Source organism: Hirundo rustica, chromosome 4 (genome assembly GCF_015227805.2).
Source record: "Hirundo rustica isolate bHirRus1 chromosome 4, bHirRus1.pri.v3, whole genome shotgun sequence".
In the NCBI taxonomy this organism is placed as follows: Eukaryota; Metazoa; Chordata; class Aves; order Passeriformes; family Hirundinidae; genus Hirundo; species Hirundo rustica.
Window position 1 is genome coordinate 2827486 of NC_053453.1, and position 144179 is coordinate 2971664.

Genomic DNA, 144179 nt, shown 5'->3' on the forward strand with positions numbered 1-144179 from the left:
GCCGCCGGCCGGCCCCGCACCCCCGGCGGCTGCGGCCGGGCAGTGGGATGCGCGGGGAAGCGGGGGCCGCCCGAACCACGCGGAATTGTCGGCATCTTCCCTTTTCCTTTCTGTCAGGGCTGGCTGCTTGCTGATAGTGTTGCGGCGGCCAGCGCACATCCCTAGGAGCGGCTCCTTCCAGCAGCTCGGCACAGAGCCGGCTGTCGGGAGCCGGCGGTGCGACGGGTCGCGACGGAGAAATCGCTTCACTACCGACTGGCGGAGTTAAACGCGGGGATAGCGACCACCGCATCGACCCTCCACGGGCAGAACAGCTCACATCTGCTCCTCCTCAGTCCGACACAGACAAGGGGTTTTTCCGCCTTATTTATTTTAATTTTTTTTTTCCTTTTGGTTGTTTTGGATTTTTTGTTTTGTTTTGTTTTTCTGCCGCTTCCAGCACCCGAGACCCGCCGCGGCCGCAGACGGGCACCGGATCCCGCAGCCTCCAGTAGCGGGGTCCATCCTTCCGCACGGTGCCTGCGCGGCCGGTTTTTCCCCGGTTATTCCTTTCTGCGAAAAGAGAAGGAAAACAAAAAAACCCCACCAAAACAACATCAAAACAAACAAACAAAAAAACCCCCCAAAACTAAAATCCAAACACTAAACCGACCCCTAATAAATAATAATAAGAGAAGCAAGCGCAGCAACTTGCTTTAAGCAGAGGGCGGTCGGACCAGGGAGCGCAGCCCCCCGGGAAGGGAGGTAGCGGAGGGAGGGCAGGCGGGCACCGGCGAGGCTCGCAGCTCCCCGGGGGTACCGGCGGGTCCGGCGGCGGCGGACGTGAAAGTCCCCTTTAAGTTTCCATAGAGAGGCCTCCGGGTGTCACATGATGGACATGATATAACGAAACAACATCGTGGGGAGGGACGGAGGGAAGCAGTGGGGGAGCCTGGGGAGGCGGCGGTGCCCCCCGACCCGCCCGCCCCGGCTGCACCTGTCTCGGCGCGCCGGGAGCGCGGTGTCCGCCCCGCTGATGGGGCTGCGGGCGGCACCTTCCCCCGGGGAGGAGGAGAAGGAGGAGGAGAAGAAGGCGAGCCGGTGGCGGAGGTAAGTTACCGGCGGGACCGGGGCGGGGGGCGCGGGGTGCGGGCGCGGTGTGTGCGCGGAGGGGATGCGGGGGGTGTGTGCGGGGTGTTCGCGGTGTCCCCGCGGAGCGCCGGGCGTGTGCGCGCCCTCCCGCCCTCCATGTCCGCATTCCAGCTCATGTTGCGCAGATAAAATTCAAACTTGAGGTAAACACAAGCGGCGGGGGGGGGGGGCGGACGGGGAACGGGGGGGGAGGGAGCCTCGCTCCATCCCGGCTCCATCCCGGCTTCATCCCGTTTCCATCTCGGCTCCTGCCGCCCCCTCCCCGCCGCTCCCCCCGCTCCGCACCCGCGGAGCCCCCGCGCACCTGGGGGAGCGCCAGCACGGCGCTGCTTCCCCCGGGAGGAAGAACCGAGCGTCCCTTTCCCCGCACCCCGGTAGGACACGGCGGGTTGAGGGGGGGAACGCGGCGCGGCAGGTGCGCGGGGTGCTGTCGCGACATGGCGAGGGGGGTGTGTGTGTGCGTGTCGCGACATGGGGGAATCAGCCAAGTGACGGAGGGAGTGGTGGGGGGAGAAGGTACGGGGCTGCGCCGCGTTGTTTCCCCCGCTGCTGCGTGGGTATCCCGAATAGAGCGGGAATAACAGCGATGCCCCCCCCTCTCCCGCCCCCCATCCCGCTTTTCTCCATACGCATTTCCAAGTGCGTATGGAGAAAACAAGATGCGGAGCGGGGCGGGCCGGGGGGGGGGGGGAGGCGGGGAGGGCCGCACTGCCGTTCGCAGCCCCGGCCCGTGACACAGGCGGTGCCGCCGCGGGGATATTTAAGCGCTTCCCCGCGGGGCGATGATGGAGGCGGGCGAAGGCGCCCCACAGGTGGGTGCGTGCGTGCAGGAAGAGGGGCCGAAGCGCTGGCGATGTCGGGAGCGCCAGAGCGGTCCCGCACTCCGCGGACTCGCGGCGGGAGGCGCTGCCGGGGCTGGGAGTGAAGTGGGGTGCGGGGACAAGACCTGGCAGCCGCGGGTTGCTGAGTGGCGCAGCTCCGGGCGCCGCGAGCGGTGCGGGGGTGACGGCGGTGCCGCCATGGCGGGTGTGAGGGAGCGGCGCCCTCAGGGGGGTCCCGGCGGCCCCGCCGAGGGCGGGAAAAGCGCGCGCGGCCCCCGCCTGGCGCCTCCTCAGCACTGCACCAAGGCGGCGGGGCTGGAAGGGGGGGTGCGGGGTTTGGGGGGGGGGGTGGGGGGAGGTGGCGGCCACGCCCACCGCGCCCCCCCGCCGGCCAATCACCGGGGGCGGTGCGGCGGGGACACGCCCCCCCGGCGCGAGCCGCTCCCTCCCGACCAATCGCAGCGCAGCTCGGCCCCCCCTCCATCGCCCCTCTTCGCCCACCCGCCTGTTTGTTACGGTCGGGGCCACGTGCCGGTGCCTCGGGCCCGTCACGTGGCCCCTGGGGCCCGTGGTTCTGACGGGGACCGTGGGGATCTGAGGGGAACCATGGGGGTCTGGAGCTTTCCTGTCACTGGGGTTCTGAGGGGGACCATGGAGGTCTGGAGCTTTCCTGTCACGGGGGGTCTGAGGGGGACCATGGGGGTCTGGAGCTTTTCTGTCCTTAGGGGTCTGATAGGGACCTGCAGACGTCCTGCTTATGGGATCTGATAGGGTGACACTGCGGGGCATGGAGCCCTCCTGTCTAGGAGGGAATCTGACTGGGAACGGGGTGGGTCTGGAGTTGTCTTGTCTATGGGGTCTGATGGGGACTGGCTGCCAGCTTGGGAGGAGCCTGAAGCCCCCCTGCCCAAAGGAATCTGACTGTGCCTGGCTCTGGCTACCCAGCCAGGGAGACTGAATACCCCCTGTCCAGGGAGTGTAGCCAAGACCCTCTTGCCATTGCCCCCAGCCTCTTGCTCACCATGAGCGTCCATTTGGCCCTGGCCCCATTAAACCTTCTCTGAAGGGCCTGTCCCTGGCTGTTGTTCCTGTCATGGCCGAGCCGTGACAGCCTGTCCGTGGCTGGCTCTGGCCTCCGGAGAGGGAGGTGTTTCTCTCCCGAGAAGAGCTGTTTATGCCCAGTGATTTTTTTTTTTTTTTTTCCTCCTAAATTTTTTTTTTTTTTTTTAAATTCTTTCCCCTCCCTCCGTGCTCTCCTGCGTAAGCCACAGCAGCAGCTCGGTGTCTGCCCAGCCCGGCAGTGTTACGGCACAGCTCTTATGTAGGTGAAGCCGGGGAACGCTACAAGGATCATGTGGAGCTCTCAGTCTCCTGAGCCTGGAGCTTTGAGCCTATTTATAGGTGGGTTGGGCAGTGTTCCGTGTGAAGGACTTGTTCCACGTTTGAATCCGTGGCAAAACGAAGCGTCTTAAACGATGGTGTTTTGTTTTTGGGTGGTTGTTCCTGGGAGTAGCATTTTATGAAATGCTCTGGAGCACGGGATGTTAATAGGTTATGTGGAGAAAGGCGAGTCAGTTTGGAGTTAAGGAATGTGATGCCATTTTAATGGTAACTTCTCGGGTGGCAGAGCAAACAGTAAGAGGATACTCGGTTCTAGATCAGCAGCTTTCGGCTTTGCAGGCAGTGGACAACTCGGACAGCGTTAGTGGGAAGCCACAGAGGGAAGGACATCGTGTTTTCTCTAGATTTATGCTCATTATACTGTTTTCTGTACTGCTGAAGATTGTGTGGCCGAGAAGCTGGGGGGGGAAAAAAATGGAAATCCACAATTCTAGATCCTTGAGATGTTTTGGTTTAAAATAAGTGGAGGAGGAGTGGGGGAAAAAACCTTCAACTGTGTGTTCTGCTGTGTGTGTTTCTATTGTACAGCTTAAAAATGTAAAATTCAGTGTATTTTTAAGAGTTACATAACCTTTAGTAACGTGGTGAGTCTCAAGTAGCCTTCAAGAGTTAAATAAGAGCAGATCAACGGGATTGGGTCGAGAAGAGGAAGAGAGGCTTTATAATGGTGAGGACTATACACAGATATTTAAAAATGCTTTGGTGTTGCACTAGAAATGAGTCTTTGCTTAGGAGGAGGAGGATTTTAATATCCTATAAATACGGAACATGAGAAGGAGGAGGGAAGGATGAGGTTTGCAGTTTTATGCTGGTCTAGTCCAGTAATTGGATCAAGAATAGTTTGGTATTTCACATTCTTCAGCTTCTTTTCCTTCTTGACTTTTTCAGTACAATTTTTTACAATCTGAAATGATGAGAACTTCCAGATATTGACCGCTCCTTGTGAGGAAGGAAATCTGACCTTAAAATAACCAGAAATTACAGAAAGGAGTGAGGGGCACTGTAGTGGTGAAAGCAGTGGGGTGGTGACACACGTCCCAGGAGAGAGCTGGTGCTTTGTGTTGGTTACGGGAGTAATTCGACACGGTGTTACCTACAGAAAGATGTTTATTCAGCCGGGGTGGTTTGTGCCGACATATCTATATTATCTTTGTGTTTTGGAGGTGGGGGGGGGAAAGAGCCCTGCCTTAACAGAGGAAATTGCTGGGGAGCAGTTGACGTGCTGGAGATGTGAGGATACCCGGAGGTGCGCAGCGTGCCAGCGCCTCGGAATTCAGAGTGTACGTGGAAGTGCTGGCATGGAATTGATGCACCAGGAAATTGCTTTCTCTATTTTTGTTGGTGAGATGCAGTTAACGTAAAACAAGCCCTTTGGATCCCATATCCCATTTCTCTTTAATATAACTAAGATCATTTATCTTCTCAGGCGGCGAGAAGGGGGAGCGGGGGTGAAAAAATCTGTTTTGTAACTTGGTTCACCTTCTCTTTATTTGTTGTCAGCTCATGACGGGGCACAATGTGTGCTGCATGCTGTGTTCCACTGAGCTGTTTTGGTGACGAATAGAACGTATATTAAAAAAAAGGGCTAAGAAAAATAGGTGTTGTGCCAGTTCTCTCCACTTTTTATATAAACAATCCCTGTTTTTCTTGAAAGTACTCAAAAAGTGCCATATTAGGGTCTTATGCCCTGCCAGTTTCGGTGGCAAAAAGGTCGCTGTTTTAGTTGTCATAAGTATTCGAAATGCAACTGAAAAGGAAATATTTAAATCAGTGTTTGTATTGGTTTTGCAGTAGGAAGTAGTAAAACCTTCCTTCAGTTTTAATAAAAAGGGAAATTGTCAACTTACTTTAAAAATATTTGTTTATGCTGTATTAGTCGGATATGTTGTTAAAATTAAGAGGATTTCTTTAATGCAGGCTAGATTTTAATTGCTGTAATCACGTGTTTCCTATATTTCTCTTGTATTTATAAATGAAAACACAGAGTCATGTTTTTTTGACCTCGTGTATAACATGACTGGCTGTAGTTCGTGCCGTATTTACACGGTGTTTTTCCATAAACATCTTGCTTCCGGAATTATTGGTAGCACCAGAATATCAGCTTGAAAATACTGTCACATAAAGGGTTAGAGCACTTGCAAACAGGAATGCTGAAATTCAAAGTTAAAAAAAACCAAACAAAAACAACCTCTCCCCAGCAGCTCTTTCAAGTGAGTTTGATGATAATTTTTGATCCTGACTCGTGGTTTTCTAAATGGCTGGAGATGGGATTAATGGGGCAGCAACTCCTTGTCATGAATTTCAGCATAAACAATATTTTTCTTTAGGCTTTGGATTTCATACAAATGCAGTGAAAAATCCCCCGTCCTTTTCCAGTCCCTCAGGATGCTGCACCTCAGCCAGGAGACGTAGCGTTGTTGTCTAACAGCAAGGCTGGAAATGGGAGTTGTTTGTGCTGAGTTTTACCCTTACCAAGGTCAGAGATTTCATCCTTCCGTCGAGTCCTGATCCGGGAATTTAACACTTGCAGTGGGTCTTGATTTTGGAATTTTCATCAACTTCTTTGAGCTCTAGAAGAAATTTAAACATCCCTGGGTTGTGCTTCTTCCCAAACGTAAGTTTGGAAAAGCCTGAAATAGTGACATCTGTGTGGCAGAAATATTCATAATGGTAATAAAGCAGTCAAGCTGAAAATCCAAGTTTCTTACATAAAACTCATTTAATTGTCAGGACAAAAAAGGTAATACTTATAATATTCCTGTTTAAAATAATTTTGGTCAATATGGGCATTGAAGTTTTCTTTTGACAGTGGTTTATGACTTCTGGGAAGTAATTTTGGTGAGGAGAGATGGTCCTACTCTGTCTCACAGTGGGTTGAATTTCATTGTGCTGTTACCTGAGAATTAGTTTTTCATAATTATGAAGTATTAGTGAGCCCATGGTATTTTATTGGTTTTTTTTCCAATCCTTACTATGGTAGAAATCTCTTACTAAAATACAAGCAGCGGAAATTGAGGAACAAATGGTTTCGAGGGCATTTATAGCACCACTTGTAAGCCTTGATTTTACAAACACTCCTCTGAATGTGTCTTGTGTAAGGAGCAGGTCCTATTAGGGAACGTGAATTGTGCAATTGCGTAGAAAATCAGCAGAGTGGGTAAATTCTGAAGCAGTCATCCTGTTTTTCTGTCCTGTATTTTAAATCCTTGCTCTCCTGCAGCCAAGCCTGTGGTGTGCTTACATGTGCAGAGTTCTGATCAATAGTCTCATCTAAACAAAAAAACCTGTGAAGTCAGCCTGCCAGTAATAGTGACAGGACATTATAATTTTATTTTGTTTTATTTTTCATTTGTGTCATCTTGCCAGTTATCAGAAGCAGCAATTAGTTATCTGGGGGTTGGGGGGGGGGAGTTGAGGTGAACAGGATGGGGAGAGGGAAACTTGGTAAACATAATTTTCTGGTGTTACCAAATTTAGCTATTCTGCCCCCATTTACCTGTGAGCTGCACCAAGGTGTACCAATTTCAGTGCAGAGCCTGAAGTGATCCTTGTTTTTTGTAGTGATTATTAGCTCGGGCTGAACATCATCCACAGAACTTCTCCTAGTCCAGGTGGAGCAAGTTTGGATCTCTCTGGAAAATATACCTTGAATCCGAGCTAATTCTTTTTCATATGTGTTGTCATTGGGTATACTTTTTGGTAGCTTTCAGATTTTCAGAAAAGCAAGATGATTTTTGTGTTCGTTTAATAGCATTGTGTGTGGAATACCCCTAAAATGTGCTGTTTTGAATAGCACCTGCATTATACTCACGCTGCTGAATTTTAACACGGCTGTGGTAGCTTCTCCAGGAGCTTCTGCAAAAATAGAGTTGTAAAATGAAGGCAGGTACTGGCCTTGAATGAATTCCAGTGTGCTGAGGAAACAAGGGAAAATCAAACTGATGTTCAGAAAGAAAACAAGTGTTCGCCTGGGTTTTATCCTGATGATTATTTACATCAGCACAGGAAGGTGTTTACCGGTGATCAGCTGCTGGTGAGACGTGTCTGAAGCAGGAGGGATCCTTGTGTTTGGATTATTGGAACTTGGGAGATTTCTTGCTACGCAGCAGCTCATGTGAGCAGCTGTCAGGTCTCCTGGGAGGCAGACGAAGCCTCTAGCCACCGTGTTTACTTCCAGCAGGAGGAGGAAAAGGACATTTCTGGCTATTATCTGGATGTGTTTTGTAAACTGAAAGCGCTGTTAATGCTTCCGAGCAGGGTGTAGTTGCTGTATCATTCTGCAGTGTCTTTCTCCACCCCCCTTTTTTTTTTTTTTTTTCTTTTTCTTTTTCTTTTTTTTTCTTTTAATTTTAGCATAACTTCAGTGCTCGGCTGTCAGCATCTGCTGGGTATTGATGGATCATCTGTAGCTCTCGGGAGATCCTTAACATCCTAATTTCCCTGGCTTCATGGCAGTGCTCCAGGACCCTGGAGCAATCGGGATTGCGTTTATCCCACTGATAGGGAGCAGGATCCCAAATCTGCAAAGCAGCAGGTAGATTTTTTTCGCTCTGTGAAGACGCAAGGACAGGAAATACGTGCGGAGGAGAAGCCTCGGCGGAGCGGCGGCGTTCAGAGCCCGCAGCGTGCGGTGCTGCGTGCGCTCCGAGGCAGATGTCGGCGGTGTCTCGGTTCCATGGAATAACTCCGCTCCTTCCCAGGCGATTTTTCCAGCGTTGCCCTCTGCCGGAGGAGACCCGCAGCGCCAGGGATTGCTGTGTGGGCTCCCTGGATGGAGTTCCTGGCGCTTGGCTCTCGCATGGCAGCTCCGGTTCCAAGAGCCCACCTTCCTCCCGGAGCTGCAGCAGGGGCCCCGTGTTGCAGCCAGAGAATCTGATTCCTGCTCTTCCCTCCTCATCCCTGTCCGTGGGCATCTGTTCAGGGAAGCGGATGGTTGTTTGGATAAACTGAAAGCCAAACAGCGGGTCCAGCGTTATGGGATCAGCTGCTTCTCCAAAGGTTATTGTCCTGGAACCACAACTATTTCTGGCAGGGGGTTGTGCACCTTTCCCATAAAACAACTTGTATCTTTGGATTGTTAGCCCCGTCTGGCTTCGGTAATCCAGACGCTTTTGAAACAATATTAATGTAAAAAAAAAAAAAAGAAATCATTGTTTTGAATGTAAGTACACTTCAGGTTGGTTTAAATTTGTTTGGTTAGTATTGTTTGACACACTATGAAACGATAATAAGGTTGGAGCAATTAAATGTACAAAATTTCGCTAACACTGACTGTGTCTGCTGTTCTGATCAGCCTCTACTATAGCACAACTACATGTTGTGGGTTTTCTATGTTTTGGGGTGGTTTTTCTTCGGTTTAGTTTTTGTTATTTGTTCTTTTTTGTGGTTTGTTTTTTTTTTTTTTTTTGGTTTGTTTGTTTGTCCTTGAGTGATTCTTGTGTTATTTGGATTATTATTATTATATTAATAATAATAATTATTATTGGGTCTCTTTGGGAGGGGGAGAAATTTTTATTTTCCTTTGTGTTTTTTTGACTTAGGAAAAGGCCTTCTTTTTTGGTTTCCAAGAAACTGCAGGTTTCGTGTGTTGCTGGTGTTGATGTTAAAAGTTAAGCAGGGCAGAACTCAGCTGTACTATTTCAGTGGGAGTTGAGTGGGGACCTCCGTTTTCCCAGTCCTTGTTAATGGAAGTGATGACATTCATGGGGAAGTCCTTGCTGAGTATTGGAGAGGAAAAAAGGCAGAGATGGTGACTGTGGAGAAGTAACTGGGAATTGTGATCTGAAATGCTATTTATTGAATAAAACTGAATTCCTCAAAAGCGGTATTACTTCAGCAGTGAATGAGTCACGTCTATAAGCAGCAATAATTTGTACTGGAGACCAATATTGTGTAATGCAGTGGGGGAAGAATGCTGGTAGGGACGTTTGATAGGTTAACCCAGGCCTCCAGCATTGTGATGGGAGAACAGCGTCTGTCAGAGCACTCTTTCAATTACAGAAGCATGAAAATAGATCCTCATGGTGCAGCCAGGATGGCAGGATCCAGCCCTTCACTACTGAAAGCAGATGTGCAGGATGATTCCTGCAGCAGAGTTCAGGCTCTGAATTGGAACTCTTGTTGCTCCATTTTTTAGCTTTTTTGTGCCCTTCCCCCTTTCCAGGATATATTGCAATCCCTGGTAGTTTAAAGACCACTGGTTTCAGAAACAAGCCCTTTTCCTGTGAAGCAAATTTTGTGTTCCTCTGGGTAAAGTTACTCTGAGAAGGTTTACGGAAGATTATACTCCTGGTTGCCTGGATCAGGTAAATACTATAAACATAATTTGTTATGTCTGATGTTCCTGGTTAAGTTTTCTGTAGAATATATCTGGCTGTATTTATCCCTTTTGTTGATGTTCTCTTTTGCAATTACAAAGTACTACTATATCATGAGCAGGTTTAATTCTGTTCCAGATGCTGTGGGCTGATAAAGTGCTAATGCATCTTCTGGCAGTTTCTTGTGAGATCAGTTTCCATGAAAAAAATTGTATTTACCCAAAGTCAAGCCTACTTTGGAGCACAGGTTTGCGATGTGCGTACAATTCCTGGTAGACAAGGATTATAATTTATTTTTTTTCTACTTCTGCTACTTCAGAAAAATCTCCCTGGCTAGATAAAAACTGTAAGTCAGCTCTGAGACTTTTAGATGCAGTCTCTTTGGTAGCTGTGTCAATCTTAATTATTTTATGGCTCTAATGGTGTGTATAAAGTGACACCTCTTCTGGCCTGTGACATTTCTCTTGGGCAAACGATGCTTGGCTTATTTAGTTTTCATATTTGATACGTAAGTCTTTGCAAGGATCTTAAACAGTGTTGTTCAGCTGTTCATTGTTCTTTCTGGTAACGTGGACAGATATGCATCATGTTTTTGAAAGAGGTTGCAGCGATTCTTTCCCAGTTCATGATTTTTCCCTTGAAATGTTCTCCGTGGTTGTGCCTTCAGTCAGTGTCCATCCTAGGTCCTGTTTTCAGGCTGCTGCTGCCTTGCAGCAAACAAAAATGAGGCGACTGAGTCTGTCCTTCCTCTGTGAGTGGCATTCATGATTTGTCTGTTTTCTTCAGTTGTTTTTCTGCTTTTCCTGCAGCAAAAGGAGACTTTGCCTCATTCCTGAGTGCCGGGTTATCTTTGTGGTTTGTTGATTCTGGATATGCAAAGAAAGAATCTGCAAGAGCAGAAATTCCCGCAGGGAGGGACAGCAGTAGGGAGGTTCTCTATTCATCTGGTTGCAGTCAGACTCCTGAGATCAGCCTTCCATCCCGACTTGGGTTTTGTTCACTTCTTCACATCACTGCCACCAGGTATCCCAGGCATAGGAATGGGCAAAATCCATCCTGGGCTCTCAGCACTGCTTAAGGCAATGTTCCCATGGATTGCAGCGGTTTGGTTCATGACTTGGAGGTTTCTGGAGTGAGGAGTGGCATTGTGAAGTCATAAAATGGTTTTGGTCAGAAGGGACCTTAAAAATTATCCACTCCCAGGGATACCTTCCACTATCCCAGGTTGCTCCAAACCCCATCCAGCCTGGCCTTGGACACTTCCAGGGATCCAGGGGCAGCCACAGCTTCTCTGGGCCATCTCTTCTAGGGGCCTCACCACCCTCACAGGGAAAAGTCTCTTCCTATAAAATAATCATTTTAATCAGTTTTTTTTTCTAGACCAGAGCCTGTAAGTGGCTTCCCATCCTCTGGTTGTAAGGTATGTTTTCCTGGCATCTTTGCTGTGTGTGCTAGATGGATGAAGGTTTTCAGGATACTTGATTTTAAGAATGATTTTGTAGCAGCCTTTCTTGCAGATACGACTTCAGAATGAATTTCCTTGCTAGCATTTAGTTTAAAATGGATGAAGATCATAAATACATGTTTTTTCAGCTAATCTTACTCAGCTGACCCCCTCTACTTCTACATTCTGTGTCTCTCAAGGGTTCTGTTAAATAGTATTTATATTAATAGTTCCATCTACTGCTGAATTTCTCCTGTGGTTTGTAAGAGCATATTTAAGTATTACATTATATTAACCAGCTTCACTGGTAGCTTGGAGTTCAAGCTGTTTGTATTTGCAGTTCTGCTAAGTCCCTCATCCCCCGGGAGTTGTAAATAGGATTTGGACCTGTAGAGCAGGATGCCTGGGCAGCAGGGGCTGGGGTTCCCCAGCCCTGCAGGGGAAGGGAATATCCAGAAGTGCATCCACAGCCACCTTTGCTCCAGGGGAATTTGGTGTGTGTGGGTCAGTGTCACCAGCACTGAGGGCACAGTAGAGGAGTTTGAGAAGGGATTCTCTGTGAGCATCAGTTCTGAAAGTATCAAAACCTCAGCTGGGTAGGATTTTAAAATCAGAGACACTGAAGAAAAGACAAGTGGCTAATATAGGGAGACCAGAGTAGAATCATAAAATGATTCGGATGGGAAAAGACCTTTAAGATTGAGTCCAGCCATTAACCCAGTGCTGCTAAGTCCGTAGCTTAATATAAAAAGTCAAACAAAAGTGTTTCCTCTGTACACATAAATCAGATTTGAAGAGTTCATTGAACTTCTCTATATTACATCTGCTTATTACTAATTCATGTTCCTAATACATATTATTAGGCATTTTTGCTAACTTTAGTAGCCTATCAATTGACTTTTTACAAACCCTGGGTTGTATGATTATATAATTATAGTATTGTATTACCTGGTGGGGAAGATAGCTGTGTATCTGTCTGGGAAGATGTCATCCCATGCTCATCTCCAAGACAAGGCAGCAGTTCTGAGGCTCCCACCTTTGCTGTCTCATCTTCCTTCATGTTGGATTCCTTCTGGGATCTTCCATACTCCTTCCAGCTGGCTGCGCTTCCTGTTGATTTGCTTATTGCTCTTCCTAATGAGTGCTAATGGTTGTGTAAACACAGAAGGGTTTGGTGCCTTTCACTGAAAGAAACTTGGAATGGATGGAGGAATTAACTTCAGGGATGTCAAATGCCTGGAGCTGTGGCACAGAAGTTAGTTCAGGAATATTGCATGGATCTTAAATTTAGATTTCATGGAAAGATATGTCTTTGTGTTACACTAGATTAATGTGTTGGCCCAGGATAATGCTGGCTTTTGAAGAGCTTATCTTCAGATGTTTAAAAATCTGTTCTTGTGTTTTACCATAAACTGATGTGGTCCAGCAGTCATCTGGCTCACATACTGGAAATATTTTGTTTTTCTTTTAACATGACTCATTACCATGCATTTGTAACTATGGTTATTTTCTCTTAAACGATTTGTTCTGCTCTTTAATTATCATGTTTTGGGGCATTCAGGTTTGACTTATTACCGATGTAGAAATTCCTCCAGGGACAGTCAGCTTCCAAATAAATGTTTTAGGCTGCTTGCCCGTAAAATTAGCAGTCCTCTTATTACTTCTCCGTTAGTCTCAATTAGAGCCTCAGTGAGGTTATGTTGCCCTAGTGTATGTGTGAATCTTACAACTTATTTAAGGTGTAAAAAGTATTGCTTTTGATGTGTTTGGGGGACTTAAGCTGCTGGAGGTCTCTCACTTGCTCAGTAGCTGTGGTGTGTGTTTGTACTGATGAAATAACAAGTGAACTATAGTGGCAGATGTTATTACCGATCTTTTGGACTTGAAAAAACATGAAGAAACATTGTCCATGTATTCCTGTTCTCACTGAGGTGTTCCATTAATAGCTAGTGACCATTTTCCCTTTCTCCTTGCTTAATTACGTGTGTTCTGGTTTCTCTAAGACCTTTTTATTTACAGTCAGAGAATCAGGATATCTGGTTTTGTTTGCTTTCTGAAGGATGATCTTGCAGCTCCTGTTCATTTTTTTTTTTTATTGCTGAAGGGGTTATTTTGACAGCAGAACTTTTGATTGGGTTAGTTTTATTCATTATTTCCTCAGTACTGCATAATTCTCTTTCCTTACCTTGGTTTCCTTTCCAAGATGCTTATTGCTGATGGTGTTTGTGATATTCCTGCAGAATTAATGCTAACTGCTAGTAAGAATATTGAACTGGAAATGGTTTCCTAGGATTCTAAGTCTTGTCACTTGATATAGGAAGCCTGATGTTGCATAATTGCTATATAATTTGTACTTTAAAATAATCAAACTCCATCTTAAGGACAGGGTTTTTACTTCCAGTATTGGAGTTAGAAGAAAGATTGCAATTTTCAGAGCATCCAGGATCTTGAAAGTCTTCAAATTGCCATCCTAACATTTTGAAGAGCCATTTCATGCTCACTTTTTGATGATAATTGCAGAGTTTGCCTTATGCCTCTTTGCTCATATTTATTACTCTAATGCTTTTATGACCAAGAATTACATCAGTTTCTACATCTTCAGTCAGGTAAGTAAACAAAGCCTCTAGTTTATGTTCAGTATTGAATTTTCCATTTTCCTCGTCGCCCTACACTCTACCTGCTCTGCATTCTTGGCTCAGCTCAGAGCTGGCGTTGCACCTTGGTTTGCCTGCAGCCAGCACAGTTAAACCAGCATGGGACACGGTGTCCCTGAGGATCTCTGTATTCCTCCAGAACGTCTGTGGTGAGTTCAGCCTGCTGTGCTGGGCTCTGACGTGCAGTTGGAATCATTCATCAAAGCACAAACATGATTTAAGGAACTATTCTTAATCGTGTTGCTGTTGTTTGCTGCAGCTGAGGCTGCACGAAATGAGTGCTCGGCTCGCCCTCCATTTCCTGCCTCACAAACCTCATGGTCCTGCCTTTCATTTTGGAGCTGGGGCTCCTGTGTTGTTTCCCAGTAGAGGCTGCAGGTGCTGCTTCTCCTCTCTGCTCTCAGCTGATTCCTGCATTGAATTCTTGAACACAAACCACGGATTGAGCAGAGGACGGCAGGGCAGCAGCTTGTCCAACCAGGGATTCATCGGTTGTGGGAGGCAAGCAAGAGCCAGCCACCACTGTCCTGTGGCTGCTGACACTGATCTTAGCTGAGAAATGAGAGTTCCAGGTCTAAGGCTATTGCTAGTGATCAGACAATGTCCTTTTTTCTTAGGGTTTGTTTTGTGTTTTTTTTGTCCTCTTAAAACTTGCAGTGAAATGAGCCAGGCCAATCTGCCAAGCACAGAACTCGCAGTTGCAAGGCAGAGCTTAACCATCTGCTGCCATTCCTGCTACCTAAACCCACCTTTCTTTCCATGCTCCAGTGTGAATCCAGTTCCCTTAAGCAGGGCACGCACAGTAATTAGGTGAATTTTCCAGGCAGCCATAAATTGGGGTCACGATTGCTTTATTTAGCAGGTGTGTCACTCTGATGACCCATGGTCATGCAGTAACGGGCTAGGATTTTTCCTCCTTCATAGTTTCCAAATTAAGGAACTGTTCACCCGGTGGGAATACGTATTTTACCCAGGTATATGACTGCACATCTGCTGCTGTTGAAATTCACCCCACTTCTGTTATTTAAGTCTGTTTTTTTAAGTTCCTTTCGTACATTCTCCTGGTTCTCCTTTCTTAACTTAGTTTTATCAAAAGCCACAAAGAAAAGCCAGGATTACTAGTAGGGGGAAAAGCCCCAACACTTACCCCAGCCTGACAAATTTATAATTCTGAGCATCTACACATATCCACCAACCAAGACCATGACTAGTTAAATGTGAAGCACTTACTGTAGCCCATGTGTTGAAAAAACTTGGATTTTTGCATGTTCTCTTTTAGCAAGATACAAAGCATGCCCCAGAATATATGGGTGGATTTAAAAAGCAGATGGTGAGGTCCAGTTCTTCTTGGAGGTCTTGCAGCTCACTTGGAAATATCTTCTCAGTGAGGTAAACCAGACAGAGGTTCTGCAGATTTGAGAATGAAGAGATACGGGATGTTCTTCCAATCAGCGATAAAAGAGCTCGTAAGAGAGTGGTTACGTTTCTGTGTTATTTGGGTGGAAGTAATGAAGGCTTCAAATCCAGATACTTGGCTAAGTTCATTAAAGAAGAAACAATACAAAGAATGGAGAAAGGATTAAATCTGCTTTAAAAGGTGAGAAGATAAATAGAACCTGAAAGCCATTCTAGCACATGTCAAACAATGAAGAATAAATATCAAAGTCTTCAGTCAATTCAAATCAGAAGGGGGAAGCACAGCTCTGATTGCAGGTGATGGCATTTAACAGTTGGTTCTGTCCTTTGTAAGGATGAGAAAAGGCAGGGTAATTAATGGACATGGTGGTTTAGAAGGTAGGTAAGAGGTAGGGACAGGTAGTTTTGGAGGGGAAGGAAAAGGGTGGGTTGGTAGAGAATATGTGGATTTTTGGTGGTTGATGTGGCTGTGAGGGGTCGCGTCATCTGCCTGTTGGGGCTTGGCAGAATGGAGTTAATATTCAAAATGTAAGACAATCGTTGAACGGTTGTGATATTACAGAGATTTAATGATGCTTTACTGCTTGGGTATGGCACGAGTGTTGCATTGATCTGTATTTTTAGACCTGTAAAAACCCTATTCCTTTGATCTGCAGTTTTTGTAATTGGGAAGCGTTGTGTGAATAGTGAACATGCCAAAAGAAAGTGGCAGGGAGATAATATTGCTCTTTTTCATGTTGTAATTGTGTGGTGTTTACATGAAGCTGTGAGGTCACTGGCTTCCGGTACGAGCTGCTTCCTGAAAACCTTCTTCTGCATGGTACATCTAAAAATGTACTTCTTAGAAAAGCTCAGCTGGTTTTTGTTTTCCCTTCTCGTGCTGCTGCCTGACCACCTGACTCTTGTTTGTACTCCAGAGCTTGTGTATCAGTGCAGGATAGTGATCCCTTTGGATGGAGGGTGATGCTGCAGAGGGCACAGGATGTACTGGAGGAGGTACCACGGAGAAATTGGGTTCACAAAACCCAAAGCAGGCAGTGGGAGCATGGGAACAATTTAAACACATAGTCTGACATGCAGAAAGTATTGATTGTGTCAGGCTTTAGCAAACTCTGAATCATACATTGACAAGTGGTGCAGTCAGGTTTGAAATAACGAGGTAAAAACAGCATCGACAAAATTGCCCCATGTTCCCATTTTCCTGTTGAGTTTCAAATATGTAAAAAGCAATTAGTTATTTGCAAAACCTGTTGAAATTAAATTTTTTTTTTTTTTTTTGATGCCAACTTCTCAGGCAGTCGGTGGCTTCTAGATTTGTATGTTTGGGAATCGTGGAATCATTAGGCTTGGAAAAGACGTCTAAGATCATGGAGTCCAACCATTCCCTCAGCACTGGCAAAAAACACATCCCAAATGCCACATCTTTGTGTCCTTTAAATCCCTGCATGGATAGTGACTCCAGTAACTACCCTGGGCAGCCGGTTCTAATCCTTAACAATGCTTTTGGTGAAGAAATTTTCCATAATCAACCTAAACCTCCCCTGGTGGAACTTGCAGCAGTTTCTTCTTGTCCTGCCTCTTGTTGCTCAGGAGATAGAAGTGTAGCCATCAAATTTCTGTACAACATGAAGCATTTGGCAATAAAAAAAAAAAATCCCAAGCATATATGTGTGTGTGTGATAAAGGAAACAGGCAGCCAAGCTTTATTACTCATCACATAGAACACAGTTTTGGGTTGTATGACATTTTGTGTAAAAGAGATGATTCCAACCAAAATGTGTTCTTTGAAGCGAAGTATTGTCTTCATAGAGCAATGTAAATTAACTAAACTGTGGTAGGTCAGCGTGTGTGGGAACCAGGAAAGATGAAAGGCGTGTCTGAAGGAAAAATTAGAGTTCTAAAGTATTTTTAATAGAGTTATGTTCTGGTTTTTAAAATTTCTTTTAACTAGATTAGATGAACTGAAATAATTCAAAAGTGTATGTAGTTTCTTACAATAACAGTATAATCCTAAAATGCCTGGATGACATATTTGAGTTGAATATTTTTCTATTTTGTGGGGATTTTTTTCTTCATATTAATTAGCTGAAATACTATTCACATAGCTAGAACACCTTTAAAGGAGTGCTTTGATTTATAAATGATCATTTATAAAATGATCTTTGATTTATAAATGATCACTCATTTTCTGCTGTGAAAATGAGTGTTTGAACATTATGTGTCAGTTTGAAGGTTGATGATGAATGTGAATTTCTGGGGTTAGTGATACACTGATTCATTTCAAATCAGGTTATTTTGTTTGATGACCATGCACAATGTACTGAAACTTGCCAGACTTCACAGAAGTTACAACAATGGGAAATTCTTAGATACAAATAGTTCTTAAATTTACAAGCACTTTTAACAATACTGTGGTTTTAGCCAGTCATCGTGCTGTTTTATAACAGCTATAAACTCTATTTCCAGAAAGACACGCTGCCTGTCAACGTAAAGTTGGCAACATTGCTGCGAATTTCCATGGTAATTCTATCGGTAATTAGCATTTGTCAATAGCTTGTCTGTCATAACCCTTACGTGTCTCAAACCTCTTCTGCCTGTATGGCAGTGAGATTCCTAAAATTTTACTTTGTGGCCTTTGTCACCCCTGTAGGAAGAACCAGATGTTTAAACTCCCTCAATGCGCCCGTGTTCACTGTTCTGTTGATACTATTTTCTCTTTCCCTCTCATTTTCTGGGTTTTAAGCTGGTAGCTGTGGGACCAACATCTTCATCTTCTGCTTTGTTATTTTCTTTTATCCTGGGATCTTGGGGAGGATATAGTATGGTCAGAAGAATTGCAGGTTATCCCAAAAAGTTGTACTGGTTTGAGGTCCAGGTGAACTTTCCAATTCAGTCTGGTAGAGCCCTTAATGATTTTTGCATTTCTCTGTCGGTTGGTGTTGTCACTGATCTGAAATAATCTGGGAATATCTCTTTAATTGGTTTTTGTCAGTTCTTGGGTTAAGTGCATGGTCACCTGACAGGTGGAAAAAAAACTCAGATAAAGTTCTTTTTTGTTCTGCTTTGGATGAGATGCAATAATCTGTGATAGAAAAGGGTTCAGATCAAGTGACCTAAAGCCTTTGGCCTGCAGAGCTGTAGTCCGGCTGTGTTGTAGAAATGAAATCGAAGTTCATGAATCTTCGGTAATGATCACATTGGAGGAACATTTATGTTTATTCGTGTTTTAAAAGTTTCATATTTGGGTGAAACTGGCACATAGACTTAGCTGAAAATCGCGTTGGAGTCGCTTAGTTTCCTACATTGCTTAAAAAGCTAAACCTTGAATTACTTTGCACTTTGTGTTCTTCCAAAACAGTAAAATCTTTCATTTGTTTTACATTCGCTGTGCAGTATTTACTAGTTATCTTTACATCTTGATTTTATCCCCAGTGAATACCTAGTGCTGAGCTTGTGGGGGATTTATTTGGGTGAGTAACAGTGAGCAGTATGTGTCTGGACAGCTGGAATTTCCTAAAATCAAAGTGAAGTGAAGGAAGTGAAGAGTTAAAGCAAGGACAGCAGCTCAGTGCAGTTTCAGATAGTTATCACTAGGAGGACACACAGACCGTGCTATTAAGGAACTAATTGTTTACCTTTTCCTAATAACAGGTTTGGTGTTGGAATATTTTGTCTTGAATGGGTGCCATATAGTAATGTGTTAATTAAGATACTTTATTTTATTAGAAATTACAGGAGAGGTTTGTGTAAAGGACGAAATCGGAGTGTAATGACATGAGGAAATCTCCCGGGGATTACTTTGTCGGTGAACCAGAACACGGATTCTCGAGGGTGTTTGTCCACCAGAAATAGGTGACGTTTAGGTAGAATTGATCCCCTTTTTTTACCACTTACTTTACATTTTTGTGTAGCAGGAATTCCTTACACCTTTCTGTGAAACGTTTGTGGTGTTTCCTGCTGCTCAGGATGCTGTGTGGGGTGGATCAGTGGCTGGGATTTGATGCGGCGTTGGCTGTAATCTTCATTTAATCTGTTTGTAATCTTTCACAGTGTTTGTAAATAGCTTTTTTTTTACTTGTCTATATATGTTTACTTAGATTCTGATGTGCTGTGTCTGTGTCAGGTTGAGTAATATGGAAATTAGGCTTAATTGATTTAAATAGTTTGTAGACTGCCCGTGTTGCTGAAGCAAGCTGTTACCTAATCAAGACTTTGGAATCTGACTCTTTCTGTATAGAATCATTATTGATATCACACATACAGACAAAGATGATAACTGAAGCATATGCTTCAAATAAAATGACACGAGAAAATGAAAAATGGTTTCAAATCTGAAGTTACTGAAGGATGCACGGAAATAACACCAGATGGAGAGAAAGAGAAACTAAGACAGAGATTATTAATAAGTGTGGTGCGTTGCTGTTGTATAGAATAGAATCCTACAGGCTTTCAGTGTATAAATCTTGTTGTTAATTTGGTAATAGTCTCTGTGATGTGTAAAAGTGAAAATTCATCATTTCACTCCTCCAAAGTAATAATCCCTGAGGCTACAAAAACTAGCACAAGCCAGTTCAAAGTCACTTTTGAAAACGTACTAATTGTTTTGTGGTGCTAGATGGTCAAGATTGAGCTATAACTTCCTGAAGAATAATATCTGTGGGATGGGATTTTATATCTCTGGCTTCACAAATTATCACTGGGAGACATTTTCCTCAATATTGAGACTTGTTTCTACAATTCCATTTTGTCAGCCTAAAAAGCAAACCACTGAATCTCCCTTTGATAAAGCATGTGGTCTGGAACTGTTGCATTGTCGGCTTTGTCAGAATTTCTGTGCGGGAACACACTGGTTCACCTTCCCCTCAGTGTCTGTGTCTAACACAGTTTAATTTTCCCCACATTTCTTTTCATCTTTGCAGCAAATCCTTCATTTTACTATTTCTGCAGGCTGCAGTTCCTGTGTATCCATTTCGATTTCCCATCCATTCAGTTGACTTTATCATTTTTTTTTTCTTGGAATCAGTCTGCTTTTGAACAAAAACTTGATGTTCTGTAGGATTCTCTCAGTTGTTGGAAAACAAGGATCCAGGTTGGTTCCAAACTGTTGAGTCGAGTATCTGTTCTGCCTCTGTGAACAAGACTGAGCGCTCTGCAGATCTCGAGCTTCAGCCTCTTGGGTCAATTAATTCTTCATCATTTGGGCTAAATTGTCAAGGTTTGTCAGGGCACCATTTTATTTTCTGACCCTGCAGAGATTTTCTGTATTTTGCAGAAATTTCTAGAAGTTTGGAGTAGGACCTGACTGAGCAAAGTAGTTCAAGTTCTTTTTATTTACCACAGAAATTTTAGTGGCTGAGGCTTCTCAGTCTGTCTTTATGATATTTAAAAAGATCTTTTAATCACTCATCCTAAAAATAGCCTGGACTGCTCTAAACAGTGATTGATGTATGAGCAGAAACACTGTGTAATGCCATTAGAGGTCTGCACTGGTTTTGTGAATGATCTGATTTGGATTTTGGAAAATTCTGAGCATGGAAGGGGAGGAGGAAAGATGAGGATCCTTTTTAATTTCATGAGGAGAATGAGGCTGCAACACTAAATTGTAGAATGTTAAAAATAAAGAGTTGGGTTTTGTTGTGAGGGGGTTTGCTGGTTTGTTTTGGATTTTTTTTTTTCCCACAAAAGCTGAGTGAAATGCTGTGTACTGAGGAGTTACACTAGATTACTGAAATTAGAGAAGTTGATCTCAGGATGAATAAATATTGAAGTATATTTCTTATTCATACTAGGGGATAGTTGATGGTACTGTCAGGGTGTTAACATAGCGTAATTATAGTACTGTGGAATATTTGCAGTGGTTTAGTGAAGCAGATTTTGATTATTCAGACCCTTTAAATTAAAAATTGCTTTGTAAGTTGTATTCAATTACGCAAATCAGTTTGGTCAGGTTTTTTGTTTTACAACAGAGATTCTTAACCTCTGACTAAAAGCGAGTCCTGTGGAAGTCGTTCAAGGCGGCGCATTAAAACAATCATTCAGATTTTGAGAGCAGTGAAAAAACAGATCAATACCGAGTTCTTGCTCTGTGAGTAATATCAAATTAAATCCTCCTAAACTCAGCTGTGAGGCTGAGGGATGGACAGCTGGGGCACACTTGGAAGCAGGGGCCGGATGGAGGGAGGCAGGAGGTTACAGCAGGTGACCATCACTTCAAAAGGAGCAATGCAGATGGCACCGCTGCTGTGAGCATTGGTGTTTGCAGCGTAGCACATGAGGATCCTGTGTGCATTTACCACTAGGAGTGTACTCACACTAAATCCTTATTTCTGCAGCCTTCAGGCTCCGTTACGGCAGATTTGCCTGACTTGCGTTTTGCAGCCCTGTGAGATGTTGCAAGGGGCCGATCGGGGATGAAGCAGCTTTCTGCCTTCAGCTCCCCAGGTGGATAATGGGAGATGGGGAGAAGGAATTGCTGACCAGAGGCAGGAGCTGAGGAAGTTCACACATGCTGAAATAGAGGGTTGCTATAGATCAGCTTTTCTCAGCTGGTTGCCGGAACTGCAGTGCTTCTTTTAAGTTGTTGTCGGTTTATTTCCAGAGTATGCCAAGTATGAAGCATCTATTTTGCTCTAATCGGAAGACCAAAAAAAAAAACCCACCCCAACTAAAGGGGAAGGCTTCCCTTGTCTCCACAACTCTTCAGCATTTTTATGCTGTTGTTTCAGTGAATGATCAGATTTGGTACTTGTTTGCCTTGGTGTAGAGGCTCATTAGTGCTGGTGAAAAACTCTGTGTTTGAAACACTGTATTGCCAAGGTTGGCATCTTTTACATGGTAAAAGTGGACAGAATCAGATCCTGTTATTGTAGCATGATTTGTTGTAGTTTCTCTCTTAAGTGTTGCCAATTTCTGCTAGTATAAGCCTAAAAGTAAGAAACTAGTTTTGCATAACTGACAAAATTTCCTGAAAGAAATTTTCAAGAAATCATCTGCATTTGGCTTTTTGAAAATCCCAAGGATAAAGCAAAAATTCTAGAATTGATTTTACCATCATAACAATCAAAGTGTTATTATCAACTATTTTCCAGTAGTAAATGTGTCTTAATTTTGCTGTACTCAGTATTTGATAATTTTTTCCCGCCTGCTTTACATCTTTTTGTCCTTTTTTGTTTTTACCCTTTAGACTTTTTTTTTTTTTTTAAACTAAAAATGGTTTTAGTTGCTGAGTGGATTTTCTGATTTCAAGTGCCACAGGTGGCAGCAGTATTGGGCTACTGGGTGAGTTTGGGAATGACAAAGAACTGTACATTGTGTAGTTGTCAATGCTAGAACATATTCTTTTGTTTTGACCTGAAGGGTTTGGTTTAACAGGAAAGCAATTTCTGTGTCTTTTGTGAGCGTATTGTCATGTAAATAGTTCTGGGGGCTGGAGCAGAGAAGTTCATGTTCAGGGGCTTTACCCAGATCCATCTGTTGTACGGTTTTGATGGAGATGCAGGGTGCAGGAGGGGAGATCCAGGGTGCAGCTGTCACACAGATTGCCTTGGGTGGCAGAGGAGTGTTTTTATATTTGTTTTTTTAACTGTCTTACGGGAAATAGATGCTGCAGCCCAGTGGAGTTGGCTTATTGAAGATGAAAGGTAATTGAACCAACATGGGATTAAATAAGGCTTTTCCATCTCTCCATGTGACCTGTCTTAACAGCTTTTAACCAAACAGTGGAAAAGTACAGAGTGCGTCCGTGGCCATTTGGCAGTCGGTTTCTCCAGACACAATTTCCAGGGCCTTTGGTTGTTCCCTTCATTTGTTTTAGTCAGTTTGTTGAATTTGATAACGTTATTTGATGTTATTTGATAACATATCCTTCAAGTTTGAATCGGAACAGAGAGTGGTAGAACAGAGAAGAATGAAGGAAAGACTCAGAATATTCACCCTGTATAATGTGAATTGAATGAAGAAGAAATAAATAAATTCTTGTGTAGAAACAGGGGCTGGAATCTGGTCAGTGCGTGAGGGCTGGTCAAGTGGGGTTTTTTCCAACAGAAACAGTGCAAATTGATATCCAGAGTTTCCCAACTCTATTTATTCTCATTATCTCGGAGCTGTTGGCCACTAAGGGTGAAGCCTGCTTAGCTTCCTTTAACCACACACAGGACTGATAAATTCCAGTGGAATTATGGCTGCGTGTTTCGGGAGATGCCTTGAAATTCCTTGGAAGAGGAAGATGACTGACATAAATGTATCTGAACAGGAAAGGAAGGATGTTATTCTTGGTATGGTTCAGGGTGTTTTTCTCTTCTGTGGAATACAGTTGCATCAGTAACAGAGATGACAAATTAGGAAGGTCGGAAGGGAGTGCAGTGATCAGACCTGCTAGTGCTTGCATAAGGAATCAAACGCCTTGCTGACACCGGGTCTAAGTCAGTGAAGTGCATGTTAAAACAGCCCAGGAGCTTTTCTGGGTCTCAATGTGGCTAATTTTCTTTTTTGATTAGAAGACTTAGGAGTTGATTTTTTTTTTTTTTTTTTTGAAAGCACTGAGTTTGCTGGGTTTCTTTTGGGGTTTTTTTTGTGTTCTGCTTTGGTTTTCTAACCAAATGGAGAGTAAAGTAGTATTAGGTGTTTCGGTCTTGCACGTTGTGTCATGTGGGTAACAATATTTTAAGACATAGGTCACTGACTGATGTAAAGATCAGGTGAGGGGAGCTGCTCCATATCGTGAAGGAGAGAAATTGTGCTTTACCACCTCCATTTAATTTCTGTTCCCTTCACTCTAAGATTCTTGTCTATCTGTTATATCCTCTCTAGGTATAAAAGACTCAGCAGTTTCAGGAAATAAAATCAGATATGATGGTTCATTTCTCTCATAGAAGGATGAAATATCATCTTGCCAACAGAGGGAGGTTGTGGTCAGACCAGGAGGGCAGAATGTCTTTGTCCTCAGCGTCATTTTCTTGGCTGATGACCATGGGGTCACTGTGTCTTTAATTAATATTCTGGGCTTGCATATATAAATTCTGATACCAGGAGTACAGATCTTCTTTTGCCAAGTATTTAATTTTTTGGAGAGGAGCATTGCCTTGAAACCACCTAGGAGAAGCTTAAAGTTGCCAAGAAGATAAATCCCTCCAGACTCCAGGAACAGCATTGTCAGGGAATGACTGATGTGAGCAGGTCACTCTGGACTTTACAGTCACTGGAGGGCTACCATAAGTTTAGGATGTGATTCCTCATTTTCTCATGGAGAGATTAGATTTAGTGAAGTGAACCCTACTAAAAGCTCTTCTAGTTTAAGTAGACCTCCTTTACCCACGGGTACCCAGGCAGCTGGTACTTGGTGTGGACAATTGAGATAAATCCCAATATTCCATGATTTGATTGCTGTGCTTTGTAAGAAATACAGGTTTATTATGAGTGTGCTGTTTTTCTGTGGAAATCTGTAGAATCCAGGTCTTTAGTCTCCCAAAATGAAGACAATTTATGCCAAAATGTACTTTTGAAGGCACAATCGAAAATTATTAACATTACACTTCTCCTTTTTTTTTAATGAATGTGTTGATGTACAATCTTGAGTTGTAAGAATTGAGATAAGCAGTTAGAGGGGAATGTACTGAGAATAAAATTGGTGTGTCAAGTATATATACCTAATATACACCATGGTGCTACCTTGGCCACTCTGTCATTAAAATCTCAGAAATAGTCCTGATGAGTTTTATTCTGTTCTTGTAATCAGACTCTGCAGTGCAGTTAACTAGTCTTAAAATACTTGTATGGATTGATTAAAGAGGTGCAGAATTCCAGAGCTGTGCTCTGATGTTCCCAAATGATTTCACCATCTCTGGACCTGCTGTTCAAATAATGAGAGGAAAAGTAAGAATTAAGTAATATTGGTGAAATTAGGGATTTTATTGGAAGGTTTAGGTGGGCACTGAGTGCCCTGCTGAAAGGATTAGGTGGGATCTTTCCCACTTGGTGCTTGCTTCACACCCAGGTGTAAATGTTAGCAGGGAATGTGGTATTTTAGTTGGAAGGGATCTACAGTGATCATCTAGTCCAGCTGCCTGAGCGATTCAGGGCTTGCTAAAGGGTTGAAGCATCCAGGTCATTGATAAATACACTGAACAGGACTGGCCCTAGAGCTGATCCCTGAGGAACACTGCTGCTGAGAGTCCCCAGGCAGCTGGAACCTCTTTGAGCTCTGCCCTTCAGCCAGTTTGTCACCCAGAGCACCGTGAACTTGCTCGTCCCACAGTGGGACAACTTGTCCAGAAGGATGCTGGGAGTGCCAAAAGCCTTACTAAAATCCAGGAAAAACTAAATCCCCTTTCCTCCCCTTCATTCCCTGGGCAGTGGACCTTATCATAGATGAGTATCTAATTAACCTTGTGTTGACGGCGCCTGGCAGATGTATTCTTCAAAAGACTCACAGCAGCACCCAGTATAATCCTTTCTGTATTTTTTTTCCAGGAACTGAGGTCAGACTGACGATTCTGTCCTGGTTTTGGCTGTGACAGAGTTAATTTTCCCTAGTAGCTGGTGCAGCGCTGTGTTTTGGATTCAGCGTGAGAACAGCGGTGATATCACACCGATGTTTCTGGTTGCTGCTAAGGAATGGTTATTTCAAGTCAAGGACATTCGATTTTCCAGGCCCTGGTGGTGAAGACATAACTGGGACAATGGCCCTGAACTGGCCAAAGGGATATTGCACACCATGGAACATAATGCCCAGTGTGAAAACTGGGGGATGTTATCCAGGAGGAGTCAGTGGTATTTTGGGATGTGCTGGACATCAAGTCAGTGACTGGTGACTTGTGCATCACCTTTGTTCTCTTTCTATTATCTCCCTTCTCATTATATTACATACTATTATATATAATGATATTTGACTTAATTGAAATGATTAAACTGCTCTTAGCTCAACCCACGGGTTTTGACTTTTCCCAGTTCTCCCCATCCCCCTGTGCTGGGAGTGAGGGGCTGTGTGGAATTTAATTCCTGGCTGGCATTAAACCACAACAGTTTTTGGTGTAAGTTCTTCTAGAATTATTTTCTGCCCAAGTCGATGTCTCTTGCAGATAGTTTAATTACCGTGGATTATTTTAGGTATCATATTGATGACATGGGTGAGCAGAAGGAAGGGGAATGGGGTTGTCATGACTACTGTGATTTTTTTTTTTTTTTAATTTTTCTATTTCGATTTAAAAATATTTTTATCTCTAAATTTTTAGGGATAAGTAGTGTCCTTTGCTGATTGTAAATTACTGGTCATGCTTCAGACTCCAGTAATTCTAGCAGAAGCAGTTTTTCAACACATTTTTTCTGGAAATCAGAAAAGGCTGAAGAGAAAGAGCATTCTCTTGGCAACTTACATAAAGGAAAACTGGGTTAGTTAAATAGTCATGTAATAGTTGAGTATAACTTACGCTGGTGCTCACAGAAGGGTGATTTGTTTCAAATCAAGTAGGTTTATATTGATCTTTTTTTCTAGAATTTTTTAAAAATCCTGGTAACATTTGCTTGAACTAGTAAATTCCTGCAAGCTTGCAGCTGCTATTACTAACAATAATTTCATTGTTTTATTTAAATCAATATAATCATTATTCCATGAGGGGATCTTGCAGTGCTCATGTCTTAGTTGTGGTTAGGAAAGCATTTCTCTTGTGGAACTGATTTAGACCTTTAATTATTTTACAGCAAAGGGGAAACTGATGCAATATTAAGGTATTTTCAGTCATTCAAGGGGTAAATTAACTTCTTCATGACTAATTAAGTAAATATTTCTCTAATGCACAAGAGTGGGTGTCTTCTGTGTTCTGGGTGTGTTCGTTCTTGACCTTTGCATTACTTGGACCATAAACACGGTAGTGCAGGGACAGAATTCCAGTGCTGTCCGCGTGTTGTCAGTGTTGATCAAGCAGGGATCCTTTCACACTGAACACCTCAGACCTGGCTTTTAAAAAAATAGAAGGAATTTTCTTAGTTTTTTAAAACATGCCCATTAAAAAAAAAAAAAAACCAAAACACCCCAAACCAAACAAAGTAAGAAACAAAACAAAAAAAAACCCAAAACACAAACCTTGCTTAGTTTGTCCCTAAACTTAGATATTTTTGTGATTATTACCTACACAGTTCCCTCCTGAATTTGACTGATGCCTCTGGCCTCCTTTATGTGCTTACTCAGCGACAGCAGTGTGTCTGCTCTGATTCCCAAGCTGGTTTTAGCTTGGGTTGGTGATATAACCAGATCAGTCCAAGCTGAAAATGGATGAATTTGTCCTGTTTCTCAGCCCCTTGCTGAATTGCCTGGTACATGAGTAGGCTGCCACTTGTCCCCCTGGCTTGCTCAATCTCCTTTTCAGACAGTCTGGCAGTCAGTGTTGGAATTGAACTGCAGAAAAAAATTATTTCTCAGTCATCCTTAGGTTGCTGGTGTCTCTGAACTGGGTGGTTTTGTGCATGTGCTGCAGGCTGATAATTTCAGGTATTAATTTTCTGAGAGACTAAAACGCTTTTTTGTTGTTGTTGTTGTTTTGGGTAATTAGAAACAACACTTTTTTTTTTTTGTGAAACGTAGTTAATGGTATTGACTAATATAAATTACAGGATGAGGAATCTCTAGCGATGGATTTTTATGCTGACTGTGACGTGCAGTCAGTTGAGGAGCTTGTCTTAAATCCCATACCTGAGCTACTTAAAAGGAGCAGATCTAAACAGGGGCTGTGAATTTACAGAAAGGGTAAAAGGACTTCAAAGCCTCGTGTTGCTGAAGATATTTCTGTGCAGTGTCTTCCTTTACAGTTGGTTTTTAAGGTGTTTAAAGCATCAGGTGTGAGAAGTGATGGGCTTGGCTCTCTATCCCTGATTCCCGTACTGAGTATCCCTGACTGTTCCTGACCGCTCGTAATCCACAGTCTGTCTCTGCATGATGGATTTAAAAGTGCAGTTTGCCCATGGTGGTGAAAAATTCCGCGTTCCTGGTCACACTGGAAGCAGCAAAGAATTGGAAAAAATGCTGATTTTTCCCCCTGCTTGTTTTATTTCTACTTCTCTGACAGGTGTTGCTATGTAAGTCAAGGATCTTGTAGTTAAATGAGCACAGTCTTTATTTTAAAGTGAAAATAGGATGTTGGAACAAGTTGGCAGCACTGGAAAAATGCTCCTACTTGCCCTGAGCGGATTGTTTCTTTCCAGGGGGTGTGTGTATGTGACAGAGGCTGGAAAAGCGAGGGATAAGTGTGTGTGGGCACTGGCAGCATGCCACACTCGTCAGGCCATGCTCTGTATCATCCTTCCCTTCTCCCATTGCCTTGAGGAATGTATAGGCTCAGCTGTATAAAATAATACATTTATTTCAAAATCGTGTTAAATGAGCTCATCTCAGTCACTCAGCAGTTACAAAATCCTGCCAAGTGCTACACATCTCGTAAATTTAGAGGTTTGGGTTTTTTTGTTGTTTTTTTTTTTTTCCTAATTTGCAAAGGAAGAAATACTACACAGTTACTGAGGCAGAGAGAAGGCATCTTCCTTCACCCGTGACATACTGAGGCACGAAGAACCATGCTGAAAGCCAAGGGTTCTGATTTGACCCTCCTCCTCAGAGCTTCTGAATGTGAAGATTCCCCACTCCCAGAAGCTGTCTGCTCGTGGCAGGCAAAATTATCATTCCCTGCACTCACAGCGGAGGGTTTTGACAGGGTTGGTGACCAGCTCTAGCACAGCACACAGCTCCTTCTCCTTTTCCTTCTTTTCCTTTTCCTTCTCCGTCATCAGCAGCTTGGAGCCAGGAACGGGTGAGACTTCTGCTGCTTCCCTCCTAACAAGGTACGAATTCCAGATCAAATGCTAAGAGCTGCTTGTTTCTACGTGAAGAAATCAGATTCAGCTCCTGGACATGTTCCAAGCAGGGATATCATTACATTTGACTCTTGTGTTTCAAACTGTTAAAGCCTGATGATCTGACACAGCTAGGGATGGAACTAAAATATGTCTGTGTTTCCAAGATGGGAGGCAGAAGGAACTGCTGGGTAATTTAGTCTGACATTTAGGGTGTTGCAGGTCATTACGTGTAACTGTTACTCCCTGTTTTGAGCTTAGTAGCTTATGTCTGATTGAGAAATTGAAAAATTAACAGGCAATTGCTGAAAATGCTTTTCAGAAGGGCAGGCTGGCTTATTTGGGTGTTACTTAGAAATGAGGATTTCAGCATCTCTTTAGTAATTTGTTCTATGGGATAAACAGCCTGTGCTTGCTCCTCTGGTGTGGTTTTTTTGTTGGTTTTTTTTGTGTGTGGGTGTTGTTTTTTTTTTTGTTTTTTTTTTCCACATTTCTAACTTGTACGTGCCTAATTCTGCATAGTTTCATGGGAATTTTAAGCTGGCATAAATTGGCAGAACTGCTGAAAGAAGCAATCAGCATCCCCCGGTTCCTGCCTGGATGCCAGCTGATCCCTGATCCTGGCCTGGTGTTCCTGCAGCCACTGCAGAACCAGCCACAAAAGCAGCAAAGTCAGATTTCTCCGTGGTCAGTACCAAGATCTAGCTCATGGTGCAGCTGCATGAAGGGGAATAAACTGTCAGGGATGAGAAATGGGTAAAGGAGGCTTCAGCAGCAGGTGCTGAAGCCATAGAGCTGCTTTCAGCTGTTGGTTCTTGGCCTCTTCCCGGTGGGAATGATGTTGGTTCTTGGCCCTTTTCTGATGGGAACAGTGGTGGTTTGTGTTGCTCTGCAGCCAGCAGCATCTGTGGGTTCATACTCCTGGTGTTAAGCATCAAAACTTCACAACCAGGTGTGTGTCAGAATGCTGGAATGAAAAAAACTCAGTAATCTGATGTAGCAAGAGAGGTTCAAGTGTTATCTAAGTATTAACATTTATTTTGTTGCTGAGTTTTTAGTATCTGTGTTGTAGTAATTGGTAGCTAATACACAAGGGAAAAGGGCTTTGGATTTACTGGAGGGCTTATATGAGACAAATTAGTCTTGAGTGTTAGCAGGTTGAATGTGTAAATTCTCAGTATGTGATGACTGGTTTTAGTAAAGATTTTTTTAAAAAATAAACCTTGCTTTAGAGACACAAATGGATATTTATCTTAAGACCAGATGTTGAATAGTATTTAGTGCTAAACCAATTGACCTTCACATTAAATTATTTTGTTCTCTCAACTGAATGATTATTTCTCTTAGGAGAGCACTTGGTAGGAAATCTCTGTGCCTGCTCTCATGCTGTTAATACTTTATCGTGCTTTGTAATAAGACTATCTCCAGCCTGTAAAAATCTGAGATGTGCGTCATACTAGCATTGTATTAGTTTATTGTGCTTCCTTTGTAGTCTGAGGAAAGGTGAGGTTTTCTCAGGAAGGAAGAGCTGAAGTGTGAAGAGCAAGATCTGAGGGCAGCCAACCCCAGCAACAGAGGATTGTGCAGTCTGGGCAAGGAAATATCTCTGTCATCACAAAACACTTGTGGAGTTTGTCACTGTGGAGTTACGAACTAGAAATTCAGAATATACCCATCCCCTGGAGCATCACATACTGATGTTCTCCGTAGATGGAAAAAGATTTCTTTTCCAGATATGGCTGAAAGTGTTGACTGATCGTTTTTGTAGTACTGTCAAAATAATTTTTGTTGTTTTCATTTCAGTTTACCAGTTACTCCTACTGTAGTGAAAGTTGATACGTGAAATTGGCCTGTATTTTCTTGCCGAAAGACTCCAGTATTTTTTAAGCAATGGTTGAAGCTGAATGGTTGAAGCACAAAGTCACTATTCGGCACCCTAATTCCACATCTCTTCTGGTAGCACAGGGCTAAACTTCTTTGTATTTAAGACTGAAAAGTCTTTCTTCTTTTGAGGTGGATTTGGTTTTGCATAGTCTGATTGTGAATTATTTCAGCAGGAGTTCACCTTCATGAGTTTTAGCTGGTACGGATCTGATTTTAACCATGGGAACTGATGAACTCAGCTGTACAGGCTTGTTTTGCAGAGGAATCTCCTTTCCCCTCACATTTTTGTTTAGGAGCTCTTGACAGCCCCAGTGTTGCCACCGCTTAGGTGAAAACCCTTTCCCTTGCAATCTGACCAAGTGTACATTCAACTCAAAAACATCTTTTAAAGTGATTTTGGACTGCCTCAGTTGAAGCTTCTCTAAGTTGCCTGGCCACACTTGTCCCAAGGATGTTCTGCTGCTGTACCTTGGCAGTATTGGGTTCATGGTTGGAATTGGAGTTCTTTTTCCCACCTAAATAATTCTGTGATTCCCTTCTTCAAGTGTCTTTGTTGCTAGTGACTGAGCCTCCAAACTTTAAGACCTTTCTTACCTGTTTTACTTCCCTCTGTACTTCATTTCTGGTTGGCATCTGATCTGAGTAGTCCTGTCCTAGGCAGTGCTTTGTGTCCTGATTATTCTTTTTACCTCTATTTTTTAAAATCTTGTAGTTGAATCTGTGGAAAAGCTTGCTTGGCTGACAATTTTCTGGCAACCCATGGTTTTTATAGGGGAAATTCCCATATTTCTCATTTAAAATTCTTACTTTAGGTTTTTATTGAAGACAGCAATGGGTGCCTTTTCTTGTTGTTGTTGTTGTGGGGGTTGGTTGGTTTGTTTGTTTTTGTTTGTTTGGTTGGGTTTTTTTGTGTGTGTTTTTTTTTTTTTTTTTTTTTTTTTAATATATATTTGTTCAGTGCTCATTGTGCACTTGCATATTAGCCTAGTAAAGCTGTAAACTAGCCAAGCTGTGCTGATCTTCACTGGAGGTGGAATAGTTTAAAGAGGGCTTTGTGGTTTTGCTTTAGTTGTTTATACTTCAAAATAATTGAAAAGAAAGGTGCCTTTTTATTTACCAAGCATTTGCAAGTAAACCTTAAAAACCCATCACAGCAAATAGTAAATAACTTTCTTTACAACACGGGGCCTTTTTTTTTTTTTTTTTTTTTTTTTTTTTTTTTTTTTTTTTGAGAGGAGATGGGATTGTTGCCAACCATCAAAATTTTCAGAAGGTTGCGCCTATTTTCTCCTTATTATGTGTAAAATAATAAAACATAAAAAATTGTTGACAAGCTTTTTTTTTTAAAAAAATACATATCCATGATTGACACCTTTTGCTAAAATACCATTTAACTTGTGGAAAATAATGGCTTTTAGAAGAGAATATCAGTAAACAATGCTGAAACTGAAGTTGTTTGGGGTGTTTTTTGGTTTGTTTTTTTAAGAAGGAATCTTAAATGATTAATTGCTTCTGGAACCGTAATGCAGTGGCTTTGGGGTTTTCCAAAGAGAGCAGTGGGATTCACTCTCAATGTAGTCCAATCTGCTGTTGTATCTATGACTTACTGCTTGTATACATATCTATATATAATATGGATATACGTATATGTACATAGTATTTGAAACATTGAATAAAAATGAAATTTTGTACTTGGTTCAAGCTGTCTGGGTGCCTTCTGCAGATATAAAAGTACAGTTATCAAGGAAACATCAATTTTCTATTTGGCTGAAAAAGGTGGTTGTGGTTGTGTATCGCTTCTATGCTTAGCAAGTTCTGAAGAATTAAAAAAATAAAAAATTACAGAAAATTTACTAGAGAAACCAAAAACTTTAATGGTCATTTGTTCATTGTGGTTGAAACCAAGAGCAGGGCAAAGAATTTTGCACGAAGAAGTCATGGCTAAAATGTACCTGACGTGATCCAAACCAGAAATTCCGCAGAGAAAAAGGGGAAATAAGAACTTGGATTTTGTTAATTAGGTTTTTAGCAAACTGACCTTTTGGGCGTTTTTGAAAACTCCAGTGTGGGATGCATCACGACTGGTGTTTGAATTTCTCGTGTCGCTTCACACCGCTGTGGGGGGAAAAGCTCCTTTTTGTGCTGTGTTTGCCATCTTGTGCAGGTCTCTGGCAGGAGGGAGATGGAGCGTTCCCTGAGAGAATCTGGGGCTATTTTTGGGAAGCAGCTTTTTGGAGGATGGGATAGAGACTGGTCAGAAAGGAGCCTTTGACGGGAATGGAGACTGAGGAGGGGAAAACCAGCAGTCTCTGGAAATATTCAAACAGGGAAAAAAGACTTATTTCAGGGATGCATAGGGATTTGTGAAATTAGGTTGTTAATGGATTGAGAACAAGTTTGAAAAAAAAAAAAAAAGAAACCACAGTGGACCAGGGGAATTACTTAAAAGTCTTTTATTCATCTTGCTTTTAGTTTTACTGTTCATGAGTCCCATGTTTTATGTATTTTACTAATAACATGAAGCTCTGGAGTTTACAGTGCTTTTAGTGTTGAATGATGCTTGTTCTGAAGGAGGGAGCAGAGCTTCTCCATCACTCAGTGACTCAGGGTCCCCAAGCAGGGGTGGTAGAGGCAAAATGTGAACCTTGAGGCAGCCCTAGGCCAGGAGGATGGAAATGAACAAAAACCCTTTCTTCAAAGGGTTGGTCAGAAACTCAGCTGGTGGAGCTCTGTGTTGATCCAGATGTGCATGTAGCACCTGACATGGATGAATATTACAGAAAACAGAAGAAATTCAAGTCTTTAATTGAGCTCATCCCATGGCTCCCATGCATAACCTTTATATGAAGAAGAGATGACATCTAGGAGCCCAAGAATCCAGTCAGATGACCAGACAGGCAGAAATTAAACTGGGATTAATAAGTTTGAGCAGGAGGATCATGGCAGAGATAAGCCACTGCACAGGTGGGGCCACTCACAGAAAGGGAATGTCTGAAGAGTATGTGTTAAGATGAGCATATTTAACATAAATACATCATATAGGTGTTTCCAAAATACACATTACAAAAAGGGAAAAAAGCTAACAGGAACTCTCTTACAGTCTTTAAAATTATTTACTAGTCCCAGATGATGAGGATAGGGAAGAGATGCAGTGGTTTTGCCACCTCTTACAGGTGAAGACTTGAGAAATCAGCTTGTTGAGGCATTCTTTCAGAAAAGTGTAGGGTTTAAATCAAGTTAGAAGAAGACTAGCAACACAGCTTTTGATTTAATCTCAGGGTGACACAGCTCTGAGAATATGACAAATGAAAATGACAGGCACTGGTGCCAGTTGAGAACTGGATGCCCTGGTTTTCAAAACATCTCAGTGGATTGAAAGGACTAACACTGGGAAATCGGTCAAGCACCAGATTTGGTCTGAGTGAACGCTGTAGATAAAAGTTCACCTGTCTGCCCTGTGAGAAAAAACAAAATGGGATCGTGAGTGCAGACTGAGGATGCTCTTGAGAGTCGTGTTAAGAGGCCTGAGGCAGGAATGAAAAATCCACCTTTCCTCAGAGGAAAGAACCATCTGTGATAAAAGGGTCATTTTGAGGCTTCGGAGACGTGTTTTGTTGAAGACACTTGAGGGAACTGGGACAGAGGAGAGGTTTTCTCCTGCATTAGTAGGGCATGCAGGAGGTTATAGCTGTAATTAGGAAGAGGAGAATAGAGGAAATGCTCTGGATTTTCCACAGCGTTCTAGAATGCCACTTCTGCAGGGAAGAATCCCCAAAAGATGCTTAACAAACCAAACCTGATGGGCTGAAGAGGAGGCATACTTCCCATCCCAAAGTATGGAGGTGGGTGCCTGGATGGCAAGTGTGCCCTGGGCTGGTAGGATGAGGGAATTAGTGAAATTTGTGTTCATCTTAATTTGAATCCTGAGAGGATTAAACAAGTCTCACTTCAGGAACTGCTGGGAATGAGGGAGAGAAAATGCCTGGTTTTTGTCACGTAATTTTTCAGAAACCTTGTTCATAAATGGAAGAATTGAGTGACTGAAAGGGATGTGGAGAGGGAAGCAAGAAAGGAAAAAATTGTGGAACCCGCCAAAATTTGCTTTGTCTTTGGTGGGATTCAGTGACAGAGAGAAAATGGTTTCAGATTCTAATTTTTAATCAAGTAAGTGATTGAAGAAGGCAAGCAAGATAGAAGGACCAGGCCCTAGTAGGGCAAAGTGAGCACTGAGGAGATTGTTCAGACAGAGTTTCATTTCTCTTTCTTCACTGTAATGTTTTTCTGTGCAGTAAATGTATATTTAATCTAGTTGGTTCTAGTAAAACTCAACTCTGGAATTAACGAACATGCTCTTGTGTCTTTTGGGTGGCTCATTATGGGAGGGTGGAATCAAATCCACCTCTTATTCTTGGGGTGCTGCCAGGAGATTTGTGATACCACAAATTCAAGCACTTATGTATGAGTGAGGTCTCAAGAAATCACTATCTTGGACATGTAATCATATCAGCAAAGGGGAAGGGAAGCCCCTGAGTGCAGGGGTGACCATATCCATCATGGATAGTTTTAATGAAAATAGTTTTCTTAAGGCTTATGGTAATGTATTTTTTGTTTAAAAAGTGAAAATGGGGAAACAAAAAAGTTTTTTGAAAAATGGAAGTTCGTAGTTTTGACCAGTAACAGAAAGCGTAATAAGGTTTTGCTTTAGTTTGGTTTTTGGTGGTTTTATTTATATATTTAAGTGCCAATTACCAGCTTTTGAAATGATGAAAAATCAGAGAGGGAAAAGGAGAATCTTTCATACTTTTAGACCAGCGACACAAGTGCAGAATTGGATGCTTTGCTGGGCTTCTAGCTGTGTTTTAAGTAAAGAGAATTTTCCTAGTTTTTCAGGCTGAGTGAAGTTGGGAGCAATTTGCTGTATGATACGGAATACAGTGAATCAGCATTCGCGATGGCAGCTATTTATAGTTACTCTATTTTTATTCAAAGCAAAACAATAGCACTGAATTTCAGGCAGTTGGACCAGACACTCAGGAAGGTCTCTCTGGAAGCTGAGGGGGAAAAAAATAAAAAGAAAATAATCTCATCTTGCTGGATCTTGAGGGCTGAGCTCGTGAGCTCCGCCAGCATCTCCATTTCAGTGCCGTCCTCCGAAGGTGAAATCCGGGGCTGTGCTGGGGAGCTGCAGGAGCAGATGCCTTTAAAATGTGGGTTTTATCCACTGCTCGGGGGCTATCAGCATTTCTTGTGTTTCATATTTGAAGAACCAAGCAATGTAATTAATGCCTGGTAATTTTTTACCGTCTCTTCCAGGTTTTCTCTGACTGTTCCATGTCCTCCTGCTGCTGCTGCAAGCCAACGTGGATCCGAATGCCGTGGCTACAAAGGCTTGTTACTGTCTCATGCTGGGTCCCTCAAATCCAAGAGCTACTTGGCAGTTTCCAAGGCAACCACCTGTGGAATAATTAAAGAGGATGAAGTGTTAGCATGGCAGATATAAGGAATTCTTGCCTGGAGGGAGCGTTTCACTTTCTTCCGTCTTGAAGAATCAAACGTGCTTCTGCCAGCAAAGTTAAGGTAGTACAATTAAAAAGTAATGGTTTATTTTTCTGGAAGTTTGAGGCGGAGCAACAAGCCTGGTATGCTGTACAGAAATGACCATGGTTCCTTCTGGGTTAATATTTTGGGTAGGTTTAAACAGAAAATGCACAAGAAAGGTGGTGATGGAAAAGCAGTGTGGGTGATCAGTATTTTGTATTAGTAAAACAGTTGCGTGGACTGTTTTGCACTTTATGCCGTCTTCCCTCGGATGGTTTTAAGCTGGGAAGGACTAAAATGGAGCATACATTAGTTTGGAGCATAAATATAGGAAGTGCAGCCTTCATGCCAAGTACACTGAGATTTCTTTGGCATTCAGTGAAGTGATAGTTATAAAAGGAATCTGGGAGTGGGCTCACTGCAAAATGACAGTCGGAATCCAGGGTTGATCTGTATCCCAGAGCTTAAAGGGTGGGCAGTGACCAAGTCCATGCTGAACCAAACTGATAATTGGATTTAGTTGCTTTGGTGAAGCAGCATCTAAAACCGTTTTGAAGTCACATATTACCAGATTCAGAGATGAAATTTCATGGTGGGAAAAAGCAAATATTAAGCAAAAGAAGCCTGTTAGAATAACAAAAACTGGCAAATTTGGTTCTGAAAGTTTGAAATGTTGCTTCAAAAGTTGATGGCAAAGGTGTTAGACTTCAGATAACTGGAAAAGTTCTTTTCCAAGTATTATATGTTGCTGGATGTATTTGCTCATTATATCTTCTTTCTCTGCCAGTCATTCAAATATAGTTGAATAGAAAAACGTTATTCATTTCTGACAATGGCGTTAAATGGAGGAAAACCACATTCCCATTCTTCCCATAGTCCAAATAACTGCTCAGTTAAGTCTGGTTACCTTGCCTGATGCTCTTGTACAGTTAATTTTAGGCGTGATGCTTTTGTGTAATTTATTTTAAGGAAAAAAAAAAAAAAAAAAAGAGTCCTAAATTTTGAAGTAGAAATATTTGGGATGCCATCTGGGCTTTACATAATAAATTTTTCCTGCCAAAATGTTTGTGGGATTCTGTTGGGATGTGGATGGGATTTCACATTCCATCCCTTCCACAGCACAAGATCATTGTTTTTTAGATATGGTAGGTCCAGGAAGAAATAAGAATTGTGTGGTGGCAGCTCTGTGATCTGAGGAAATACAAGTAGAATCAATCCAGTAATGACTCTCACCTTTTACAGATGTTACCGAATTTCAACAGTAAATATTTGCAGGTACCAACTGGGTACAGCTGCAGTTTTCCGCCCTAATACTTGATTTCCTGTTTATTGGTTGATTGTCACCACATCTTAAGTGCCAAAATGGTTTTCTTTTCTGAAGTAGTTCTTCAGCCTGTGAATTCCTTTCAGTATGGAGCTGAGGAAAGTGGGTTTTTCAGGCAAATGCTGTTGTCACATGTGGAAGGAGTGTGCTGGCAAAGTGTGTGCACCAAGGATACAGAATTGAGACACTCTGCAAAGTAGAGGGAAGGCAGTTGGTGTGTGTGGGTCCACATCCTTCATCTTTCCAAGCAGCATGAATAACTCTCAGGGATGGAATTAGGTACTTGTGAAAGAGCACACGAGTGTATTTGGGGAAGCCTAATGTAGCAATCAGGTGCAGTAGTGCAGGATTCCAAGGAGTGTACACAGAGGAGTTTCAGCTTGGATGCTTTGTACAAAACATCCCAAGCACGTACAAATGCCTCCATTCTCCTGTTTTACTTCAAATGCTGAGGATGAGGTTTTTCTCATGGAGCTTTAAATGTCCAGGTGAATGTCTGCTGAAGCCAGAGGTGAACAGCAGATGGGATGAACAGCTTCCTGACAGTTCCTATTCCAGGCCCCCTTGAAGGGAATGACTTGTCTCCAAAAAGGTGCCTGTAGGAAGGAATCCATTTTTTCCATGGGTAGTTCAGCCTGGACAGCTGATTTAGCCCAGGTTGGCAAACCTTCCAGGAACCTCAAGTGTGCAATTAGGTATATTTGTATTTAAGATTAATTCATCTATGCTTGTTTCTCCATATTCCATTCCTATTCCAGAGCTAAGTAGAATTGCACTTGATTACTGGTACAACTCTCTTACTCATCCTCCTCTTCTCAACTCGGGCATTTGTCCCTGCCAGTTTTCCCATCATCTGCGACCCTGTGGTTCAGTATCAAGGGTAGTGAAGAGCCCCATGGAGTTTGTTAGCATAGTTTGTAAGAGAAATAAAAACATCCACGCTAAATTTAGGCAGCTGTGCTGTGTGAAAGAAAATACAGTGACCAGGCAAAATTGATTTCTGATGTTTTTTATATAAGTTGTGTTTTAATAATCCTTATCCTTGGGAATTTTTACAGGACTGAAGGGAGTAGATGGTTAGAGGTAGTGATTTGTTCAATAATTTTAATCTCTTAAAGTGATTCAGTACTTGTTGACATAGAAATTGTTTCTGTAGCCTTGGCTATTAAGAATTAGTGCTATATGCGCCCAGAAAAGTAAAATTTTCTACTTCGCTTTCTGTGGCAGAAGATTTGTTTTGCTCCATATTGGAGAAACTTGGTGTCTTTTTGTAAGGAAAAAAAAAGGGAAATAGTGATACAGTAATTCTTTCAATGATTATTTTGATACAGTGGTTAATATTTTCCTGTTTTTATACCATCAGATCAACTGTATCAAGAGTAATTTACAGAGTTACAGTGTGGTAGTCTAAAGTGCCATTAAAATACCCATTAGTTTTGTTAAATGAATTAGGACTGTTTCCTGGAATAGGTAGGACTTTTCATCTTGTTGCTTGGAAATCCAGGTAATTTTTCAGGTTGGGATTTTTCAAAGGGAGTTTTCTCTTCTAGCAAGAGTGGAAATGTAGGGGAAATTCAGGGAGAGAGCAATAAGCTCAAGTCACCTTTGTGGAAGAGGGAACTCAGATAATAAATGGACCTTTTTGCCTAGGCTTGATTTTCCTTTGAGAAGGAGGGAAGTGTACTGCTTCACTTCAGTGCATGGATCTTTCATGGGGAGCAAAGCTGCGTTGCAACTTCAGTGCAAGCAGAACTCTCTACAAGGTGACAGGCTTTATGCTTAGATCCCTCTCACCCCTCCAGCTGCTCCTGCTGGGCATTTTGGATATGCTTTTCCAGCACAGTTCAGATGATTTTCCCTGACAGACAACACAGAAAGTCCACAATAGAATAAAAAAGTCTGACGACTTGGAGGGAGGTAGTGAAGGTAAGAGGAGAAAAGCAGCTCTTGTCATACACCGACCTAGAGCAGTGATTTGTGTCCAGCAGTGGCCACAGGGGGGTTATTGAGGAGCACAGCAACAGAATGGGAATGGGATCCTCCTTCTGCACACCCTTCATTGTCCAGACCTGTAATACATGGATTGACTGAGCTGGATGGTTTTGCTGGTTTGTTTGTTTTGTGGGGATTTTTTTTTTTTCCCCAGTGTTTACTGGGCTTGTCTTTGGGAATTTGTTAATGAGAAGTACTGGGAAGTGTAAAGCTCTGTGGTTCCCCAGCTTAACTAACAAATCAGCCTGTTCAGTGAGGAACCATATTCTTTTGTTAACTTTTTAGTCTGAACTGCATTTAAAATCCACTTCTTGCACTGGAAAAGGCTTAAGTAATTCATACATAACTATTTCTATTACTGCCATAATTTTCTAGAGCTCAGCCTGCTGCAGATGTTGAGTCAGTTCAAAGCCTGCTGACCTATATAGATGAAATAGAGCCACTTGCTCCACCTCCATTCATCTTAGTTCACACTTAATTTCAATGGAATTCCTCATTAATTTCACTCCTGAATTTCATTAATGTATTTTAATGTCCAGTGAGTAATCTGCACGCATTTCTTTTTGGTTTTTTCCTACTTATTTACTGCCTTTGCTACTGTGAATAGCTTTACTATCATCAGCAGATGTTGTCATCTCACTGTTGAGCCCTTTTCATGTCGTTTATGAATTCACTGAACAGTGCTGGGAACAGATCCCTGTGGAAAGAAGAGCTGAAACAGCACCAAGTCCTGCCAAAAACAGAGTAGGTTTGCCCACTTCTGCACGTGGCACAGCTGAATTTGTGGTGAAATCACTGTGCTGTGTTGGTACACTTGTAAATGTGAAGTCACTGTAAAATACTTTGTAGGAATGGGTAATAATCTGCAAGATACAACATCATTCTTCATCACAGAACTGTTAAAATTGGAAAAGACCCCTAGATCACCAAGTTCTGCCCTCAACCACCGCTATATTCACCACCAAACCATATCCTCAAGTGCCATATCCATGCATTTTTTGACTCCACGACTTCCCTGGGCTGTGTTCCAGTGCTGCCTGTTTGTAATTGCACTTTTGCAGAGTAGGGTGGGCAAGGGATTCACCTTTTTGGATGACCGAGGATGATGTTTAAGGCGTCCACACTTACTTTGTTCACAGCATTTTTCATCTTCTGAGTTTTTAGTCTCAAAACCAGCTTGATCGGAACCTACTGGTCTGTCACTCTCTACATTGCCAGTAAATAGAAAATTATATTGAATAAGGGAAATTGGGCAACAGAATCAATCTTCACAATCCTAAATACATTCTTGTTTTAGATGATTAGGTGTAGGAAGTTGCCAGAGCTGTAGAACTGTTACTTGCTCTAGTTTTCCAACATTAACATAGCAAAACTCTAACATAAAACTGGGCCAGATCTAGGGGATCTGATAAAAATAAAGTAATTTTTCCATTGGTATCCTGCAGCTGCAGCTTAGGGAAGTGAAGAGTTAAGGACATGAATGTGCTGCACATGAGTGCAGTGTCCCAGTGTCGCACTGTTGCTTCCTCTTACCACCTCTGTTCCTTTCTAATTGCTCCTGAAATTCTGTTTGCTTTTTCACTGCTCCTGTTATCAACCACTGTGAAAACTGTATTTTGTCAAAGCTATCTGCAGTGACTTCAAGGTCTCTCCTAATCACGAAAAATAATTTAGAACCCCTCACTTTCAGTGTGTAGCTGGCTGCTTTTTTCTGTGTGCAGGGCCTTGGAATTAATCTACTTGAATTTGGTATTCTGTTTTCTCTCCTAGTCATTCTGTGTAATAAGTAGCTGGAAGAAAAGACTGAGGATAGCTGCTTTGATGCATTTACTGGTTTATCTGTAATAGACCAGTGACCTCACAGTGTGTCCTTCTCAGCATAATTAATTGTTCAGTTAAATGAGAGAGGTCTAACTCCAGACCTGTACAGGAGTCTGATTTGATGTATGTGTATAAGGGTTTATGTTCTCTGCGTGTAAATTAACTGTTGATTAATAAGACCTTCCTCCTCTCTGCTCTACAGCTGAGTTGTCTTTAACTCACTCACTGACACTCGGGGAGAAGTTGCTAATTTTTAGGAACTCCCAATATCCATGGAGCCCTTTCAGAGCCCTCCTGTCTGTGACCTGCAGATTGCACTCCATCAGTTGGTGTTTTTAATAATTCGATTTCCTTAGAAATCTGGCTGTGGAATTCCTGCTAGGCTTTGGCAGTGAGCAGTGCTCAACTTCCCGGAGAGGATCCTCTTTCCTGGTCCTCTCTGCAGGCAGGCGCCAGAGCTGGAAGTTCCCTAAACTGTTAGGTCCTGAACAGTGAGTTCATTTGGGTTTTCATGTGGCAAAGAAGCTTTTCCCCCTCCCCACTGCTTTGTCCTGTCAAGTATTTTATCTTTTGCCACCTGCTGGCCCAGAGGGCTTTCTCATAAGTTTCACCCTTCTGGTGTATTGAAAAAATTTCCTCTTAACACATCAGTTCTCAGTATTGGGTTTTTTTTGGTTTTTTTTTTTTTTTTTGCTTAAAATTTTGCATTTATTTTGTTAAAGTCTTTATTTTTTCCTGGAATCAGTATGACTTCTCTTTTTGAAGGACAGTCTTTTGAACGCTTTCTTAATATTGTTCTTTATTTTATTTTGCTTTAAGTTGCACTTACTCTGTTCTTCCATATGCATTATGGGGTCTTTAGCAAGCTGTCACCCTCTTAATACCTTCACCTTTTTTTGCCTGTTTATTTTAGTATTTTTTGAAGCAGTTTCCTTGTTTCTTTGTTACAGAATTCTTGAGCTCATTGAGGACCTGACTAAGGTCATCTCATCCAGCCCTCATGCTCAAGCAGGGATTTTCTTTTTTTTAAATTGGGCAGCTAAAAATAGAGAAAACTACTGTTTCAAGTACTGAACTTGAGTGCTTTGTAATCAGTCATGAAGCCACTCTTCAGCAGTGAAGACTGGGTCAAGTTTTGCCTCTGCTGCAGGTTTTCAGAGTTGTTTGAAGGAGCGCTAATTAATGGTGTCTTAAAAATGCAGTGTTTACATTACAGTGATACACTGAGAATGTATCGGTCTCCAAAATCCTGCAGTTTGGCCACTTAAATTTCGAGAGGTGATGTTTGATGCTGGTAACTGTCAGGTATCTTCGTGGGGCTGGGAAAGTTGCAGAACCGCAGAATGGTTTGAGTTGGAAGAGACATTAAAGACCATCCAGTTCTGACACAGGCAGGGACACTTTCCGCTAGAGCAGGTTGCTCCAATCCCTGCTCAACCTGGCTTTGGATACTTCCAGGCATGGAGCATTTTCTGGACCTGGGAAGTCTCTCTGTGCTGCTGAACTTGGGTTTGTGTTGGAAGGAAAAAGTTTTCCTGGGCTCCCAGGCACTTTGAGATATTCTTTGTCAGACAAAACGACACGAGAAAGTTTTTACCAGAAAATTTTTCCTTCTTGTGGCTCTCATCCTGCTGGAATAATTGGAGGATACTGCCCCAGCTAGGAGCTGCTGTCCACGTTCCCTGGGCTGTAGTGAGGGATTTAGGCACCCAAAATCCTCATAGACCAGTGCAGGTATTTGAAATGGAGCAAATTAAATCCCACGCTGGTAATTCAGTGTTTTGCACTGGCAAATGTTATCACTTTTAGAGAGTTTTTTCAGTCATGGTGGTTAAGAAAGAGCAATTTGATGCTTGATTAAAAGCAAGGAGAAGGCTTACAAAGTCTTTTTGGGTGTAGTTCTGTTGGGGACCTAAAATGATAAAATGAGAGTGGAATTTTAAATCACATGTAAAGATGTTATAAAAGAATGTTGATTGCAACAAACAGGTTGGTTTGACTTGGGTGTTTGATAGTTTCACCTGTTTTTCTTCATTTTTCTTCATTCTTGTATAAATAAGTGAAAAGTCTGCAACTTGATGCACTCAGAGAATGCATTTCTAGTTGTATATATTCCATTTCAGAGGCTACAAAAGCATGTGGTCACAGGACAAGGGGGAATGGATTCAAACAGAAAGAGAGCAGTTTTAGATGATGTATTGGGAATAAATTCTTTGCTGTGGGGGTAGAGAGGCCCTGGCACAGGTTACACCAAGAAGCTGTGTCTGCCCCATCCCTGGAAGTGTTCAACCTGGGATCATGGAAGGTGTCCCAGCCCGTGACTGGGGGTGGAAATGGATGGGCTTTTAAGGTCTCTTCTTACCGAAACCTCTTTGTGATTCTGTGAAATGAGGAAAAACCCCAGCATACTCAACAGAAGAAACTGGGTGAGATGAATCTGTCTTTAAAGGTCAGGTTGAATTTGGGTGTCACCAGTTTCTGTTCATTCCGTATGGTCAGTGGCAGCATCAGTTGAGCTGTTTCTGAGTTTTTAAGATGAGTTTGTGTCTGGACTTAATCATGCACTACCAAGAAAAGGAAAACCCAAACCCAGCCCTGAAGTGGATCTTCTAACTTACGAGTTGTTAGTGGTTGTTCATCCAAATAAAGGACTGATGTGACTCGCTGGAAATTTTGTGGTGCTTTACCCTCGCTATTAAGAGATGGCAGTGCTCAGGTTTGTGTGGGTGAGTGGGCAGTCCTGCCTCAGTGTGCAAATACAGACTCTTCAGCGGCCTCTGGGCTGAGGTTAATGAACTTTTTCTGTTCTCTTTTGTTCTGTCTGTAGCTTCCTCAGTTTTGGGCTCTGCAAGAATGCAGATTGGTCTAAAAACTATGTAGATTATTACATAACGTAGGCCTGGGGTTTCTTCCAGCTGGGTGGTAGCTGATCTCAGTTTCTAGCAGGTTTGAAAAGCTCTTCTGCCCACCAAACCTTAGAGCAGGTGTTAGCTTCAGCAGCGGCATTTGCTGATCTTGTTGTTGTGTTAATTTGGGGAAAGACAACATTTTCTGGAAGTCTGAAGGATTGCTGGGAGCTCGGTGTTTATTTGTTTCCATCAAACAAGCGTGGATTGAATGCAAATGTTCAGGGACGGTGTCAGGATCCAGAGAAGGATGAGGGGTGTTTTCAGTTAATGTCTGCCAAGAATTAAGGGAAATTAACACAGAATTCTTGTGGTTTGGGAGAATACGCACTGGAGGAGTCGTCTGCTCCACAGATGGGGGCTGTACAGAGTATGTGGGATAACTGGTTTGAAGCAAGGGTTCACGTACAGTTTGCAGGGGGATGTTTCACCTTCTTTAGATACGGTAACTTGTTCTTAGTTGAACAGTTCTCGAGGTGAAGACCCCACATTCCTCGCTCAGGCAGAAATCTTGCTGAAAACCCTGATAAGATGTTGTTGGTATCAAGGCCTGAAAAAGCCTCTGCAATGCCTTAAGTGTGAGGGAGGACTCCTCAGCAATCAGTGAATAATCTGCTTGGTGTTTATTCAGAGAGTTTGTTTCCTTCAAGTTGTCTATTTTCACCTTCTGTAAGGTCCTGAAGTTATTTCAGGAATGATGTTTCTGGTGTTGTCTATTTTAGACACTTGGTGTGGGATTTCAGCCTCTGCTGAGGTGTTGGTAGTGGTACAACATGTGGCTGGGTTAGGGTAACTCCTGCTCAGATTTGTAGTGCAAATACCATCTCTTGTGCAGGTTTTCAGAGCTCTGGTTCCCCTGCAGCTGAGGGTTTCACCTAACTAGCATTGTCAAAGGTGATATTCAGGTAATCCCACTGGATTAAGATTAATCTCACCTGGGAATCTCATTTTTAAAGTGAGATGAAATTTATTCAGAGTCTCCTAATTGCTGGAATAATTCCAAACAGCAGGCAGTAAGATCTTATCTTTTTTATCATTATGGTTCTAAAGAAGGAACTTAAGCTTCCTTCACAGTTGTTATTTCTTGGTGTTCTGCCATAAAGAGCAGAGAACAGAGTCTAAAGATAACTGGGCAAAGGAAACCTTGTCCTGGATGTGGAGGGGTTTTTGTGTTAATAGAAGAGGATGAGCATCCTAAAGACTTAAGTGAAACTCACTTGAAGAAAAAAAAAAAGCAATTTGATGTGCTATATAAGCAGTTTTTTAGAATGATGCTGCTGGTCCTCTTTGAAGCTCTTCCAGCTGAAATACAGACTGCCATATGCTGCTGGAATACCAGCACAGGAACTGGATTAAAGTACAAATGAACAGAACTGCAGTTTGAGGCTTTAGTTCTGCAGAGGGATCCAAAATGGTTCCCTTTTTCACTCTACTAAACACCTAAAGTTAGTTTTACAGCATGCCCATGCAAAACATTTTGGAGGCTTTGGGTCTGAAGCGAAGGTGAAGAGGTTGAGAGGGAGAGAAAAGGTATTTTTTCAATTTTCTTGTCCTAATCAAGGGGCAGGCACAGGTGACTTGGTGCCAGTGTTCCGGCAGTAGCAAATAAAGAGATAAGGGAAATTTTGTAAGCAGGTCAAGAAGCTTGGATACTTCATTGGACATCCAGCTATCCTTTTCCATTGGACTAATCCCAGACGTTTGGTAACTTCCAGAACTGTAGCCATAGTTTCACACTCATCTCTACTGGTGCTCTTTACTTAAAATAGCTTTAGGACACCCATATTTAAGTGTTAGTTAGGATTTGGACTTTTTAATGTGTGTGTTAATCTTACAAAATATACTTTTGTATTTTAGGAGAATTTGTGGACCATATAAACAGCCTTTGTAATTGGGAATAGATAGTTTTAATGCCTCATTTTTATGTTTTACATAGATACTTGCTAAGGAAAAAAGCAAAGTTTCCCAGCTACTCCTCTCCTGAAAGTTGTTTTGAGCCAGAGTAATGATGAATAATAATGAGCAATAAATTATCAGAACTGTATATTGCTGTCATTGATGGGGAAATACTCCTGCTGATTTTATTACAAATGCTGATCCCATAGTGGTTGATGCTGTGATCTTGGGAGGAAACATCTTAGTGTAATTAATGTGTTTTATTAAAGCCATAGATAGTTATTTTAATAAAAACATCAGGTACTTGTAATCTTAAAAATGCTGGAAAACCGTGATGCAAACCAGTAATTTTTTCTTTTTTCTTCTTTTTTCTTCTTTTTTCTTCTTTTTTCTTCTTTTTTCTTTTTTTTTTTCTTCTTTTTTCTTTTTTTTTCCTTCTTTTTTCTTTTTTTTTCCTTCTTTTTTTCTTCTTTTTTTCTTCTTTTTTTCTTCTTTTTTTCTTCTTTTTTTCTTCTTTTTTTCTTCTTTTTTTCTTCTTTTTTCTTCTTTTTTTCCTTCTTTTTTTCTTCTTTTTTTCCTTCTTTTTTCATCTCTCTTTTTTTTTTTCTTTCCCTGGATAAAGAAGACCTGACAGGAATGCATGGAAATTGTCAACAGCATTCCTCACTTAGTTTTCAGGAACAGTTGGGCTACTAGTATTTCAATAATTGATAATTAATGAGACTTCATAAATAACACTTTGAGTTCCTTTTATGTGCCTGCTGGGTTTTTCTTGGAAGGGGGAGGAATGTCAGACAAATTTCTGGCGTTTCGGTGCTACCTTGGAGACTAGAAAATGTTTCACTATTGGCGTATGAGATTCTTATGTAACTTGGTAATTCCGGGAACAAGAATTTTCAGAAAAATGCTGAGCAGTTCGAATCTCCCCATAAAATTAGAAGATTTAAAACCACTGTGCTAAATAACTTCTGTGATAAATTCCCCAGAAATACGAGTATTCCAAGCTCCTGGAATACATTAATTTTTCGAGGATTGAGTCCTTAAGGAGTTAAAACTCCAAATCCCGTGGAGTGAATGGACACCCTGGCAGTTATTACATAAACCCAGTGTGTTTGCTTTTGCAGAATATTAAATTGGGGTACAGTGTAAGTGTGAGGGGAAGGTGAGGAGTTGCTGCCTCGTGGCATTGGGAGAAGAGCTAGTGCTGTTTAGGATGTGGTTTGTGTGTGCAACCCCCCAGCACAGGGTTATGTGAAGGAGGTTGCCCTGATCTCTTACTGCTGTCAAGAGGGTTTTTTTTATTTGTTTTCTCCAAGTTCAGGGTCTGTAATTCTAGTGGGACAAGCCAGGCAAGGACTTGCCCTGCTTTTTTCATGTAAAACAGTGTGGCTTCTCTTGTTCACTCTCTTCAGAACTCTTATTATATTCCATAGAGAGGGCTTGATTGAATTTTTTTTTTTTTTTTTTTTTTTTTTTTTTTTTCAGTATAAAGTGAAAATGGTGGCTTGTTAGTGTTCACACCTGCTGTGTGAATGTCGTGATTCTTAAGTGGATTAGAAATTGCCATATTCCATTACCTTCTTGAGGGCACAGATAGTCTGACACAGGAATCCACTGATTTGGGATGACTCAGAATTAAAAATGAGTCAGTTATTCCTTACTCGGTTTAATTTTATTTTATTTTTTTACATACAGAATTAGAAATAAGCAAAGGTTCAGAATCTATGTACTTTATTTATTGTATCAGGAAGCGATCTTCCTTCATTAGATTGTTTCTTCCTGTGTTTTTCATTTCTCAGGGCTCATTTGTGATGTTGGCCAGTTTCTTCTCTTCGTTCCCTTTTCTCACAGAGTGCAAGGTGTTGGCAGAACAAATACATCTCAAAGTCTTACCTTTCCCTGGATTGCTGAATTGGGTGTGATGTGCTCTTCAGTGCCTCCAAGTACTGTCTAAACTTTGGTCAAAAATTCAGGTTCAGGAGTTGCAGAAGGCAGTAAAATGTGTTTGGATGATAGAAGGGCTGAAAAGAGAGAGCTGTGTCATGCAAGCAGCAAGCATGTCTTTAGTCACTTACGTTAAGTGCTTTTCTGGCTAAACTAGTGTCCTCTTGCATAAATTCTCATCATATTCTAATAATACACAATCAGAGTTGCCATTTACTTTCCCCTAAATTAAGGTCTTACATTCATTTTTTTTCCCTCTGTCTTTATTTTCCATGTTACTTCTAGAGGTAGTAAGGTGCAAGAAAAGTAGCAAATCAGGTATTTTTGCAGATAAATATACCAAGGGGGAAAACTGTCTATGAAATGCTTCTTTCAAGGCAAAGGAACACGGTTAATCATGAGACACCGTAAAGCAGTAGGCATTACATAGCAGTAACAATAAAATTAAAGACGAAAATTACCTTCAATACTAACTTTAGGATTTTTATTTTTAAGAAAAGGCAAGCAGTGTTAGGACAAGTGAATGGATTAAAGCTGAAAGAGAGATTGGCTTTTAGGCAGAAATTCTTGGCTATGAGGGTAGGGAGGCCCTGGTACAGGTTGCTCAGAGAAGCTGTGGCTGCCTCAGCCCTGGAATTTTTCAAGACCACTTCAGATGGGGCTTGGAGCAACCTGGGATAGTGGAAAGTGCTGCTGCCCGTGGCAGGGGGTTGGGACTGGATGGTCTTCGGGGTCTCTTAAATCCCAAATTATTCTGTGATTCCACGGAATTTTTAGATTCATGTCTGTATCAGGCCTGTGTGGCTCTCTTTGAAAGAAGATAAGAATTTTTCCCCTGAAGTGCATCTTGGAGTGCTGTTAGAAGCTCTGCCATCCAAGTAATGGTAAATATTTAGCAGTGCTGTTGCTAAAAAGCGAGAAGTTGCTTCAAATTTCAGCTTGTTTGCCTTCCAGCTGTAATATCTTGCTGTGCGTTTCTCTCCAAGGGTGGAAGAGCTGTTTGTTATTTGTCATATCCACGAAGTACCTATGAAAACAAGGTCAGGGACTCATCTCCCTAATGAAGGAGGTGTTTGGCCTGGCGTCACGCAGTTTGTATCCCAGCCAGACCCACTATTTTCTGAGCTCTTCCCTGAATGCTTGCCAGTCCTTTGGCGTCTCTGCAGTGTGGGTATCAGAACTGGACATGAAGTTCTAGCCTAGAACTCAGCTTGATTTGTTGCACGAACGCAGCAAATGCGATGTCGTCAGCCAAGCCCTTAACGTGGCTTTGCCCTGCACTGGCTGTCCCTGCCAGGGTGATTCAGTACGGCTGCTCCCGAGCCCTTTTCTGGGAGAAAGTGCCCAAGTCACGGAGGAGTAGCCTGAACTCCTTCAAATCGATTTGTTAGGATTAAAATCACTCGTTTCCTTCAGCCACCATTTCACTGTGGCATGTTGCTGTTTTCTCCACTGCCAGTGCTTCATTTATCCACAAACTTGACTCTCAAGAAGTTATGAATTTTTATTATTATTATGTAGATTGTTTAAAAAAATTTCCAGGGCCCAGTCCCATGTCTGTTTCTCCTTCATGTCACCCACTGCTCTCATAAGGAAGCTGCCATCCACCACCTTTGCAAGAAAAAGCAGTTACCAGCTCTGGAAAAGATGAGAGAGCTTGGGTATCCCAGGTGAATATTCTTACGGAAAGAATGAGTCATTTTTTTTGTGGACTTCTAACATGTGGGTGAGTGAATCATCAGGTGTTGAACAGATTAATCTTTTTTAATAAGACATGCACAAGATAATGTTTTCTCGCTCAGACAGCTTGTAGCTGCCTAAAGACAATATTGCAGAGGCAGAAATAGAGTGACGTTGTGTGCTTTGGAGCATGGTACCTTGAGAGGTGATCCATGAAACAGCCCAGTGTTGCTTTTCGTAGTTCTTGGTGTGCCATAAGTGGCTTTTAAAGAACTGTTAGGAATAGAAGATTTTTGGCAGGGGCAAAAAATTAAAAGTTGACTGGTATTTGCGTAAGAAATTGAATGAAAGTCTGACTTTCTGATGTGCTTGTGTTAAAAAGTAGTTTTAGGTGGGTTGTGCTTGTCTTTTCCCAGTGATAAGACAGGAGGAAATGGCCTCAAGTTACACCAGGTGAGGCTCAGTTTGGATTTTAGCAAAAATTTCTTCACCAAAAGGGTGTCAGGCCCTGTCACAGGCTGCCCATGGCAGTGGTGGAGCTGCCATCCTTGCAGGGATTTAAAAGATGTGGCACTTGAGGACATGGATTAATAGTGGCCTTGGCAGTGCTGGTTTAATGGTTGGAGTCTGTGATCTTAGAGGGGTTTTCCAACACAAGTAATTCTGTTTAAATTTGCACACCTCATGATGTTGTTCCAGCATGTATCAAGAGCATGTGAAAAAAATAAAACCATGTCTTTGGTGAAGAGCTGTGCCCAGGGCCCATTTAGGTAGGGAAAAAAGCCAGGCTGAATTTCTTAGATTGTCTAAATGTTGGGGATTTTTTTTTCAGTCCACAGCTAAGTTCCACTATCCAGAATTATGCTTAGCACTGGGTTTTAATGAGGTCTGAAAACGACAGAGCAAAACCATCTTCTTGTTCTGGCTGATTTGGGATAGGAAATGAGCTATGACATTTAGCCATGGGTTGGCAGGGTTGAGGGCTTCAGTGAAAACTCACCACATGTTTACGTGATAAGCTGGTGGTTCTTTCCTAGAACTTCATTTAAGGTTTAGTTTTGTACCAGTACCGTACTGAGCTCAGGCAGTTTTCTTTAGGTTTCATTGGAAAGCATTTCTCAGTAGGTGTCCTTTAGGGGTTTTTGAAAGGATAAAAATTATTTTGGAGATCATCACACGGACAAAGCAATTTTCTGAGCAGCACCACTTTTTACGTAAGTCAGGACTACAGTCTACAAACACATATTTTGGTCAAAGGAAATTTTAAGAGAGATTCATTCATTGCAAACGAAGGTGCAGATGCTTTTAAAGTCCGACCAAATCCTTGTACGTAAAAGCATCTTCATGCTTACAGACTTCTGAATATGGATTTCATATGGAGTAGAAGGGTTGATCACCAGAAGTGCAATAATAATAAAAAAACACAACACCACCCCCACTCTTCACACCCCCCCCTTCCCAGCTGTCTAGCTCAGTGAATTTCACACCATGGTTGCAAGGCCAGAATGATTATGAATTAGGGTTAGCAGAAAATCTAGCTATTTGAAAATTTTACAGCATTTTACTGTAATCTAAAGACTAGAATTGTTCCAGAAATCAAATCTGAAAAAAGCACAAGGGCAGGGAGGTCTCACTTTGAAAACCCAGTTCATTGTGACAGAAAATGAGATTTTTAACCTTGTCTTTCAATCAGAACAAATTGTGCCTTGTCCCCTTGCACTTTGCCATTTGAGTTCTCATCTGTTCTGCGCTCCTTCAAGCCAAGATCCGCATCCCCCATTTGAAGTACATTAAAAATCTTGGGTATAATCAACATTTTTTGACTACTGGGTAATTTTTGATCTTCATTCTGAGTGTCCTTGGGCAAGGCCCCAGGCTGTCATGACCGAATTCACAGGAGGTGCAGACTCTGGTGAGGTTTTTTTTTTTTCCAAAATACTGTACTGTGAAGAGGCTCTCTGAGGGAGTATCTTTATTGTGGTAAAAGTCATACAGCAGGTTTTCACTGTGATTGCAGCTTCAGCATAGCTCACTCTAATTTACTTAGCCCAAGGCTATAACATACTGCTTTTCAGGATTGTAGAATGGCCATTAATGGGAATTTGGTGAGAGTGGGTGTGTATGCCTGAAGGAAAGTCTGCATAAAAAATTAAAGCCTCCTGCTTATGATGTAGTTGGTATGTGCTGGTGTCCTTGATCTAACTTAACTGGGTACTACAGGTGAGAGCAGCACAGCAGTTCTAAATAAGTCATTTCAGCCTTGAAGTCTGCATTTGATAAGATTTTGTTGGCCTCAGTAGTGTGCAGCTGGTTCTTACAAATGAGTTTTCATCTGTGAACTCGGTGATTTGCATCCCTGCGCACAGAGAAGTGTCTTTACATTATGGATGGCAGAAGATACGTGTCTTTCAATTATCCCATGGCTTTCAAATATCCTTACTCTGGTGGTGTTTAATTATAACTTACAGTAATTGGCGATAAAGATAAAAAGTCCAGTCCTCAGTGCATGTCCCCTTGCTCTGGTCAGTGTCACCTTTTCTTAAACTGGCTTTTTTCTTTTCATGTGAAAAGAAGGCAGGTTTAGATGGGATGTTAGGAAGAAACTCTTCCCTGTGAGGGTGGTGAGGCCCTGGCACAGGGTGCCCAGAGAAGCTGTGGCTGCTCCATCCCTTGGAGTATCCCAAGGCCAGGTTGGATGGGGCTTGGAGCAACCTGGGATAGTGGAAGGTGTCCCTGCCCATGGCCGGGAGTCTGAACTAGACATTCTTGGAAGTCCGTTCCAGCCCAAGCCATTCTATGACTCTGTAATATTTAATAATACTTTTTTTTCCCCAGACTGTTGCTATTCATGGCAGTATCAAGAGGTAAAAATTCTTTTATCGCTGCAGGAGAGTATTTATAGAAATAAGCTCCATCCCAGCTCCCTACTTGGTGCCATGTTTTAGAGGAGGTGTGAGAGCTGTGAATGCATCCTTCAGGGTTTCAGGAAAGCATTGATGTTTCAGTGTGCTGAGCCAGAACACCTCAGTGTTTCTTAGGATTTTGTAACATCCCCTAGAGATAAGTCAGAGTTCCCCAAGCAATCCTGGAGGGAAACAAAAACTACTGTATATGCAGGAGAAATGGTGGCTGCCACTGTAGATTTCATAATCTGCCTTAATTCTCCTGAGACAAGGTGAGGTGGCTTGGTGGCTTTTCTTCTTCCCACTTTGTTCAGCACAGCATGTTTCTGTGGGATTGTAGGACAGGAAAACTGCTGTGCTCCACAAGGCCCTTCCACACAGGGCTCTCTTATCCCTCTCTAATTATGCTCAGTGTGGCAGCTACCTCTGTTAAGGACATATTGCACTCAGGGAAAAAAAAAAAAAAATTGCTAGAATTTAGCTTTTAATTTATTTGTCCTCCCATTTGGAGAGAACACTTAATGTGATTTCGTGTAATAAAGCCAGCTATGTGTGCAGCCACAGAGGTGATTTTCTAAATTTAAGGTTTCCTTTGAATTTATTCTTATCTCAGATAGATTGGATTACTATAGGCTGTGTCAGCATGAGTCACTAGTAAGTGCCTGTTAATCCAATAAATCGGAGCGGTTTCTTATGGAAATATTATTTTCTAATTTCTATTTATATGATGGTCCTGGTCTTGTTGAATCCACACTGACTTCGCTGGAAATATCTCTTTGGAAAAAAATGGTACAATTTCTCATGCTAATGGAAATTGCAGTGAAGCAGTAAAATGAAAAATAGCCTCAAGTAATTAATAAATGGTTTAGTAGTTCTTTGTGTCACCTTTATTAGGTATTTTGTAGCAATACTGCCTGAGACTAAAAAGAATCATCGGAGGGTGTTATTTTGTTGTGTTTGTTTTATGGGTTTTTCTCCTCAGTTAATAATACTGTTCTACCCTTCATCTTACGTTCTTACATTACCCTGCAAATTTTTTTCCTTCACTTGTTGCCGCTGCCCTACTCAGGGGTATTGGTGGCTGCATCACTTTGGGTATTAATTTCCCACCCATAATGAAGTCAACTACTGAAAGCTAAACACTTAAGTAGAGAAAAGTAGCTGTTTTAAAATAACTTCAGCCTTTTTCTGTTTTACTTGTGCAGCAACTGGTATTCAGTGGCAGCAGAAGGCAAAAGCTTTGCTATGGTTTGGAATTTTTGCCTGAAATAAGAAGGAAAAAGTCAGTATAAGAAATGTTTTTCCAGCCTGAGATCAGTGTGCTTCTGTACCAGAGAAGGGAGGGTCTCAACACTCCTAAAAGCTGGCTCGTAAAACCTGGTCCTCGTTTGAGCTAGAAAGTGCAGAATATAACGATTTCTACTATGCATTGGGAATTTCTAGTGCTGAGGTGGGGAAAGAAAAAAACGCTGCATTTACTGGAAATAGTTTGACAGAATTCAGTGTTTGTAACGCGTGTAACAGCCCTGCTACTGTAAGGCACCACAATTTTCATAATCTTAAATTCACTCATATGCACCAAGTTTCCAAATACCTTCCTCCTCTCTGTCTCTGCTGTTGAATTTCCTCGTGCATGGTATGAGGGATGGGATGCTGAAAATCCCTGCATCTTTGACGTGTTAAGACAGACTTCTGTGGATGTTCACTGCCTGCTTGGTGACACATGGAGTGTTTATTGAGCCTGTGCAGTAAAATGCTGCCGAGGCAACTGGATCTGTAGTGGAAGAGATGAGAAATTTCAATCCCTAACTGGCATTTTGCACAGGCAGCTGAAGACTGTGAGATTGAGTTTTTGGATCTCTTAGTGGGAGGTTGTTTATTGGTAGTGACTGCAGGTCCTGATTAATTGGGATTTCAGCTAATTTTGCCAGCTAGACTTATGACCTGGTCTAGGGGTAGGTCCTGGTCTAATGGAGAGTGTCCTTGCACATGGCAGGGGTAAGAGCTAGAGGGTCTTGAAGATCCCTTCCAACCCAATCCATTTATGATTCTGTGATCTCTCCAGAAGATGCTTAAAAGCAATACAGCGGATACACAGAGACTTAAAGGTTTACAATGTCGAGAATAAAATCACAAGAGAGAAGGGAAAACAAAGCCGTGTGTCACATTGATGTATTAAATATAAGTAATTTGAAAAGTAGATACAAGGATACAGTTTAAAATCAATGTAAGAGCTTATTAGAAGCACAGAATGGTTTGGAAAAAGACCTTAAAGACCATCTTGATCCACCCCCGTTCCACAGGCAGGGACACCTTCCATTTGACCAGGGTGCTCCAACCTCTGTCCAGCCTGGCTTTGAACGCTTCCAAGGCTGGGGCAGCCACAGCTTCTCTGGTCAGCAATTAGATAGGGTTTATATGAAAATCTAAGTTACAGAAAGATGGATAACCACTATTGCTAAGGAACATGAAAAAACCTTGTGAATACATTGGAAACTGGAGGAAGTCAAGGGAAAACGCAGGTCTCCTTAGCAGAGTGAAGATTATAAATCAGAGATACCACACTGAATAGAACTCCTGAGTTTAATTACATTTAATCATGGTTCTGAAGGAACCAAAATCCCTTTGGACTTGCTGTGGGAATAATTTTGGTAATTAACAGGTCTCATTTGAAAACAGTGAATTGTGATTTTTTTTTTTCCCATCTGAGACAGGTGCAGACTCTGGCATTTTACTGGAAAACAGGTCTGGGCAGTGTGTATGGGCAGGCTGACTGCGATGCTCGGGTGCCAAATTTTTTAAAACACTGGTGGTTTAGAAATTAAGAATTTACAAGTTTATAAATATTTATAGCAGTGGATTGGACCAATTTAGGTACGGCCAAATTGCTGTGTCTGACCCAAGCAGGCTACGTAGTAAAAAGAACCATGTATGGGGAGATGTGGAGAGTAAAGTTGTGGTCTGAAACAAACCTGCTGTTTCCTAGATAAACCTGGTTTCTAAACCCAGTTTTTATTTCATACAAAGTTTAAAATTAAGTTTTCTCTTCTAGTAAAAGCACAGACCTGTTTCAAAAAAAGGATTCTAAACGAAGAAAGGGAAGACACAAATGTTTTCAGTACTGGGACACTGAAGCGTTTTTTAAATTTGTGGCCAGCAATGTGGCACAAATTGCCAAGACCTGGGTTTGAAAGTTCTGTTCCCTTCTAAGCACAGACAGTAGTCATAAAACCTTTAAAAGATTTTTTTTTTTTTTTTTTTGTTGTTGTTGTTGTTGTTGTTTATGACCTTGTTGCACTACCGCAGAGCTGTTGAGTGGTGAGAAAGGACTCTCACCCCAGGTACTTGGGCACATGAAGAAGGAAGAAGAAGGAAGGCGGAGTTCACTCTGTAGGTTTGCTGATTTATGTGGATGTATGGAGTTTTTGGGTTGGAAAAGATCTTTAAAGTCACTTAAATCGAACCATCAGGTTACCATCCCCATCATGTTCACCACCAAACCATGTCCTCAGTTGCTATATCCATTTTTTTTGTTGTCTTTAACACTTCCAGGGATAGTGCCCCCACCACTGCTTTGGGCTGCTTGTTCCAGTGCTTGACCACTCTTCCCATGAACAAATTCTTTCTAACATCTAATGTAAACCTCCCCTAGCACAACTTGAGGCTATTTCCTAAAATGAAAATTTCAGTTAATTCAGGACATTTTAACAACGGAAGCACCAACAAAATTGTGGAGTCCGTTCCATAGCCTCTGTGCAAACCTGGTATTCCCTAAGTGCTGCATACTCAAATGGAATTACATATTTCCTCTAAAGAGCAGGAGATCCGATTTCTGTGCCATTTGATGGGTTAGGTTTGGTACTGGCTGCTTATCAAACATGGAGAGCACTGCAGAGGGAGAGGCAGGGGAAGGAAAAAACCTGAAAATTCTCCCTTGTAGGAGAATTGTCTCCAGGACAACAAGGTTGATGGAGTTACAAAGTGAGTGTGTGTTTTCTTTCCTCTTCAACTGGTTAATCAGTGAGGTAGGAAAACTTTGCTTTGTACGTGAGCTGTGTTACATCAGTTATTTTTAGTCTGCACTTGATTGTCCATGTGGCTCGTTTTAGCTATTTAGGAGATACCTGGCATGCAAGAAACTGTATTTGTTTTGTGGGTTTTTTAAGGTCACGTGGTATTTTTTAAAATTACAATCTAGACTATCAACAGCTCTTTTTGGTGTTCTTTTTTATGTGTTTGTCTCTCAGAAATAAAGCAGCTTTGTTGCTTCAAGTTTCAAGCTCATCTCCCTGGTGGGATGTGAGTTTCTTTCACTGTTTGCACAGAATTTTTCCTCTGTTGGTATAATATGTATTTTTTTGTATATACTAATGATATACTGTCATGCAAATGAATTTGGAATAAATTAAAGTATTAATTTTTGCCCAGAGTATATTCAGCTGTAGGATTCCATTGTGAGATCTATTTTCAACTGGAGTTTGGAACTTGGAATAAGGCAGCACTGAATTAAATGTAGTTGCCAATTTTAAAGGGGCACAGCTCGCATAAAATCACACCCATCTCCAAAATATGTTGATCTATTTAAAATCTGGAGGAGTATGATGAAATCTGTACTTGTGTGGTTTTCCTTTGTATATTTGATTGTACTCTGAGTTAAAATTTTTTTTCTTGATTGTTTTTTTTTTTTTCTTGCACAACAACATTTTGAAGAAATGCCTTTTTTTTTTTTAAACCACAAATATTGGCTGTGCATTTTAGAGGCAGAAATAACAAAAATAGTGTCCAGGTCATTAGTGAAAAACATGCTTCGTAAAGCACTATTGTTCTGATAAATTAAATAGCTTGAAGTTTAACTGTGCCCCTTATAAACAAGTTGATGATTTCATACCCCCTAATCATACGTGTATTTATTTCATACTGATTTTAGAATTTAGGATTAAGAAAACACTTCTGTGCATAGTTGTCTGATGAATTAATGAGATACGCAGATTTTTTCTGAATGTGTTGGGGTTCTGCTGGTGCTGAAGGTTGGATGCCACACGCAAAGACCTGGGTGATCACTTGAGAACAATTAAGTTTTATTCTTTGGATGTATATTTTTATCCAAATCAATAATCCTTTTTTGTTTTGGGAGAATGACAGGGCATGAAAATGGCCATGCTCAGGTGACCCTGGTGATCACTGAAGTATTTGTGTATCCTGGGGCATTCTAACTTGTTGGGAAGGGAAGAATTTGACAAATCCACTCTGGCATTTGCATGTTGCTTTGTTATCCCTTCCTGGCAGCAAAGCGTAGCCAGAGTCAGGATTCTTTCTGACTGGTGTCCTCTCTCTCTCTCTCTCTCCCTTTTTTTTTTTTTTTTTTCTTGCAAATTACCATTTTCAGCAGAACAAGAACTGCATTGACCTTGAGCGATGAGATGTTCTGTGCTTAATTTTCCACTCTGTCCCCAGTTATTTGGTTATTCCATTATCTGGAGCAATCCAGTTCTTCTTCATGGAGGTTTGGGTAGTTCTTCCAGGTCGCTACTTAGCCTAGTAAGGGAATGAGGAATTTTTTTTTTGCTACTTCTGCTGGAAGTTTACTAATTATGTGGTTAAATAGAGAATGTAGCATCAGAGCATTCTTTTTCAGGACAATACTCTCATAACTCTACTTATTAGATTTTTCTGTTTGTATTTCTGGTTGTTTGCTCTTTTTTTTGCTTCAATTCCCAGTAAGGTATGGATAAAATTTCTCTATTTCTATGGATTTGAATCCAAAGCACAGAGGAGGACGTAAGGAACAACCTTTCCAATATTCACTTCCCACTGAAGTGTCTTAGGGTGCCTGGAACACAGGTATGACCCCAAACCAAGGGCAAGTCATCACCTCTCTGAATTCAGTGCTGGAGGCCAGCAAGGAACACTCACAGATCCAGAAAGTCAAAGATACCTTTGAGTAATTAGATCCTTTTAAATAAAAAGTTTTTCACTTTCTCTGAAGCTACAAGGAATTTCTTTGGTCAACTCTGCAGCAGGTTTTGGAATTTATCTCTCGTTTGTCCGTGTTATGCTCAAATCGCCAAGCAGTCTCCAAGGTTCATCTTGATAGAGCAGTTTCATGTAACAGGAATACTCTGGCAGTCAGAAGCAGAGAAACAGACAAGAAGGATGAAAATATTTTCCAGTGTTGACTAAAAGCAAGCAGTAAGCTTGAAGCATTACTTAACCATGTAATGAGAAACGTCAGTTCAAGCAAATACTTTTTTTAAAAATAACAGAATTTATTTTCTTTGTTGTGTTGCAGAAAAAGAAACGGTGGCTGAGTTGCACAAGTGAACCAGGATGACACAAAATGTAAGCCAAAGAGGAATGATCATTTTCCTATTTTGTAAGACTATTGGTCAGCTTTTCTATAAGACATCCATTTAATTGTAAAGGCCATTAGTTATCCACATTTCCTGCTTTGTGAGTGCAGTTTGTGGAACTGCCTGGGTTCCCTGTTTTTGAGCCATGTGGTTCAATGAGAGTGGCACAAGGTGTATCTTTTCTCTCCCTTTGTCATCACTGTGTTGGAGTACAAAGGAGTTCAAAGGCTGGGTTGTGTCTTAATTGCTGATGCTGTAGCTGTGGTGATCCAGGGATGTGAAGAGGAGAGGTCTGAAGACAAGAAGGGCTGGAAAGGGATTTTGACCTCTGAAAGTTGTTAGTATTGTCTGTAGTATCAGCTGGGGTAAAAAAAGCCTGGACCTTACTTGGAGGCTGCTGTATTTTGGCTGAGTATTTTGGTATATATATGAAACATTTACTTGGGTACAGTTCATGATTTGATGGAGCGTGGAGCAGCCTGGTCTAGTGGAAGGTTTAGCACAAGAGTTTTTCCATTTTAGTCAAGAGAGCAGCATGTTCCTCAGTGGTATTTTGCATAGCAAGCCCTACAGGCTATCTTTCTGGTTCACTTGTAGTATTCAATACACATTTTAAAGAGAGATGCTTCCAACTGTCTTGAGCAGAGCATGTTCTAGGTGATAACAACATCTCCATTGCAGTTGTAATAACAAAACCCAAGGTGATCCTCAATCTGGTTTCACACCAGCTAGTAAGTTGGACTCATTATAAGATGATGTGAGGTTTTTAATGTATTGTTGACTCAACTCTGAAATATCTATAACTCTGCAAAATACATCTCAGCTTGTTTACTAAGTGAGAAGTATATTTTTAATGCATAGGTTTTGAAATTATTGGTGACTCCAGTTTTTCCAACAGCCTTTGGTGGAGTGTTTTAGTTACAATTGCTTTTTACTTTTATGGATGCCATTTTAATTTATACCTATATCACTCTTTTTTTTTTTTTTTTCTGTCAGAAAAGTTTTTAAGTAATTCGGCAGAGTTTCTTTTTATAGACACTCAATATTAAAAAAAAAAAAAAAAGTGGTAGAATATGTGTCAGGCGTCTGCAATTCCTTCAGCATCATGTTTTCCACAATGATTTAATAGCTATTGAGACTCCTCAAATATCTTTATTTCCAAGACCTATTTTATGGTAATAAATCATCTTGGCTGTAAAATTCTTGAAATGTTTCAGTAGGACAATCGTTTCCTTAGCACAATCCCTGAGAGATCATAGATAGAAATGGAAAAGTCCTTAACCAGGTCAACTTTTTCCCTGCAATAAGTGTGGTCAGTGCTGGAAGTGATAATAAAGTTGCCAGCATTTGTTCTGGTGAGCTCTCCAGCGTTCCTTGTTCATTACTTGCTCATTTATAGTGAATTTTCTGTTAGAGGTATTAAATCACTGAGAAATGCTGAGCCAGATACAGAATCAAAGATTTGTCATGGTGTAATGGAACTTTTCATTTTAAAAAAAGGTCTGTCTCAAAATTCATATAAAAATACCAGTGAAATTACCCAAGACTTGCTTAATTTCCTCTTCCATTTGCACCTGAGGGTGGGGCTGGTGCCATCCTTGGCATAGAGGTTGATTTAATAAATTGTTAGGTATGTGAGGGTAGTTAAGTAGTGATACCTGGTCTGTCAGTCTCTGCAGAGTGGTCATGCATTATGTAACCCCTTTTGGCTTTCTGACACCTGGAAAAGGCTGTTTAAAAGTGGTCATTGCTTACTGGGAGCAGGCAAGCAGGGAATTCAACCAAGAGTCCGTGAGGAGTTCGGTGTATTAAGTAGCTCATCTAGAGCATCACGTGTGCAAAGAAAAAGGAGATGTGTTTTTGGTCAAAACTCTGGACATCTGGAGTTCCAGGTAAATAACCAGCAAGTTAGAAAAGGATTCGCGGAGAGATGGTATCCCTTCACCTAAAGTGTGTATCTCTGTGTATTACTGCTGGTTTCTTTCTGTGATGTTTTCCAAGTTGAGCATCAGATACGGTTGCGACCTCTGTAGTTGCCCACAGGAGCTGTGGCTGCTCCATGCCTGGAGCCAGGTTGGATGGGGCTTGGAGCTGGGATAGTAGAAGGTGTTGCTGCCCATGGCAGAGGGTTGGATCAAGATGATCTTTAATGTCCTTTCAAATCCAAGCCTTTTTATGATACTTGAATTGTCCTTTATGTTTCATACTGAGGACAGCAGTAAGTTCTGGAGTTAGTTCTTCACATAAGCATTTCTTTAAAATAATCAGGCTTTGGGATCTGGTATTCTTGATTCTCTTTCCTGCCTCAGAACAGGAAGTAAAGCTTTGCAGCTTCCCCAACGTTTACAGCAGATTAATGTATAAGATTAGATTAAATCTCTTACATTTGTTTTGGAAAAGGGAGTCTTGTATTCCTACAGGCTTCACCTGCCAAGAGATAATTCCATTTTGACTGTGCGTTTTGATCAGGCGCTTTTACTGCGAGGCATAAACCTTCATTTTTCCAATGATGTCCTTTAAAATGCTCCAAAATTACTTTTGTTACAGTCACGATAGAGAACAACCTCTGCACTTAAAAGATGGACTCCAGAATTCCATCTGCCCTGTAGGATCTTGGCAAGAGGATGCTGTGTTGTGACATTATTTTGATTCCAGTTCATGTCTTACAGAGAAGAACATTTGTACCATGCACAAAGACATATTTAGGTTTGTTGAAGTATTTTCTCTCATAGCCCTGTTTAAATGGTTGGTTGATAGGTTCTGTGAGGCTGGTCTTAAAAGGGAATGGTCGATCAGAAGCTCTTTACTGGCTGAGGCAGCATTCTGCTAACTCATGTACCGTCCACAAAGTGGCTTTGTCAGTCATATTGTACCTGTGGAGTGAGGGCACCAGGGCTGCTTCAGATCTCAGGTACAACAATAAATACTAATATTTTAACTCCTCATCAGTAAAAGCCTGATATCTGACCTCAGGAAGAGCTCATTCCTGGCTCATCTCTGAGCAAGCAGGTGTCTTGGAGCATATTCCCCTTTACTCTGAATGAGAAGGAGGGTCTGAAAAGAAAATCAGAGTCAGCAAGGGTAAAGAAAGCCATTTTCCTCTTCAGGTGTCCCTTTTCTTCTGAGAAGGTCTTGGATGGTATAAAAGGAGACAAACCCGAAGAGGTCAGTGGTGTTGGAAGTGAGAGGAGTAGCCATTCACACAAGCAGTGGGTATTCAAAGAGAAACTCTCCATTTGACAGTGCTGTCTTCTAGATGACTTACAAAACATAAAAACACAAGTTGGTTTTAAAAGAGGGCTTTTAATTTATGTCAGATGTGAAAGTACCTGTAAGTTTAATGTGTGCTCTGCAGAAAAAGAGCAGCTTGCTAAGATGAGTTCTTAGATTTCCTTTTTGTGCCTTGTCTCTGTGGTGAGGTGGCTCTACACAGAAAATTCTGGCACATCCGTGGACACTGAGAACCTTTCATGTGTGTTTTTGTAGGAGCAGTCCTTGTGCCAAATGAGCTGTGTGCTGGAGTGATCTGTGTTACTCACTGCACTTCATGGGGCTAAGGGATGGTTTGTCAGTGTTTTGGATAATTGCCTCATCTCTGCCTGTGGTGAAGTGTATCTGCATCTGAACAGATAATACATAAAATGCATTATACATTATATTAGTGAGGGAAATAGAAGCATCATAAATATATATATATTTAGTAGCATCTTAGCAATTTCAATTTTCATAGTTTCCAAGCAATGTTTTCTCTCTTCATAAGATGAGGGAATGCTGCTTCAAATCTGTAATCAGTATGCCCATATGAAAAGGAATTTGCCTTTAGATAAAAATTAGGACTTTCTTCTTTTTTCCTGTTTTCTTGGCTCTGAAATACTATTTCCTTTTATAATGTATGTGTACAGAGAAGGAGATAATGGGTGAGATACCACATCAGGAAAAAAGAAAGTCTATGTAGCCCAGAATTAACACTTAAATCTATGTGGAAAACCTTGTTGGAGTGTAAAATGGATTTAGGTTTTTAAGATGAAGGAATGGTAGGACACAGAGATGGAGCACGGAGATCTGTGTGTTCCTTGTGCTTCTCATCTGTTGCATAAGCTTGGACAAGCTGCTTTGCATTTTCCTGCTTCATTTCTCCTGTCAGAGATCTCTGTGTTTTACTTGCTGTTAGTAAAGCACTTGAAAATCTTGAATTCGTATTATCATGGACTTCTCTAAGCTTACTTAAAATCCATTTCCTCCTCACTTATGCTTTCTTAAGGACAAGAATAAATAGAAATTTCTTTTTTTCCCCAAATGCTGTGGATTGACTGAGATTCTGCATCTGTTCAAGGCAGTGTTTAACTGATCTTTCTGCTGTCTGAGCATCCACTGAGCAACTCGAAATCCAGAGTCCTCTTGGGTACACTGTGTCTCTAATTCCCTTAGGGACATGGTCTGTCAAGAGGTGTTCCCTTCTTCGCTGTGATCAGCAGCCTGGAGTTTCTAAACCTCCTGGTGTAACAACTTCACAGGCTGATCTTCCAGAGAAATCAGCCAGAGCCTGGAGCACTGTGTGTGGGCGGCTGACCTGGGTGATGCTGGAAACTCAGTTTGCATCCCCCAAAAACACTGCTAGGGTAGCAATGTTCTCTGCAGCATCCTCAGGTATGTGGCACGGTGTTTCAGCACCTGTGCACCTCCTCACCTCCTGGTCCTCAGAAGTGCAGAACTGATGTTCCTGTGTCAAACGGGGCCCAGTGAGTGTGAACCTCAGTGCAGAGAGACATTCTTCTCAGGTGCTGCTGCTGCAAATACGTGAAGTGAATTCAAGCAGTGATTTTAGAGCATGTGGATGCAGTGGTTCACCAGAAAAGTGCATCGATCCTGCTCAGCCAGGTGTTGCAGAAATTCACTTTATAGTGTTAAATCACTGCCGTTAGAAGAAACCCCTCTCCTGTGCAACATCCGTGCTCAGAAGCAGCTGCCACACTGCTGGGCAGCTCTGTGTTGTCCATTTAAAACGTTTCCAGCATTCTGGCAAGAATCCCAGGGATGGAGCTGAGGAAGTGCATGGTGTAAAAGCAAAACTCTTTGGGCTTTTTGTTCTGCCTCTATCCGTCAGCCCTGCTGCGCCTGTGCTGTGACAGAGCATCTGCATTCCGCGTCTGGAGACGCCGAGAGTGAGCTCCTGAAGGATGGCTGCTCATCCCTGTGCTTCCGTTCAGGGGTGTTAAAAGCCCTGCAGGCTGTACACAAGCGAGCTGTAATTTATTTTAATTAAATACAATAGCTGCATGCATGCTGCAGAAGGGATAAGACAGGGATTCCCCACCTCTGATTTATCGTCTTGCTGTTTGGATTTCTTTGCCATTGTCTTCCCACTCACAGATTTATGCAGGGATGTCTCATCATCTCCCTCCTGTGCTGTTAGCAATGGCATCTGTCTTTCAAAATACAATTTTTCTTAAATTTTTCTGTTGTTGAGAAGCCGTTCTTGTTGTGTAGAGCAGAGCTGTCCGTGCCTTCCTCTCACATACACGCACACCTGTGCAACATTTATTTTAATCAGAGAGCTACAGGAAGCAAAGTCCCCATCCCGTGGAAGCCTTCTCATAGCTGATTTTTATTTTTTGAATTAGGGACCAGGGAGTACCCACCCTGGGGCTGGCAGGCAGCCTGGCAGGAAGCTGGACAGACTGGCCTGCCGGTCAATCTTGTTGCCTTTTATAGAGCTTTTTGGTGAAATCAGCACAACTCCAAGCAACTGGTGCTTTGCAGTGCAAATCGTTGTGTTTGGGAGGTTTTTGAGCAGCTCTGGTTTTAGTCTGCAGTTTGCGGCTTTGGGAAATGGTTGACTGATTTTAATAATTACTAGAGATGATTTTGCGAGAAAAAGAAGAGGTGTTTCTATGGAAGAAAATCCTCTTGGAATAGTGTTCCTTAGGTGAGGGGTTGCCGGACATATGACACGGTTGGGGTAGGTCAGTTGGCTGGCAGTGACCTCCCAGGCCCCATCCACAACTCCTGCATGACAACTCTTTCTGATCAAATTGCTGCAGTGTGTTTTCTTTGAATGGCTTACCTGGGTATAAATCCAAATCATGTAGGCCCTGGATCTCCCTCCCACCTCTTCTGGTAGGGCAGAATATGAGCAGTCAGTGGGAAAACACAATCTGGAGAAGCAGCAGAAGCCTTTGGGTCTGCAGGGCAATGTGTAGCTGCGCTCCATCTGCACAGTCATGCCTGGTGCTCCATCAGGAGTCATGGGACTCTGGTCTTCGGGTCATAGAATTGCAGGGAGGAAGCCAATTTGCATTCCAAGGCTGAAGGTTGAATGATGTTGGCATATTCTGGACTTCTTCATCATCTGATGCAAAACCCCTCAAACCCACTGGCACAGCAGAACCATCCGTTCAGCCTTTGAGGCAGATCAGGCTGATCTTGAGTGTATTTTCCCTTTTTGTTCTCTTCAATAAGTGAATCTGCCTCCCTGGAGGGTTCTTTAGATTGTGAAGCGTTTTGAAGCTCTGAGTTTACGATGAATCACAAATTAGCAGTTCCTTAAAAATAATGTCAAGTAAAAATCCAATTTGTTGCTGCTTTCAGAGTAAACATGACTGTGACCAGGATTCTCAGAAGAAGCTCATGTTGTCATGGCCTTTGAGTATTCCTTAGAATGGATGTGATGTTTACACAGACATAAATAATCATCTTGATTAATTTTGCTGAGCTGCACTTAAATGGAGTGCCATCCACTAGGGAAGGATATAATTGAAAGTGCAAAAAGACTTTATATGTTTGGGTTTTGTTGTTGGCTGTTGGAGCTCCAGTATTTGCACAGTGGCTGTGTGAAAGCTGAGTGTATAAATCCTATTGCAAGAGAACTCGGATGATAACCAAGAGCACCAGTGAAAAAATAAATAGCAAAACTCTCCTATTGTGTAATTAGTTTGAATGAGTTTAGTGGTTCTTGTGTACATGGAGTGTAACTTCAGAGGATCCCATCCAGGTACACAACAGATAAGTAGTTCCTCAGAAATCAAAGGAAGTTTAATCTTATAAAACTTTTATAATGGAAAGTGTGGCCTTTTTATCCAGAGGCTAAGCTGGTTAAGCTAACATCTAATATTGACTTACTTTCTTAGTTTTGCTTCGGGTGTGAGAAGTATCTCTACCAAAATGAAACATGCCTGATTTTTAAAAAAATATATTTATCTTCTTCCCCAAAAAAGTGTGTGTGCCATAAGCCATAGCAAAAGGTGACTCTTTCAACTCCCTTTGTGCTGTTTTCTCCCTGTACTCTGCTCCAGTGCTCAAGGTGCACAGAGAAACTGAGGTCTCGTAGTGTGGCTGTTGTTAAATAAAACTACACTGAGATTCAGGCATTCAGAGGAGTGAAGTCTGCAAAATGTTTTTTTCCATACCCAAGAAGCATGAGTCAGATTTTGCTAAATGAGTCAAACCTGTCCTCAGATTCGTTTAAGACACTCTAATGGATGTATAAATTAGGACCACTATTATTACTGTGAATAGAAACGGCTTCTGAAGCTGGTTTAGTCTGCAGTGTCCCTGTGAGTGCCAGGGGGGACAGGGTAGACAGAGGTGATGAGGAAGCACAGCAATTCAGGTTTACCTGGGAGCCCAGGAAGGGCTGGGAATCCTCCTGCAGCATGGAGGGTGGACACAGGTTCTCTTTAGCTCATTGCTCCCGTGGGAGTCACCCAGGGCCTAATGTGAGCGTGCTCATCCTGGGGAATGCTGCTCAGCTGTGCTTTCCTCCTGACAGCCCCACAGACACGATGATGGGAATTGTCCCTGGGATTCAGAAGAACTGTGGCAAAACCCTACTCTGCTCATCCCTTGGGACGCACGTTAAGCTTCGAGGCACCACTCTCACAAGAAGAGCAGTGTTCTCCTAATGCCTTCCTGGAAATAAAAGCCTTTCCCCATGCTTTCCATTCCTTATGCCAACATTCCTGTGCATAAAGCTGTCCTCCCAGGTCAAGTGTCTGAGCTGCCACCCTTCACCAGGATGTGACTCCAGCATGGTTTGATGGCTGTGTCATGCAGGAACACTCCCTTTCCTCGGAAGGAACTACATGACCATTAAACCTCGAGTCCCAGGCACCTTCCAAGTCTCAGTTTCTTCTCCTCTGTTCCCATGTTTAACCCCTCCTCTGAGAAATCTCTCTTTGGATTGTGACTTTTTGACCGGGAAGTGAATTTGATGGTTCCATTCTCAAGCGTCACTCTTTGATGGGCCGCAGTCAACAAACATCCTAATATTGTGCTTAGAAAAGTGACTAATCCCTCCTGTGTTGAATGAACTGGTAGACAAGCATGCATTTGTTTTCCCTATTGCTGTGTGTAATCAGCCTAGAAGGAATTTTTGAAATTTGCTTTTTTCCCCCACAGTTTTTTTGGTGGGGACGCAGGGGAAGTGAGTGATGGAATTCAAATGTAGCAGTTGAAAGATCTCTGCCATTACTTACTTGTGGTGCGACGGTGGGTTGGCAACATCAGATATGTGATGTGCACAATCCCTTGTACGTCCCTGGATGGTTTTAATTCTTCTATAACTCAAACCAGCGCTGAGTTGTCTTCACTCTCAGTGAAGAAGGTCATGTTTTTGAAATTTATTTGGTTTAGATCATTCAGGTCTTCATTATCTTCTCTAAAAGGTTTTGATTTATAAGATGATGATTGTAGAAGAGTGGAATTCAGGATTCCAGCAGCAATCCTGTCTTTTTTCTTTTTCCTCTAGTTCAGTTCTTGCAAAGTTTTGTGAAACACAGTGTTTAAAAGATGTTCCATACTTTTTTTACTCGTTTTCTGTTTTGTTCCTGACTTGTTTTATCTATGTGAGTTTGTGACTCCATTACCTTCCTTCATCTCCAGTCTGCCAGTAATTTCTGAGTTAATTAGCAAGAAGTTGACAGCAACAGGTTTGAGGTATTTTCGTGCTGAGATTTCGTTTTGGGAAACTCTGTGTTCCAGTTGGAGAAAGTATCTTTTGCCAGAGGGAATTCAGAAGTCTGCTTCCCTGTCATGCTGACCTGCAAAGCTGTATCTCTCTCTGATGTTCATGTAAATTTTTATTTCTAAGGAATTTAACAAGATTCACCATTGTCAATTGCCTCTCTGACAGTTTTTTAAGGATGTAGTTTCAAGTAAGCCTGTAATTTTTTGGCACCTGTAGCCAAGTAAGATAAACCCAGTCCTGATCCATACCAACAATTTAGTCACTGTTATATGGGTGCAGAGTCTCCCAGAAGGTGTTTTGTGTACATGAGTGCTGTATCCTATTCCCTGCAGACAGCTAGGGGTGCTGGAGTGATTCCAGGGAAGACAGGTTTATAATCAGCACTCACTTTTATTCAGGATTTTGCACCACTTCCTGGACAGTATGATAAACAGTTACTTGAAAAGAAAGAAATCTTCTTATCTTGTTTGGAATCTTTCTTGGGGTTGCTGCCCCACATACTAAAGACAGATCTGGCTGTTTTGATGTACAGGAAAATGCTTGAGGATCTGGTGTTTAAAGACTATGAAAAACCACTCTAGGGAGTACTAGTTGTATTTTCAACCACATTATATTATTGCTCCGCTCCGCACATGAGGCATGTGCCATGTCTCCTCAGAGAGTACAGAGAAATCTACATTAAATCTGTGTGTCATTTTTAAACAGGAATAAAATCACATTGTTCTGAAACACTGGAAAGCAGCACAAACCCCAACCCCACGTATAAAATTTACCCAGTTGATTCATATTTTGTTGCTACAGTGTGTGAAATAGAACTGAGGTTTCTGACCCCTAAGAAAATGAATTGCCATTATGGTTTTGTTGTCTGCACACGTAAAGTCTGTGTTTTACCAAGTGTTTGTCAAAAGGGAGTAGAGTCCTTCAGTATTTAAAAGAGGGCATCACATTAAAACTGAGCTCATACCACAGTGTCTTTTTCCTCTCTCCTCTTTTCCATTTTTGGGTCAGATGATTCAGGTTTTCCTCGGTGCTTTTTAACCTTTTGCCATCTGAGTGAGCTGCTCAGGGGACAGCAAAGCTGTGAGGCCATCACTGAAAAAAATGCCTCTGCTGGGAGGGCTCTGTTTCACTGTCTCACAATGTTTGCTTTCAGTTCTTAGCCCTTTGTTATTCTCTATTTTTTTCTCAGCACTCAAGTGGCATCCTGGTAAACATTCCTCTTATTCTTTCACCTCTTAACACTTTCCCCTTCTAGTATAGAAATCCGTGTGTGAGATAGAGGGAAAAAAAGGGGCTTGTAGCTCGTATAATTTACCAGCTTTTCATCGAAATGTGGACTTAATTGCTGGCAACAGAGCAAAAAACCAGACCACTACTGTTTCTTAGTGATACTTGGACGAGAATTTCCGTACCTTGCTGGATGATACATCATAAAATCATCCACATATTTTGTTCCCCAAATAATAAAGTGAGTGAACACTTTAACTGCCTTTGTGAAATGCAGGAGAGAATTTCCAGTGCACTTCTGGGCTGTCCTTTAATATTTTGAAATACATTTTCAGGCATTCATAGGGGTGTGCAAGTGTACAAGAATGTGTAGCACAGCAGTGAGTAGCTGGATTATTTGGAGGCAGAGTGGTCGAGATGGCAGAAATGTATTTGAAAATACTCTCCAAGTAGTTCATGTGGTTCTTGTGCAGTACAGAAATTTATCACTGAGCAGACCTGAAACAGTGATTGTGTTTGAAAAGCAGAGGCTAAATTCTGATTTTAAAATGGCTTTATGTCCTCACGAAGACCAAGTATTTTATCTTGTTTGGAACATCATAAATCTGCCAAAGGCAGCAGAGCTAGAGCAGACCCACATTGCTGCAAGTGAAAGCTGAATTTCGTCCTTCTTGTTCCATGCTTTTTAGTCATGTGATAATCTTTCCATAAATCGTGTACTTGAAAGGTTTTCTTACTTCCTGCTTTTACCAATCAGATAGTGTAAAATGCAGATGAGCCCAGCTTCTGGTTTATTAAGCATAAGCAGAGCACCCCCTCTAAATCCCCTTTGGTCACAGCAGCCCTGTTTTCCCCTCATTTGGAAAGAAGACAGAGAGAATGACGAACTTTGACTAATAAAGCGGAGTTTTTTGGTCTCCTCCCTTTCTTATTCTGACCTGCACTTTGCTTTCGTTATAAAGTGAATGTAGAAATGACCCTGTGGGAGTGGTGAAACTGCAGCGGAGAAACAAAAACTATTTGGATTCATCCGAAAGCTGCTCATTCGCTTGCTTCTCTTTTTATTAACGGCTCGAAGCATGCAGCCTGTCTTGTTCTGACTACATGTCTGTCAGCAAGAGCAGAGGTAATTCTTCATGTGTCTCTTTCCTTTTAATAGTGCTTTAATTTTGCCAGAAAAGCTGTTTATATCTTTATGATTATCTGTTATTTTAACTACTTTAAATATGTGCATAGAGCTGCCTGATGGGCATGCTCTGTCAATCTGGGCGAGCTCCTTTTCCAGTAACTTTTGTGGGGTTTTTTGAGTAAAGAAAAGAGGGGGGGGTTTAGATTCAGATCCGTGTTTTACAGGTGGAAATCCCAGCTCTCTTCAGTGGAGGTTGCAAAGCAGCTTCCAGCAGGCATCAGCAGCCAAAATTTAGTTTATAATGGGTTTTTGTTTTAATCATCCATGTCTACCACAGTGAACATCTCTCTGTGCTGTTGGTGTTGCCAGCACTTTCATGTTAGGGAAAGTACATTACAGTAAACTGATGAGCAAGTTCTTGTTGCTGTTAGCTCTGGCGGGGTAGGATATTTTTAGAAAGTCGCTTCAGAAGTGTAGAACTTCCTGATACTTTCTTGTTAATTCGCTTCCAACTGAAAACGCGGGACTGGCAGCGTTTAAATTCCGAGAGGATCGCTCTCTCAAGGCACGGGAAGTGTTCCTGGTCCCTGGCTGCGAGCGCAGGTTGTTAGAGTTATGAGACCAGAGGTATGTTAACGACCAAAGAAAAGTTTGGTTTGGCTGGTGGCTGAAGCAGCACTGGCAAAAATAGCCTCTTAAATATCGCCGGGTAATTTCGTGCTCCTTAACGCCTTTGCAAGGTTTTTGCGTGGGGGAAGGAAGGAAGGACAAACGGAAATCCTTTAGATTTTGCTAATGCTACCTTAGATAGCCACTTCTGGAGCTATTCCAGAAATCTTACTGGGTGTATTTCTGTGTTCTTTGTGTGAAACGTTTCCCGGAGTGTTAATCCTGGAAGGTCTTGGTTCTTCTTGCTTGTGTAACACCAACAAATGTGGTGACTATGAATGTGTGTGTATGCTGTAAGGGGAAGTGGTGGCTGTATGGGAAATGGCAAGACGACAAGTTTAAAGAAAGAAGGACCCTCTAGTTACGTGACTTGGTTTTAAAAGAATATTGCCAAGTGCTTAATGATACGTGTAAGAGTGGCTTCTGGTGTTTGCATTAATTTTCATGGTTGCAGTATAGGTCAGTTTGTCTCTGAAAATGCAGATTTTCTGAAGTGCTCAGTGAACTCTGTCAGTCCAAGGACTTGGAAGAACGGCAGTCAGCTGTATTGAGCAGGGAAAATGTACATCAGAACCCTTAAGTTAAAGGTTAAAATTGGAGTTCTCGGCCTGTGATCTTGGGCATGTGATTGTGTTCTTCCGTGTTGCAGTTTCCTATCTGGAAAATCAGGATTAATAGTACCTCTTGGTAGATGTGGTGCTTAGGGACATGGAGTAGTGGTGGACCTGGCAATGATGGGTTAATGGTTGACTCAATGGTTTTAGAGAGCTTTTCCAATCTTAATGATTCTGTGTTTGTTTCCTTATGGTGAAGGAAACGGAATTAATTCATTACAGTTGTTGTCTCAACATAATCTGTAGGAATCAAGAATTGCTACAGTCAGGAATTCTTCCAAGTGACCGCAAAGGTTTGACAAACAAGACACAATAAGTTACAATTAATAGTTAAACTCTTCCTATAGCAGCTCATGCCAGTACTCTGATTGCTTCTGTTGAGTTGCAAGCTGATTAGAGCCTAAAATTAGGTTTGTTGAAGAGCAAGAAGAGTTTACATGAAGGGTAGTCATTACCATCAGCTAAATAAGTTTTTATTTAAATTAAAATTGTGCAGTAATATGTGGTAGGGGGGTTGGAACTAGGTGATCTTGAAGTCCCTGCCCGACCTGACACCTTCAGTGACCAACCCAAGATGACAGAATTCTCACGAATAGATTTGCTGGCAAGGCAGTTGTGTTCAGTGATTAACTGCATGGGTTTTTTTAAAAATTCTTTTTAATATGTATTTCTCCAAACTTAGGAAATAACTCTGCTCTTTGAAATTTGGATTTCAGCCTCTTTGCTCAAAAGCTGTGAATGTGCTAACATGCATTTTACTGGGTGTAAGAAGCTGACTAAGTAGAAATGCAGTGTACAGGAGGTAAGCAAGGTGATACTGTCTTTTCTTGCTCTATTTAACCTGGGATTTAAAGTGGTATATATATTTTTAAAATATTTGTAATTTTGACACCCATTTCCAGCTTCTTAAGGGAGGAAAGGTGGTCCTCATTTTTGCTAAAAAATGGACATGAGAGGAACAGTTTTCCACTCCCTGGCTTGCTGGGTGATGCCTAGGTTGGACTTGGTGTCCCTGTTGTCAGTAAAACGAAGTAATACATGGAGTTGTTCACAGGTTCAGAAATTCTTCAGTGATTCTAAGCCCCTATGAAATAAGAAATGGAAGCTTCTTATAAGAAGTGGTGCCAGTGTTTTTAACTTTTAGAACCAAAACTTTGCAATGAGTTTGCACCTACATAGCAGCTGAAGAACCTACCTGTTTTTTGTCCTTTCTTTCTACCCTCTGCTTAACCACAGCACACACCAAAGTATTACCAAAAAACTGAGTGTAGGAATTAATATTTGAAGAGTGTTATCCATAGATGACTTCATGTTTATTCCAGTCTTCCTTATTTTGAAGTTCTGAAATGCTTTCGTAACTTTTTCCATTCACATCCCTGCCTTGAATTGAAGCCGTGCTGAAAATGATTTTGCATTCTCTAATGAAAACTTCCAAAATTTACGTCCAGCTCCAGCAACACTTTACTGCTGTAGCCCTTTCTTTCCTAATCTGCAGAAAGGAGCAAAAGAAAATAAATAGAAGCTGGCATGTTTCTTCTTGTGCTGTTTTATTGGTGTGCATGTTTGTTCATTTGTCTCTTCACTTGTAGAATTCCATGATCTTACAAAGTGGTTTGCGGTTTGGTCTGAATTGGTGAGACTTTCCTATTTTTCGCGTTTCAACCATTTCTGACATTTTCATGCGATAGAAACAATGCAGCAGAAGAGCCACTGTTCTTTTGAAAATAGCCATTAGATACACTGATGCTATCTCACTGCTTTGAGAGATTTTAAAGAGTATCCTGATGGAATTTTGAGCATATTTTAATGAGGATTTTTTGAGGCCCATTCATTTGTGTTTCCATGCCCAGTTGTCCAATGCTAACAGAGACAGACATATCCCAAAATGTGGATTTTATGCGCAACTCTGATAAGGATGCCTGCAGCTCTTGCTGCGTTTTATGTGGAATGTTTGGGTTGATGCTTTTAAGGGTTTACCCCTTACCTACCCATTATGTTGTTTTCATGCTTTGACTTAAAATGGGGAAGAATTTGACTGTACCCTAAGCACGGGACTGAGCAGCAACACGTGGAACAGGTTTTGATCAGGCCTGTGTGACTGCTGGAACATGGATTTGAGTGTGGTGGCACAGCCACAGCTGTATTTTCTTTTAAAATCAGCACTCTGTGCCGTACATGCTGTAGTAACAATAATACTCTGAAGCAAGAGGTCACATTGATCCACACTGGAGTTTGCTGGTCCTCAGACTTCAGCTGAGGTCAGTAATGAACTGAAACAACCTTTCCAGCATTTGCTTTTCCTAGTAATGGTGCCAGTGGAGGAGCTGGGAACGGCCTCCTGGAGTTTTCAGGGAAACTCATTGTTCACATAAACCCTGAGAAGGAATTTCCCTTCCTTCTTGGCCTGCTAGGTATGCAGTGAACCATACAGTTTGCTTTAGCTACATACCATCTGCATTTTATTTTTGTTTTGTTTACTGACTTTCCACCCTCCAGAGTATCGCTGTGTTGTTGTATAGTCCACCTTTGTCAGCAGCCTGGGATTTGCTGCTGGCATTACACAAGTTGTTGGTCATGGAAAAAATGGAAATAGGTGTAAATTTCACCTGTATTGTGCCTTCAGGGGAATGGGCACAAGTGTTTTTGGTTGTTTTGGGGCTGCAGTTTGGCTGGGGCACGTGTGGTTACAGATTTTGTCCTGCTGGACCCTCTGTGCACTGGGACCTACGCTCCCGAGAGGACATCGCTCTGGATGAGGATGAAAGTGACTCCTTGCTTGTCTCTCCAAAGAAGGTCTAAAGCTGGTGCACTGCAAGAGCAATCCCAGCCCCCAGGATGCCAGGAGTCCTCTGCTGTTAGAGCTGGAGCGCTCTGGTGCGCGCTCAGGCCGGTGACGTCTGTGCGCAGACCTCGGGGCGGTGGCACTGCGGTGGCCAAACACCGGGGCGGCCGTGTTGACTCTGGTGGTGGAGGCTTTGTGCGAAGACACGAACTGCTGTGTACAAGCCCTCGAGGCTCAGGGGCTGCGTTAGAGGAATAGGGCCACGTTGCTCTGGGATCCAGGCTGGATCCGTGCCTCGGAAATACCATGGCCAAGGCAATAAAACCACCCAAAGATGCCGGGAGCTGGCTTTGCAAAGAATAGCATTGTTATTGATGGTTTTTCATTAACTAGGTTACTCCAGCTTCCTGTTATCAGACATATTTGAGAGTTGACTGTGCTGTATTGTATCAGAGTTCCTTTCTCCTGCTTCATGGTCCAGAAGTTCGGCTTTTCTTTTGAGATAGCATTAAGCTGTTTATTCAGTATCCCTTGTGATCCAAACATGGCCACATTGTTTTGAGACACAAATCTTCAGTATCACTGTGGTCACTGTACGAGCTTCTTCAAAACTGGGTGAGATTGAACAATAAGTTAATGTTCAGTGAGTAGAATTTCCTTTTTCTGTACAGAACTTGCATCCAGCAGCAATGCGATGATAGGACTGCATGACCACATTTAGTAAAATGTTCTCCTACTAAGGGTTCTTGCTGTTAAATAAACCAAAACATGCTATTTCACCGGGTGACTTGTGGAAAATTAAGTAAAAGTTTTATAATTGGAGCCTCTGCAATTGCTAAATAGCACATCACAATAAAATCATTCAAGTCTCCTTACATAAATTGTTTATATGCTGTTAATCCTTTTTTTACAATGAAAAGAGCATTTAAGGGGCTTTTAGTATGGGTAATTTGTATAATCTTGTAGTTACTTACGCATTTGACTTCCATGGTTTGGCTGACAAATCTACTGACAATTTTTAAATCTCAAGTTCCTCCTACCTGAGCCCAGTTGGAAGTTCCTTGTGTGCAATACTTCTCAAATCTCCTGTTTCAGCTGCAGAATAATCTGGATTACATTAACTCTGCAAAAGAAATAGATTACACAAAATGCATTTTGTCGCCAGTCTTTCCAGAGTGAAATTTCATCCTTCTTGCAGTACCTTTGTCCCCAACATGCTGCTAATGTTCCTTTCCTTTTCACTTGCACACCAAGTCCTAAATTTTCATTCTTGAATGCTTGCATGTTGAAACCTGGGAGAGACCTTCTGTAACCTTAACCTTTACTTGCCATGGAGAGCAGCCAGCGCATACCAAAGCACTGGTGGAGAGTTCAGGATGCGATGGCCAACGCGCGATCACTGTACTGGGAGTGAAATCCCTGGGCTTGGCTGGAAGAATTTAACCCAAGAGCTCCAGATCCGTGCCATTTCTTGTGGAGGAAGACGTGAAAGGGGCTTGGCTCTCAAAAGATTAAGTTCTCAAGGTTTTAGAAGACATAAAGCAGATTCGTTCACGTGTGTGGTGCTGTGACCTTTAGCACGTTACATGTACGTATGTGGGCTGGGGAAGGCTCACGAGAGGCTGAGCTGAAGTGGGGTGAAGACAGAATTAGTGCTGACCTAGAGTCTGCGCTCAAACTCTGGGGAATAAAAAGATGTACCGAGGGAAGTGTGGTTGGGTGGAAGTACATGGTCAGATTTTCCCTCAAACCATCAAATATGGGTAGTAAATAAGAACATACTGACTCTTTTGGTGACCTTTCTTCAGTTGTACTCGTCTGGTTGCTCCATATCTGTGCTCTTTCCAAAGAGGAACTCACAGGGAAATAAATAAGGTGTCACTGACTGTGCCAGAGAGAATTTGCTTATAGACACGTGAACATGAATGATGTTATGAAATGGAACAAGTCGGGTGTAGAGAATTTTCAGATCCGAAGATGAAAATAATTTCGGAAAAGTATAGACAAGTTTGAAGCATTACAGTAGAATTGAAAGTTGGTAGGCCTTTTTTTTTTTTCAGCCTTTTTTTATTTTTTTTTTTTTTTTCTGCCACCCAATTCCCTACCCTTTGGCAGCAGACAAGAGTTTTGTTTTGTTTTGTTTTTTTTTCTCCATGAGACTCAAAAAACATGAACAAGCCTGCATGGATTTTTATAACGTGATACTCACATCATGGGATCACAGAATAATTTAAGCTGGAAGGGACTTCATGAGATCTCCAGTGCAACCTCCTACTCAGAGCAGGATAAGCTTTCTCTGGAATTTACCTGATAATGCTGCTGTAAATGAAATTTTAGATGTAGTTGTGATTATTTAATCACTGTAGTGAAAAAATGCCTGGCAGAATAAGGACCACCAGTCAGTGCTATGGAAAGAAAATAATTAATTTCCAACAAGCAAGTTTTTTGGGGAGATGGAGGCAAAGAGGATAAACTGAAGATCAGACACAGAAATAATGAACTTATTTTAATTGATCATCCCTATACTGGTTTTCATCAATTACCAGGAATGGGTTTTAACAAACCCATTAAGTACTGGGGCCTTTTGCCCCATCTTTATCCTTAATCCAGGCTTGGACCCTGCTCTGCTGCAGGATTTGTGCAGTGGGATGGCTGCAAGCAGAGGTAGAGTTGGTGCAGAATTGGGAGAGTGTGCAGGAGGACACGTGAGTTCCCTTCTTTCAGCAGAACTGTGTTCCATACTGACTCAACTGGAATGCAGTGAAATTTCTGGAAGAATTGGAGATCTGCTGATAGGTCCTTACCTAGCAAACTCTTTTATGCCTGTCAGTAATCCACATGAAATTAGGATCTTGTGCACTGAGGCCTTCTGAAATTCCTCTGTGAACTGAAAGAACAAGAATAGAATAATTATCATAATACTCTATGTCTTATGAAAAATGGGATTTCCTGACTTCATAATTAGATGCAGTGGACTGACTTCAGAGTCTGAGTATTCCCAGGGAAGACCGGCAGCCATTATTGCTGAATTTAAATGATATTTGAAGTGAAAATAATGGGACACTAATGTTTGACCTGGAAAGACGTGTAAGGCTGAATTTTTTGTGTGTGTAGCTAAAGGAGCTGAGGAGAGAGTTAATTCCTGGGTGCCGGCTGAGGCCAGTGGAGGGATGTGGGTACATGTACAGAGGGAAAAAATTATATGACAAATCTTAGAAATATCCAGCACATTTGGAAGAAGAGGAGTTCAGATAAGCCCCTTTGAAAAGCAGGAAGCTGTGCTTGTTAAAATCAGTCCTTGCTGTGAGCTGCAGGTCTCAGCACTGCTTGGCACTGTGGCTTGTCCAAGGAATATCTTGGCACGAGCTGGCCTTGACCAGGAAATGATTTTTTTTCTGGAGCTCAGTGTTGAGGGGAAGCAGCTTCGCTTCTCTTTGAAGGCACGTCTGGGGAAGGTGTATCACACATGACTCTGCCTGAGCAAGTTGATAAGAGCATGTCTGGGTGACAATAAATGTTTTCAGCTTTGCCCCTAAGCAGCCACTTCCTTTGAAGTTCCTGTAGTTCCATTATATGATGTTTGCAGTGCTGGGGGAAGTGTCTCAAACACGTTTACAAGGCAATTTCCATGTTACAGAAAACTCACACAGAAGGTAAGAGAAAAACCTTTACAGAAAAATGAGGACCCTACTTCCCAAAGCTGATTTACAAGTTAATAATCTCATCCCAGTGGATTTAGTCTATGTTTTCCTGCGCAACCTGTCATTTCCCAGTGTTAGTAAAATCTTTGTCCCTCCTAATTCAGGCTCAGTTTCAGAGGAATTTTACTTCTCTTTCCAACAACCCATCACGGGAGGGGAAAGAAGGAGAATACTGAAACTGAATTACGATTTAGTTGTCAGGGCAGATAGAGTTAAAATTGAGCATCTGAGAGAATGCAAGGTTTTAATCCTACACTAATTGTAGTGCTAGTGAGTAAAAATGGGCTGCAGAGTAAAAGCTTTATTTAATAATATTCTTAGGTGTTGGTTTAAGTTGGGCCTCTGATGCCCAATCAGGAAAACTGATTGAGGGATGAAGAGTACAGAAGAGTCTTTCATACCCAGCAGAAGTTGACAAGCTTTTAATAGCAGCTTTTTCTCTTTCCTTTTCCCATTTAGTTGCGTCTCTTTTTCTAAGAAATGTGTCCTGTGATGGAGTTTTATCTGCAGGACAATGTGTTTTACATCTTCTTCCAGCATGATGTACTTCAGGTCTTCAGGGACAGGAGACTGCAGCAGCTGATATCCCTGTTACTTGGCACACAGATGCAGCAGGAATGGGGGGGATAAAGGCATTGTGGAAGCAGGAACCTGTTTCTAACCTGTACCAGATAGAGCCCCAGAACCTGTGATGGGCAGTAGCAGTGCAGTGTTAACAAAATGTTCTTCAGTTAAAAGGCAAATACCTCTTCAGACCTCTGCTTCTGCCCTGGGAAACAGCTGTTGGCATTAACAGAGGGGTGTTGGGGCACAGACAGTTTATAGGAATCTTATGCAACCTCCAAGTAAACGTTCAAACTGGGTGTAGCAGCCGTGACTGGATCAGGTGGGAGGCCAGGACTCAGGCGATGTGGAGCCTGCTTTTATCTTGGAGAGTCATCCTGTTATTTCAGCACACCACTTACTTTCTGTGTGCATTAGTCTCCTGGGTTTTGCAAGGTAAATCTAAAGGTTTCAGTCTGTCAGTTTGAGTGAGGAGAAACACGAGGTTGTAGGGATGGGAAAGGTGGGTTTGGATCAGCTCTGTTGTTCATCAGTACAGTGATAGCATGAAAGATCACTCTCAAATACAGCAGGTCCTGTGGAATCCACTGAATTCATGTGGCTGTTTGGGGTGGGAAGATTTTTTTTTTTTTTTTTTTTAAATTCTGAAAAGTGAGATTTGCCAGAGAATTCACATAATTAAATGAAGGAGTTCCTGTGGAGGGAGATTTGGTAGAGCCATGGCTATCAGGCACGGGAATGCCAGATGAGAATTGCGGGTAGGTAGGTGGATAAACAGGGACAGAATCTGTAATTACTGCCTGCTGTTTGGAAAGCACCCTGGTGCTCTCCAGGCCTCCCAGTGCAGCCCCGTGATGCCAACCCGCTGCCGAGGAGCCACAGCTGGGTGCCAGCGATTCATATCCATTTTGTGGAGTGGCTTTGAGATCTGCAGATGATAGAGCTGCTAAGTGTTGTTATGAATGATTCAGAGCTTCTGGCTCCTGTTGCCGTGCATGGATCATCAGGGTGTCTTTCTCTGCCATTTTAAAATAATTGTCTGAATGACCTGAGTATCTTCGAAGAAGCTTGAATTTGCGCTCAGGCGCTGGCTTTAGAAGTGAAGTCTTTCATCTGATACACTTAGTGTTAATTTTGCTTCTTTAATGGGATTCTCTTTACCCAGATTTACATGATTCAGCTTGCAGTCTGTTGGAGGTGATGTTCTCTCCCAGTGATAAATTTGCCTGAGCATCTCCCAGGATGTGTTGGGAGACACGTAGGTAGCTGTGTGTGTGCCATCCGCTTCCACGGGTGCATCAACAATGAGGGGTTTGTTCGGTTGTAGCCCGAACAATACTTGGGAAAAGCTCATGTCCCGTCTGGCTGTCACTTCTGTTGTTGTACTTTGCTCTTGGTGACATCATTTGGTGGCAACTAAATGAAGTTTATTAATTGTTGGATGCTCTTTGACTGAGGATGTTGACTTTCCCTGGCAGCCAGGCAGGTTTTTCAGAAAAAGCTGCTAATCTGCCATAATACAGAAATTCAATTACAAGCATTGGTGAGGGTGGAGTGGGTCTGTTTTTGTAGATGGGAGATAAATAAAAAGAGAACTGAAAAGCTGGAGAGGGACTTTTGACGAGGGCATGTATTGAAAGGGGGAATGGCATTAAACTGACAGAGGGCAGGGTTAGATTAGCTATTATGAAGAAATTCTTCACTCTGAGGCTGGTGAGACCCTGGCACAGGTTGCCCAGAGGGGCTGTGGCTGCCCCACCCCTGGAAGTGTTCCAAGTTATGTTGGACAGGACTTGGAGCAACCTGAAATTGTGGCGAGTATCCCTGCCCATGGCAGGGGGTTGGAATGAGGTGAACTTTAAAGGTCCCTTCCAATCCAAACCATTCTGCAATTGTCTCAATTACTTTCACATTTCTGATTCTGCACCAGCAGGAAAGAGCTCAGAAATGACAAAACTGCTGCATTCCCTGTGAGTGGGGTGTCTCAGAGGCTGGTCCTGGCACGGGGAGCTCGGACAGACTGCAGAGGCATGGCCAGGCTGGTGCTGCTGCCCTGGACACACGCTCCACTGCTGAGGGCTGGCATCCCTTCCACTGTAGGTGACCCCTGTGATCTCTCCGGTTTCTTCAGAAAACTGTTTATATACATGTGGTTGTCTGCTGAGGAGGAGAGCAGCAAGGTCAGTGAGGTTAAGGAAACGCTGGTGCTCATTCTCCTTTACCCTGAGAACAAGGCTGAGTGGCCAGGGAGTTTCCAGATAAGATACATCAAATGCAGCCATGCTGCAGAGGCCAGAGCAATGTAATGAGTTTCAGCTCTACTCATTAATAGCCACGTCCTTGTGACTGTCTGTGAGATCCATCCTCTTTGCAGTCAGCTTTTCTGTGAGGGGGGGGCTCAGCTCTTGATGCTGTGCTAGAGAATAACAGCCTCCTCTTCCTCCCAATATTTCCTTCCCTGACTGTGTCCTCTTCAAAAATGTAAATCTGAGGCAATAAGCATAATGTGCGTGACACTGAGGTGGAGACACAGTCATGAAAATACATTTGAGAGCTAGCAGTGCACTTTGAACATCTTGCTCTTAACCACAAGATTATTCCTCCTTCCTCATAAAAATCCTTTTATTAGCGTAAAAGGGTATTGCGTGATGAAATCCACTGTCTGCTCTTTAGGTTACTGTGTTTGCTTTCAAATTCTTTTAAGAGGGAAATGGATCATTTACTCTCACATTGCCCAAAGTTCTTTGTCCACCTCTGTGTTCTGGGCCAGTGCTGTAAAATTTAGTTTGCAGATTTGAGGATGAAAATTCTTGGAACAAAAACTCTTAAGGGGCAACATTCTTACTTACGGTTTTCCATTTAAATAAGTATATAAAAGTTTATGCTACAAATCATTATCTAAATTTCCTTTTTTTTTTTTTTTTAACAATAGCTTGAAGCAGCGTTTGAGAATTTGGTATCACTGTAACTCATCTGACAGGGCTGTGACGTTCTGACTTCCCTTCTGAGAGGGAAGACATCCCAAGTAACTGCCTGGAATAAGTCAGATGAATCATGTCATGCAAGTGACAGTTTCTTTGCACTGACTTTAAAGGAGTTCCCTGTGACTAACCCAGATATCAACATCTGTGCTGCAGGTATATAAATAGAAGTGAGAATAATCCCACTCATGAAGTATTTTCCATGCTTTCAGTTGGGATGCAGTGTATTGAGTGGTACATTAGGAGGAAAATCTGAACCAGAAATCCAAGAATCTTCATTTATAAATGATCACTATTTTTTCACCCCACAAAATTTTGCAGTGGGGTATGTAGTTACACTGAAGAATTCTCTGTTGGAGTACTTGTTTTCATTTTAAAAGCAGTCAAGACGCCATGGTATATTTCTACTTGAAAGAGGTTCAGCATCATCCACCTCTAGAGAGAGGGATGATTAGAGGGAGCTGCATCCAAAGGGGACTGGAAAGATTCAGTGAGATTTTTGCATCATTATGTTTGAAATTGAATTCTCTCGAGTTGTTTGTCCATTGAAATTAGAGGCCTTGCTGGAATATTTCAGCAGGATGCTACAGCCACGTGTTGATGTCTACAGACTTGCTGGCAGAGCCTGCAGATATTGATACAGAAATGTATCTGGCATGTTTTGAGGAATATTTGCCCAGCAGGTCCATACTGTGTAAGTGGGATCATGTAAATACACAAAATAGTGCCAAACTGGTGGATCAGGGAAGAGCAGAATCCCTGAAGAGTGTAGGATGGATGATGCTATGGCAAGGCTTTCTTGTGCTGCCTCAGGAGTGTATCTTGGTCCTTCAGTGAGGGTGATGATGGTGAGAGCACTTTGGGCACTGCAGCACTAAATCCTACATAAGGAAAACTTTTTTTTTCCACTGCAGTTCTGGGGCTGAGCTGTTCTTGTTTGGAAGAAGGAAAATGGTATTTTTTTCTTCCACCCAGACACTTTCTGCCATTGCCCTTGGGGGTCTATCAACATCTCTCTCCTTCTCCAGCTCAAATTGAGGGGGTTTCTTTTTTCTTTTTTTTTTTTTCCCATTGACACGAGTCCTGTTCCAAGGAGTGAGTCAGACATTGAAGTGCTCATAGTAAATTGTTAATCCCCATCTATTGAAGTTGCCCACGGAGGGAATGTGGGGTGCAATGCCATGACAAGTACCAGCTCCGAGCGCCCGCGATCGTTACAGCGGTGCTGAACCGACTTGTTCTTCTTTGAGGGAATGTTACTTGCTCGGCTGGAATGTTGGTACATGCTTGTGCTAATGCACTTTCTAAGTGGGTTGAGTTAAATTAAGGAGCTGGCAGCAAGAGCAAGCCAGAAGCCTTAAGGAAGTGGCACTGCCAGGCTCTGGCATCCCTGCCAAGGCCAGTGCACCAAGGCACATCTAGTTACGCTCCAAAACGTGTCCTGCACAAGAGGTGACTTGCTCGTGAGGCTGTGACTCAGTGTCATGGGCTGCTGTGTGTTTGCTTATCTGTCGTGGAGGTCTGTGGGGCAGGAAGTGCTTGACACTTCTGGAAAAGTCACATCCCACATGGGATGCTGTGGGTTGGCTACGTTTTCCCCTGTTGTTTGGTGGTGCCTTGAACGTCTCCCTGCCATGTCAGTTCATGTCAGTGATGTGTTGGAGAGGCTGTGGATGATTTTTGGTCTGTTGAGCTCTCGGAAATGTGCAAAGAGCAGAGCATTTCTCAGCTCATGGTGAAATGTGGCATCCAAAGGTTCAACTCTCACCCTCCTTTGCCATTTTCCCTTTGTCTCAGCTCCCTCTGGCCTTCAGATACTCTCCCAAGACATGAAGAGATTTACCAAGGCCACACCAAGATGAGAGCTGGAAGTGCTGGAGCTCAGCTCTCTGTGGCAGTCCCTCCCTGAGCTCGCTGGCAGACGCTGCCTTCCCATGCAGGCACATTTTTCCATGCCATTGTCTGCCTGTCCCGGTTCTTTGGCTCCTGAGGTATCATTTTACCTGTACTTTTCCATCCCAGGAGAGGATAAGCTTGGTGTGATGCCGAGCAGACTTGTGATTTCACAGAGATGCCAAGAGTTTCAAACGTGCCATCTAGTGGTATGAGTTTGGAGCACTCAAAATAAAGGAAATCCCCCCAAAAATCCACCCCTCCTCCAAATGCTCGTTATTTCTGAAGTGTTCCTGTGTTTGGGGCAGAAAATGAGTGTTTATGGCCCCTGCTACCCTGTTGGAGTTTCTGAGTGCTGGGTAACTGAGCTGTTCAAGGATTTCTTAATCAGAAGAAGGAACAGGGAGTTTTTTTAGTCTGTTATTTAAAGCATATGCTAAGAGAGCTGTACCTTCATACCAAGAGAGCGCAGTTCATGCTGCTGTTGCTTCCTATTGGAGGAGCTGAATCAACTTCGCAAACAAAATAAATCTTAAAATGCCCTTTACTGGAGAAGGAGGGGAGAGGGAGGTAACAGTAATGTGCTTGTCTGTATCCATGCAACTATTAATTATCAGCGCCCTGTCATGAGTTGCCCTGTGTTAGTGGATCAGTACTAGTACATATTCCACCCCAGCTCATAACCTGAAGTACTTCCAGCTTCCTCCCTCCTAAAGAACAGAGCACCAAAATTGCAACAGGCTTGAAAAAAACCAAACAAACAAAAAAAACTTTCTAAAATCCTACATTCATCACGAAGATAAGAATAGGCTTACAGTGAGGAGTGTTAAAAGGCATGAGGTTTGTAGCACAACTTTGGCATGTTCATGCAGTGAATTACAGCTTGAATTAAATCTGTCTTGGGTGTTTGTCTTTGCTGTTATCTTCAGTTTGGGCTCTGGCACAGAATTAAAGTTGCTCAGGTTGATGTTTGTGTGCTTGCTGTTCCCAGGATTTTTACCTAGAGGTCATCGTGTCCTTTTCTCTCATTACCAAGGAACTTGCTCGCTGTTTGCATTGGATTATGTGATCCATCTGTTGTAGCTACCAGAGTAGGTCAGGAGAACAATTCCATCCTGCCTTGCCTGCCCCTCACGTCATCCTTTCCATGCCAGGGTAAGAATTCAGCCATTCCTCTCAGCTTCTACAGCTCTGGAATGTATTTGTGAACATGGCTTGTGTGCAGGCCCATGAAATGAAATCTAAAAAACTGCCAACCTTGGAACTGCAGATGTAAAATAATACAGCAGACACCTGTAGAATGAATAGAAGAGTTAAGCATCTCTGAATTGCTAGCAAGTGAAGTGGGAAGGAAAAGGCAATATTAAATGGCGTCCTGACTAGGGGCCTGCTTAAACAGCTTGGATAAACCACAGAAAGATAATTAAGAAAAGAAATTAAAACTATACTTCCAAATGCCCTGAGAAGTCCTTTCCTCTGTAGGGTAAGGGTCAAGCTGTGCTTGCATATCATCCCGTTTTGAATCTTTTATGTGATTTGAGAGCAGTGGCCTGTTTCAGAAGGAGGGGTGAGAGGTCACTACTCTGCTCCTGAATGTGTAGTGTCAGAATTACAGCACGGTGCCAGGCTGTGGGCATAGGAGGAGAAAACAGAATAAAAATCTCCCACTTCCCAGGGAAGAGACTTTGCAATGGGAGGATGCAGAATGGTGAGCAGCATCTCTTTCCCTAAGAAAATGTTAGTGTTGTGCTTTGTGCTGAACCTCAGTGCTGGGTTGTGAACCCCTCTGGAAAGTTGGGCCAAGGTATCAGCAAGGTCAGTCCTGTAATAATTTAATCTTAAGCAGGAGGAGGTTTAGTTTTGATCTGGTTTAGTCCTTGAGCTGCCTCTGCGTGGTAACACAAAATGGGACGTGGCCGCAGGGAAAAAGCCTTGGTGCTATCAATGAAGTGCTGTGCAAAGTGCATGTGCTAATCCAGTGGAGACTGATGGATTTATTCGGATGTAGACGCCTAAATGGCACTGGAGTGGGTGTTTCTGTCTCCCTGCCTGTGTCTGTGCTGCCTGTACCACTCAGGGAGCTGCGCTGTCCACGTCAGGCATAGATGCATTCAGCCCAAGCAGATTCTCTGCAGCAGCACAGTGTGGAGACCACCATAAGATGTTAATCACAACCTGTCATTTCTGTCAAGTGGGGTTTTTTTGTTGGTTTGTTGGGTTTTGGTGGTGTCTTTCCTTTTAAAGCACCTGGTGCTTAATTACCAATGTAGTGGTTTTATTATGAGTACAAGAGCTCGAGGTTTAAGACTGGTCACATACCCAGCCTTTTGGTCCTGATGACAATTTGGAGTGATTTGACTCTTTGGTGGTCTTGGAAAGTGTAGATTGTGCTGGAACAGTGCCAGAAGCCTGCATGGGGATGTGGGAACCAAACCTGAGATGGCCTGACCTGTGCTGCATCTTTGAGGATTTTTGGAGTGAGCCATCCCTGCCAGCATGCTGAGCTGTGCTCCCTCCTAACCGGCCACAGGGATAATCTAACATATTTATGCTGCAGCCCACGGTTCAGAAAGCTGTGTTATTTATTAGTCAGAATGGACGTACCTGGCAGGAAATATTTGTTTGTACTAGTGGCAAGCAGCATTTGACTTTATGACGGCAATTGCAGGTCTTTTATTAGTAAAACTTTAATGTGTAACAGAATAATTCCGTTGCACCTACTACTATACTGGCATGGTTTTGTACAAAATAAGTTTCTGTTTCCTTGAAGGCCTTATATAAGGCTTAAAACTGGGAATGAATCCAGCGTGTTCGATCACAATAAAGGAGCTGCTTCAGAACAGGCTCTTCTTTGGGAATAGCCGTAAACACGTTTATATATAGGCACTGCTCTTATACACAAAACTTGCTGAAGAAACGTTTCCTGAGATCCCGTGGTTTTACTGTGTGCCATGGGGACTCTGCTCAGGCTAAACCTGTTGCAGGAATTTTGAGGAAGGTTTAAAACACAGGATCATCTCTCAAATCCGTGTCTGCAGGCAGGGCTGGGTGTTGAATGGCTCTTTGCTGTAAAAAAAGGCATTTGCTAAAAAGGCTCGGAAACTTCGGCTGGCATCCTACATATGCAAATGCAGGTGCTGTCCATGTTATATTTGGATTTCAGGGTTTTTCAGATCCATTTCAAGGCGATGGGTAGCAGCCTTATGTGGTTTGATGGCTCGCTTTCATCACCCATCCTCAATTATTATACATGAGATCCACCAGCCCCCTCGAAGCCACAGTGCCTGCAGCTGAGCATCAGCACGGTTGGGAACAATAAGGGGCTGGCATTTGGGAGTTTCTTTCCCTTCTAATTGGGCAGGACCCAAAATTACTCCCTTGCACAGCTCAGGCTCCTGTCTTCAACAGGTACACTTCATCTGAGCAGCATGAGGATGTGAGATTTGGGGAGATTTGTGACCCATTTACATTTCAGCATTGTTAGTTGTGTGCTCCGGTAGAGTTTTGGGGAGGTACAGGACAAAACATGGGAAGACTTCTGCCTTTGTGATTGATTTTTAAGGATAATTTGCCATTTCGTTCCTCGCCTCCTTCCTAATGAGCTGAATTGTTAAAATATGTTAATGTAAGGAGACACACGAGGAAGGGTGAAGCAATATACTGACACGTTGGATAATTAGATCATCTCCTGCGCAGGAAAAAAGTCAAGTACGAAACAGGAACAAGAAATGCTTCCCTCCCCCCCTGTAGAGGCACCAGGTCTGGCTCTTTCTGCATGCAGAAGCAGGTTAGACAATTAGATCTTTAATATTAATTAATTTTTGTGAAATTCCCGAAGAATCAAAGCAGCATTTGTAGTAACTGTCTCATATTTGTCGGTTGTTTTTTTTTGGGGGGCGGGGGGGGGGGAGAAGTTGGGAGCCTTGTTTCAGAGGGCTGAATTTGTGTGCTGCATAATGTGTGATGAAACAAAAAATGTCTGTTGCTGGGTCTGAATTTGTGAATGTTGTAACTGGTTAATCAGGGGTCCACTCAGGAAAATACTTGTGAATTTTGTCCTGAATAGGCATTAGATCAAGGGGATTTTGTAAAGAGGCATGGGACATTGTGGCTGCCTTTCTGCTAGTATTTGGTGTTCTGGCAAAGCTGTGTTCCGTATTTCTAACAAGATATACTTCTTTGAAATAATAATTCATTATTATTCACTAAGATCCCAGCCCAGTGTGAACTGATGCCTGCAGGGAGGGCTATGGCAGTACTCCACCTTTACTCACAGGAGTAAGCCCTCTCCATGGGTTAAGTTCACTTGTTTGATAAACATAACACTTTGCTTTTGTTCTCTTAATCACTTCCTTCAAAGAGTTAACTTCCTAAGCAGCCACAGATTAGTTCTCTCAGTTGTTTTAATTATTTTTCTTGTCACGCACAGTGAAGGTCTCGTGTTTGTGAAATGTCTTCTTTTATTTTTGTCCCCCCTTCCATGGCAGCCTCAGTGATGCTGGCACTGAGAACCCAGCTGAAACGTGCTCTCCCCACACTCCTGGCATTCATTTTTATCTTTATTTTAAACCAGATTTCACTTTTTTTTGAATGAGAGTGCTACAGGACGTAACACTTTCCTTTCAGGGTGATCCGAGTGCTCCAGAATGTTGCATTCCCGTAAAGGGTACGCTAGAGGCTGTAGCAGAGGCTTCCACGTGCTAACTGCTGAGTAATTTCCTTTTGTATTGCTGACAGGTGACTCAAAGCAGGAGGGAGCAGATGGCCATGTCGTTAGCTGGTGGCCACAGCCTTCCCAGATGAGTTTTGGAATTTCCATCAAAGTCGGGATTAGGCTCAGGATACGCCGGTGGCACGGAGCACCCCAGGGGAGCGTGGAAGAAGAGGAAACCATTCATAGAGACTCATCTCGTGGTTGGGTGAGTCAGGGGTCTGCTGTTGGTGGTCACAAAGGCACGTGGCTGACGACACCGCCTTTGTGTGCTCTGCAGGATGCAGGCTGTCTCCAAAAATTAATTCTCCCCGCTTGATTTGTCCAGTGAGTTATTTCCAGAAAGGAGTTACTGTATTTTCTGGAATGAGTGTTGTGAAATTCTTTCTCTCTCCCTTTACTGTATTTTATTTTTTTTTTAATACAGTGGGCAAGTTTTCAGCTGGTGATTTATCAACAAAGTATTTTACAGGATCATAGTTAAGGGCTCATCTTAAAAAAAAAAAATTACACCCTGTGCAGTAGGGAAAGTAAAAGCATCTCGGTTTCCAAGTGATGAAGGAATAACCGAAAGAGCTGGTTCTTGGAATAGTAGCTCCATTGGCACTCGTTGGTGATTTCCTGTGCATTTGCTGCAAGAATCACTCTGTGATGTGAGTAGGTGGAACTAAAGGGTTATTACGAAACCAATTTTCAACCAGACGTTTTGAGTCATGGATGAAGAAGAGGGATAGCAGCTCCGGAGCTCTCTCTCTTTGTTCAGGCACTGCTCCTGAAATGCACACCCGGGATATTCTGTGCCTGCACGGAACCAGGCACACCAGGGGACAGTTGTGAGGTCACGTCAAGTGCTCTCCTTTGTGCCACTCCATCCCAGGCATGGGAGATGGGAGTGTGGGCTGTGAGCCGGCGCAGCCTGTGCAAGGTGCACACGGAGCAGTTTTCCCGGCTGCCTTTTCAATTGTAAGTATTTTCTCATGGCTTTTCCCAGACGTGGGAGACAAAATGGAGTTGCGTCAGGACGGATGCCTGTGCCAAAATGAGGTGGTGGTTTGGAGTGGTTTGGTTCTGTTCTGGAAGCAGATGGGCTGCCACTGGCAGGAGACAGTTGGCTCCTCCGTCAGAAAAAAAAATAAAAAAAATAAAAAAAAAAAAAGGAAAAGAAGGGGTGTTTAAGGGAATTGGTCTGGCTCCTAAACCGAAGGAATTGTTGACCCACTGACTCAGTTCTGAAGCATTAGGGAAGCAGTCTTCCTGTGGTTTCTTTTGTTGGTGGCAGATTCAGAGCTCGGCTGTGAGCATTCGGGTGTGAGCAGCAGAGGAGAGGCAGTTCTGGTACCTGCTGCTGTGGGTTTTGCTTGGTGCCAGGGAGGAGCTGAGGTGCTGACGGCTGACTAACACCTGAACTTTATTTCTGATGCTTCTCCCGATAGTGCATTGGTAAGTTTATGTGCTTATTTTCAGTGCTGAGATGGTATCTTGCTAAATGTGATTGAGAGAAAGCCCTTCAGCAGCTCTTTGAAGAGGTGCTTTCATTTTTTTTTTCCCCACTGGAGCTTTTGCAGAAAGCACTGGCTGCCCTGCCACAGGTTAGGAGTCTATGAATGGGGGGGGAAACTTTCTTGATCAGGGTGACAGGAAGAGTTTGAAACTACTTTTCATTTCCACCTTTCACCTACAAACCTCTGCTGACATTGGTGCTGAGCAAAGGGGATGGGCCAGAGCTCCAGCTTTGGGAGCACATCATCCCAGAGTCATATCTAAGCTGTAATTTCCCTGTTACACTGAATGAGCAAGGCTCTGGTCTTCTGGAATTTCATATGAAAATCAGATGTTCATCCCTGGAATTAAATCTAATGATACTTTCCCTAAAATATGCCTAGAATAGAAACAATGTTATTTTTAAGTGGATCTGTAAAATGCCAAAAAAAAAAGAGATATCAATTAGTGGTTTCTCAAAAAAAGACCGAAATCATTAACATGCTATTGGCTGAAAGGAATCACGTTGGCTGACAGAGCTGGGTCTGGAAGTTGTGCTCCCTGAATCTGCTGTCGCCTCTGTCGCTGTATTTGGGAGGAATTCTTTGGAGGGGGGAGCTTCTTGGGCAAGTAGTTTATTTTTAGTTGTCGATAAAATGAAGGCAGTGATATTTAACTTTCCTTTGGTGCTTTACCAGCATCAAGGCTGTATTTTCCATTTAAGAGAGGATGCTGATATGGGATACTGTAGCTCTTGGATTTCCAGAGCATTGCTTGGAATGCTGAGATTATTAGAAAATGGGAAAAGCAGGATAGTGATTATTGAATTCGTCTTGCTCTGTTGACATGTGTTCTCCAAACAACAGCTGTAGGAACTGCAGGTTCTCCACAAAAGGAGGGATCTGCTGCTGCTGCTGCTATTTCCCAGGATGGTGACACCAGGATACCTTTCCTTCCCAAACCTACTTGTCTTGGCACTTACACAGAGCACTCAGGGATATTTTTTCCCTTTTTTTTATTTTTTCCAAAACAACCGCGGAGGAGGCTCTCCATGCACCACACATCCCTGCGGAACAGCAAATAAATCCAGTGGTTTAATGAAAAAAAAAAAAAAAAAAAAAAAAAAAAAAAAAAAAAAAAAGGAAGGTTCAGCATTGTACTGGGTTTCCTTTCCCTTCCTTAAGTGCTTCCTATGGATCTTGGGAGAAGAACTCGAGAGCGGGATGCAGTTGTACCAAAAGGCGTGGGAGGCCGGGTCAGGGAAGAGTCACTTGGTTGTTATGTGGGTGTGAAAAGCCTATCAAAAGGAAAGGGTGGAGGAAAATATTTTACTTGAATTAAACAAATAAAGGAGAACGTTATATGAATTAGATATTCAGAGATAGATTTTTTGCCAAGTATTTTTGTGAATTAGCTGCGTATCTCCTGAAAATCATTTATTTAACTGTAACCTTATCAGAATGTTCTCAGGAGGGACTTTTTTTTTTCCAAAAGAAAAAAAAAAATCATTGTTTTCTTATCACTTCGGATGAAAAGAAAGGAAGTTGCAGATTTTTATTGCTGCTAAATTGTTAACTGTTAAACCTGTATTGAAGTAGCACATCAGGCTTCCTCAGGATCACAGTGGAGCAGTTCCATTTACTGAAAAATCCCAAGCAGGCCCTGTTTGAGGAGAAGGACTCTTAGATCTTGAGTTATACTGCTGTGTATCTGCCTGTGGGACAGGGAAAGTACTGCTCTTGAAAATCACCTGTTTTGGGGAATAGGCTTTTAGCGTTGATGCAGTTCACAGGGTTGGTTTGCACCCAAAAAATTGGATAAAACATATTTTGAAAGCTGATTTTTTCTACATAGAATCATAGAATATGCATGGTCATGCATGCAGTATCTCTTTTTAGTGGCAGCTTTTACAATGCCACTAATGTGATTGAAAGAATCTGAATTATATGTTGCAGAGGTGATGCTTTTCCATGCCTTTGGTTGCCAAAAAAAGAGGCAGCACATGGAGGCAGGTGAAACAGCACTTTGTCTCTGAAGCAGAGTATTGTTCATTGCAGTAGTTAATAAAAGTCTGGATTAACAAAAAAGAAAACAAAAAAAACCCCAAAACCAAACAGCAAAAAAAAAATCCACAAAAAACCCAAAACCAAAACAAACAAAACAAAACAAAAACCAAAACCAACAAAACCCCCAGGCTAACTAACAAAAATTAACCAAAAAAACCTGCCTTTATCATAAATGGTAGCTTTTGAAACAGAAGTCATTAATTGCATGTAAGGAAAATACTTAACAGTCCAAAACTGGATACACAGGTGTGTAATGTGAAGTCTTGTACCAAGCTTGATGTTTTAGGTCCGGGTAGTGTTTTGATGGTGTTGATTTGTACTGATATCTGAGGGATTCCCATGTGGAAGTTCACAGGCTGTTGTTTGTTTTGTAAATTTTCAAGGGTTTTTTGTGACCCGTAGCTATCCAAAGTTTGCAGCTAAAGTTTGCATAGGAAATGATGAGCTCAAAATTGGACCTGGAAAAGAGGAGTGAGGAGTCTTCCTCTTCCATCACTCTACTGGAATAGTAACACCAGCATCTAAAAAAGAAGTGGTAATTGAGGCAAATAAAAAGCATGAGGTATGAATGGAAGCTGCTTTTATCAGTGCATTTTCAGGGTAGAGTTTTGTGTGCTGGTCTCTGGTGTCTCATCCCCTTTGCTTCCTTCTCACGTCATAAAATCACAGAATGGTTTGGGTGGGAAGGTATCTTACAGAACATCCAATTCCAATACCATTCCATGGGCAGGGACAGTTTCCTCTGGACCAGATTGCTCCAAGCCCTTTCCAGTCTGCCCTGGAACATTACCAGGGATGGGGCATCCAGAATTGGATTTATTTCTGCTGCCCAACTGGGACACCTGTAGGCAGTGCTGCCGTGTCCTGCTGGGACTGAAGGTGTTCCCTGGTGCAGCAAATGGACGCTAACAGGCAGTTTTCACTTCCCACCAAAGTTTGGGTACCTGAATTGTACCTTTAAGAACCCAAGTGGCTACAGAAATTCCCCACATGACCTGTTATTACAGGCTCAGGTGAGAGTGTACATGCAGTTTTATTGCCAAAACATGAGGTTGGCAGAAGTGAGTCATACCTGGGAAGATCTCAGCTTCGCTCTTTGGTTTACTTTTATCCACCAAGTATAAAAATATTTCCAAGAATACAGGTAGGAATATGCTGTTCTCATGTTAGGGCAGAGCTCTCACTGGCTCTTAGGTGTGTTTATAGAGCTCATAGGATGTATTTTTGAAGCTTTAGTATAAAGGGAGCTATGTATACATTTTATGTAATCTTCAGTGCAGTAGGCATGAGCAATTCCTGGAGAAGGGACCAGAATATAGGGCTCTGCCCCTTCTCCTGGGAGTCTCTTTCTCATGGAATCGTACTTGCCCTCCAGGGCTTTCTCTTTATGGCTTTGTGAGTTTTGAATTCCTCTGTGAGCCGGCCCACCTCCAGAGACAGGGCAGAAAGCAGCGTCAGCCCAAGCTCTGCTTGAAACCTGCTTGTTCAGGGACTTTGCAGGCAGTGGGATCTGCAGTGGGGAAAATGCCTAGCCCTGGGAGAAGTGCCCAGCCTCTCAGATGACAGTGGGACACTGTTTCAAGGTGACAATATTGTCCTCTGTGGACATGGCTTTGGGTTGTTGGGCGTTGTTTCGCGGTCGGTGTTGGCAGTGCGAGCAGACGGTACCTGCTCTGCAGGTTTCACCCGTGGTTTCAAGGTCAGCTCCTTCCATGGTCATGAGGGATGACCAAGTAGCCTTGGAGTGATCCAAACTAAGCAGATCAATCTGCTGAGCTGGTTTGAAAAAGCGATTTCTCTCCTCCATTTATTTTCTCTTGAGAAATTAGAGCTGCTCCATCCCATTATATGACTACAGGCTGCTGGCGCTGATGTGGAGGTGGGAGGAGTTCATGGCCAGAGGCAAAGGAGAAGGTGACACTGTCACAGTGACAGCTGCGTGAAGTTCATCAGCATGTTCAGGAAACCTCACATTCCCTGTCTGTTCATCACAGTGGAGCTCAGGGAAGAACCAATTTAATCTTTTTCGCCTAAATAAGCAATCTCTTGAACACTCTGTGTCGTTTGGTATCTGGATTTTAGGCTTCTGCATTTAACTTAAGCATCTGTTCAGAGTACAACTACCTAAGAAAACAATAAGTACCTAGGATAATTCTGTGTAATGCTAGAGAGAAGTCTATCCCTTGCTAAAATTTCTGGTTATTGATCATAGAATCAAAGGGTGGTTGGGATTGGGAGGAACCTTAAAGATGTCTAATTCCAACCACCCTGCCATGGGCAGGGACAACTTCCTGGGTTGCTTCAAGCCCCATCCAGCCTGGCCTTGGACACTTCCAGGGATCCAGGGGCAGCCACAGCTTCTCTGAGCAGCCTGTGCCAAGGACTCACCACCCTCACAGCCAAGAATTTTTTCCCATTATCCAATCTCAAACTTAAATCTTACTGTTATATAAAAATATATAGAAATAAACTTTATAGAGCCTGATAGTCTCATGGCATTTATCAAACTGGCATTTTTTTTCAAACAGCATTGGAAATTGTTCTTCTGTTCATACTTTTCACAAAACTTCCCTTTGTCTGTTACTCTCCAAATCACATCCTGTCGTAATCAGAGTTGGGATAGAATTTCCATTGGGCAGGGGAAAAAAAAATAAAAAAAGCTAAAATACCCCCAAACCCCTCTCTCTGCAGGAGGTTTCAGAGCAGCAATAGTTTGGGCAGTTGGCTTCCAGCAGGCACAGCGCAGTTGGGAAGGATTATCTTTCCGCATGCCTCTGCTTTCTACTCCGCTGCTTTGCAGGTTTTTTTCTCTTCTTCTGCATTTTTCTCTCAGTTTTCCTGATTGATTCTTACTGTTGTTGTTATAATCCATTTTTTTCATACAACGTCCTTTAAAACACCAGAGGTGCTCTCATGCTGTACATCCTTCTGTGCCGTCTTCTCCTGCATGTATGCTTACCTAACAACTTGAAAATAGCAGACAAAGCACGTGATCTGAGAAACAAGCTGGTATTTTACCCTAAGGGAAGATTTTCTCAGTGCACAAATCAAGAGTTAAATAGTTAAAAATGCTGTGTAATATAGATCCAGCCACTCTCAGGCTCACTCACACGTAGGAGCAAAGTTATTTGCATGCAGAAATGTTGACACAGTTGAGCTCTGCGTTTTTAAATCTCTGTCAAAAGCTGACCCCGGGCGTTTAGCAAGGAAGATGATGATTGTCTCTTTAATGACATAAATTCTGTTGTGCCTGTTTAGGAGAGTTCCCCACAACCCTGTCTTTACTGAGCCCCTGCCAGTCACATCCCTACTGGCACGGCTTTGATAGGGAGTAGCTACAACACCCAGGTACAAGGGCCTCCTTTTAATTGAGCGCTGTGATTATCACACACCAATCAGATGATTGAGTTGCTGCAGAAGTTGGCCAGCCTTGTGCTAAGAGCTTCTACGGAATTACAGAATCAGAGATGTTAGAGATGGAAAGTGCATTAGATCATCCAGGCCGTCGTCTTGCCAGTACATGTTTTCCTGCTGCGTGGGTTTGGGTGGTTGTGGATTTGGGTTTTGTTTTGTTTTGTTTTGTTGTTTGTTTTGTTCTTCCCCTGCACTTTATGGCTAGAGATACTCTAAGAACTGGGCCTTCCACTTTGATCCTCCGGAATCTTTCCCACAAAGTTTGGTGGCAAGATTTTTCTTTGCCTAATATGTGCCCTGTTTTTTTTCCATTTCTTTATTTCATAATATTTCATATTACTTCAAGTCTACATTCTCATCTTCCAGTAATTCTCTCTGGTGTTAACAGCCCGTAAATATGAGTGGAATAGTGCTCTTGAATATTAAATGTATCACTTATCTTAAGTGCTGCATGTTCAGTTTTTCAGGATTTGGGAAAATTCTACTGGTTGAAGATAGGTTTTCAGTTGAACTGCTAATAATATAATTTTTCAGATGCATATTTTATTGTAGTATAAGAGTGGTCTGTTCTGGTATCATTTGAGAAATTGTTGAAAATTACCTGAAAAGGCCAATTTGAATTGGAAATGAAAATGTTTTTGTATGGATGAGATAAAATTTAAGTGATTTTTAACTCCGTTGTGGCATTTAAACTGTGAGGAAGCTATTTATGCAGGCAAGTCTGCAGAGGGCATTGCAGGGAAACCAAAAAAAAATAGTTTTCTATTAGTGACAGAATTAGTGGAAGTTGCAGTCTAGTTACTGGAGTCTCCTCCAACCCCCCATCCCAGCTTTCCATTCAAGTTCTTCATAACTATTGTTCTTTTTATAGTTTTACTTGTTTCTGTGGGATTTGGGGTTTGCCTGTTTGTTGTTTCTTCCTCAGGGCTTGCTCTTCACTACAAGAAGCTTCAGATACCCAGGGAGGGTTGTCTCGAAAGCTTTCCTTTGTCTTGACCACTAAGAGCTAGATCAGTATCCCCCCTTCAATTAAAAAAAAAACATTCAGTGGCTATAAAAAGGACAAATGGACTGGGTTTTTTTTGCAGTCAGCCCATGAGAGAAAGGCGGGCTGGTTGGTGTGAGCTGGCGCATGGCCACGCTGCCTTGAGCCAGTCCCTTCAGAGCTGCCCTCTGGTCATGATCCAGCACCTTTACCCCAGTCCTCTGCACGTTCCTGAAGCATTACCTCTGTTTTTCTTTCCAAAGTATCCCCGAGGTTGGGAGGATTGGGTTGAAAGTCTCCAGAAACGGGGTTTTGGCAGCTTGGGGGGGTTTTGGGTGCCTGCTGGAGGCACAGCACGCATGGATGTTGCAGAGGCACAGCCAGCACTGCCCAGTCCTTATTCCATCCATCCTCACTCTGTCCAAAGAAAGCATTTGGCTCATCTAGAAGGGTTGGCAGGACAGATTAGCAGTGATGTGGGTGGAGATTGATTTTATGGAACCTCGTGGACACGGGGAGCACGGAGCAGTAAGCTGCCTTCCCTCAAGCTTTGGGAACCTGGATGGATGGAGGGCATGGGGATGCTGATGCCACCATGGACAGGTGTGTCTTGGGAGGCAAAGTTTCTTTCCCTGAGTGTACTGGAGGTGTTTCAGGCTCAGGTCGTGTAATTGAATGGGGAAATGAATGAGGAACGTGAAAATGGGTATGTTATGGAGTGAGTAAGGGAAAGTGTGAGTGGGCGGGACCGAGACTGGCAAGTGAGAGAGGAGGTGGGAGGGGGTGAGTGCATGGGGAAGGAGGCAGCAAAAAGTTGGAATAGCGTTGTGAGCTGGCTCTGTGAGAATACCTGAAAGAATGGGGACAACCACCCTCCTGGAGACAGGCAGAGGGGATGGAGAGCTGCCACGGGGGCTGTGGGGTGTGCAGGGCAGCACACAGACCCTGCTGGCCTCTGCTGCTTCCCAGCTGGATTGGATGGCACGTGATTTACTCTGCCTGAATTTTACTGTGTTCAGGCGTGAAGTGATAATCCTCACCCTGGTCAGCTGGTTGCATGCTGCTGCTGTTCCTGCAGAAAGATGTCAGACCATAATTACGCATTTGCAGGGGTTTTTTTGGCTCTGATGAAGTCACAGACAGAAACTTACAGTCCATGTGGTTTATTGTGGCTTGTAGTGGGCATTCCCAGGAGCTGAAATGACCTGAGAGGTGCTGGGGGGAAGGAGTTACCTGACTAATAAAAGGTGTGAAAGTGAAGGATATGCTGGAATTACAAACCTGCAATGCATAAAGACAGCTCCCAAATGTGAAATTCCTTTAATTTTAATGAAGGAGATCGGAAAGTAAAGTAACTTCAAATCATTTCCAGGTCCTGCCTGACAAGGCTTTTATTAGGATATTTAACTGTAAGTGCTGTAAGGTTGGATGTAGATCACTGTGATTAATCTGTACCTGTTTTTATTAATTACTGTGGCAGAGTTACAGCCCCAGCTGTGACCTCTCTGTAGTCAGGTGCAGTCAGGCTGTTGTCCAAGGTAAGGTCTCCGCTGCCCTGTGAAGTCACATTAAGTTGTACACAGTACATTCTCAATATTTACTGTAATAGAGCAAATCCCTTTGAAGCCCAAGTAGAGGTGAGTGACTGCAGGAAGTGACAGGACTTGTCTTAGCTGCCAGAAAGGTATTTGCTAAGGAATAACTTCATATGCAGTGTTCTGAAAGCACCAGTCCCTGCAGGTTTTCATTGGTAGCCAAATAAGATACCTCACCACCCTCAAAATAAAGAATTTCTCCCTAATACTGAATCTGCCCTCTGGCAGTGTGAAGTCATTCCCTCTTGTCTGGTCACTCCAGGCCCATGTCCCCAGTCCCTCTCCAGCTCTCTTGAAGCCCCTCCAGGCACTGTAAGGAGCTCTAAGGCCTCCCTGGAGCCCTCTCCAGGCTGATGAACCCCAACTCCAGCCTTTCCTTAAGGCAGACATGCTCCAGACTTTGGACCATTTCAGTGAAATCTTCTTCATCTTGAACATGGTCACCTGTTGCAAAGTAAATTTCATATAAAGCTTGGAACTGCAGCCAAGACAGCTTGTACAGTAGTCAGTGTTTACTCATTTTTTTAATCCCAGACAAATCCAGGAACAATTTTCTGTACTTAAGCAGATGTTTCTTACCATTAAAACAGCCCAAATCTCTTGCTGATGTTCAAATGCTGTAGTAACTGTGCAGAATAAAATCCAGAGGAATGCCGGGGGTATGTTTCATACAAGCCTGTTGGGTTGTAGATCTGTCAAACCCTCAAATTTACATTCCTTACATGAGCAGAGATCCTGGTGGTGTTTACCCACGATTTGGGAGCTGCAGGAACAGAACGGCTTTGTCAAATAGCTCTGCTCCCAATTGCCACCTGTGGGTCTGCAGGGACACAGTTAAAATATTTACAGCGGTAGGACTAACAAGAAGTTTATCGTTCTGCTTGATACTAAAAACTTATCACAACAGTCGTAAGAGCAGCGTGGGACCTCTGTGGAAGTGTGGACAGATTTGGAGTGCACGCAGGAATGAGAACCTTGAAGTTTCCCTTCTGGCTAATTAATAGTTTGTTTTTGTCAGTGACAGGGTTGTGCGGCATTTGCAATAAGCCTGCTTTGTCTTTGGCTATTTTTTTCCATATGGGTGTGTTCTTCCTTTTCATTATGTTGTTTTTCTTTCCGATTTTTTTTTTCTTCCCTAACACTGCCACTCCTTTTATTTTACGAAAAAAAACGAGCTGCTTGCTGAGCAGAAAAAACCCCAAAGTTTCATAAACACCGCAGTTCTGATCCCTGTAATCCTTTATTACCTGTAGGGGTGGGTGAACAGAGCCAGGAGTGGAGGTTACTGACTTTTCCAAGGCTTGGATTATGTAAGAAGTCAGTATGTTGTAGCTGCTACAGTGAAAGTTGTGAGCAACGTGATCAAAGGTGCACTGATGAGAAATAAAACCTTTTGCTTGTTTCACTTCATTCTGCCCCAGAGCTCTGAGCCTTTCAGCTCGTGTTTTAACCATCACACTGACATGAAGTTAGGGGATCACAGGATGGTTTGGGTTGGAGCCGGACCTCAAAGATTGACTTGTTCCAACCCCCTGCCATGGGCAAGGGCACCTCCCACTATCCCAGGCTGCTCCAAGCCCCATCCAAGCTGTTCTTGAACGCTTCAGGGTTGGGGCATCTTCTCTGGGCAGCTTGTTCTAGTGCTTCACTACCCTTATAGTGAAGAATTTCTCCCTGGTACCAAATCTAACCCTTCCCTCTGCCAGTGGGAAGCCATTCCCCGTGTCCTGTCACTCCATGTCCTTGTCCAAAGTCCCTCTCCGTCTTTCTTAGAGCTCCTTTAGGTGGGAGAAGGCCGTTTCAAGGTCTCCCTGAAGTCTCTACATATTATTTTAAATTTGCTTCCTGCTGTTGTGAAATAGATTTTATTACTGGAGGTTCTGTCTTCTAATGCTTTTCATTACCCAGAGTTTTTCTTGAGTTTGTTGCTCAAGAGAAAGTGAAGGGAACCACTCACTTGATTTCAGCAAACCAGAAAGCAGCAGGTCATGGCTGTAGTAGCTGAGTAATGTCTGTAGGAAAACAACCAGACAGTTTCAAGAAGTAAGATTTTTTTATTTTTATTTTTTTTAAACATGTTGAAACCATTTAAATTGCTACAAAGGGGTAGGGCAAGGAGGGTGGTAAAAAAATACATCACCCATCCCTTGTGATTTTGTGGTGTTGTCTGAATGATTTTTATTTTAATTCCCTATGATCAACCACACATTTCAGTTGTGATAGCTGCCCCAAGAACGTGGCTGCATGCAAGATGTCTCATTTGCCTAATATTAAAAATATGTGTGTGTAACAACATTTTTTTCTAATGCTTCCCATCTGGAAGATACGTCACACACCTTTGCATTAAAATTCATAGCACCTTTTGTACATATTCCAGTGCTTTGTGCTGGAGACTGTGCATGGACTTGTTAATTTGCAGTTCTGGGCTGAAAAACAGTTCAAAGCAGCTTGTTATTTATTGCCAGAAATAAGTTTTCACTATTTGTCTATCTTAGTCAGTCTGGTAGAACCAATACATTTGTGAGAGGCAATTTGCCTGCGTAAAATGTTAAGGTTCATTTACCAGAAGAAATGCTGAGCAACTAACACAAAATGAGGGGTCTGAAGACCTTCCCCCAGTCCTTCAGGAGATGCCTGGAAGCTTTAAGGTTTTGGTCTAAAGTATGTGTAGATCAAATCCTAGTGGTATCATAGCATGTGAATTCCTGTCAGAAATTGTCTCAAAATGGTTAAAAGCTGTTAAAAGATAATGGTTGTACCATGTGGATTAGCAGGGCTGCTTTCTTTCTTGAGTAAACTTAATAAAATAGTGTCAAAGAGAAGGTGCAGGGATCTGTTGGGATTATTGTATGTAGGAAAGGAGCTTCTGAGCTGCTTGTGTACTTCAGATATATGTAGTGATATGGACTGGTTAATATATCTCAGTTTTTAGTGTATAACCGTCCTTTGAAAGGCGTGATTTTTCAATGTGCCAGGCAGTAGGACGCACCTGTGTGCTTAATTCCAGCTTCTGGTGGCATTTTCTGGATGCTGAGCACTGGGAAGATTTCACCTGTTATTTGCATAGTTGATTGAAAGTTGAGTTTTTACATGTGGCATGATCCACAGTCAGCGTTGTTGTAATAGGACAAACCAGTCCAAATCTGCTGTCTCCCAGGCTTGCTGTCTCAACTGTTATAAAATCCTTGCTTTTCAAAAGGCTTTAAAAACATAACGATGCAAATTTGATCACTTCCTGCAAATTTGACCTGTATTTATACCAGTGTGTTTAGAAGAAGCCCATCAAATGATTTCCATGCTCTTTTCACTGTCTCTCCACTTTATTATTCTGAGAAAATTCGATGCATCTGCACCGTGCACGATCTGGTTTTCTGATATGCAGATGCGCAGCCTCGCCTATCTCGTGGAATCAGTGTAGCAACCGCTCTTACAAACGCTGTGACAATGTACAGCCTCCTATCTGAGAACCGGATCAGACTGAAATTGGGACTCGCTCCAAAAAGCAAAATACTGCAATCAATCTACTTACTGTGTCAGCACTCAGCTCCGTTTTCTGCTCTGTGCACTGCAGGGAAAGGAAGCGGGAAATGCACGCTAGCATCCAGAAACGGGTTCCTGAGTCACGGAGGATGGTGGGCACGGCTGTCGGTAATAGGAGGTGCTTAAAGGTTCCCATTTTTGCAGATGCTGTGTTGGGCTGAGAGATGTTGCAGGCGATGTTCTGAGCCCGGGTGGTGCTCAGGAAGTCACCGCATGACACTGCGGATGCCACGTGGCTTCCTTGTTTACACTCAGCTCGTGTCTACAAAGTGACAGAGTGACTGGATGGTGTCACAGCATCCTTGGTCCTGGGCTTCTCGAGTCACGACCCTTGGTACCAGCGGGGATTTGTGGAGTCAGGCCTTTGCAAAACCATACCTCAAGTGCTGATGTGTTCAGACTGGGGTGACCTCTTGCTTAAGACTGTACATTTCCTTCCCTTCTGCCAGCCCTGCTGCTATTCCGGGCTGTGGGCTGGCACCACTCCTCGTCTGGCGGGCATCGCTCCGGGGGCAGGTGGGCTTCCTGCTGTGTGGCTCACCCTCTGCTCTGCCTGCTTCCCACTTAACCCTCTCACTGCTCACGCCCTGGGCTTACCCTTCTCTCCTAAAATTGGCTCAATCTTGGCAAAATCATCCACCCACGCTCCTGGGAGAGGGGGACCCGTGTGCTCGATGCTGCTGGGATCGCTCAGGAGCGCAGTGTGTTCTGCACAGCAGTGGAGTCATTTTGGGGTTGTAACACTAAATCTTTCAAAAGTAATCACACTTTTAGAAGTGATTTAAGCACTCAAGTTTCTGGGTGAGAGCCAGTTGCCAGGGTTTAATCTGCACCCTGAAGCTCTGCTGGTAAGTCTGATCTGGCAGTTCGGCCTGCGTAATACGGGGAGACACCGATAGCAGAATACCTTCCCTGATAAAGAGCGGTGGGACCTTCAATGTCCAGAGCCAAAATAAAAAACATTTTAAAGGGTTTATAAAGTTGTTATTGGACTGTAGATGAGCAGCAGAATCCATGGATGGGGTTTGGCTCTCATATAATTATATTTTTTAACAGTAAATTGGGATGCAAAGGAACTTACTGCACTTGGAGCTCTGTGCTGAAGAAAATCACTGGATCCAACACCAGGAATTTTTCATTACTGTGATTACAGCTTGTTGCTTGTACTTTCCATATAACTTTCAGTGTCACAAGCACTTCTATTTATCCATAAAGCTTTTTTTTTTTTTTGTAAATTAAAATTTTTGGTTATCTTTTCCCATGGCTGTCGAGTAAGTACTGAGTTTCTTTTCAGGGAAGCTGGGGGACAATACATATTTTGAGCCAAAATACTATGGCACCTAAGAAAATAGGGTTTCTGTTCTTAATTGCCAGTTTTCTTTCTGTCTTTTATCGTGTCTTGGTTTAAAAAAAAAAAAAAAATCAACAAGCCCATTGTGATGCTTTTGATTAGGCTTCAGCAGAGATAATAAAAGTGTAGTGTCCCTTTGTGAAAGGGGTTTTTAATTATTGTTAATTGTACTTGCCAGCTTCATTTCTGAAGGGAAACGGAGGTGACCTCATCCTGAAAGTTGTCAGTCTCATGCTGGTGTCATTCACCGCCTGGAAAAGAGGTTGGGGTTTTGTTCCTTGTTGCTTCTTTTAATGAGGAGCTATCCACAGGCCTGATGGGCTCTGTGGCTTTGGGAATGCTATCCAAACTCTGCTTCAGCAGCAAGCTTATTCCCGAAACGTTGAACTGAGTTGTCTATCTTAGGCTGTCAGCGGAGTCTCAGACCTGTGATGTGCCCATTCCATCAACATCTCTGGCAACAGCCAGTGCAAAAGACTTTAGGGAGAAGTGAGGGACTCCTTGTAGAGGACAATTACTAAAGATTCAAAGGGTTATTTCAGCTCTTTCATGCTAATCTAATAATCTTGGGCATAATATAAAGATTTAATTTCTTAACCCTTCCCAGTCTTGGCTTTGGCATATTCTTGCGAGGTTCCCCACTTCATCTGTGCTTTGCATTTAAACAGATGACAAGAGAGATTTCCTCACCCTTTGGACTGCAGAATGTGCAGGGCGGTGGGGTCTCTGTCTGGGGAGGTTCCAGGGTATGAGGACAAGTCAGCATTCGGTTGTGGCCGTGATGCAAATGCCAAAATATTTACAATCATTTTCGTTAATTGAGCAGCTCCGTATGTTGGGAGAAGGATGAAGAGGATATGTTCTTGTCTCCCTTGGCTGTTCTGTATTTCTTAAGCTGTTACCTCATTTCATCTCAAATGAACCGTCTCTAAAATACCCTGAACTTTTCAATTCCATTTCAGTTCACCCAGTGCCATCTGCCACGGTGTCTGCGATGTATTTCAGTCCTGACGAAATCCCCCTTCCTCAGCGGTACCTCCGCACGCTGTCGTAAGGGTGATGTGACCAGCGAAGCTGGCAAGTTGTTCCCACCTTTGTTGCCAATTATAAAGCAGTGTAAAGAGGCAAATTCTGACAGCCTGTGTCCTTAGAGGTGTTTGAATACCTGACTCGTCGTGAAATCATCAGCAGTGAGGCTCTTGAGCATCCCTGAGGCTCTGGGTTGGGGTCTCTGCTCACCTTTTGCTCAAGTAGTCTTTCCCTGATGTTCACCACTTCTTTGCCTGACTCAGATGTGTATTGAAAGCTGCTAATTAGTCATCAGCATCAAAACATTTACTTGTAGATAGAGAGCACAGTTCCCTGTAAAAGGGAATAAGCTTTCAGCTAGTTTGTTTTCTAATCCTGGAGAAATCTGCAAGGTCAGTGAGCCTGGCAAGTGCAATAGGTCTCTTCAGGGCTGCGAAACATGTTAGGGACTGTGGTCTGGACCCCCCAGTTTATCTCATTCCTTTGCTTTCTGCTGCTCATTAGAAGATTTTAAAAGAATTTAAATCTCAGCGGTGTGAGATATTCGGGCTGTCTGAAATGGTTTTCATTCTGCGGCTCCCAGATTCTGTTCAGGCAAAAGGAGCTGAAGTTTTCCTGAAGCAAACCCTATTTTTCAGTAAAAACACTGAATTCAGGTCACCTCAGACTGTATCTACTCTGTCCTTCCTTTGCTATCTTAAGGTGAGGATTGCAAGAGCACCTTGAAGGATTGTTCTGAAAACGATGGTGGTTAGCACTTCTGCAATCCTGCCAAAATAAATACTAAATGCAAATACTTTTAATAAGCCTTTTCACCTCCCAGAGTTGTTTTGGTATCATGTTCTGGTATCTTATTCTTCATCCTGAACAGAAACACAGGAGACTGAGATCTTACCTTGTCTCATTCTCACAAAACAATGGAGAAAGTGCAGCCTTTCAAAATACTCCTTGAATCACTGCTCTGTATAGTTGTCTGTAGTTGTGACTCCCAGGTTTCAAAATGGGATAAAGAACCTGTTCCCAGCAGGAGTAAACACAACACAACTCCTCTCCCATGCCAGACAAGCTTTTCATGGTGTGTTTTGGAAGTGCATGTTTCACGTGGGCACAACTAGCTCTTGATTTAAAAAAATAAAATTACTTGAAACTACTCAAGGGCACAAATAAATGACTGCAAGAATACCAGAGGGTTGAGCAACAGGCAAAGGACATGTTGTTTCCTTTAAGAATTCTGACTAGAAATGACGTCACTTAGATAGTTTGGATGTTTTTGAGCACTACAGGACTTGGAAAGGGAAAGCAAATCGGAAAAACACTGGGAAGCTGAACAATTTGTTTTGTTTTATGACTCCCTGGTAGTTTAATGAGGGAGCTATTACTCATGCGCTGTCACTGCACATCTAGAAAATTCCTCTGGGTTTAAAAACTGGCAGGGAAAAGTAGTTTCCTAAAAAACACTGAATTAATGAGATAAAACCCATTGCTCAGGAGTCCCTAACAGGAAGGGTCGGAGGCGGAGCTGTGCAGGGCTCACGGTGTGTTGGAAATCTCTGCAGGGGATTTCAGAGAGCAGATAGAGCTGGCAGGGGTTCAGGGAGGTGATGCAGCAGATATGCTCAGCATCTGTCTTTTAGGATATAGAACTATGGATTTGGGCAGAAAAAAATGTACAAGTTTGATTGGGGCATTGTGGCCAATCCTTGCCCTCCATTCCTTTGCATCTGAAAATATCTCGGACTGGAGCGTTTAAAGAAAGAGGTTTGTACCCTTGGGCAATGGTACAAAGCAATACTGACACATGAAGTGAGGGCTGTTGTATTTAAGGAGAAGAAAAATATTTGTGGTTTGGGCTTAATTATACAGCTCTAAATGAATTTTCATAGTTCTGTAATCTGATTCCTATGGTCTGTCAGACTTCTGATCTCTTGCTTTGTGTCTGCATTGTTCTATAGATCTGTACAGTGTTTTACAGTTCAGTTTGCATTTTTACTTCAGTTATTTCAGCTGGTTTAGCCTATGTTGTCACATCCACACAGGGTACACATTATCCTCACCTTAACTGGAAACCTAATACAACTTTCATGGCCCTGAGGGCAGGATGAGGGTTGTTCCAATTAGGTGTTGTAGAGAGCACAGTAAGCAGAGTACTGCTCCAGTCTGGAAATGCAAGAGAATATTCCTCACCAGCCCCCTGACACAATTATTCCCTCGTAGCAGAAGTTACTGTAATTCCTTTTGCCAAAAAAAATGCTGATAAAGCAGAGGCTGTTAAGAAGGAAATCCATAAGGAGTCTGGAAAAGTGTGATGTAAGGATTAGTAATAGAATTAGCAAGCTGCTGTAGCAGTTCTGCTACAGTTTGTCTTTAATTACAACACCTCAAACATAATCATCGTTTATTCCTTGTCTCACTGCCATGGTGTACTGTAGTCTGAGTCAGTTTTGCCTTCTCTCTGTTACTGTCCTTTTAAGCACTTCGAAAATTCTTTTAATTACTGATTTTTCATCAAGGATATCACCAGTTTTCCATGCAAATACAGAACTAGTTCAGGAAGGGTTATGTATTTTAAGCTTCAGATCAAAATGATGCCTAGCTGTGTCCCCCTGTACATGCACCATACGCCCTCTTTAGAAATACCCAGTACTGAGCTTTTAAAGCACACAGCTGCCCAGTTCATTGTATCCATGCTGGATTTTTGCCCTTGGATGTGGAGCTCAACTGTCTGGGCCAGAATTAAGAAATGTTTCCTACATGCGATACAAAAAAAGTCGTGGATCACAGGGCAGAGCTCTGTTTCCACCAGAATGAGACTGAAAAGGCTGGGGGGACCCTTGAGGTGTTGAGAAGGTGGCAGGGCTATGGATATCTGTAATTTTGGAATCAGAATAAGCACTGAGAGAGAGAGAAAGAGAGATACTCCAGAGCAGCCTTGTTTGTGACACATTAGGGATTTGGGCATCAGTTGCTCTGAGGTTGTGTGTGCCTGGCAGGGAGCACAGAGAAGCCCAGGGTGGGTGTGGAACAGCCTGTTGGGTACAGGAGCTGCACAAACGATGCAGAGGCGTGTTCAGCCTCACATTTTGTATCTGTGCTGCTCCAGTTCTCCAGAGTGGTGTGAAGCTGAAGGTTGAACGGGCACAGAAAGGATCTCTCCTGCTTTTCAGGTGGTGCTTCAGTGTCCAGTGGAAGGTGGTGACCACCAGGGCCTTGTGCAGCCTTGTTCTGGAAAGGGCTGTGGTGTTGGCATGGACTTCGGTGAATTTCAGGCTCTTCCAGGGCACTTAGTGCTGTTTAGGCTGCTTTTTGATTGCAGAAAAGTCCGGGTAAGAAGCAGGTTCCTTCAAGCCAGCTGAGACATGTTTGTGGTACAGCACATGCTGATGCCCCAGCAGGTACCGAATAGAAAGTTCTATCACTCCAGAGTCTAGGCACCTTCATCCTGCCAAAATCTGGGCAGAACTGAGACAGGCCATGTGGCTGATGCCTGCAGATTCCCAGTCTCATGGCAGGGGACACTGTGGACAGCCATGTCTCCCTGCCCGGTGCTGCATCACCCAGGAAACAGGACTGGCCTTCCCAGAGCTCCAGCCCTGTGTGTGTTGCACCAACACAAAAAAAATCTTATGGCATGGTACTGATGGAAACCTAACTTAATTTTCCTGTTAATGAAGCTGTAATTGCAGTCCATTACTGTTACCATGGTTCAGCTGATTTCCCTCCTTGGCTGAGAGTGCACTATTTTCCCTTTGTGCGATTTTACCTCTGTGCTGGAAGGGTTGGGGGGAGTGTGAGGGGCAGATCCAACTTAATTGGGGTTGCTCCCACCTTGGCACTGCTGCAGGCGTTGCCGGAAACCTTCACCCCAACACCCATCCAGAGCTTTCCTCCCAGCTCTTGCTTTACATGTGGACTTGGGAGTGCAGATGTGTTCAAGGGACTGTCAGGTTTTATATTTAAAGTTTTTCCTCTTTTTTTTTTTTTTTTTTTTTTTTTTTTTCCCTAAAGCTTTACTCTGTCAAAGCCTGTGCAGCTGGCATTACACAGCACATACTTTATTATCCCAGTCATCACTTCAACCATTTAATCCTTTTAACCTTCACAGTGGCTACAGTAGGAATTATGGGGAGTGAATTTCTTCTTGAGTGGATTTCCTTGGGCACTGTTAAAACCGCAAAGAAATCCAGAGTATTCCATGAAAAAAGGGATCTCTTGATGAAACTCTTTGCAAAGGACTGGAAGGGGTGAGGGAAATGAGAAGTCAGTCCAGCTGCAGGGAAATGGCTGTGGGGACACCACCATGGGCTGGCAGCTGCCACATTCCTGCACCCAACATCCCAGACCTGTTCCAGCCACAAGAAAGTTAATTCAGAACAGTCAGCCCTTCTGGGCAGGGAAAGGACCTTGCTGCCAGATGCTATTTGTGTTGTACATTATCTCCATAGGTTTTGCATCTGTCTTTGTTGCAGTTTTATTTTCTGCCTTGAAAATTCCCTTTTTCTCATTGCACCTAGTAAATTTATTTGAATTTGCAAAATAGTACAAAGTGACATTAGGATGTGCCTGTTAACAGAGAATAAATTAATTACACACTGTGAACTAACTGAACTCATTTAGTAATTGATGAATTAACTTAATATGCCTGTTACAAACAGGAGAACTTGAATACTGGCAGAATAAACAGTGAAATCTCTCATTGACTGAATCACTAGGGGTTTTTTAGGTTTATTTTTCCTTAGTTTGGTAATGGCCACATTTTTATAATTAGGGAGTTATACCAGTCATTTGCAATTTAGGGTTCACCTCTGATTCTATCCTACACCACTTCCAGACTGACATCTGCCTCTTGAATTCATTGGAAACTTCGATGTTTCTAGTGGCTTTTTCTTAACCAAATACTAACACTGATTCTTCATCCTTCTTTTTTTACACTGGTGAAGCTTCCAACAGCATCAATCATGTTTCCATTTGAGATTCCATCCTAACTGGATGATCATGATTCTGGGGGTTTTGTGGTCTTTCTTAACCACATTTTTAATTGCACGGTGATGTTATGTTCTCTGTGTGTGCATTCTGCATCTTCTCTCTTCACAGATTTCCATTGCAGTGATGGATTTGATTATTCTCTCTCTCTCTGTAGTCAAGTTCCAGACCTGCACCTGTGTGCATCATTTTGTTTTCCTTCCAGGATGTGTGTGTGGCTTGTGCACGTGGATTGATAGCAATCTGCTGCAGCTCATTTCTGTGTTAGCAGAAAGGAGCTTTCTCCCATGCCAACCCTCTATAAATGCCACAAAAACACCTTTGTATTTAAGTCTCTATTTTAAAACTTTATCTTCCTGTGATGCCTACAGTAGAAAGGCTGTTAATCTGCCTTTATATCAGGTTTTATTGTCTTACCATTCCTTATACTTTCTCCTTTTTTAATGTCTCTCTTTCCTGCCTCAGGCAGTAAACTAGGAACCAAGCTCATTTTATTCTGTTTTATATGAAACTTCTAGATCAGTGTGTCTTGATCCATGACAAGGACTCTGTACTGCTACAGTAGTTTCCTTCCTTGGAAATCACTGGGAAGGTAAACACCTATTGCACAAACTGAGTTTCTCAGTCCCAAAAGATAATCAGAACTTCATCCATCCTTTAATGCTCCAATTTTGAGATGCTGACCTTGTCTGTAGCTTCAAAAGGTGAAGCCAGTTGTGGAGAGGAGACAGAAAAGATCAGAGTAATTCAGATATATGTATGTTATGTGTTCTGATGGACAGCAACATATTTTTCTAATGCAACTAAAGTTGTTTAATGGATGTTGTAGATCAAAGCAAAAACTAGCCTGTAAACCAAATTTGTTTTCAGAATCTGACACCCCCTTTTCCTGTCGCTTGCCTGGCTGTGTTCAATACATGGAGCATTATGTTGTCCTCTAATTAGCTCTGTAATTTCCATGGCGTGTGCCAGCATCAGTGTTTATTATTGAAGCACAATGTCTGCTTTTATCCTCATGATGTGACTGTCCTGTCCCAGAAGTCACATGCACAAACTGAGTAGTAAAAGGGGTTGAGGAGTAAGGGACAGTAAATATTCTAAGCTGTGCGTGGTTGTGCAGATGTAATTGATTCCAGCACTGCCAGATGCTCCCCAGTTGATCCAGATGATCCTTGCTCAGCATGCAGTGAAGATCCCTCTCATCTCCTGGATCTTCCAGTCCCTAGCATGGCTAACAGGGCATTGAACAATCCCTAAAATCTTTATTTTTACCATAACCATGTGACTTCTCTGCATTTCATGAGGGGAAGCTGAACTGGAAATGCAAACATGCATTTAAATAAACCTTTTCATAAATTCCAGGTGGTGATGTCAAGAGGGCATCCTGCATGTGGCAGAAGAAGAACATGTTGTTTGAGGGAAAACCTGCTTATAAATCTGTGTAAATTGAAAGGTAAAAAATTTCTGTTTCCATTACACTGATGGAATAAGATCTCTGCACTGGTTGTTTTTCCTGCTATGAAGTATGTAGTATATAAATGTATCTGGCATATTTATTTGTCACTGTGCAGCAGCAGAATGTAGGAAGTGAATATCTTTAAAAAATACTGATTTCTGCTTCATAGAATCATACAATCACAGAATCACAGAATTCTCTGCTTCTTCATCATAACAAGGGAAGGTTCTGAAGTGCTTTGTTTCACTCTGAAAATATTCCTGGCTTGGGTTTCAGGGTTTTTTTGCAGTGTCATAAATGATGGGAGGAGTACAGAACATTTGTCTCTGACTGAAAGGTCCTCTGCAGTGTGTTCCTTAGGCGTGGGAATTAAACTGAGGTTAAAACTTGAAGTGGTCTGATTGAACTTCCTATCTTTCTTAATTGTTATCTTCTTTCTGTGTGATAATTTTAATTTCGCTTCCTCTTGGGTAATCGTGGAGTAGTCGGAGTTTGTGTTATATCAGACAAAAAAACCCCAAACCCACAGACTAATAAATGCTTTCATGCTCTTTATTATTTTTTAAAGACCCACAAGAGCAGTTCCTTCCAGGTCACTTTCCATGCTTTGACAGACAAAGTGCCACGCTGATGTGTGGAGCAGCACAAATTAATCCAGGGCTGGAGATAAGCGGAGGGGCAGCGGCGCGAGCGGGTGCCTGGTTTTGAGAGCTCACTTTGTAGGGACACAAGTGGCTGTGGTCCAGCTCGTGGCACGAGGATACAAACAGCAGGTGTGGCTTTGGAGTGCTTCATGACGGGGATTTCTGCTCAGTGGTGGGATTAGGGCTTCTCTTGAAACTTGCATAACAGCCACGGTGCCAAGGTGGTTGCTAAAAATGACGCTCATCGCTCTTACATCCCAAAAGCTGTAATTCAGAACTATTTTAAGCAGAAGAAATATTTTGGGCTTTTTTTATTCTTAATGGCTATTGTTTTTCTCCCAGACCCCACTGGGATGATTTTAAAAGTGTGAGGCAGTGGTGGCAATGAAAAGAAGTGTTTTTGTAATGTAAGACACGGACAATCAACAGTGAGTTCTGTTGTGGGTGGCTGCTTCATTATCATACCCTCATTAACAGACCTCAGCAATCAACAGGGAATTACATTTTTTATTGTGGCTGTCCTGTCCAATTTCTAAAACACAACATCAGCTGCTTTTATCTAGCAAATGGTGATCCTTTTGGGAAAAAAACCCCACTGTTTTCCTGCCTCTGCTGCCCCAAAGGTTGGTGTTTTGCAGAAGGAGCAGTCAGCTGCTATGGTGACGGGCACAGGGTGGGAATGTGGACAGAAATAGAGGGAAGCTGAAGCCAAACTGTTCCTGCTTCCTTATGGTTTCAGTAGCCCTCTCTGAATTGAATGGAGATTGATTCCAAGGATTTCACAGGTTATTTGTGGTTTTCTGCCTAAAATTCTCACAATTAGCACAAAAATAATACACGGGCAAAAAGGAGAGGAGGATTCTCAAATGGATGATGTTTGTACAGGATGAATATAATTCCCTGCACAGCAGCTTGTGCCCGTTGTGCCGGGATTTGGATGCACAGAAATCTCCCTCCTCCCATCCAGACTGAAGTCAGTTTTTGGTAATGCATAATTCATATCTTGAAGCCTTTGTCACAAAAACATCTTACTGCCTTTCCCCCGGCTTGATAAGCCTGTGTTTGTATTTTTAGGATTTCCTTCCCCGCTAATCCCCCAAATCAGCCTGATGAGGTTTCAAAACAGAGTTCAGAGTAAATCTGAGACAACTTCTACGTCAAGGATGTTGCTCTGTGCAGCAGGTGATTCTCTGGCACCTGCTATTTATGGACTCTGCCTCCACAAAGAATTACTTCCCTGTGGCACCACTGCCACAGTCAGTGCACAAGTGGACTGCAGCTCGAGGGATTCTACCAGGAGGTTTAGATGTATCTTTGGATGCATCTCACAAGGAGTGCCTACACACACATTTTGTTATGAAATAAAGACAGCAGTATTTTTTTTGGTGGATTTTTGGTGAGCTCTAATCCAAAACTACTCTTTTCACAAGGAACATGATGCCTGCATTTAGTAATGGGTTAGTGGCACACCTCGTTTGCCAGTTCTGGCTCTGAGTGCACTCACACAAGTACAGATTGTGAGGAGTCATAATGTGGTTAAAAAGTCTGTGTAAAACCTGGAGGAAAAGAAAAATTATTCTCAAGTTGTGTTTTAATTCATCTCTTCTCAGAACAACACAGAGGAGACTCATTCAAACGGCTTCTGGTGTTTTCTTCTTCCATATTCTGAGGACAAACCCGTCAGTAATGAATTGTTCCAGAGGTACACAAATGAAGCCGTACAAGGTAGAGGCTGTTTTTCTCTCAGGTATGGCACATCCGTGTCCTTCCATGGTATCAGTTACTGTAAATACCTTGTAGCCATCAGGCCTTTCCTGCTCAAAGCTTTGAGGAGCTGCAGAAGTACAAAGATAAATGCATGGAGTGCCTGCATAATGGGTAAACTGGATGTTTCACTAGTGGGAAATAATTGCCTTCGTTTGAGGGCACTTTGCCTGTTCCAGAGGAATGTTCCCCAGCTCTCTTCACTTCACAGCATTTCTCAGTGCAGCTAAACAAAGCACAGGAAGGAATGTGAAGTACTGTCATCAGTGTAGGAATCTTTTCAGTAATGGTGTGTCATTATTTTCCTCCCAAATGACCCAAATGCTTTTTTTTTCCTTACGGTTTATATCAAACCACCACAGACCTTCTGATGATAGTGAATTCCAGCTGTGGAGGCTTTGATTGTTTCTTGCACCTTGCTCATTTTAAGATGACAGAATAATTCAGTGAGAGGAGTTCAGATGGAAAAATCCAGGCAAACAGGCCTGTGGGGAAGGTTGAGCCTTGTGTAAAAATCCAGTAAAACTTGAGTGAGAACCTCAGAGTTCAGTGTATTGATTTTCTCATGGACGTCCAAGAACTGTGTTTCCTTGCAGGCTGAAACTCATCTCAACTCCTCATGACCAGCTGAGCAAGAGAGATGGGATTTGATGCTATCCAAGGTGTAATTCCACAGTTCATGTCTTTTGCTAGTGCCAGTTTAATCAGTTTCTGCCTGCTCCCAGCCTTTCATTTCCAGCCCAGCAGCAATGCAGTGCCACCTCTTCCCTGAACGTGTGGAGAACCAGATGACTGAAAATAACTCGGTCAAGAAAAGAAAAGATTACTTTTTTTCTTTGTATTAGAATCATTTGAATGAATTTCATGGCCCACAGGCAGTTGTATTGGTTCTGCTGAAGGTGACAAGAAGTGCAGCATCAGAGCAGCAGCGAGCACTGGAGGGTGTCCCAGTGCTCTGTGATCTTGCTGTCAACAAAAATCTGCTCTGGGACCATATCCTGAACGAAGGGCTTTCACTAGCCACAGGATTATTTATTGAACTGCTGCTTTTTATTTATTTTATCATGGAAGATTAACATCTTCTTGTTAGGGCAGGTTTATTTTTTTTACTTGAGGAGATAAACCATCTCTGTGAAAAGTCAGTCAGCTTTGTAGACAGCCATGAATGTCAATAAAGTCTTGGCAAACACAGTAGGTATTTGTTCAGCCTTGCAAATTAAAAACATTTTTCCTGCTTGTTTAGTGAAGGGAACAAAAAAAGACAAATTACAGAGCGGATGAGCTCTCTTGATAGTTGGAATTCATTAAACTGGTGGTGAAAACGCTGGGGGATTGATGGTGCAGAAAAAGAAAAGATAAAGCAGCTTTTCCCCAATAACTGTGGTTTAAGTTCAAGTCGAAAATGACCAAAAAAAAAAAAAAAAATCCCTAAAAGACATGTGTAACTGACTTCACAATCCCAGTTTCTGTCTGGGTAGACAGTTCTTTCTCACTGCAGTTAGTATTAATTGGTTTTTCAGTTGACAGATAATTTCACAGTGACTCCTCCATCTCCTTCATGCCATGGGGTGTCTGCAGCAGCTCATAAATGAGATCCATGGCCAGATGTTAAGTAGGAAGTTCACACAGTCCCTTCCCATGGTACAGACAGAGCCTTTCTGCAGACTTGTCACTCTGTCATCTTCCCTCGGCTCCACATTTTATTATTATTAAAAAAAAAAAAAAAAAAAAATTAAAAAGTTACAGTGAGTTGAGCAGTTTGTCAGCTGGGATGTTCTCACAGGCCATTGTCTGCAGATTTCAGCCTGGCTCTGCCTTTCAGATGGATCGTAAAGCTGTCGTGAGTCCAGCTCTAACAAAATCCATTTACACGGCTCCTGTTGTGGCAGGGCATGCAAAGGAAGCAGTAGGACTTACTTTTAATGAATTTCCTGGACAGAATCATTAGTCCACCATGGAAGTCTTTCCAAGTTGCACCCAGTGCGTGTTCTCTCTGATTATCCCTGATTAATGGGATGAAGTGCCACAGTTATCACTTGGAGTCACAGACAGTTCTCATGTCATTCCAAGTGCAGGAATTCTGCAGGAATTCTTCACTGGATGACAGAGGGTTTCCTGGTAAGTGTTTAAATACAGCTAAACCACCTGTAAATCACTACAATTGTTCAACAGCAAAACAAAGCCTTCATAAACTTCATTCTTGCAGTGTCTTAATTGCAGACAAAACTTTACTCATTCAAGTGATCCCGTCAATGTCAAATAAAAACATGAATTAGGAGGCTTGTAAGATTAGAGTTTAAAGTCACTGATGTGTCATTCCCTTAATTTTCTCTGGAGGATTACAGAACACTTAATTTGTAACTGCAGAAACCTAAGTGTAATCAGATGCTCTTCCCATCTACAGTTGTTATCTAAGTCATTGAATTCTGGGTTTGTTCTTTCCTGTTTCCCAAGTTCTTACTTAAAAATGTGAAGACATTAAACTCCTCTGTTGTTCTTCTTCCCAGTTCGACGAGGAAATTGCCCTCAGTTCTTCCGATCAGTAAATCTGGGAAGGATGGAGCAGTCCAAGATTTGAAAACGTTCTAAAACTTCCAGCACCTAATTAGAAGGAGGCATCTTGGAGCAGCACAATAGCTCTCTATCTGCAGTTCATTTGGTTTTCCAATTTAGAAATGACAGTTTACGGCCCTGGTGTGAGCATGTTTCTCATTAGCCTGTTCTAGAAACACGCAGAGTTATTACAAGTTTTGAAAGATGGCTTTCTTCAAAAGTGCAAATGATTTTAAATGGCAGAGTTTGCTCTCTGCATGGCCACATGGAGAAGCTGTGGTCTGCAACCGTCCTAAGGCTGGTGGTAAAGGCAGAGCCAGGCAGGCTGAACCTCACCTTCAGATCCGTGGATGTTGTGGAGGCAACTGCATGGAAAAGATGCTGCAGCAGGAATTAGCCTTGTCCAGGGGAGACAGTTGTGAAGTGCCCCTGTTTTCCTTCTTTCACAGATGGATCTCAGGTTTCTTGGGCTTTTCTCATGAAGATTTTCCTGGAGAGGAGTGTGTTAGCTGTGCTGCTGACAGATACCCTCGTGAGAACTGTCCACACTGGCTTGATTTCCCTCTCCAGGAGTTGGATTCGTAGCCTGAGCTGGTTGGGTTTGTTGTCCTTGGTGTAAATGAAGAGAGAGCTGTGTGTTGGCAGGTGATGAAACTTGAGGAACAGGTGTAATTATTTTTTTTACATGGTGGGAACCTTTTTTTTTTTTTTTTTTTTTTTTTTTTTAACATTCTCTCCTGAGGAGAAGGAGATTGAGAATACTTGCCTGTCCTCAGGAATCGACAGATGAGTTCATCTTGGATGGTGGTTTGGATCTGGAATGTCAGTTCTACAAGGACTGGCTGAGGGTTGAAAAGGAGACTCAGGAAAGATCTTATTTACCTGAAGACCAACATTTACCTGAGGGAAGGTTGTTGTGAGGTGGGAATCAGCCTCTTCTCCCAGGTAGCAAGGTACAGGACAATGGCAAACAGCCTCAAATTTCACCAGCAGATGTTCAGGTTGGATATTAGGAAAAACTTCTTCACTGAAAGAGTGGTTAGGCATGGTAACAGGCTGCAGGCCATGGTGGACTCACCATCTCTGGAAGTGTTCAAGAAGCAAGTGGACCTGGAACTTCATGATAGGGTTTAGTGAGCATGGTGGTACTAAGTCAGAGGTTGGACTCAATAATCCTGGAGGTCTTCTTTAACCCCAGTGGTTCTGTGATTCTTACCAATTAAAATCAGCTTTCACAGGGCTTCCAGAGGCAGGTATGGAGCATACCCACGTGTAATAAACTGCAGGAGGGAAAAAATAAAAGATGCTTCACTCTTCTTGAAAACACTGCAGCAAAGCAAAATTTCGGACTTCTGCATGGCTGAAGGAAAAAGAGTTTGGTTCTGCCTGCACTTTAAAGCAGCTTTATTTCGCCCATTAGTGTTCTGTGGAAGATTCCCAGGCAGCTGCATGCTCAGGGCAGAGCCCGGGGACACGGGCACAGCTCCGTCCTGCTGCTTCCTGCCTGCTCTGCTCCACACAAGCACTTTCTGGACAGAAAAGCTGCACAATAAATCCAGTGCTGATGTGGCCTGGCGTGGTGACAGCTCTTCCAGTAACTGCAGGAACTGCCTGCTTGCGGAGGCCCAGCCTGCTCCGATGGGTTGTTTTCCTTAAAACTGTTGTTCTGCACCAGATGGGGCAGGCGGTGTCTTTGTGCCTCCCTTTGCCATGCAGACGCTTTGTGGTGCCTTCTGTGCCAGTGCCTGGGGTGGTTTGTTCCTTTCTGAGAGGCTCTGATGTACCTGAGTGCTTCCCAGGACATGTCACTGAGAGCAGGGCTGTGCAAGCACTCGAGACTTACTCGGTGTCGCTCTGCAGATGTGCTTCGGGTCTGATGTTTGTTCCGCCAGCTGAGATGAGGAGCTGCAGAGAGGTTACGAAAAAAAAAAAATCTGTTTGAAAGGGAGTAAATTGTCTAAAACACACTTCAGTAGTAGATTTCCAGGAAAGAACCCTCTGTCAGACTTCTTAGAAGCTGTGCTGGCTCCAGGTGCTAAGCACGAGTTCTGAATAACCCATAATCAACTCAGTCCTTGACGCTAGGTTTGGAGACACACTTTCCCCTAATTTGCAAATCCCACCTTAGCCAGAGCTAGCTGACAGGTGGGCAGGTTTCCAGGCTGTCTGCATGACCTTTGGGATGAAAATTCAACCTTCAGGCACTGATGTGCAGCTTCTGTCACACGCTGGTCTTTGCTGCTGCTACTGTTGAAGATTTGGTAACGTCTTAACATGTTTTGCTGTCACAAGAGGGAGTTTTGCAGGGCTGCTGCCCTTGCTGGTGTGTCTGGATGTAGTCGTGCTGTGGGCAGAGCTCAGCAGACAGAGTGTGTTAATAGAAGACAGCAGCACAAGCAGTGTGAAGGTCCTTCATTCCTTGTTAAAGCCTTGTACATGTTGTTCAAGCTTGACTGACAAAATTCCTCTGAGTGACAGTGCTGCAAGCAATTCTCTTGCTGTTGGTAGCACTGTAATAGAAAACAGAAGTGAGCATTTGAGTGACTCAAACCAAAATCAAGGATAAGAATAAGAAAAACGCATCAACTGTTTAACAGGAAAAATAAAAACCCAACGTGGCTAGGTATTCTTCTGTGGCATTTCCAATTTATTGTTACAGGAACATCCTCCCAGCTAGACTCAAGCTCCCTCAGGAAGCTGGTTTCATATGGTGGTTTAGATTTAACTATTCATTGTCTAGCACCATTTGAAATCAGTGTTCTTGGAGGAAGAATGCCTGCCTTCGTGAGTGAAGCAGACCCACAGGAGCCTCAGAGGAACAGAAGAGAAAGTCAAGATCTTCCTTGCATGCTTCTGCCATTTCAATTTACCTCCACCACCAAACAAAGTCCCTCAGTGGGACTCAGGGAGTCTGTGACCCAGGTGACCCCTGGGAGAGCAATGCAAAGAGCGATTTCAAAGGCAGAAATTCTGCTGTCATCATGTTTATAGTATTTGTAAGTGGTGAGCAGCAGCTTCTGAATCCAAGAAGGTTTTGAGACAGAAACAATGCGAAAAAGTTAAATACAGAATTGTAACTCAGTATTGAGGATGTTGATTTTAATGCTCCAACTAGTGAAAACTGCTACAACTAGTTCATGCAACATGGTGAGGAATAAGGAAGGGAACTACATGTGCTCTAAATTTTTAACTCAAAACCTGTTTACAGCCTTACCTAGATCAGTTTTTCTTACCACTTCATCACACTGGTAAATACTTTGTACATGAATCATACAAGACAGATAATCAGATTTGAAACAGGTAATTCTGCATTGAAGCACTGGGAGTTCTGGGTGCTCTCTGCATCCCCTCCTGCGTGTTTGGCTTTTTGTTGTGGCATGTTTGGCAGATCAGAATGTGTTACTTATTTTGTGTGACAAGACTTGACGGCATGCAGGTTGGTGGCTTTATGTGCTCGTGGAAATGGCCAGCAACTGAGAATTAGACCCACAGGTGGTTGGTCACATTGTCCAAGTCTGCTGAAATCTGGAGAAGCGTTTCAAGTTGATATATTTTGAAGTATTTTACTGTATTTAAAAAAGTGTGTACCTAATGGTTGATTTTGAAAATTTTCACTGTCTAAACCTTTGTTTTCTCACCAGTGCTTTAATAATAATTAAATCAAGTATTTGGGGAGTCTCCAATGTGAAATGCTGTCCAGCACATAACTCTTCATCCTTGCAGATCTCCGTAACCCCTTTAGAGGATGACTGATTTCTTTTGGTGTTCAGAGTCAATAACAATTTCTAGCACCATTTGAAATCGGTTATAGTGATTGGGGAATTGCACCTCGTGAATTCTTACACAAGAGACTCCAGAGAGAAGCTTTAATGGTATGAAAACAGGGAAGTGTGTTATTTTAGTGAATGGAATTGCTGAATTTAAAAATGATACAAGTTTAAACTCTGGGAGGTGGAGAATTGTAAAATTGTAAAAATTGTAAAAACCAAGATCTTGGTTTATGTCCTCTGTGTAAAGATGATCCTTGGAATGGCTCAGAAGGCCTTGCAGTGCTGAGGGGGAAGATCAAGGGAGATGATTTTCCCAGCGCGAATAACCAGTGTGGACTTTGGATCAAAGAAGAAGAACCCCACCCTGTTGGTTTAATGATCTGTCTGTGAGGTATGAGGAAATAAAAGGAGCAGCCGGAAACCGTCCAGTCTGCAGCTCCCATACTCTGGATGTGCTGAAAGCAAGAACTCATGGAGATGTTCCCTGCCAGCCTGAGAGCTTCTTGCATTCTCCTCTGGTTCTCTCCTGAAAGAGTAAGCCATAAACAACTGGAGTCACCTCTCCAAGGGTGTTTAATATGTAAAAATTTCTCTGAAATTTCAGCTGTTCAGAGACACAGCTGGCTGGAGGCAGTCGAAGATGGATCCTGTCCCCAGTTCCAGCAGGATCTCGTTATCCATGGAGATAATCTCTGAAAATCATCCTTCAATCAGCTGGTCATTCTACATCCAGCTTTTTGGGAGTTACTAACAGCAGTCAACCTAAAGCCACACATCACACACCAACATGCAGCAAGACATCCCTGTAGCAGAGGGTGATTTCCTGGATGTCCTCATGGATTCAGCAATGTACGCTTTTCCCACTATTCCATATGGGGAAACTAAAAAAGAGGGGTTTTTTTAAAACAAATGGAGCAGCTTTTGAATATTCATAGGAATTTCTAAGGTTGTGGCTGGTTGTTGGTCTTCCTTTTATCCCCTCCAAATTTTTTTATGTATATGAAAATATCTTGAAAGTATATTGAAAGCTGGAGAGGGAAGTTTGGCAAGGCGATGAAGTGAGAGGATAAGAGGGAATGATTTCAAACACAGAGCAGGATTAGATTAGATTTTAGGAGGAAATTCTTCCCTGAGGGTGGTGAGGCCCTGGCACAGGCTGCCCAGAGAAGCTGTGGCTGCCCCTGGATCCCTGGAAGTGTCCAAGGCCAGGCTGGACAGAGCTTGGAGCACCTTGGGACAGTGGGAGGTGTCCCTGCCCATGTCAGGGGGTTGGAATGAGGTGGTCTTTATTTCTAATTGAGATAATCACAAACCACAAAAGACTTTTGTGACATCTTTCAAGTCTCTTGCATCTATCCATTCACAAAATCCATCCTCATGCTCTGTCTCTTTTTAGATCGAGGTTTGAGAAGTGGCGAGAGCTGTGTTCAGTACAAAAGACTGTAGGTTAAGCCCTTAAATTAATGGGAAAAAATTATTAAAATATGGAAAAATGTAGACTGGCTAGCAGCATGGGGGGGGTTGCAGTACAATGCAGAGTGCTACATGTTCTGGGGGGTTTGACAGATGTTCTTGTGGAGGTTAAAAGCTGTGCAGAATTAACTGGTGTTGGAAGCGTGACTTGCAAGTAATCACCATGTTTTGAGTACATCCCCTGCCTAAGTAGCTCCCATGAAGACAGTTGCTTAAAAGATTTCTTGTGGGAAGTCCCTGAAGGAGCAGATGGATCTGTTTGGAGTTTTGTTGCTTGTGCTTTGCATGTAGGATCAAAACTTTTTAACACAAAAACTAGTGTTAAGGTTCGAACCAGTTCCAAAGTGGTGCAGAAACAGGTGAAGAAGATTAATAACATTTTAATTCTTTCAGTTGAAAGGCAAGAAGTTCTTAGCATCATATAGTCAGAAAAATGGAGCTGCCAAGTGCTTGTATCTCATGAAAGTATATTCAGATGTGAGCACTGCTGCTGGTGTGCCTGTGTGCTCACACACAGGATTGTGACCTGCTTGTGGTGGATCTTCTTTATGGCAACAGGGAAAGAAAGGATGAAAAAAGGAAGAAAAACTCCAGATGGAAACAGAAGCATTTCAAAGTAAAATATATCTGAGGAAGAGGGAAGCATATGTAACAAGTTTGTTTTGTTTTGTTTTAATTTCTCCTATTTGCACTCAACTCAGATTTGGGGGCAAAATGGTGCCTACAAACCTGCACCAGTCTCAGAACGCCTGTCAGGTACCACAGTGGATAACTTAAACTATTTGTTTGCAAGTGTGCTCCATCTTCCTGTTGACAGACCCTGCAGAAATCACAAAATGCAACCTGCAGGGGGATTGTTTCCCTGGCCAGAAAAGTTTGTCCCGTTGCTGGTGTGTTTTGGAATGGTGTTAAAATGAAATCAACACTTGGACTAAGCCAAAAGCAGCACTGGAAGTCAACAGCTTCTCCCAAAAAACCTCTCACTTCTGTATTAATATAAGATATGCTGGATGGTGGGATGAAAGGGAGAGAAAGGTGATGTCTGTTGGGAAATCTTTAATGCAAAAATATTTGGGAAATGTCTGACAGTGTACACATTTTTTTCAATTGTTGCAGTTAATTTGTCTGAAATTTTTCTGATCTTGAATCACAGTCTCAAAATGTCCGGCTTCTACATAAGGATGTTCTGTGAAATCCACTGTGTATTGGGAATCTGGGGGAGAAATAATCTGATCATGTTGAGTAGGGGCTTGGGGTGATAGTGAAAAACTGTTTTGTTTTTTTTTTTCACAGCAAATAAATTGAGAGTCAGAACTATGATTTTCATTATAATTGATATAATATTCAACATTAATTGGTGAAACATCCAGACATAAGATGCTTATGAAAGAGTGGGAACAGTAAATGAGACAAAATTGTGATATTCTGCAAGATGCTCCCTGATTTCTTCAAGCCAGTTTGAGACTTCTTAACCAAAAATAACCTGTTTGTGTGGGATCTGCTGTGTCCTTAGCACACATTTGAAGTGCTGGAATGGGCAGCAGAGGTATGAGGAGGATAAGTTTGGGTATTTTGGCTTTTACTGTGGGCTGGTCGAGTCCTGCAGGGACCTTTGCTAAGTATGAAACAGCAGAGGCTTGTGTTGGCAGAGCTTTGCTGTGCAGTAAAACAGGCTGTTAGAGCTCACAGCAGTGTAAAGGTGCCAGCAGAGCAAATTCTTCCTTGTTTGGGTAAGCCTAATGAAAATATCGTTAGAATTTCTAACTATCTGGTGAATTGGATCCAGTGAGGGCAGTGAAGCAAACTCCAGTGAAGCAACCTAGGTTAAGCTGCCTGCAATGAGAGGTTGTCACTTCTCAGGTATCACTAAGACAGCTCTGCTCTCCTGGTTTCTGAAAATGATCCATTAAGCTGCTGGGTTCTCTTCTCCAGGTGCTGCAGGTGCATCTTCTCTGGAAACATCCAGAGCTTTGGGGCTTCAAGCAGAAAAGTGGGACCAGCTTCGGGTTCCCACCTCCGCTGTTGAGCAGACAAGAGGATATTCAATGTGTACTGGTCAGTGTAATGGTTACAGGCCTGGGTCAGAAAATATTCCCACTCAGCTCCTTGAAATAGGAGGCAAAAAAATGTTTTTCCTTATGTCATTCTCACTCTGCTGTATTTCCAACAACTTTCCAACAAGAGTCCATGGAGAGATGTGTGTCTGCCTGCTCTATTGCCTGGATTCCTGAGTATTTAAGTCCCCTTATATGCAGTTTCTGTCCGTGCTGCCTTCACAGCATCATGTCTGTCTCCCCCAGAGGATTCCTCTCTGGAGAACCTGCCATGGAAGCAAATGATAACTCTTCAGTCCTGGGAGCAAGACAGTAAAACCATTTTTTCGGTGTCAGTTTTTAATGCCTCCTTGGCAAAAAAAGGAGAGGTGAGCCTTGGGATTGCAAAGATTGTGAATTTAGTATTTTGGTGCTAGTGAAATTCAGTCACAGGTTGGTTTGGGTTGGAAGGGACCTTAAAGACCATCCAGCTCCATCCCCCTGCCATGGGCAGGGACACTCTCCACTATCCCAGGTTGCTCCAAGCTCCATCCAGCCTTGCCTTGGACACTCCCAGGGATCCAGGGGCAGCCACAGCTTCACTGGGCACCCTGTGCCAGGGCCTCACCACCCTCTCAGGGAAGAATTATTCACATGTTGCTGAGGAAAGGGGTTTTTTTTTGGTCTCTGCTTTCCCAAAGCATTCAACATGTCAAGCCCTGCGTATCTCTGGCTGGATTCCAGCCTGGAAAGCCAGACACTGACCCTCATTTGGAGCAGTACAGCTTGGAATGAAGTGGCTGGGAAGGGGCATCAAGGTGCTGTTGTGGAGGAGCCAGCTGTGGCAGCAGTTTGGCAAGCACTGCATGGCAGAGCGTGGACATCAAGAGGAATGTAAGGCAACTCTTTTAACTTCGTTGCTTCAAATATCATGACTGTCCTATAAAATTACTGCACAAAACTCCAGATTTATTTATAATTGATGATTTTACATGGAAGATACTCCAATGCCACCGTGTGGATTAAATCCCAGAACAGACTAACTGTTGTAAAATCCACGAGCACAGGTGAGTGAACTGGTATGTTGGTAGCCTCCAGAGGACCACAGTGATTTTCTCGATTATATTGTGCCATGATTTAATCTTAAGTCTTGCCTGTCCTTACTGTGAAACAGACTGGAAAGAGAATGGCTTGATAGTCCCTCATATAGTTCATCATTAGTAAAAATGCCATGGGGTGATGGAATTGCCTGCTGAAAGGTGCCAAAATTCTTGTAAATCCAAACCGGCTCAAAAATCACTTCTGGGAAAACCTAAATTTCTCAGGAAATTCATGGGAATTATCACGGATTTCCAGGTTTCCAAGTAAGTTGTCACATAAAGACTCTCTACTATGTTTCCAGTGTGAGAACTGAAATCACAACTTGAAGGAAAAAGAAATTCAGTGCAAGTAAATTTTCAGGATTTCGCTATGCAAATCAGAATTCCAGTTGGAGAACTTTGGAGTGAAACAATGGTGTAAAAACCCTCACTTTTTAGTTGGGATTAGCCTGGAAATTTTAAGGCACTCATGAATAATGCATAAACCAGTCTTCTCACAGATGAGCAGCAGGATGAGTGGCTACGTTTGTCACTGTGTTGAGATGTTTCCTGGCAATGGTGGAATTTTTATGGTGTTCTTTCTCATAATGGAGTTGTTGCTTAGCTTTTAATGTCCCAAATGTAAACAGATCTGAGGAAGCAGATCGTTAAAAACGTTTAGAAAGGGCGAATGAAAAAGTGAAGTACTTGTGTGCTGTGTTCCAAGCAAATCCTATAAATCACCAGCGTCGGAATTCTCTGACAAGGAGAAAATGGTTTTATGGACTCACAGAAATGGCATTTGGAGGAATAGTGAAAAGATTAATTTTTTGAAATCATGTCAGAAGAGCGGAGGGAATAACCCGAGAGGTTTGAGAAGCTGTCCTGTGCTCTGTTTTTAATTTCAACACTTTGGCTTAACAAATTCAGAATCTGATTCAAACCTGCTTTGCCATCTTCAGCTCCACAACCTCTGAAGCCATGGGACCAGTTGACTTCACCGCCTGCATTAGCCAGGCTGGGAATGCTTAAATCCACGCAGAGGTTTTATGTGTAGGACAACTCAGAAAAAAAGGGTTAAAAAAAGGCAGTCTTCATTAGGTTTTCAACCCGCAGAGTTGTTTCCTAACCTCCAGTTTGGGTTTGCAGCTTTGAGCGTTCAAGAGTCACTTCAGTGTCCCATTGCCGTGTCCTGGGCAGGAAGCTGGGAATCCTGTGGGATGCAGGGGTGGGGATGCCAAGCCCTGGAAGGCACTGGTGCAGGGGGATAGCTGAGGTGCTCCTTGGCTCCCCTGCCCCTGGCCGAGCCAGCCCAGCAGATGTGAGATGCTGCCTTGGCGCGGGCAGCAGCGGGAGCCGCACGGTTCTGCTCCTTGGGAGAGGCCGTGGGTGGAGAGGAGCTGGCAGGGATCCCAGGAGCCGCTGGGAAGAGGCTGCGCGGGGGAGAGCGAGCTCACCACCCACCTCGGATGAAATCATGGAACGGGCAAGTGCGACGAAAGGCTGGTGAGGAGAAGGAGAGCTGCTAAAAAAAAAAAAAAAAAAAAAAAAAAAGGGGGGGGACGGGAGAGGAAGGATGCCGGACCGGCGAGGAGGGTTGGTCCTGTGCTGGTGGGTTTGAGGAGGATCTGGTTCTCACAGCGGTCACTTGTAACAGATATGGAGCTGGAATGAGGGCAGGAATTTGTCGCAGGAAGGTTTGCTCCAGCAGCATAGAGAAGAACTTTGATACCTGACCCCTTCAATGGAAATTCATTAACATGTCTGAATGGAGGAGTGATTGCTCCCAGGCAGGCTGCTCCTTTCCAAGGAGCAAGCTTGGACCTCTAAGCAAGCTTGGACCAAGGAAGATGCATTCCTGGAGTGAGGAGGAGGAGGAGATCTCTGGAGCTGGCTGGTTTGTAACAGTGTTTTTAAGGGCTGCTGAAAAAGGGACTTTACAGTGCCACTTTCCTTAACCAAGAAGTAGGTTGCCTTGGTGTTCCCAGTTGGATGGGCTCATTGTCTCATCCTTACTGTGCAAACCAACAAGGAAAAAGTCTGGTGTGGCTTCCTGTTGCGCTTCGAGACTAAACACTGCCCAGTGTGGGCGCCTCGGATTTTCCTCCCCCCATATTTATCTGATTTATGATAAATTACACTGCTCATGAGAGTAACTGTTTCAATCCAATAAGGAGAACTTCAGTGTCCTTTTTTTCCACCTGGATTTGTGTCCAAGCTGCCTCCCTGCAGCTCATCCCACATCATTTCTGGAGAGCTCAGGCAGGCGAGGAGCCAGCGGAAGGAGCGAGTGTCCCTGGAGTGATCAGCACAAGGTTTTGTCCAGTCACCCGCTGAAGACAGCTTGGATCTTCTGCTGGGTTTTGTTGGATCCTTTTTTGCTCCTTTGAAACAGCGTTCAGGACAAAATCGTCACGGTCTGTCTTTGAGGAATGGGATTCTCAGCACTTCTGTCTCTGCTCCAGCAAGTGAAGAGTGATGTATAAGACTCCTTCTCCCCTCCAGTGGGTGCAAAGTTGTAACTGTTTCAGGAAAGATACAGCCAAAAAAAAAAAAAAAAAAAAAAAAAAAAAGAAAACCAACCAAAACCGATTTCCCTAGCTCGTTTTCTTTTCCCAGAAAAGCAGATGGATGAATCATTACAACAGCAGCTATGACAGGGGACCAGACAACAGACTGAGCCCGAAGCCCAGCCCAGTCGAGGCAAGATGAAAAACTGTCCAACCCTCCCTCCCACATCTGTTTAAAGGAGCACAACTCCAGAATTAGGGCATGTGGGTTTTATCCTTCCTCTTGCATCCTGCATAGCAGCAAGAGCAGCCATTGCAGAGACCACGGTGTCATAAATCCAGTGGGATCGAGCAGTGAGGTCCAGTGAGGTAACGTGATGGTGTGGATGGTGATGGTCACAAAAACAGAATCACGGAATGGTTTGGATTGGAAGGGACCTTGCAAATCCCTTAGTTTAAACTTCCCAACACCTTCCATGATCCCAAGGTACTCCAAGCCCTGTCCAACCTGGCCTTGGACGCTTCCACGGGTGGGACACCCACAGCTTCTCTGGGCAGCCTGTGCCAGGGCCTCACCACCCTCACAGACAAGAGATCTTTTCCCAATATCCCACCTAACCCTGCCCTCTGGGATTGGGAAGCCATTTCTCTCTGTCTTGTCACTCCATGCCATTGTCCCAAGTCCCTCTCCAGCTCTCTTGGAGCACCTTTAAGCCCCAGAAGGGGTTCTCAGGTTTTTCTGGAACCTTTTTCCCCCCCCATGCCTGTCACAACCTGGCTCCAGAGCAGAGGGCCCCCATCCTTACGAGCATCTTTCCAGCCTCCTCCTGATTCACTCCAACACATCCCTGTTTTTTCCTGCATTGTGAGCCCCAGGACTGGAGGCAGATCTGCAGGTGAGATCTCACCTGAACGGAAGGGCAGAATCCCCTCCCTGACATCCTGCTCACACTTGTGATGCAGCCCAGGACTGGGGGGTGTCTGGGCTGCCATCAGCCATTGCTGGGTCGTGTTGAGCTTCCCATCCACCAACACCCCCAAATCCTTCTCCCCAGGACTTTTCCCTGTCCATTCCCTGTACCTGTTCTTGGATTTGCCCAAGCACAATAATCCAGCTCCTTAGACCAGAGGGAGCAGCCTCGAGGCTCTATTTGTTTATGCCAGACTTTCCTCAGCAGGCAGAGATACTTGTGGGAGATGTAGACATGCTCTTAATATAGCAGAGTCCTATGCATAAAACCCATCAAAGTAACACCAGAAATGACAAGGTTAAGAAAGCATTTAAAAGTTAAGAGATGCCTGCCTTCAGGCTGCCCACAGAACCCCTGTGGGCGTGTGTGGTTCATCCTTAATTACGATTCTGGGAGGTATTTTTTAATTCTAGAGGACACTGTCCCACTCTCCACACACCATGCTGGTACTCACTTGCTGAAAAGTCATTCAGGGTTAGGATTTGGGTTTTTTTTTTCCTTCTTCATCCTCATCTCTGCAGCATTCTGAATGCTTTGGCTGGAGAGGTTGCTCTGATGATATATATATATATATATATATTTTTTTTTTTTTTCTTGGTGAGGCTCTGTTGTGGTTTCTACTTCACAAACAACCAGAGCACAGAGAAACAAAGGTCAAAGAATCTATTAATTTTGGGTGCCCAATTTGAAGTAGCCAGTGCAAGATATTCAGGACTCTCTGTTCTAAAGCACAGATTCCTCTCATGCCTTTCATTGTTTTCTTCCAACCCCCTGCTTTGTTCATTGCCCTCTTCCAACTTCTGCCTCTTAGGCACTGTAATTATGATTTTTAAATTAAAATGCTGCTCTTAGTTTTCGAGTGTTTTCATCACTGACTGAAAAGCTGTAGCTGAGCTCCACTAGGCAGCAAATGTTCCCTTTCTCTCAAGGTAAACAGCGAGTCAGGGAAGGTCACTGCAGGTAAAAAGCCACAGGTCTAGAGGAAAAGAACAGGACATAATTCAAGCCAAAGTACTCATGAGCAATGTGGAAATTTCTTCACCTCTCCTACACTCTGTGGCTCCCATGAACCCCGTCACAGAGCAAGGGCAGCACAAAGAAGCTGGATCTGGGATAGAAAAACCTGTGGGTTACCTCAGGTGCTCGGGGCTTGGGTCCATCGTTGCTTTAGCAGAGGCAGCTATGGAGGAATTGTGTTTGGGGAAGCAGAGCAGACCACGGCAGGAGTGGGAGGGCAGAGGGAAGCCAGCGGTACCGAGCGTGTGCTGCTTGTGTTGGGAATAGCTTGTACTTGTGGGACGTGGTCAAATGCTAGGAAAACCCTGAGGGTGAGGCTGCAGCGTTCCTCTTGAGATGTTCCAGCCCCTGGAACCGCTTGGGAACAGCAGTGCTGAACACTCTGTGCTCTCAGCTGCCCCGGGCACAGCCGGATCCATCCGCACACATGTCCTGGGCTCCCTCCAAGCTGGAGCTTCCAGCACATCCACCTTTTATTTCTGCTGCAGAGTCCTCTGGCCAGGCAGGTTTTGAGTGACCGTGTCTGTTTGAAAAGACCTTCCAGCCTCAGTTCTTGGCTTTGGCAGAGGGAAGCAGTGGGGCAGTGAGGGGAGGATTTGTGAGGCTGCATTAACCAGTGGCTGGTGACTTTGCAAAGGATCTATCCCAAATGCAGGACAGGAGCTAGGGAGATGAGCACAGCACCAGTGAGCTGAGACCTCAGAAGGCCCCTGGGATGTGGGTTTGAGTAGGAGAGAGCGGAGAAGAACTTGGGAGCAGGAGGAGTTCACCATGAAACAATGCCTGGATGGCTCCAGAGCAGGCTTGGCACCCATCTGTCCAGGCATTTCCTGCTGCCACAGGGCATTCCTGTGCTCCTCCTTGCTGCTTCCTCCACCTCTGGATCTCTGCATCACTGTTGCTGTTGGAAACACCAGTATTTCGTAAGCTGGAGAGCTCAGGGCTTCAGAGACAGCACAAAAGCAGCCCGAGGACACACAGAAGGAGGAAAACGAATTTTTTTTTAAATCAAACTTGCATAGGAATGTTGGGTCCAAGGGGCATCTTAAATCCAGCCTCCCACTCTGAGCAGGACTTTGGCCAGGGTGTCAGCCACGTTCTGGGCAAGCCCTAAATCTCCTAAGTATGGGGAATACAGTTTAGGTGGTCTGAGTCCCAGGGCAGCAGTGTCTCCCAGCCAGAGCTGGATGTGTCTCCCACATCCAGCCTGAGCTTCCCGTGCCCCACTTTGCCGCTGGTGCCTTTTGTCACAGAGCAGCACGACAGGGAGGAGTTTTGCTGTGTCTCTACACCCACCTTTCATGCATTTGTAGCCGGTTCTTAGCCCATCATCGGCTCCTCAGGGCTGTGCATGGCTTTCTCCCCACTGTTGGAGCCATGTGCTCATAGTGAAAGCACAGAAATCCTCTCTGAAACCCTGCTGTGCGTCCCCCAAAACCAGGGCAGAGAGCGTTCGGGGCACACCTGTGGGGGATGAGTCACCAGCACCAGCATCTCCCACGGGACCCAGCCCCGTCTCCCCTGCTGGGGGCTTTCTGTCCATGTGGAGGGGTCCAGAGAGCAGCTGACAACTCCCTCCACACCAGACACCTCCAGAGTGCTGAACTGGGGGGATATGAAGCCCTGGAGGAGGCAACAACTTCAGATTTCCTGCTAGACCCAACCCCATCCAGGAGAGAGCATCCAGAGCATCCCACCCTTCCCTTGGAGGGGGTTGCAGCAGCATTGGGCCAGGGGAAGGAGTTGGACAGACCTCTCGTGTTTTCCATGCTAGAAACCTTCCTACGTGCCAGTTCATTGGGGATGAAGCTGTAAATCAGCAGGAAAAACTTCTCAGTCATCACCATCAACACCGGGGGAAAGAACTGTCTGGGAGGAGAGATAAGAAGTGCGTTGGTGGTCCTTCATTGTCCCCTTCCTCCAGGCATCATGCTGGCGATGTAATTAGTGATTAATACGGCGGTTTATTTCGCTTTTAATTTCACAATGAATATGAGCAAGGCGAGCCCAGATGCAAATAGGAGCCGAAGCCCTTCTGCAGGGTCCCCAGGGGATGTTCCAGCCACCCTACACTGAGTCACCGCAGCCACCGGGAACCCCGTGCAGGAACCGGGAGGGGACGGAGGGGTGACAAGGCAGAGCTGCGTACTGAAAAGAAAGTCCCCAGTTTGCTGGTTTAGTACGGAGGGGGAAATAAAAGTTAATGCTGCGACCTAGTGGAGAAAAACCAGACGTGCAGAGCCCAGGCAGAGCTGATTCAGGCCAGGGGAAAGCAGAAGTTTGTGGAATTTGTACCTGGTGGAGGCTGGACCGCCGAAAGCTGTGATAGTGCAGTTTATTTTTACAGGATTTCACAGCTGAGAACATGGTTTGTAGCCTGCTCAGGTTTCCAGAAGGGGCTCATCTTAGCCCTAAATGATCTGGGGGTTGGAACTAGATGATCTTTAAGGTCCCTTCCACCCCAAACTGTTCTGTGATTCTGTGTTTCTACATTCTCATGACAAGGCTGGGAACATCCCGGTGGCCCGTGTGAAGCCCAGCACACCACCAGTGTGACTGCAGATGGGGTGGATAAAGTTCTGCTCCCAGCAGTGTCCACTTGGGCTTGGATCTGTGCTCCCAGCGGTTTGATCCAGCCCCTGAAGGAACTGGAATTGGAGGAGGAACTGTTTGCTGGGCGAAAATGGGGGGAAAAACAAGTCACTGGTGAGATGAATTGCCTGATGCCTGCAGCTGTGTAAACCTGAGCTTTCTCTGGGATGAGATCCAACGCCAGAGCACCTGGACTCAGGAAGTGGAAAATCCCTAAAACACAGGTTTTGGGTCAATAGTCACCTAAACTGGAGACACAAACAGCACCTGAGCTAGGAGCTACTGTGAGTGAATGCCAAACCAGGACAGGGAAAATGTGTGGGGAAAAGCACAGGTGTGTTGTGCCCAAGCTCAGCATCCAAGCTTCTAAAAAGTGGCTGGAAAATGGGAAGGATTTCCAAGGAGAGCCCCAGGAGTGAGGAAACAGTCTCAGAGGGGTGAAGCTGAGCTCAGTGTGTTAGCCAAATGAGGAGAGTGGATTTCAGCCCACCATCACCCTGACCTGTGTCCAAGGGACCCAGTCCTTGGTTCCTGTGGTGGGTGGCCTGGAGAGCACCCAGGGACTAAACTCCTCTGCCGAGGCCCCACAGGAGTTTGTACATCCAGGAGGGTTTGACACAAGGGGAGGGTCAGGGGAAGCTCCCTGGGACTGCCTGGGACACGGCCTCTGCCTTGCCAGGATCTCCCTTGTCTCAGGGCACTGCAGAACTGAGACGCCTCCAGGATTAAGTAACAGCTGACCTGAGGGATTTACAGACCCAGGGCTTGGCTTTGGGTGCTGCAGTTGGAAGCAAGCTTCCTAAATCCCCCCTCCACATCTCTGTGGCTCCACTGAGAGACAGACAGCAGCTCCTTTGGATCTGGAGGAGACCAGTGGTTAAAGCCACCCTGGACACCTCGTGCTTGTGGCATCACCTCAGGTAAGTCACAGCTGCTCAATTTTATTCCTTCTGATCATGGAAGAATGAAGGGATAGGATTGATCCTGCTGTCCTGTGTGCTCAGCCTGGATCAGGGAATGGGTGGGAGCCCTTCAGCCTGGTGCCCAGAGGCTGGTGGCACCTTACCCTGAAGCCCTGCTCACACCACATGTCCTGCCTTCAGATCTGTGCTGTGCAAAACGTCCCCCACACTCCTGCTGCCCTCCAGCTTCTGGTTGTCATTGGTGGGGCGCACTCAGACCATTAAAAATAGACAAACATTGCAAGGAGAAGGCAGCAGGGAAATTAGATGGAGGAACAGCCAGGAGTAGCAGCAGGAGGAAAGTGGGGAGTAGGAGGAGAGACTCTGGGGGGGCAGAGAGGAACATGCCAACTTGAAGCAGCTGCCAGGAGCCCAACAGCTGGAATCCAAAAATAAACCTCAATGGTGAATCAATTCGCTCTGGGGAATGGGTGAATTGGGGGAAGCAGCAGCAAGGGGGAGAGGATGGGGCAGCTGATGAACTGAGTATGTAGAAAAATCCACAGAGCAATGAATCACCTCCCCAGAAAGCCCCTTTTCCCAAAACAAGACAGTGATGAAGCAGAAAATGGGGGAGATAGAAACAATTATGAGGCAAAGGGAAGTTTTCCCCCAGTGAATAGACATGGAGAACTGGCTGATCAGAAGTCAGGGAGTCAGTCAGTGAGTGGATAAATCCAAGTGAACAAGCCCTGGTGGTGGGGCCTGGCTGCCAGAGGTGCTTGAAGAGATGATTCCTCCACGTGTCCACCCAGCAAAGGGGCTGCAGGACTGCCATGGGGACACGGAGGACCTGGAGATGCTCCTCCAGAGCTGGGTGCTCATCCCTGAGTGATGGGAGGACAAGGAGTCTCAGGCATGGGGAAATGGGCTGCAAATGTTGAGCTGGGCAGAGGAGGGGATGTTGGGCACTGCCATGGGGTGGTTGGTGGGTCCCAGGGACCAGAATGCAAAGCCCCCTAAGCTCCAAAACACAATTTTGGGGCATGGGATGAGGCACTTGGAGAATCACAGGCAGTAGACATTTGGATCATGGTTTGGGTCATGGAACAACCTTAGAGGGTGGCTAAAATTTAATAGAAAGTACATTCAAAACTCCTCAAGGAGCAGTCTAGGTGTTAAATAGTGATGAGAAGAGCCTAGAAAAATTGTGCCACATATTTTTTTTATTAGGACATGGCTGCTTTTGGCCACCATAGGGAAGACCCAGTGCAGAGCAAGGGACCCTGATTTGGGTTTTTTTATCAGAAAAGAAGGACTTTGGGGCTGTTTTTTTCAGACCTGTCCAGCTCTGTCACTGTTCCTTCCTCACCCATCCCCTCACCGCTGCTCCATGAGGCTGTTTTAGGAAAAGGATGGTGGACATGAATGCTGGGAGGATCTTGGAGCTGGGCTTGTGTGTGTGTGTGTGGGAGGGTCACGTCTCCCACCAACTGCTCCCTCCCCGTGCAGCTGCTCTCCAAATCAACCTTTCCCAGTTACCATCCCAAGGCTCTCGAGCATCCCAGGGCTGTGCTGGGGAAGGGAATGCCCACAAATAGGTGCAGGCAGAGAACGTGGACAGAGAAACTAAGATTGTTCACATGGACACAGGATCTTTCCTGTCAAGCTCTACACAACCCAGTGGTGATGGAGATGCTCCCACCCCTCATCCATGGGGTTTGCAGTGAGGGTCCCTCTCCACAGGCTCCAGGGAGGAGCAGTCATCCTGTGGTTCTGCTGTAGTGCTGTCACTAGAGGGAAGCAGAACCCCGTGCACGGGGCTGGGCTGGCACTGCTGGCATCTCCACGGCTGCTGTGGCAGCGAGGGGACAGTGTGCAGGGACACCCAGAGCAGCTTTGAGCTGGAGAAAGGGGACATCTTCGTCCCCTTGGGCTGGGCAAGGTGCCGGCCAGGGGCGGTGGGTGAAAGCGACAGGGAGAGGAGCAGCTGAAGTGATGCTGGGTTGTCCGGGGACACACTTGGGTGCCGTGTCCCCTCTCTGCAGTGCCTCTCTCTGCTGGAGAGCTGACACTGCGGGCTGAAATGGGGTTCGGGGGCACCCCATAATGCAGGGTCGTGGCCATCAGGGCTGTCTGGGGGCTCTGCCGAGGAGGCAGCACTGCTCCTGGGGCCAGTGGGGACAGCTCGTCGGGCGGGGCATCCCTCTTGCCACTACCCTGCTGGAAGCCGTGACCCTCCTGGGATGGGTTAACGGGAGGGACTGGGGGTCTGGGGGCAAAGGTGGGGGAGTTTTGAGCCTGCTTTGCTCTTCTCCTAATCGTATCTCGCGGCAGAAAAGGAGTAAACAATTCTAGTAGGTGCATTGGCATTTAGGCAGGGCTCAACCCAGCGTGTTAATTGGTGCATTGTCTGGGAAATCTCAAATTGGCAAACCAAAACCACTACAAGGGGGCAGGAGGTGGCAGGAAGGGGACAGGGCCCTTGGAAGGATGAGTACTGGGGGGATGACCAGGTAAGGATGACCCTGGAGGGTTGACCATGAAGGGATGCCCATGAAGGGATGACCATGGGGAGATGACCATGGAAGGATGATCATGGTGGGGTATGACCACGTCGTGTTGGCAGTTCTGCCGGTCTGTCGACCCTGAGGAATGTGCAGCACACACTCGTGGAAGCCACAACACCCACAGACAAGGCTTCTCTCCAAACCAGCTACTCTGGGACCCGGAGATTTCCTCTTTTATGAAGATGAGCAGCCAAAATAGTCATTTCCCCATTTGCCTCTGGAGATTTGGAGGATTCCCCTCCTCTTCTTGTGCACTGGGCCTGGTTCCATTTACACCCTGAGCTTTCCCATGGGGCTGCCTTGGCTACAACCCACCTTCAGCCTATCCACATCTCTGGGGAAAACTTCCCCCAAGCATTTGTCAGCTGCAGATCAGCATAATTTCCCAGCATATTTGGAAACAAATGCATCCTGTAAATTTCTTCCGTTTTCTCCTGAGAGATTTTTGAAACAGTCGACCTATTCACCAGCAGTTGCCAGGAGTTTAGTTCAATAACAGCTCTTGCTGATGGAGCTCTGCCCATGTCAGTACAAGCCTCAGTCATTGTGGTTCTCCCAGGGCATGTCATGGAGCCTGGAAAAGCCAGGATTTGCTGCTTTGGCCAGCACAGGGCTGTATCTCTCTGTCAGCCTCGTTAGAAAGAGAGAAAGAGAGGTTAACTTGCTGTTTTTCTCAATGCCATCTCTCCTGCAGAGAAATTTCAGGGCATTTTGGTAGCTCATCCATGCCAGTCATGGAAAACTGCATTGATCCTTTGGCAGGAGACAGGGCAGAAGGATCTGTGTGGTGCCTCTGGGTTTCTGGGTGAAGGCAGGATATCATGAGAAGACACAAGTTGACAATGTAAGCATGGATGAACAGAAGTGATGCTTCTCAGGTAATGGATGAAGGACACTTCCTCTGGTCCCAGCAAAGCAGCTTTTGTGTAAACCATGGGGTAGGTGCAGTCATGGATGCAACTTAAGGAATTTGCATGGGGAACCACCAGCAAGTCATTCCTGTGCACCATTTAACCCATGGTGACTGGTTAAATTCTTCATGTCAACTTTATAACAACAGAAACCTTAATACTGCCATGCTGTGAAAACACAGAGCCATAGAATGGTCTGTGTTGGAAGGGACCTTAAAGATCCTCTAGTTCCAAACCACCTGCCATGGGAAGGGACACCTTCCACAACACCAGGTTACCCATAAATAATTGTGGTTTGGGGTTTTATACCTCCAGAAATTTCTCTTAGAGGTCACTGTCAAAGCTGGAGTTTGCTCAGCTCATTACTGGCCGCAAAGAGTGTTCAGTGCTGGATTTTTATTATTCTTGAGCTGACAGTGGTGATGCCACAGGTTGGGAGAGCTGGAAAACCACAGAGGCATTTTAGCCAAAGGTGATAAATTCGCATCAGAGACACATCCTTTCTGGTGGCACTTTGAAATGTGTGGACAAAGTAGAGGTAGTTGGGAGCTTAGCCAAGCTTGGGGTGGGGGGAGGAATATCCTCAGCAAAGGGGAGGTGATAGCAGGTTTATGGTAAATAAAAAGGCATTGCAATGAGGAAATAGGTTTGTCTGCTATGAAGTACTGCTTTGGAAACAGGAGATGAAATATTAGCTGGTATTAGATCTTGAGCTCAACAGCAAAAAATCACTGCCAGCAGAAGTGATTTGGGTGAGCAGGGAGAGACACATAGAGGAGGGAGAGACGCATAGGCAAAATGTCTTACATGGGAGGACAGAGGCAAAAAAACAAACAAACAAACAAAAAAAACCACTGCAAGACAAAATAGTGTTGTATTTTTTGTATTTTGTTCCTGAGGGGTGGAGGCCGCTGGAACTCCTGGGGGGATTATTGTCCCCTGGAGCAACAGCAGGCTGGATGATGGGTGCAAAAAGGCTGCAATATTGCTATGACAAGAAGGCAACTGCAAAGTGAAGAAGTGCTAACAAATGCCTTGTTTTTAAAAATAAGTTTTCTCCCCATCAGAGAACTTCCTGCAGCAAAAACAAGTGCGGCTGCTTCTTTTTCTTTCTTTTCTTTCGTTTCTTTCTGGGAGGGGAGGGGAGGGGAGGAGGGGAGGGGAGGGGGGGGAGGGGGAGGGGAGGGGAGGGGAGGGAGGGAGGGAGGGGGGGGAGGGGAGGGGAAGGGAAGGGAAGGGAAGGGAAGGGGAGGGAAGGGAAGTGGAAGTGAAGGGAAGGGAAGGGAACGGGAAGGGAAGGGAAGGGATGGAAGGGGTGAGAGGGAAGGAAGGGAAGGGAAGGGAAGGGAAGTGCAATTTCCTTTCCTGTCATTGCATGTACATGGAATTTTCCTTTAATTTACTTCCTTTCCTTTCCTTTCCTTTCCTTTCCTTTCCTTTCCTTTCCTTTCCTTTCCTTTCTTTTTCTTTCATTTGCTGTTGGAGAAGGAGATGATTGAAAACTGGGTTTGTGGCACCCTATGAGCTGACAAATTCCTGGACACATGGGCACATGGCAAGGGCGGCTTCAGCCTGGTTAAGCGGCCTCAGTCACCAGCCAAAACAAACACTTGAAATCTAAATTGAGACCTAGAAAGAGCGAATCAGTGCTTAAGGTTCCTACCAAATCTCAAAGTCCCATACAGTGGAAAACAATGCCTTGGAATGCCATGACTGTGGGTACTTCCAGCACCAGTGATGGCTTAGTGTTCCCCTGTAGCTGGAGTTCTCAGTAAAAGTTAAATCAATCTGTAATTGGCCCTAAAAGCCAGAGAGACCAGCTTGTACACTGTGTCAGCTTGACCAGCTGTGTCACTGCTCACCTGTTCCTTCCAAGGCTATGGACCCTGGGGCAGGCCAGCAGAGTTGGTAGGGACAACTTTTCCATCAGGTTGAGTTCAGCCAAAGGACAGAGCTCAGCATTTGGTGATAACATGTCCTCTGCACCCACAAGCTGCAACCTGGGAAATTTTCTCCATTTTTCTGGTGCCTCTGGAGCTGGTCCTTTATGACATTATGCCAGATATGGAACCATTGTGTGAGTTTAAAGGGCACGGGCTCACTCCCGACATTGACTCGTTGGGTTTGCCACTCTGCCACCTCATCTGATGCAGTAACTTGTTTTGTTGGCTGGGGTTTTTTTGGTTTGTTTTTTTGTATGTTTGTTTGTTTGTTTGTTTGGTTTGTTTTTGTTTTGTTTTTGGTTTTTTTCCCCCAAGATTTCTGGGCTGCTATTAGCAGCATGCCTTCACATCTTCAGTTCCACTCTTTTGTTTCATTGCTGGGACCCCAGCCTGACAGCAGGGGATGATGGAAAACAACACATGGCATGCCAGGGGGCTGCAGGGCTGATGTTTGCCCGCCAGTTCATCTCTTACCTCCAGGAATTATGGCCATTTGTCTGGTCCCACAAGGCTTTTTTTCCACCCCAGAGTGCTTATATAAAATTGCTGCTCTCTCCCTTTAGTGGCATCCCCTCAAAGGGACAGGGTCACACTGAGATAGTTCCCAAGAGGGGTTAGGAATTTGGAGCAGCCTGGCAAAGCGTCCTCCTGACCTCACCCCACACCAAGCAGGGCTCTATCTTGTAGGAAGCAACTATCAATAATGACCAGTGAGCTGCTGGAGAACATTTGACTGAGGCACCATCCTTCTTCTGGCACCTGGCTTCACCTCGGCATCTTTTTAAGAGGTAAAACTCCTGTTCTTTTGAGCTCAAGTATAAGAAATCTGACCTCAACATCTGCTTTTCACTTTCACCTGGTAAGCATCCATGCTGGTAACCCCACATGCTCCCAGTCACTGAGTTTCCCTTTCATGACCAAAGCTCCTTGCAGCACAGAAAACACAGGAAAGAAAACTTCCTTCCACTTCTTATCCTTGGCCAGTATTTTCTCTGGGGAGTTGAGTGGCCATTGATTATCAACAGGAGTTCAGGTTTCAGAGTCAGAACCCTCCTGAGGCCAGGCAGCAGGGACAGTGTGTTTGATAAGTGTTGTCAAAGTCCCCCTCTTCTCCCATGCACAAGTTGCAACGTGGTGTCCTGCCAGTTGGTCAGAGGCTCATCTCTATCATGCTGCTGTAATACCTGGAGGGGGGTGGCTATGTGGCCTGCTTTGGGAATCAGTGGGGTGTGAGACATTTAGGGGATTGAATTGCAAACCCCTTCTCCTCCTCTTTGTTTGTGAGTTCTCCCGTTGTGAAATGGCACACTTGGTGCTGCTGGTGTCGCTTTGAGGACAATTTCTAGGAGTGTCTGCAGAAAATGGATGGCTGTGATGCTGTTATCATCATCATCATCATCATCATCATCATCATCCTTCTACTTCCTGGGCAACATGGGGAGAGGAGCCCTTTACAAGAGCAAGGAGTGGCAGGACAAGGTGGGAAATGACAGAGGACAGGGTTAGATCAGGTACTAGGAAGAAATTCTTTGCTGTGAAGGTAGTGAGGCACAGGTTGCCCAGAGAAGCTGTGCCTGTCCCTGGATTCCTCGAAATGTTCCAGGCCATGTTGGACAGGGCTTGAAGCAATCTGGGATAGTGGAAGATGTCCCTGCCCATGGCAGAGGAGTTGTAACCAGGTGTTCTTTAAGGTCCCTTCCAACCCAAACCATGTGATTCTATGATTCCTCAAAAATACATGCATGAGGAGTGTCTCTCTTCTGGAAAGAAAATAGCCCTTCCATGGCCTTCACCCTTTCCAGGAACAAAAAAAAAAATAAATGTTCCTTTCGTCAAGCCCCATCATACAAGTGTGGGATCAGCAGCCAGAATCCCCATTGTTGGGGCGGCTGGGAAAATCCTCCCAACAGCAGCAGATCAGCTCTTCTCACACCAGTAACACCAGTAACACACCAGTAATTCTGGGCCAACCCTCTGTGAAGATCATAGAATCATAAATTGGGTTGGAAGATACCTTAAAAATCATCTCATTTCAACACCCTGCCATGGGCTGGGACATCTTCCACTATCCCAGGGTGCTCCAAGCCCTGTCCAATCTTGCCTTGAACACTTGCAGGGATGGGGCAGCCACAGCTTCTGGGGGCACCCTGAGCCAGGGCCTCTCCACCTTCACAGGGAAGAGCTTCTTGCTTGTATCTAAACTAAATCCACCCTCCTTCACCTTAAATCCTTGTATTATCACTGCTTTTTAATGCAAAACGTCCCTCTCCAGCCTTCCTGTGAGCTCCTTTTAGGTACTGGAAGGGGCTCTAAGGTCTCTGCAATAAGAAGATTAGCACCTTCTGCCTTGCAAGTGCTTTGTAACCATCCACTCCCCCCTGCCCTGAGAAACCACCTAACACAGATGTAGTGATTTCCTCTCAGTCACTCCATCCCCTGCAGAGCTTTGGGGTTCCCTCGCTTCTGCTCCTCTGTGAGTCTCTGCTTTTCAAATTTCAGCATCTTCCAAACCTCCCTTCCATCATGGATGTGCTCATCCCTGCCCCAGGGAGTTCTAATCACCATAGGGGGAAGACACCCAGGAATGGAGGTATCCAACAACTGCTGCTCTCCAGGGACTGCCAATTCTTGCAACCTCTCTGGGTCTGAGTGCCAAATATTAGCAGGAATGCGCAAGTGTGTTACACTCAATTCTGTACAGTGTGTCCCTGCAATGTTGCTCTTACCCAAGTGGGATCATGGATAACTCAGGGAATACAGGAGTCCATGCCATCCTGCCTGAACACCCAAGTTGTGACCTTGCCTTCATTCTAGTCCATTCCTCTCCCAATTGCCATTGTTCAATATTTTCAAGTGTTGAGAGGGAAATAACTGTGGCCCACATGTCATGTCCTGAGCAATCCCATCCTGTGTGTTCATGGAAAGCTTTCTTTCCCAATGGCTGAGTTACTGGGACTCAGCTTTTGATCATGGCATCCACACTTGTTTCCACCTCCAAAACATCCTTCCTGAAGGTGTTCCCTGTGGTTTTTGTATGACCTGTGTTGCTTCTTTGTTTCCTCAAAACACTGACAAAGTGCAACAGCTTCCTGATCTTGTCCGTCCTTGTTTTCCCAAAACTATTCTTCCCCATCCTTGCCTGTCCTGAGCTGGTGTGAGATATTGGGGATGGTGCTTCAATCTTTGAGTAATCTCATGCCAAATGCCATATCCTGGTGTCATTTTGTTCTGGTGGACTGCAGGATTCAGCGCTCTCACATCACCACCAGACACCCAAAACTTCAAGCACCGTAACTTCCAGATTAGTTCTGATATCTCCAATACTGGTCTTGCTCTGCCCTCCAGTGTGTGCCCAGGCTGGTCTGATCCCATGGTACCTCTGTCCCAATCCAATTCATTCCATGTCTCAGATCTTTTTTAGCTCTCATGGTAGAAATGGAGCGGGGATGAAGTGGAACAACTATATCTTGCAAGATCTCCTGCCATGGTTATGAATTTCAAGGTGGTATTTTTCCACCTAGAATATCTCTCTAACTTGTTTTGATTCTGTTAAATATTAATCCTGCTCCCCCATGTCCTTGAACTCCTTTCCTACTTGGAAGAGAACACAAATTTAACAATGATATGGCCTCCTCCATCAGGAGAGCTACCAATGAAGGCATTGAACAGGACCTTAGGAGTCTGTGGAAACCCATGTTCTTCCACTCTGGTGTGGACCATTAAAGGCAGTTCTCTGGGAGCACTTCCCATCACTTCCCACAGTTATCCAATGCATTGTGTCAGCCTCTGGTCTCTCTAATTCTGCCACAGGAGACATGATCCAAAGTCTTTGTAAAAAGAAGCAATATGAAATCCTCTGTCTCTCCCTGATTTACCTGCAAGGTCTGCTACCATCTCACAGGAGGAAATCAGACTGGTCTGAGAAAATTTGGTCTTTACAAACCCTCTTCGTCATGCTACTTTACAGATGCTTGCAGAAAGGTGGCTTCAGCAGTTGTTCTGGAATTAAATGAAGCTCATCCTCCCAGTTTTATAGGTTCCAGGATCCATATTTTCCTTCCAACCCCTTATTTCTAAAGATAAGCATGACTTCCCCTCTTTCTTCATGTGAAAGCATTTTCTTACCCTGCTCAAGTTCCTCAAGTCAATTTCCAGCAGCTGTTTAAGTATTGAGGAAAGATCCCTGAGACAGGCAAGGTGAAGGCATTGCCTGCTCCTGGGTACTCCCTGCTTTGTAGATGTCCCCATCAATAACCACCCTGTGCACTGAGCAGCACATTCAGAGATCCTCCTGGTCGTATGATGATGGTCAGAGCGCCTAAAAAGGGATTTTCCATCGCCCCAGATCAGGTGTGAACTGTGTTTGTCCTTTCTCATTTAGTCCCCGTAAGCTGAACATAAAGAGGTTAATCTCTTTGAAGTTGACCTGGTTTCTCTTTTATGCCACCTCCTGAAGCTGAGGTCAATGAAGAGCTTGAGATTTACCTGACCTGTACTGATGCCTATTTCTTTCACTTTAGAGAACTTTTACCTTGAGATCTTAGCATTTATTTTATGTTAGGAACGAGTCAAAAAGACAGGCACATGTGTGTTCAGCTATAAGTATTTGCAAATCTGAACTTCAAAACTCTTCCAAAACACCTTTAAAGAACAAAAATGATGGCTAGTCATAGAATTATCGACTAAGGGAAAGAGCAGATTTAAGGACCTAAAATAAAGGGTGAATTTGTGGATTATTTCCCCTTTGGCCTGACTCGTGTAAAAAATCTTTCAATTATTGAAAGCTGTCCTGAATCACCAATTGTAGTACAGGAAATGGCTTCAAATTGTGCCTGGGGAGGTTTAGATTGGATATTAGCAAAATTTTTTTCACTGAAAAGGTTGCCAAGTGTTGGAACAGGCTCTCCAGGTGGAGTGATCATCCCTGGAAGGATTTGAAAGACGTGTAAATGTGGCATTTGGGGATGTGGTTTAGTGGTGGCCTTGGCAGTGCTAGGTTAGCATTTGGACTTGGTGATCTTAGAAGGCTTTTCCAACCTAAATAATTTTATAATACTGCTCACCTCCTCCTCAATGTGCTGATGAGCAGAATGTTGGATCAACCTTTCAGCAATGTCAGTAACAAACACATTTATGATTCCTACAATAAGAATAAAATAATAATCCAGCAGCAAGGGCAGCCAATGCAGTTAGGTAATGCAGGTAAGGATGATCTGCCCAGGCATGTGGTGGAGTCTACAATAAATAATTGTTTGTGAGTAGAAGGGATGGGCAGGTGCCAGGATTGGTGTATTCTGGATTGAACCATTCTGGAGGTTGGTGGTAGACTAAATGCCCTTTCCAGGATAATCTGCTGTGCCATTTGGGGCACTCACAAGCTCCCAAGTGTTTCATGTTGGTCATATCAAGGTAGGGAGGCTGAGGCAGAGGATTTAGGAGTTTGCAAAGGTCCTTTGGCAAGCACCTGAGAAAGCTGAGGTCAGAGCTCAGGAAACCCTGCCTCCCATCCTGCAGCCAGCGGGGTGTTGTTCATAACAGCAGAGACAAGCCAAAGGAAGACCAAGTCTGATAATACTCATAAAGAATTCTGTCCATATTCACAAGCTGAGCTCACCATTGTGCTTTCCCAGAGAAACTCTTGCTGGCTGGAGTGGCTCATGGCAAAGATAAAGAGCTTTTCTGCTTCAGGGGGAGGGTTCCATACAGCTGCCTCATGGGGATCATGTCAATCCCCAACCGAAACCACGGTGCTGCAGTTTCAGCAGCCACTGTGTGCGGGGAAGAGTTGCGCCACTTCCTACGCACAATCGCTGAGCATGATCTAGCGCAGGCAACCCCCTTCCTGTGCCAGGGCTGTTGACACTGTTCTGCTTCTCCCTAAAAAAAAAAAAAAAAAAATTGCCAAAGAGCATGCCTGGTTCCAGGAAAGCTTCTTCCCAGCCTCTTCCCCACCTCAGCACAGTGCAGAGCATGATGTGGCAGTCTGGCTCTTTTCCTTCTCTGTGTGACGTCTTTGCAGTGCTTTGGGTAGGATGGAGTGAAATATATGTACTAAAAATAGCTCTTGGTTTTTTTTTTTTTTTTTTTTTTTTTTTTTTTTTTTTTTTTTTAAAGTAAAACTTGATTGTCTTGTGTTTTACTGCTGGTGTAGGTTCCTGAGAGCCCAGCAGATTTGGGGTTGGGAAGATGGGATTTTCGTGATGGGGTTTCTTCAAAGAACATAGTCAGGCAACAAAAAGCCTGGAGTTTTTATACCTTGTGTGTTTTGTCCTTGAATATCACTGGGCAAAAGGTAGACAAATTCTCCACACTGGCATATTATTTTTTTCTCAAAGTTTATCAGTAAAATCATCTAACTTTATTACAACTAATTGCAAAATTGAAATTGAAAAAATATTACTTTCAGTGTTTGTAACACACTGAAATTTGTTTTCTACAGAAAAGTCAGTCTCTGACAGACAAACCAATAAAAGCTGTGAGTTTTTACCTGCTCTTAGTAAATATTATTTCCTTATCCTCAGGGTCAGTTGTTTCTGCAGGTTAATTTGTTTGGATGACTGACGATAAAAAACATGCAGCCTTTTAAAGATGTACTGCCTGAATGGAGGCTAAATCAAAATAATTTGGAGAGTGAAAGAGTAGTTTGAGGCTAAATAATACCTTTAAATCTGTTCCTCTGTTTTCTGAATGTTGGAGTGATTTCCAAGAGTAAAAACCAAAGTTCAATACACAATGTAACACACAAAGAATCTCAGATGAGCAGAAGACTTCATGGTAAAAGCACTGACAAATAATGCCTCAGTAGCTGCAGGGCATCTGTGATCTTTAGGAGAGAATACCTCTGTATTGGAAAAAACTGGCTGAGCAGTTGCCCTAGGTTACAATAAAGAGGAGTGTTCCCTGTTTTAATCTTGGAGAAAAAGGATTTTTTGAAAGGTTGATATTAAATAATTTCATGGATTTTAATGGCAAGTTTGTGCCACTAACCCAAATAATGCATCCACAGGGAATGGATGGAGGGCTGGAGAACCTGGAACACAGTCTGAGAGAGTTGGGAGTGC